The sequence below is a fragment of the Lytechinus variegatus genome, chromosome 3, assembly GCF_018143015.1.
Source record: "Lytechinus variegatus isolate NC3 chromosome 3, Lvar_3.0, whole genome shotgun sequence".
In the NCBI taxonomy this organism is placed as follows: domain Eukaryota; kingdom Metazoa; phylum Echinodermata; class Echinoidea; order Temnopleuroida; family Toxopneustidae; genus Lytechinus; species Lytechinus variegatus.
The window spans coordinates 70,928,140-71,072,318 of record NC_054742.1 but is presented as its reverse complement, the minus strand read 5'-3'; the positions used below and the strand labels follow the sequence as shown (position 1 = coordinate 71,072,318).

The window sequence follows — 144,179 nt, the reverse complement described above, 5'->3', positions numbered from 1 at the left end:
AAGAGATTGACAGATGGAGGGACAATGGGAGGAATAATCAGAGGGGAGGGATCAAGGTAAAGGGAAGGAGAATGGGGGTGTTAAGAAGGAATAGAGAGGGAGATATCAATTACAGTGGGGGGGGGGGTATGAGGCCACTTGATCAGAATATGACTTTGAATTATGCTCTGGAGAACAGAGAGAATTGGTCGTAATGTAAATGTCGCCCTCAGGAATAACCATTGCAAGGGAAACTTAATGCATTGTCTCATGTACTCTGAGCAAAAATTGAAGCACTTGACTTTGGGGAGGGGGCACATCATGCATGATGGGGTTATCTAGACCTCTCTGTACATCATGAAAAATGGTTTCTTTTGCTAGCGATGTCATTAAATGGGTGATTTTGGAAGGGAGACTACAGCTTAGACTGGGCAGCAAGCCTATTTGTGAGGGTCAGCAGCCATCCCAAGATCAAGGTCACTTGCTCTAGATAGTTTCACTTGAATAAATCTTCTGGGCTGCCATTTTTTTTTTAAGATTTTTATTTCATAGATTTTGTATTATACCCCAACAGGGCAATTAATTATTAAAATCTATTTGATATTCCAATATACGCCATGTCTGTCATTTTGTAATTGTTGTTTATGAACATGCAGTGTGCCCCTTTAGTAAAGAATGCATATTATTTGGGGGTGGGTTACAGGCAAGTCTAACCCTGACATCAAGAGGATTTAAAAAGCAGGGATTTGAGAGAAACATGGCCCAAATTCACCAGGTTTAAACTAAGAGGGGGTACTAAATCAAATGGCAGCACCAGCACCACTTTCAAAAGAGAGTATGCAAGTTGCAAATGAAAATGTGTGTGGGGATGGCAAGGTTGAATCACTCCTCCCTTCATTTTTTTGTTGGGGGGGATGCCTGGTGCTGCCACTGACAAAACATGGACTGTGTCGGTTTCATGTATAATTGCATCCAATTCAGCTTGTGCACTCAGAAAAGCCCAATAAATGTTCCTTTTTTACATAGGGTGCCAAGTATGTGCTGAATTGAAATCAATTATACATAAAATCTGAATTTAGTCCATGATTTTGTACCCCCTCCTGGTTTAAACCTTCCATGGTGAATATGAGCCAATAAAGGTTTGAATTGTGTAAGTTTTGATTTTATGACATTGCAGGCGAGCTCCTCTTTATGCCAAAGAATATGAATTCCACAAATTCCCATTCATGATGTAGAATAATTTGATATTTGGTTGGGAAATCTGCAATGGAGTATGCATCAAAAAGAATAGAGCTGACATTCAGATGTTGGGTCACAAAATCAAAATGATGTTCAAACCTTTGTTTCTCTCATTTAGTTTCCCCATCTTTTATTAAAGAGGTAATTCATCCTGGCAATCAGTTGGTTTTCATAAATTAGAGAATTAAAAACATTTTTTGAGGGGATATAAAATATATCCACCACACAAATGAATCGCTTTCAATTTTTCAGAAAATGCTAATTTAAAAAATATATAAATCACAAAATGCATGGAGGTGCTTCTCAAACCCCAAATTCAAACTTCACAGCTCAGTTTAATACCCTCAGATGGATTTAATCTCACCTTCACCGATATTTTTCTCTGCTTTTATTGAAACCAACTTATCAGGGTGAATTACCCCTTTTAATCCAACTTGACGCTAGGATGAACTTCTCCCTTATTAAGCATAAGCAATGGTCTGAACATTGTATTCGAGTTATTTGAGTCCCTATGTGATATCAATTTCAGTACAGAGTTTGAAGTCATCTTTTGACAATTAAAACTGTTACAAGTTGTTTATGAAAGACAACCAATATAATTTCACCATTAACCCCAAGTCCAACACGAAAATATCGCATATTTCATGGGTTTTCTCCTCAAATCTGGCACAACCTTTTTTAAGATCAAATTTGTTACCCAGTTCCAAAGTTATGCAACATTTTGTAAGTGCACGTACGACCAAATAGTTGCTAAAGGCATGATTTTGTGTACAAATTCAAGTTAAATTCTGTATGTAGCCAGTATTCGTAAATGGACCTGTGCAGTTTCAAAATAGCCTTGGTTATATAGGGTCAACACATGTAAAAAGAAACATACAGCATAATTGCATTTTGGCTATTCATAATTTTAACACGAGTCAGACCATCGCTTATCTCTAAACGCAAAATAATATGCATTCTCTTTATCATTTTGGCAGGCAGTGAGTCAATGATGGTGTTGAGATGATATAGAAAGTAACTGGCAATTCAATGAGGGTACAAACAAAATCTTCGTTATTTTTTATTTTACTTTGGAAATGAAGAACTGAATTGAAGCCAATAGCAAATTATGAGGTCTCTTTTTCTTTTCTTTATGGAAAAAAGAGGGGGGAGGGTGGATTAAATTGCTCTTTGCCTGTACAGATTTTGGAGATTCAATGTATATTTTAAAAAAATAAATCATATTCGTTTATTTTGCCCATTAAAAATGAACCTTGCCTCTTTAAATTCCATTGTATTTCTGATAAAATATCCAAACTTCATATCAAGGCCATCACAAAATCACTGCATGTTCTGACAATTACATTAGTACTAATGGAGCTGAGGGAATTTTATATAATACAAAGGAGCTCAAACTGCTGGAGTCTCACTTGGCTCTTGTAAAAAGTAATGTGCTTTTTTTCTCAAGTTTAAAATGTCATACATTCTACCTAATTTCTTGTCATCATGCAACTGTTTTTTTTTTAATACTTTCTGATAAATTCAAGTCTTGCTTTGTTCTTCAAATTGGTAAAAATACAATATTCAAATAATTTTGTATGTTACATGATATCACAAATCTTTAGAGATGAAGAACACCAAATGGTGCATCTGTAGATTTTGATACATATATCTCGAAATGAATGAATTTGAGAATCCAGCATTTTATAGCTCCTTCTTCTATAAAGGCTGTTGAAATGGCAATGGAAAATGTGTTCTCAAAATTTGAACTGAAAATTGGCAAGCATAAGGTGAACAGAAGATAACTCATCTACATTTGCTTTGAAATGAGTAAATGTTACGCTTGATTGATTGAATTTTTTTTTAAATCTCACTCTGCACTTAAAATTGCTTCGTTTGTTAACATTCTTCTTGGACCTGAAATCAAAGGAATAAAGAGGGTATACAGTTATTTATGCATGTATTAAATAATTTGTGATTCTAAAGCAGGTATATTAAATTCCATTCCAGCGGTTATTCATGATTTTGCGATAAATATTGGTTTCTGGAAGTTAGTAGTTTGCAGAATGGTTTGTAAAACGATTTCCCTTTTCCATTTTATGGTGTTCACCTTATGCATGATGTACAGAGGGGGGGGGGGCAATGTAGCGGCAGAGAGGGAAGGAATGGAAAGGGGGCAAGTAACTGATGGAGAAGAGAGGATTTAAAGGAATATGGTTTATGAGAAATGAGTGTTAAGAGAAAACACATCTCGGGGAAAAAAAAGACGAAACTGGGGTAGGGGACGGAGGTGGAGTATTCGGTGGAAAGAAATGAGAGAGCGAGAGATGGAGAGAAACATGAAATAGTTCGAGTGTGTTTAAATTAAGTTGTCAATGCATGGCAAGGGTGGTGACAATGGAAAGAGTAATGGAATGAGATAAGTGGGTGGGAGAGAGCGAGAGAGAGAGAGAAACAGACAGAAAGAAGAGAGGGGGGTCCTGGTGCATGTGAATGACATGTCAGACTGGATCAGAAAAGAAGATGCAAATGGCGTGCTAGAAAAGAATAAATGAGAAAGAACATTTTTTGAAAAAATACAATGAAAAAGTAACACAAGGGGAGGGGAGAAAGAACCAATTGAAATAAATACTAGCACTCACAAAAAAAAATCAATGTCATTTACTTCAACATGTCATAGACATGAACAGAAAGGGGAGCTAAATTGTGACTAAAAAGAGCTAAATCCACTTAATGAACACCATAGACATACACGTATAAAAAGAGGAACTCCATAATTTCAAAAAAGGGCTATATAAATGCACTTGCTAATGCACAGGTTCTGGCAAAAAAAATATTTGAATTGTCATATTCTGTGCTGATGTTTTGTTGTAAGTACCTTGGTTGCCAACAATTCATTTTGTGATATGAAGGAACTTGGTGACTGACAAAAAGTGGATTTGACCCATAAGAATTCAGTACAGGCTCTATAGAGGAGGCAAAATTACCAATTCACCAGAGAAAACAAAAAAACATTTGGTACTACATACATCTACAATATATCTACAGTTCATACTTAAGTCTAAATCTGAGTTGTGTCTTTTGACGGCAATTCCATAAAGTATGCATATCTGATCCATTATATGGAAGAATGTCATGTCTCTGTTTTCAATTCTTATGTATGAAAATTTGTAATAATCTCAAAATACAATGGCTTTGGCATTTCATTAAGTGTATTAAGTAGAGAGAAAAAAATGGAAATCAGATGTACAAAAAGGTTTTATTTCATGGGCTTGCCCAACTTTACTGTGTGAAACGGAGAGTACGGTTTCATGTCTGATCCAGGATGCTTCTTCCGGTCATCTGAACTGGCAGGAAATTGATGTTGCCGCTTGGTGGCGATGCACAATAGATTTTATTGTCCCGGGGGGGGGGGGGGGAGTCAAATGTATTACTGTACACACGCGTAGCCAAATTATTTCCAAACACCCCTTAACGAGTTTTTTTCTGTGTGCAAAGTACCCCCTAAACATGTTTTTCGCGAGTTTCATTAACACATTTTGGCCCCTGAACAAGATATCGCCAGAATATGACCCCTAAACAAGTCTTCTTGGTAACAATATATTTAAATATAGACAAAACTATATTCATTGGTATTGCATACCCCCCATTGCTTTTAGCGAATACCACAAACAGGAAGAACCTGAACACTTTTTAGAAACGAGGAGGAAAAAGCCCTGGGGGAAAAGCTTGGGGAAAAAAACATACACTAAACACGTTTGGCTAGTCTTAGAAAAAAAAGGCTTTGGAAAAAAATTGACCAGTCTTTCAAAACCATCCTAATTTTTGAAAATCAGTGTTTTTGATACCCTTACTGAGTCCATGCGCGTCCAAAACTGAAAAAACACCCCTTTAAACACGTTTTTTTGGTCACGTGTATGTACAGCAATATATTTGACAGCCCCCCCCCCCCCTGTAACATATTCAGACAGACGCAAGTGATTAGTTTAGGCCATGCTTTATTGTGTATGGAATGCCAAGTGTTACAATCCTTGGCTATGAGATGCCAAATACATAACATCTCCTTTTTTCTACAAGTTGAAAACTTACTGCATTTACACGAAGAGTTGACATGCACAATAATAATCCTTCTTTCCAAACTGAGTTCAAACTGAGTCCCAAAAAAATGAGTCTTTTCTTGTGAGTCGGCTGTAAGACTAATATTATTGAGGTATTAAAGTGCGCGTCTCAAAATGAGATATATTTATGATTTTCACTGATCGGCCTTTGCTTCAAATGATAAACCCTCCATGAACTGGTCAGCACTTGATTTGCTAAAAGAGTGGCGTAGATTCAAACAGCACTGTGAGTTCACATTCAAGGGTCCCCTAGCAGGAAAATCAGAGGAGGAAAAGGTCAACTATCTCATGACTTACATCGGGGACAAAGGCAGAGAGATCTACCAGAATGGCAGCCTGCTCAAGAAGGGATGAATGGGCAGATTATCCCTCCTGAAAACGAAACCTTACAAGGGGTGTATGGCAAATACGAAGAGTATGTAAAGCCAAAACGAAACCAAATTAAAGCCACAGTCAACTTTAATAGGAGAAAGCAGGAAGAGGGAGAGAAATTTGATAATTTTGTCACTGACCTGAAGATTCTCATAAAGGACTGTGACTATCAGGAGGAGGATAGGATGTTACGAGATGCGACCGTCCTTCGCTCATTACTCCCTAGTGTTCGATAGAAATGCCTGGATGAAGGAGATGCTCTTACACTACAAAAAAGGCAATTCATATCGGGCAGAATTTTGAATTGTCTCAAGATTCAATAAAGATTAACAAGCAAGGCGAAGTCAACGCGATAGGAAGGTACCCAAAGGGTCAACACACCAAGAAACCAGGTCACAACAAATCCTACCACTCACCGGGCCAAGACAAGAAGGCATTTATAAAGAAGGATAAATGCATGAGATGTTTTCGCAACTCAGACCATGATAAGTGCCCAGCCATGGGGCAGACCTGCAACATCTGCAAGAAGAAAAACCACTTTGCTGCTGTTTGCCAAAAGAAAAAGAGCACTCACAGTGTGGAGCAGTGTGAACATGCTGAAGATGATTTTGCATATGAAATTGGAGCGATTCATCAAGTTGGCAGTGGCAAAGGTGACTGGTATGAAACAGTCAACATTAAAGACAAGGAAGTGGAAGGTCAAATTGACACCGGAGCTGCACAATCCATAATGCCAAGCCATATCTTTAAAAGGCTGAAGTGTAAGGAGAAACTGGAAAAGACCCACATCAAGTTTGCTTCATATACAGAACATGAGCTAAATGTGCTAGGATCGTCAGTTCTCCCAACTCGCTACAAGGATGCATGCATCGAGGTAAAATATTATGTAGTAGATGCAGCATCAAAACCAGTCCTCCTCCTATCAGGTGAAGCAAGCAGGAAGCTAAAACTCATCAGACGACTTCACAGCTTTGAGGAGCATCCAGAATTGAAGAGATTGACAGGGTGTCTTCCTGGGACATACTCTCTGAAGATAGATCCCACTGTCAAGCCAGTTGTTCATGCACCAAGGAGACAGCCAAATGGTCTGGCAGAGAAAATAGTGGCAAAGCTGAATGAAATGGAGAAAGATGGCCACATCACCAAGGTAACTGAGCCTACAGACTGGGTGAACTCCATGGCTACAATTGTCAAGGGTGAAAAGATTAGGATCTGTTTAGATCCTAAAGATCTCAATCGAGCCATCAGGAGGGAACACTACAGGATCCCCACTGTGGAAGAAGTTGTAGCAGACATGCCCGAGGGAGCTAAGGTGTTTTCGGTTCTCGACGCGAAGTCAGGGTTCCTCCAGATCAAGATTGACTACGAGCCCAGTCTGCTAACAACTTTCAACACACCAGTTGGCAGATACCGATGGCTCCGCCTACCCTTTGGTATAAAGAGTGCCCCAGAGCTGTTCCAACGCATAATGGATGAGATGTTATGCAACATAAAGGGCGCCAGGGCAGTAATGGATGACATTCTCATGGCGGGAAAGGATTTGAAGACGCACAATCAGATCCTGGAGAAGGTTGCTGCCAAGGCTACGGAATGCAACCTGAAGCTCAACTTCAACAAGTGTCAAATCCGCCAGTCCAGAGTGAAATACGTGGGTCACTTGGTTACTGCGAGTGGCCTCGCTCCTGACCCTGATAAGGTTAAGGCAGTGGCAGAAATGCCAACACCAGAAAACAAAGAAGAAGTCAGGAGGTTCCTTGGATTTCTACAGTACTTATCAAAGTTTGTGGAGAAGCTAAGTGAGGTGGATGAGCCTCTGCGACAGCTGACAAAGAAAGATGTTGCTTTTCACTGGGGATTGAGGGAGGAGCAGAGCTTCGATGAGTTAAAGAGGCTTTGTTCATCAACTCCAGTCTTAGCCTTCTACGACAGAATAAAGGATTTGGTCATCCAGTGTGATGCCAGCAGCTATGCTGTGGGAGGTGTTCTTCTCCAGGAAGGACAGCCAATTGCATATACCTCAAGAGCTATGACGCCTACGGAGATGAGATATGCACAGATCGAGAAGATGTTGGCAATACTGCATAGCTGTAAGAAGTTCCACCCATACATCTTTGGGAGAAGCATCACAGTGCATTCCGACCACAGGCCTTTACAGTCCATCTTCAGGAAGCCTCTTTTGTCTGCACCAATGAGGTTGCAATCAATGTTGATGCCACTGTATGCCTATGACCTGGATGTCCAGAATGTACCAGGAAGAGATCTGACCCTAGGAGACACCCTCAGCAGGGCAAATCTTCCTGAGACTGAGCCAGACACACCAGGTCTCTTGGTCAATATCATAGATCACATAGCAGTATCACCAGGCAGATACGCAGAATTCCAGAAAAGGACGGCAAATGAACTAAATGAGCTCCACACAATGATCCTGAAAGGATGGCCGGACACCCAATCTGAAACTCCGCATAGTATTAGAGAATACTGGAGTATTAGAGACGAGCTAGCCGTCATTGATGGAGTAATCTATTAAGGGATGAGGATCGTAGTTCCGCCTGGAATGAGGGGCAACATGCTGGCACAAATCCATGGATCCCACCTGGGGATTGTGAAGTGCAAGAAACGGGCAAGAGAAGCCCGGTACTGGACGGGGATGAACAACCACATTGAAAGGCTAGTACAAGATTGTGCAGAGTGCAACTCGTACCAAAATAAACAACCAGCAGAGCCACTGAAACCATCCAAGTTACCTGATCTCCCGTGGACTGAAGTAGGTTCAGACCTCTTCGAGTGGGAAGGAAATACCTATCTGCTGATAGTAGATTATCATTCAAGGTTCATCGAAGTGGACAGGTTGGCGGCTACTGGCAGCACGTCTGTCATTGATCGCCTAAAGAAACAATTTGCCGGGCACGGGATACCACTCAAACTGAGGAGCGATAATGGTCCACAGTACAGTTCTCAAGAGTTTAGAGAATTCTGTACCAATTTCAACATAGAACATGTGACATCATCTCCCTGGTATCCCCAAGCAAACGGAGAGGCTGAACGAGACGTTCAGACCATTAAAAGAATGTGGAGGAAGTGCGCAGACAAACAGTTGGCTCTCTTGGACTACAGAACTCCACTGGCCAGCTGTGATTTGTCACCAGCTCAACTTCTGATGGGTAGGAGACCTCGCAATCTCCTTCCTGCAAATAAACAACTGCTAGAGCCTAGAGAAGTAAACATGAAGGCAGTTAAGGAGAGATTCGACTGCAAAAGGGAAGATTCTGAAAGATACTACAATTCCAAGGCAGGAAAGGATCTTCCCCCACTACATCCTAGAGATCCGGTAAGAATGGTGCCACTCCCTGGCACTAACAAATGGCTTCCAGCAACCGTCATCAGGAAGCACGACACACCAAAGTCTTACATGGTTGAGAGTAGCGGAAAGCTCTACCGGAGGAATCGTAGGGATCTGAGGAAGACGACAGAGTCTGCTAACAAGCAACACAACCAACCTGTAGATGTAGACACAGGTTTATCTCTACGACAGGCCCCACTATCATCCTCAGGGCCAGTTACAAGAAAACATGATCCTCACGCCGAGCAGAAGAACCAGATAGATGCCTCCTCTTACATACCCAAAGCAGTTGACACCCCATCCGTACTACCATGTAACATATTCAGACAGACGCAAGTGATTAGTTTAGGCCATGCTTTATTGTGTATGGAATGCCAAGTGTTACAATCCTTGGCTATGAGATGCCAAATACATAACACCCCCCCAGTGTTATTGTCTGTGTTTGCCAGTTCAGATGAGCTGAAGAAGCATCCCGGAACGGACGTGAAACTGTTCTCTCCGTTTCAAGCAGTATTTCCAGATGATCAGATTTATTTCTAATCGTTATTTGTTTTCTTCCTGGATGAATCAAAATATACATCAGTTTAATGGGTTAAAGATAAGCCGGTAACCGATTTTGCAATCGGCCACCGATTCCATTTGATTTCACCACAATCGGCGATCGGTTGCCGATCTTCGATCATGCCCCATGACGGAAAAAAATCGGCGTAGATCTAATTACAGTGCGTGATCGTTCAGAACATATTTCAAGATTATTTTTGAGGTACTAGCTATTTAGAGGTCGCATCATTCAGGGAGAAAGACGTGGTATTATCTCTGACGATGTTTAAGAGGATAGATATCTTCTCTTTCCAACTCATGGTGTATAGACGGATGCTCTCTTACATGAAATTTTTAAAGGTCGTAGTACCGACGGAGATCACTGCGCTCTCTCACATCATTTATGATGTAAATCTTCTCTTCAACTTCGTGGTGATAGCGGACCCCGCCGTAAACTTTTAAAAGTCGTATTATCGACGGAGCTCATTGCATTACTCTCTTACATTATTTAGGATGATATACATTCTATTTTCAACCTCGTGGTAATAGCGAACGCCGCCGTGACTTTGAAAGGTCGTATTACCGACGGAGCTCACTGCGCTACTCTCTTACCCTCTTTAACTCATTGAGTGCTTCATGCACGCTACGTATCCTACTATAACATGCCACACTCGTGCTCGCACGCCTACTATTGATTGCTTTGTGCTTGCATTGTTTCCTACCCTCGCCTGCTTCGTGCATGACTGCGCACATTCGGAATTACAATCATTGTAACGCCGTTTGCATTGTATTGCGCATCGCATGCATGCCGTAATTAGCTCTATTGTGTGAAGTGCGAACTCTGCTTTCTGACAGATCAACTTACGCGGTTTACATTCAACTTTTTTCGAGTATTCCTACATTTTTTACAAGATATGGCTCCGCCTCTGAGAGGGAAGAGACCTGGGGTTTTTTGATCCATACAAAACACTCCACAAAATGGAACTACTTGATACAACTCATATTTTAGCGGTAAAGATAATAACCAATTCATATAATGAGGACACCATTATAAGGGGTATGAAATTTCCTACAACTTTACTACACAATATTTTGTTGATAAACTAATCGTTAGAGAGTTACAAGCAATTGTAATCATGACTATTGAAAGGAATGAATACGACTCGCGATCCCAAAATCAATGTGGCACAGGGGGGTTCTGTGGTTGGCACAGGGGATTAGCATCGGATTAGCACTGTGGCATTGGGTTAGTAGTGTGCGTGGCATGTTAAGAGTTAAGATGCTAGACATCATCTCTTCAACCTCGTGGTGATAGCGGACCCCGCCGTGAACTTTTAAAGATTGTGATAATGACGGAGCTCATTGCGTTACTCTCTTACATCGTTTATGACGATATACATCTTCTCAACCTCAATGATATATTTGTCTTTGCAACTTCGTCGGGAGATGCTTCTTTTATATTTCTTCTTAGATATCAAAAGTTCATTTCTCAAGATAGTAATAAATTGATTTGAAAACGCTAGCTACCCAAAACATTTTAATAACATATTTCAAATCATCGTGCGTGCTTGCGTCTTCTACTTCATTTTAATTGCACTTAACCCGATGCGTCGTACGAGATCAAGAAATCATTCCAATAATTCTAAATCACTATCACCTAAAAATACTTATAAAAGATGTCCCGCTGATCGTTCATTAACCTGTGATCTATGAGAAATATTTTCATTTTATTTTCCTTTGCGCCTTTGCTCGGAAGATGCGTCTTTCGTTTATCTTTCTAATAAAAATCACTCTGTTTATTTTAAAGCAATAACACCTCAAAACCCCTTTAAAACATGTTCAAACGATTGCGCATGTTGGCGACTTCCATTCCAATGCATTCGTCTTTGTGACTTTGTCAGGAAGATGCGCGCAACCGCAAACAAAATGTTGATGTTTTCCTTTGTTTTTAAACATCGCCGATTCGATTTTCGATTAGATTTCGATTTTAGAAGTTTAACTGCCGATCCAATTTTCGATCTTAATTTTGATCCGATTTACAACATTAGTTAAAGACGTTCCACAGTTAAAGTGTAATCCATGTCGTTTTAACATAGGCTAATGTGCTTCCTTTTCTGCTATAGAGCTACATGTACAAAGTTCACCCAAATGGTCATTGTAAAGAATTGTCCATTCAAAGAATTTGGCATTTTTAGACCTCACGACACCACAAAATTGGGTTTAAACTTCTATTACTCAGTCAAAATCCATGAAACTTTCATCAAAATTTGCGCTATAGTTAATTGTATCCTTAAGATAGAAAATCTATTTATATTGCTGTTGTTTGCTCTTTAAAGTTTAACAGCACTGTCAGTTCTTAAAAATGGTGTGAAAGATAACAAAAACCCAACCTAAAAAACGTGAAATTTAAATAACAAATATAGGGGTTCAGCTTGTTTTCAAACTATCAGCACTTTTATGAGAGCAAATGTGCTTTTTTTAAACACCTAAAAAAGAAGAAAATTCCAAAACCGCTGTATTTATTCAAACTCGGGGTCTAGTCATATTCGTCATACTTTGCAGTGCTGCAGAGCAAAGTATTTTGAAATTGGAGAGTTTTTTTTTTTAAATAGTCCATAGTATAATTCTAGTTTATTAGTTTCATAAAATAACACATCGGATCTGCAGGTAGTGCAGATAAGGAGAAAAATCAGCTCATACCTACATCTGATTAATTACCTGTTCATCAATTGTGGCATCAGATCAGGATGCGCACAAACATAACTGTGGAACGTCCTTAAATGGTCAAGTCAATATCAAGTGTTTAAGTGTGACTTTTAAATCAATATTCCAGCAAATCTCCACATACGGCACTCATAATGCTGGTAAGATACAATTGCCCGTATTCCATAGTCAGATCGAATTTCGGCCATGATCTAACTCTGTGCTTAATCTATGGAATGCACAAAATCCTGTTATCACTATACATGTAAATTTTCTTATTCATTGAGCTCTCTCATCATGTTATAATGACGATGGAAACTAATTCAATTACTATTCTCAGAGAGTTGAGACTGATCTGAGTGGTTGATGAGATGATGAATCGAAACGGTACTAAGATTTATGTCACAACAGGCTTTCCATAGTTAAACCACAACTTAAGACCTGAGCATTAATTCATCTCGAGTTCAGAATACGGGACAATGACTTTAACATCCTAGAGTGAACCCATTTAACACCTGGATGATGAGCGGCAGTGCAGACTGATCTTTTGCATCTGCTTTCACCTAACCCACAGCTGTACACAGGGCAGCTACAGCATCCATCTCTTGACCAAGAACAGACAAGTTGAATATCGCACGCCTGCAATTCCAGCATAGCCGTTAAAAAACCCTTCCGTGATAATCCGACAGATAATAAACCTTGAATATCAGGCGATCATCTCATCAACATCTACCAAGTTGATCTGCTAAGTAGCACGGGTATCTGATCATTACCATGGTAACTGTCAAATAACGACGTCTCGTCAGTGTTGACAAACTGCATGAAACAGTTATCAGCACCACTCCGAATCCGTGGGATACCACACGTCCGTCTCCGAGATTAAAGTCAAACGGCTCAAACTGTTCACTAAACGTCGAGACTAATTTCATCTCCTCTTCCTTGCTGATGCTACAGTTCTTCCAGTCCACTCTCTCGGGCAAGTCAAGCAATTCTTCAGCTGCCACCACCTCTCTGAAATGAAGGATAAATAGAGAATTCAGATTCATTTATTGGTCCATATTAAAAACACAGAAATTTGTCCTCCACTGGCAGTACATTACAATATGAAATACATAAACAACACTAATGACGTATAATTTCACAAATATTTAACATTGAAGGAAAATAAGTGAACATGTATTGCACTATAATAAAAAGGAATTAGCAAAATAATTATTCATACAACAGAATTAAAAATGGGTGGAGAAAGATAACCAAGGAGAAAGGATGGAAGAGACCACGTAAAAGCAAAAAGAAAGAAGTCAACTGGATAGAAAAATTGAGAGAGTGGCAAGTAAAGAAATGGAAGAGAGAAAAGGGAGAAAGGGAAAAAAGAGGGGAAACAGAGGAAAAGAGAGAGAGAGATAGCGAGAAAGGAAAAACACAACATGGAGAGAAGATACACAGCTGCACTCAAAATAATTGCATAAAAGAAGAATACATTAAAGGAGACAGTTCCCTAAACTGATAATTTTCTATTCAGATTCTTTGTAGGATTCTGATCAAATGTACTTTTAAAAAATGGGCAACCCAATTCTTTTTCATGTATTTTGTTTTTTTAATTTCTTAGGTATTTCTTTCTTTTTCAACTATTCCAAAATATTTTTTTCAAGGGAAATCATTGCCAACTTTATTCTTCTCATGAAAAAGACAAAATTAATTAACTATAATCAGAAAAAGTAGAAATTATATATTTACTAGCATTGGCTGAAAACACAATTAGCATTGGATTGAACATGAATTCATGTTTTTGAGCAATTGTGAGTTTGGCATACACAAAATGTGGTAGTTTCAGACCACATACCTGGGAGTCACATATTCATTCTCAAAAAGTGCACAAGACTTGAAAGAAAAAAAAAAAACCCTCATGGAGCAACACAGCCCAAGCTTTTCAAATGTTTCAAGACATTTTATAGCCATGATTGGGTTAGAAACATACATCTAAAATATAATACATTAATTGATCCTTGCTGCTATAAATATATACCTGCCAAACTGTAGAGGAAAGAATTTCTTTATTCTGTGTAAGATCTTCTCTCCATCATTTAGCTCTACATAGAAGTAGGGTAACCCTACAGACAAAATCAGAAATGAAAATAGACATGACACAAATTCATACAATTCACATTTCTAACTCTGAAAAGATTTAGCCTGACTTTACACACATAATACATAAACTACAGACAATTGACCAATGAGATTGCAGAATTCATCACCACTGAAAAAAAAAAAAAATGCATTACAGTGAAATAATTTGATCCGACTTCAATGTATTATAAAGTTGCTATGTTTCTACCTGTTTTAGATCTGTGTGTTGAGGTACTTCAGCTATAAAGTCTAGCTTGTGTTCTTCCACGATCCTGAAGAAAACCTCTTTGATGTCTTCTGCCTTTGACTTATCGACAGGAATGACCTGTAGGATCACAAGGAAAGTAGTGAGAACTAACATTGCTTGCATTACAAAACAATTGAAATACAGGGATATAATCCTAGTGTAGTGTAGGATTGTTATTTTGTCATTCGGTTGCCTTTGGTATTTAGTTCAGCTTTGTTTACATTCTTGATTTCCTGTTGTCATCCATTTACATTTAACTTTCAATCTGCTTCTCTCCTGTCATTCCTTTCCTATTCAGATGTGTTCATTCATTACATTCCCACATCTGATTCTTTTGTTCAACATTTTTATTATGTAATCATCCCAATATCTTATTCATCTCCATCCTCTATCTCTTATTGGTTATTTTTATGAATTAGACTTTTCCACTTTCAGTTGGCTATTCCATTCTCTTTATTTTCATTGGTTGATTTTGTGTAATTTGAATATATGCTAATTTTGTAATGCAATTCTGAGTTTTAATGAGGCAAAGATGCCCAGCAAATACAGCAGTGCACTACCAGACGTCGAGTTCAGTTCGTTATTTTGTACCTGTGTCTTCATAGTTAAGTTCCATCTTCTCTTCGTTTGCTGTTCCATTTGATGTGTATGATTGAGCTTGTGTTATTCCCATCTTCAGATGAACATTATTTCCCCATATACTGTATTTTTTTTTCAACCCCATAACTGGTGGCATTGTAAAATCTACTTTACTTCAGAGAGTGTAACCTGCTACATGGATGTATAAACACTCCTATTACAGCACTAAGTTATTTTGTGAACTTTCTCTTCAGTTTTATAACTTTTTACCGACACATTTGAATTCTCATTTTGTCTGCTACTGCCTCAACTAGAGACTCTTTATCAACTTAGAGACTCTTGATCCGTTTTTACCCAGATACCGTCTTCCGCCCTCATTTCATTTTGTTCATCATGCCCATTCACCCTTATAGGCCCGATTCCTCCAGCTTACCTGGCTATCCTGAAGGACCGCTGAACTCTCCCGATTTCATTGATATAAACATTACAGTCCTTCAATTACTTGATCGTGTGGACTGCCTGGAAAAGCTTGTTTGCAGCCTACAAGACATCTCCACACAAACTGACAACCATGACTTCAACAATTTGGCATTGGACTCTGACAAACTCAAAGAAAAGATCTGTCAGTCCCAGAGTAAAGATAGAGATATTTCAACTCTGAAGTATTTCCTTAACAACATCATCCCTGAAGCAAAGGAAATATCGAACTTTCAGCCACAGATGCGACATAACCTCTGGCACCTCCCTCGCATCACCAAATCTCTTCAGCTACTCGAACCATCATGCTGAGTATCTGATGTCCTTCACTCTCGACACCCTTCTACAGGTCATGTCAGCTACCAAAGAATACTACAAATCACTTTCCAAAATCTGTACTGGCCCTTCATGCATCGAGATATTTCAATCTTTTCGAGCACTTGTCATCTGTGCCAAAGTCCAAATGCCAGCCTTGAAACCCCAGTACATTGTCAGCCAACATCATGCGATATCATCCAGAAAGCTGTGTGTGCAATTACAGAGCATCACTGGACTACATTCTGTCGACATCTTTATTTTGAGTTTAGTTCAGCTACAATCATATTTTAGGTTCTTCTATTTGGTGCTTTTGGCTGTTTGATATGATTTGAGTTTGCTCGTTTACGACTGTTTTTGTGAGGTGTATCTTTGAACATTCAGCCACTATACAGTAGTATTGTACTGTGCGAACATTTTTCGTTTAAATAGGTGATGAGAATTACATGATGTAAAATCATAGTTATATAAAATAATTTCTTTCCTCTGTAACTGTGTAAACTCAACGAGGATATATTCTTGTGCGGCCTAAAGTATATTTGTAGGAGAGTAGGGTACTATTCTTACTTGCCAATATTCCTGTCAATATTGAGTCTTCATGTCTCACAGTTGAAGCTAGAAGTCTCTTAGGATGCAATCATCATTGACAAGAGTTCACATTTGTCTTTTCCGTTGAGGAAGTTACTTGGGACGCCATCATTGCTGACCAAGTTCACACTTGTCTTTACTGTTGGGGAAATCCAATGGGAGGCCATCATCGATGATTGAGTTCACCGCAGGAAAAGGAATGTTGTCTAGGCAAAGGGCTCTGCCTCTGCATTAACATAAACATATTAAAGTCATGGATTCATTCAATTACAATCATTATTAATTACATCATCTAGAGGTAAAGGAGGCATTAGGCAAGCTGAATCAACTTCTGTAAATAATGTAAACAAATATCAAAATGTAAATTATATGAACATATTTCTTAAAAATATTTATTTGCAAAAATAAATTTTCTAAATGACTATATTACCACTGGCAAAGCTCGACATTAGCGGTGGCCCGGTGGCCCGGGGCCACCAAAAAATCATCTCGGGCAACCATTATTGAAAAAATGTTAAGTTTTGGTGGCCCGAATCGGGCAACCAATAATTTTCAAAGTAGCGCAATTTTTCTCCCGATTTTGCATGCATTTATCAACTTTCTACAGTTAAAATTGCAAGAAAATTCGTCATGCGCCTTTTTTGTTAATCTACACACAAATACACACACACAAAGATTGCATAGTCATGACAGTATGTAGGCCTACAGCTAGCATACCGTACAGCTGGCTGTGCCGGCTGTCTGGGTGAGCTTTGCATGCATGAAACCACTGCACCTAGCCGTGCGCTTGCAGACTATTCAGACTCGGAGCTGCGATACAAAATGTTACTGCTAAGAAATCTTCCCCAGAACTTTGAAAATCTACGACAAAGTCACATTTTACACCAATGAAATGCCCTTCTACAGTCCATATTACTGAAACCTGATTATTTGTAAGCATTAAAAGGAGGAATTATGACCTCTCTTTTGACTCAAAAAGACCGATTTCCAAATGCATTGATACACATAAAACACATCACAGTCCCACATGTGCATTTGTATGTATGTTGATATTTGGTTTATTGCGACGCTGTCTCTTCTAGCCAAAAGTGAATAGACAGCTTCTTTCTTTCTTGTTTATAAATGACTTCTTAAACCACTATTAAGGAAGTAAATACTTTGGGAAGGCATTTCATTGATATGAAATGTGAATTTTTTCCATCATTTTGTCAAATATAGGGAAGGAATTTTCTCACTGTTTTTTCCAGATAACTTTTGCCATTTTCTTATTTTTTCTTTCATTTTTTTACAGTGATTAAACCATTTATACCCCTTCCCATTGAATATGCCTGATTAAAGAACATGTTTCTACTGAATAATAATTTTCCCCATTTTTTTTATAATTTTGTCTTCATTTTTCTTACATTTTCTTTGTTTTTTTTTCTCAATTTTTTTATCCTCTTCTTTGTTTTTTCTTTCTTCATTTTAAAAAAAAGATGTACAAAGAATAGTGGTACGTGGTAGTGACTGCATAATATTTTAGTTTGTTTTAGGCCCTATTCATTTTTAATTAATGTTTTTCTTTATATTTTTCGGGCCACCAAAAAAAAATTATTTGGTTTTGGTGGCCCGAACGGGCCACAACCAAAAAAAGTTAATGTGGAGCCTTGCCACTGGTAATTACCAGACAGTCTGATCACTTTTATTACTTTTATTTAATAAGATTTCTCACGACCTACACGTACAGTCAAATATATATTCCTTGAAATGCTTGATTTGAAATTTTCAATGAATTCTTTGCTGAAATTAACACCTGAAATTCAAGGCAATTACAATTGATCATACAGCGAAAATCATAACCACTAAACGATGACCAGACCTCCCAGAAGTTGATAGTAAAATTCATAATTCCCTAATAATTCATATTTTGTGACATGAAAATTCATGTCACAAAAAATAACACCTTTTATACTGATTAAATACATCCTGCTTCTTTCATCACACTTATTCTGACCTACATGTACCAATATTCCTGTCAATATAAAATCTTGATGTCTCACATTTGCCTTTGACGTAGAGGAAATCTATTGGGATGCCAGTATTGTTGAAAGAGTTTACAGTTGTCTTTGATGTCGAGGAAATCTGTTGGTATGTCATCATCGTCAACCAAGTTCACAGTTGCCTCTGAATTAGAGGAAGTCTGTTGGGTGCCAACGTTGATGACCAAGTTCACAGTTACCTTAGATGTAGAGGAAATCCGTTGGGATGCCATCATCATTGACAAAGTTCAGGATAGGGATAGGACTGTTCTCTAGGCCATGAGCTATGTCTCTGCATTTACAAACACATACATGGATTAATTTAAATCTAAATTTAGGATTCATTATGCAAGTGGATTGCAGTGCCCTTCAAGATACATAGGAATCTCAACTTTGTAAACAGAATTGCAGTAATTTTAAAAGAATGTAATTCTCCCATGTAACACCTCTACTTCATGATCTGCACTTCCAGTACGTCAGCGAATTAAATTCAAAATAATGCTGCTCATATTTAAGATACTGCACGACCTTTGACTTTGGTCATTTGACCTGAAACTCGCACAAGATGTTTAATGATAATTAATTACTCTTATGTCCAAGTTTCATGAATCAGATCCATAAACTTTCAAAGTTATGATTGTAATTCAACAGATACCCCCAACATGGCCAAAGTTCATTGACCTTTGGCCTTGGTCATATGACCTGAAATTCGCACAGGATGTTTAATGATACGTGATTACTCTTCTGTCAAAGTTTCATGAATCAGATACATAAACTTTCAAAGTTATGATGGTAATTCAAGATATACCCCAATTTGGCCAAAGTTCATTGACCTTCAATGACCTTTGACCTTGACCATGTGACCTGAAACTCACACAGGATGTTCAGTGATACTTGATTACTCTTATGTCCAAGTTTCATGAATCAGATCTATAAATTGTTATAGTTATGATGGTAATTTAACAGATACCCCCAACTCGGCCAAAGTTCATTGACCGTAAATGACCCTTGACCTTGGTCATGTTACTTGAAACTCAGGCAGGATGTTCAGTAATACTTGATTAAGCTTATGGCCAAGTTTCATGAACTAGGTCCATATACTTTCTAAGTTATGATGACATTTAAAAAACTTTCCGTTAAAATTTGGTGTTGACGCTGCCGCCGTCGGAAAAGCGGCGCCTATAGTCTCACTCTGCTTCGCAGGTGAGACAAAAACAAGTAATTTCCGCGAGGCCTCAGTATGATATTTCGAACAAAAACATTATTTTATATGACTGACAGGGTAGTTGGTATCTTTATGTATTTGTAGGAATGTGGAATATCATTCTTACCTCCATGTATACTCCTGTCAATATTCCGTCTTGATGTCTTCTAGCTGTCACTGACATTGAGGAAATCCGTCGGGATGCCATCGTTTAAGAACGAGTTCATAGTTGTCTTTGACGGAGAGGAAATCTGGTATGAAGCCATTATTATTGACCAAGTTCACAGTTACCTTTGATGTAGAGGAAATCTGTAGGAATTCCATCATCAACCAAGTTCAGGATCGGGATAGGACTGACCTCTAGGCCATGAGCTATGTCTCTGCATTAACATAAACAAAGTAAAAGTTATGGACTCTTTAAAGTCACCATCATCATTAATTGCATCTGAAGAGTCAAGCAAGCCGACTCTTTCTTTCCTCTTACTGTATATCATTGTAGCTGTGTCATGAAACTGCTACAAACAGGGTTCTTAATATACTCCTATTTTTGCAAAAAGAAGTATTAAACAAAAGTTTGATTTCCTGAAAATTCCTGTAAAAGAGCAAAGTACCGTATGTCACAATTCATGAAAATCACAACTAAACAACCCTCCTGCAGCCCATGGCCCCAAATCCTCACGAGAGTTAACAGTAATTAAAACTATGCACACTGCTTCAAATCACCAGAGAACAGCAAACCAAAGATCTGAATATAAATGCAGACTTCAAAAATTTGTGCTACGGATGTTCATGTTATGGAAATTAACTTGGTCACATTTTCAAGCAGAAGCATTACTGTCCGTCCACCAAGCAAATCTGTGTTGTTATTGCTAACCATTCCTGCCATTGTTTAAACAAAATCTAAAGAAAGGTTCCATGTTTCAATCAATTTTCCTCTTATTTTTTGTAACATCCCTAAAACAAATGAATGAGCTGCCAACTTCAGTCCATATCAAAACTACAGCGCAGTCAAGCACAGGAATGTCTGAATGAGTTAATGTCAGACAATTTGACAATGATGACATGTTGAGATGTCAAAATACAGCTGCTCCCGATTGGGATATTCAGGAAAGCTGTGGGCATATATATTGACTTTGAAATTTGATTGAGAGACTTTCTATTGTTGTTGAATAAAGTGTTCGACTGGTAGCGATGATGAATGTGAGCATGAGAAATCTGCCATATGCATCTGGTAAGAAGCAGAAGTGCCAGAAGCCTGAATGGAGCAAATCAGTTGACTCAACATACAAGGCCATGATACTCTCTTGGAAGAAGTGGAAGCTAGGTGGAAAAAAGAGATCACAAGCAAACCTTTTGTGGATAAGATATACATGTAGATCTGACAAGGCAGTTATTTGGAAGCAGCTCAGGAAAAAAATGGCATAACTTAGAGAGGAGCCGGCTTCTACAAATTGAGAGAGCCAAGGAAGGGGACGACAGGCTGTTTCAAAAGTTGATCAAGGAAAGATCTTATGCACATGCCTCTCCTGTGGACACACTTACATGTATAGTCAATGGGAAGAGCTACACAGGCAAGGCTACCATTCAAGGTTTTGAAGAGTGCTAATAACCCTGCTAATAATTATCAATCAACCATTACTGATACAGTGGATAAACTGGCTGATGTAATCAGTACATGTACTCTGAACCAAAGACCTTTCACAAGAATTGACTTAGATAAAGCCATAGGACAGCTGAAGAAGAACAAAGCTGCTGGTGCTGACCAGATATCGGCTGAGCATGTGCTCTTTCGTGGTGAAAAGGCAATAAATCTTCTACTAGTCATTATGAACACCTTTGTTGCTCACAGCTTCATTCCAGATGCCTTTAAATATGGAATTATTCTACCAGTGCACAAGAAGGGTAAACCTCTCACATATCCCTCTCACTACAGGGGAATAATCCTGTCATGTAACTTCTGCAAAGAAAAACATATCATATGTAATTGAAGTACTAACTTTAGCACCTAAACTTCAATACCAGGGTAAAGAAATCTTCCTAGAATGGATACCTAGCCATTGTGGTATAAGTGGAAACGTAACAACAGCAGATTTTCATGCAAAAGTAGCTTTAACGAAGAGAATTGAAATTCAAAATAGTTTAGGTTCCGATGAAGAAAAAACATTGATAACAAAAACAAATATTAACAGGTGGAAGAACAACCCAGAGTGAATCTTTCTTTCTAGGAATGCCACTTTAACAGATTTGCCGAAAACTGACTATATAAACTTCATTTAGGTCTTAACTTTTCCGATCTTTTCCGATTAAAACTACATGTACGAGTACATCCCACCGGGATGCAAAATATTGGAAACTATTGACCATTTTCTCGTGATATGCCCACGTTATTTCAAAGAGCCATGCTGCTCACTGAGAGAGTGAGATGGAGAGAGAGGGTTGGTTGTCAAGCTGACAAGACGTGTTTTGTTCGAGCTCCGCTAATTTGGACTTAATTTTGGTGTTATCGTTCGAGTTTCATTATAATTTTTATATCAGTCTACTGGACTTATTGCGTACAACATGAATATGCGGTTATCTTAATTCTTCTATCATCATCAAAAGTGTTAAAACGTCGAATTCGTCGTAAAACTTCAGTTTTTAGAGAGATTTTTCTTCAATATTTGCATCTTCTTTCGCGTAAATTGCTTTGACAACGGGCATGCGCTACGCGGGGATCATCTCTGCGCCCACTGCATCAACACCTGCGCTCATGTGTGTGTCTGGATTTACGCGGACATCGACACCTGTTGTCAGTGACGTCATAATGGAATTCTTCCTGTCAATGGCCCATATCCTCTATTTTTAGCAACTTGGACCTAGTATTATGAAGGCAACTTATCATCGTGTTTCTGCATGACGATTTCAAAGACGTTTCTGCCAAAAGAGATCAACTATCAAGTAAGATCTTTCCATTTATTCATCTTCATGTTAAACTTTTAATGCTTCATCAAATTAACTGGATACGTGAAAACATCCGTCATTATCGTCATCATCAACAACATCGTCGCCATATCCTTGTCTATAGACTATAGACTATACCAAACTCTTCCATTATGCCTATGACCTCATTGCTAATATGTTGCTTCGCTACATCTTTCTCTGCCTTATTATTGTATTTTCGATAATGCTACCCAAACCAAAGTTTCCGTGTGGCATCTGTGATAGGTCTGTCACCTGGAAGGCGCCAGCTATTGCTTGTAATAGCTGTGGTATATGGTACCACAAGAATTGTGTCAATATCAGTACCGCGGTCTTCAATGCCTTGGAAAAATTCAACGCAGACTGGATATGTTGCTCATGCGGTTTACCTCAATTCCATTCAAGTCTCTTTGAATCTTCAATACCTGACAGCATCTTAGACTCGGTGAACTCCGGTAGAGAGAGTCCTGTACCTGGTCATCCCCAGGCCTGTTCAACACCGCTACCAGATGCCCCAGACACGGTGCCCATCTGCTCAACAGAAAAACATTAGTGTGTTAGTAATTAACTGTCAAAGCATCAAGAATAAACTGGCCGAATTTTGGATAATCATTGAAACAGCAAAGCCCGACATCATAATCCTTACTGAAACATGGCTGAACTCGAACATCCTGAGCAGTGAGATCTTACCACAAGGTCTGCATTATGAGCTTTTCAGAAGAGATCGATCAGATGGCTATGGAGGTGTAGCAGTCGCTATCTCCAGGAGTTTTGATGCAAAACATCTTCACACTGCAGATGACTGTGAAGCACTGTTTATCGAGCTTAATATTACAGCCAACAGGAGTCGGAAGGAGTCCATCATTGTTGGAGCAGTCTACCGACCACCAAGCTCTCGGAATGACTACATGGAGAGTCTCTGCACCAACATAAGAAATGTGGCTCAACAACACAGAAAGTCTGTCTTATGGATTGGAGGAGACTTCAATTTACCAGACATCGACTGGAGTGACTATGTGGTCACTGGCCACCGCAACACGCAATCAGTGAATAATGACATCTTCACTACAATCGTCGAAGCAGGTCTTGAGCAGATTGTCACCTTTCCCACTAGACTGGAACATACTCTCGACCTGTTCCTGACAAATAGACCAGCCTTCATCAACAATTGTCAGTCGATGCCTGGAATTGGTGACCATGACATCGTGTGTATCAACACCGACATCATACCACGCAGACGCAAACCTGCCAAACGCAAGATCTATCTGTGGGACAAGGCCAACATGGAGGATGTCCGTAAAGGAGGTGAAAGGATGGCTGAAGAATTCTTTAGCAAATACGACGCGTCCTCATCGGTAAATGAGATGTGGTCATCCATTAAAACAGAATTACAGGAAATACTTGACAAACATGTTCCATCAAAATTCACCACTCAAAGATACAATCAACCCTGGGTCAACAGGAAAGTTAAGAGGTTAAGTAGACAGAAACAAAGAGCCTACAACAAGGCCCGCTCATACTGTGGTCCGAGGAAGGCACGGATGTGGGAGAAATTCATCTCACTGAAGAGGGAAAACGCAGAAAGCTTGTAAGGAGGCCTACGAGACATACATAAACAACATCATTTGTCCTGATCTTCGATCTAACCCCAAAAGATTCTGGAGCTACATCTCAAGCAAGCGCTGTGATAGTAATGGCATCTCCCCCCTTCGTGGACCAACTGGCGCAACTTTCACCAGCAGTAAGGACAAGGCAAACCTCCTCAACGACCAATTTTCATCAGTCTTCAACAACGTTGACGAGGACAGGGAGCCCATCCCCAACCTTGGTCCTAGTCCGTACCCCCGCCTATCGCACATTGACGTCACTTCAAATGGAATAATCAAACTCCTTAAGAAACTAAACCCACACAAAGCATCTGGACCCGACAACATTCCTCCCCGACTTCTGAAAGAACTCGCAGATATTCTTGGTCCCGTTCTTGCCACTCTTTACCAAGCATCAATTGACACTGGCATTCTACCAGAGGCATGGAAATCTGCTAATGTAACACCCATCTATAAGAAAGGGGACAAGAGTTTACCATCCAACTACCGCCCGATCTCTTTGACCATCATATGCTGTAAGATCCTAGAGCATATCATCCACAGCACCATAATGGGCCATCTTGATGTTCATAAGATTCTCACTGATGTGCAACATGGCTTCAGGAAGGCAAGATCTTGTGAGTCCCAGCTGATCCTAACCGTGGACGACCTTGCTCGCAACATCGACGCATGTGTCCAGACTGATGTGATTCTGCTTGACTTTGCCAAGGCTTTTGACAAGGTGCCCCATCCTCATCTTTTACGTAAGCTAGAGTACTACGGTCTCTCCGGCAGCCTCTTGACGTGGATCAGAAATTTCCTTCATGGCCGTACTCAGCGTGTAGTAATTGACGGGGAAAGTTCCGACATTGCACCAGTAACCTCAGGTGTACCCCAGGGCAGTGTACTTGGGCCGCTCCTTTTCCTGGTCTACATCAACGACCTTCCCAACTGTGTCTCCGATGGCACCAATGTCAAGCTCTTTGCCGACGATACCATGGTGTATAGGGCCATCAACAGCCATGATGATGCAGTTCAGCTGCAACAAGATCTAAATGCACTACAAGAATGGGAAAGGAAATGGCTAATGGAATTTCATCCCGGGAAATGCCAGGTTCTTCATGTCTCCAAACGGAAGAAAAAAGACCGACATAGCCATACATATACAGTCCATGGAACTGAACTAAAGCCTGTTGAATCTGCCAAGTACTTGGGCGTTGAGATTTCGAGTGATCTCTCCTTTGACAGACACATTGACAACATTACCAAAAAGGGAATGAAGACACTTGGCTTCTTAAGGAGAAACTTGCCCGGTAAGTCATGCTCCAAGGAAACCAAAGCTGCCTGTTACAACACACTTGTTCGGCCTATCGTGGAGTACGCAAGTTGTGTGTGGGATCCCCACACCAGCAAAGCCATTTCCAAGGCAGAATCTGTGCAACGGAGTGCAGCTCGCTATGTGATGAACAATTACTCAAGACGATGTAGCGTCACAACCATGATTGATGCGCTTCAGTGGAAGACCCTGCAACATCGTAGAGCAGTGTCAAAGCTTACTATGATGTACCGAATCACCAACCATCTGATTGACATCCCCGGCGACCAGTTGGTACCGCTCAACACTCCAACCAGAGGCCACAGCAAGAGATTTCTAATCCCACGATCACGCACATCACTACTGAAGGATACGTTCTTCCCAAACACCATCCGTTTGTGGAACGGTCTACCTGAAAATGTGGTCATCTCACCATCGATCGACATCTTCAAGACACGAGTCAGAGATGTCGTCTTAAACTAAATCAAAATATGAGAACAATTTGTATATAGTGTATATGCGTTCGTTTTTGGACTTATTTTCATCGAGCTTTGCTACGAGCAACACGTTTAATTAGCCGATAGACAACCAACTGTTGTGCGACGATACTCCGTGGAGGTTTATGCACACTACTGGAAGAAGAAGAAACAAATTTGACGGAACCTAAGGAAATTCTCTCTGTGCTAAAAAGCATAGACACCAACAAACAAAAATCACTTGTAGGTTTTGTAAAACGAAACAAATATACATGTATAACCAACTTCTCATCAGAACAGTTTCTATTGTACAACTCGTTGAATTATGCGAAATAAATCAACAATCCTGAAACAATACATTATGTTACCCCCCCCTTAAAGAATGGCATGAATTATGGTATTTTCCATTTTCTCAAAAATTTACCTAAAATACAAAAGAAAAATATTGAAAGAAGAATGTGTTATTTGCATGACTTTTCAGTTAACTAGTTTGTTTTTAAATATCTATTATAATGTTTTGGGAAACGCTGCAATATGCACAGAAAGCCCGGATGCTTTCCTCAATAATTCTCTAGATCGGATACTGGGGCCAATGTATTTATGTTGGTCAACGGTTTGAGAAAGTCTCCTTCTCGGCTCATGATTAGTCATAGGTGGAGGAGGAAACGACTGATAAAAGCATCATGTCGATCTAGTTCATCAGTTACCCAGCTATTAGAGGAGCAGTTAAAATTGAGTTTTTTTGTTTTGCCAATAACCATGTGCCAAACTTCATGTGGAATATTTAAACTCACAACATATAAGATAGAAAAGTTTTATGAACAAGTTTTTGAAATCGATACAGTATCTGTTTAATTTCTATTTTCATTTTTTTTTAATTCTTAAAACTGATCAACGTATATGTGCGAATGGCGATAATATGGCCTATAAAGTCCTACTATATCCATTATTTGGGTCATTATAGTTGGACTGTTATTAATTTCTAATTACATTATATATCATATTAATATATTTGAGAAGAGGTGGCATGATCCAGACTTATAAGATAATGCATGGAATCGACTGGCTTGACAAGAATACATGTATGTTCTTCTCGTCTATTACTAGTACTCTTGAGGCAACCCGAGGTCACCCATTTAAACTCTTCAAGAAAAGAAATAGACTGGATGTATAAAGAGCAAATGCCTTTGGAGCCAGAATAGTGCATGACTGGAACTCGCTACGAAATGAAATTGTCTCTGCTCCATCTGTAAACTCCTTCAAAGCCAGGCTTGATAAGTTTTGGGAATGATTTGGGAATGATTTGATTTGACAAAAATTATTGCAAATGCACCATGTACACTGGACACTGACACACTCACAAATATACTTGTGGAAGATGATTGAGTTTGGACGAAAGCTACATGTAGATCTGGAAAGTTGGCTGCAGCTTTCTGCACTTTTCCAGTACATCCGGTAATAAGGTAATAATTATATGATGGTGGGCCCCAAGTCTGCGCACCTAACAATTTGAGTTAAGATTTAACATGAATTTCTTCTTATTTCACAAAATCTTTTGGTTAATAGTGTTCCTTACATTATTAAGAGTAAGTGTACCAAATTTCTCATTAAAAAATGAAAGCAAATATAAGATTTTCTTGAAAAAACCTCGGGCAGTTATTTTCAGATTGAAAAAAAAAATAGTACCCCATGTCTGCGCACTCATTCACTTTGCACACGATTCGGGGATTTTGATGACAAAGGCTGCATTTTTAGGCCGTCACATGAAATGCCCTGAATTCATTATTTTTCCACCATTTTGAGTCAGATTTTTTTATGAATACCTGCCTATGTAGTGCATGTGTAAAGTTCATGCTCGTTGCGTATCTTCTTTTTACTAGAATCGCGCAGATACGCGGGTGCGCAGACTTGGGAGACAGCGCAGACATGGGGGAACTGACCATAAGCTAAATACTGTTCTTATGACTAACCAAAATTATTATATAGCCTTCAGATTGAGTTGCCTTATATTATGTAAATGATGAAATACGTATATATGAATTGAAATACATATTTAATTTTTCCCCCAAATAACCCAAAATCACAATCCATCCTACAAGGGCTTGTTTCCCAAAGTACGTAGGATTTAAAGGCGTCTTGTCTCCAGGAAAGATCGAGACTTCACTGACGTCGATATTCACATCAACGGGATATCCCCATACTCCAGTACAGGTGTAGGAATGGAGCTGTGATTTTCCTCTTTTCTTTCTCTGTCATTTGCATCGTACATGTAGATTTACTTGCATATTAGTAGCCGATCTAACATATTTTCAGTAAAGGCCCTGGTTTTAAATTTGAGACACATCTACTCGACTTTAAATCCTTGTAGATACCCTTACAAAAACAATTTAAAAAATCATTTATAAATATATATCATTTTTTCTAAGAAAACAAACGTGAATAATATTAAGCTATTTATGATGGTGAAAATAGTCAAATTTACTGGTTGCCAAATAAAAAGACCCCCCCCCTCGATAACCGCTACGACACTCAAAATGGCTTTCAACGATTCCTGCAAGCTCAGTGAGTAAGGCGACAGACTGAAGATGCCTTGTTCTGCAGCAGGTTCGAATCCAAGTTCCAACCGGAAGTAAGAAGAAAAAAGAAAAATGAAAACGAAAGAAGGGGTTTTGGAGAAGCATTTATGAGCCTGGCACTCATTCAATGAACAAGAGGGGATATAAGTAGGAAAGGAAGTCTTTCCAATCCATAAAACCATACTCTTAGATATATGTTAGATAATTCTTGATTAACCTTCTCCATAATCTTTTTTTTGTAGAGGACATAGCAGGGTGACCAGATTTCACAAAATGAAATACGAGACAGTCGACAAAGCATGATGCACGAGCAGATCAACCGAGCCAGGTCTTAAAGGGGAAGTTCACCCTGAAGAAAACTTTGTTGTAAAAATAGCAGAAAAAATAGTAAAAAATATTGGTGAAGGTTTGAGGAAAATCCGTTAAAGAGTAAGAAAGTTATTAGAGTTCAAAGTTTTGGATTTGTGACGTCATAAACGAGCAGCTGCCCCATGTGTTATGTAATATAAAATGCATGAATATCAAATTTTGTATGGTTCCTGATGACTTAATTTTGTTTTCTATTCATGATCGGGTGTGAAATGATTGGTCTATTGATATAAAAAAGGTACAGTGAAAACCATTTTCAATTTTCTGAGAAAATGACATTTCATTGATTTGTTACCATTCGCTATGTAGGAATGCTGCTCGCATATGACGTCACAAATCAAATAATTGAAATTCTAATAACTTTTTAATTATTTGATGAATTTTTCTTAAACCTTCGGCAATATTTTTTATTATTTTTTCTGCTATTTTTACAATAAACTTTTTGTCAGGGTGAACTTCCCCTTTAATAAAAAAAGTCAACAAAGAAGGCTATACATGTACACAATGCAAGACTTGTAAAGATTATTTTAAAAAGGGATGAATAGAGAGGAAAGTTTTTTTTTAAATGAAGTGAAGAAAATTAAGAAGAAAGAAAGTTAGAATAAAAGGATGAAAAAAAGAATTAAAAAAAAATTCTTTGAAATGAAGAAAGAAAGAGAAGATAAATGAATGAAAAAAATTATAAAGGAGAGATGGGAAAAGGTAAAGAAAGGATTGAAATAAAGGATGAAGGAAAGAAGAATATTTCCTTCATCCTTTGAAAGAAACAAAGAAGAAAAACAGGAAGGGAGAAAAATGAAAGAAAGAAAATAATTGAAGAGAAAGATTAAAAACAAATGGAGAAGAAAGTAAAGATAAGTTGAAGGAAAGAATTAAAGAATGAAGGAAATAAAATAAAACTAAGAAGGAAAGTAAGAGAAAGAAGGAAAGAAAGCAAAATGAATAGAAAGGATCAGGAAAGAATGAAAATAAAGATAGATAAACAAAAAAAGGGAAGACAGAAGGATCGAGAAAGGATAGAAAAGAAAAACGACAGAATGAGGAAAAAAATTCAAACTTCAAGCAAACAAAAAAATCATCATCTATAAACAAAAATCTTAATGATATCTTGGTTTTTTAAATATATTTCCAAAATTGTTAGAAAACTGCATTGTTTCAGAAATAAATATTTGAAACATTGTCAAACTTAAAATAATAATTGAATATTGCGGCATCACATACATCTATAGGCATCTCTCATCAGTCATCCCATTGGCATTACAAGTCCGCACCGATCACAACCATCACAACAAGACTCAAAATGAAAGCCGAAACAAAATTACTATAGATCTAGTTATGAATAACTTGCTCCTCCGATTAAATCACCAATCGGCAATCTGAGAATCCATGATATAATCATAAAAATTTCCTGCCGTTTTTGTGATTATTTGGTGGAAAACTGTTTATCATGTCGACATGTGAGATGCACCATTGATTGAGTCTGAGAATCTACTCCGATTCATTTTTCTATAGGCCTAGGCCTATATCAATCATATTTTGTTCAATATTCTGAAATACGCGACAAAGAAATAGGCGTCCCAGGAAGGGTTTGTCGGGACTCAAGGACAAACAAGCAAAATACGGGACGATCCGGGAAATACAGGATGTCTGGTCACCCTGTCCCTGGGACAGTCCCTGTCTGTCTTAGTCTTTTGCTACACATAGTAATACGATCAGAATTTGCTGACCGGCGCCTAATTTGGCGGCCGGACCGAGCCCCGCGCGCGGAGCAGGTGCAGGCAGCTCCTCCCTTTTCCCTGGGCGAGAATGACGAGTGAGAGACCATTCAAAGTACAACATCTACACTCACCTCTTAATTACCCCCTATTTACATGAAAAGTTCACGAAAACGCTCCCTAACGTTAGACTGCCTTTTTTAAATCTGGCGCTAATTGGAATACGGCGGCACTTACTTCGGGGATATTTTCACGGTCGAACGTATAGCTAAAGCTAGAGGGCAGCAACACTGATCTAAAAAATTGGTACGGACAAATCTTCATGTACCGGAATATATTTTTGTTTTATCAGTTCACTTCGATTCAACGTTTATTACCAAATATAAAAGCATTAATATATTTCCGAAAATTTAACAATACAATGGAGTTAGCAACTCAGTAAGCAGAGCCTATGGCGACTGCACTGTGATATACATGTATAGACGATAAAGACATACGCTAGTACATGAAAAAAAAATTATTCATATACAAGCAGGGCTGATCCGGGATTATCCAGGGGGCACATTTTCACGAGGAAAAATTTGACAAGCAAAAAAAAAGTTTTCACTTTCAAAGGGGGTGCACACTTAATCGTGCCTCTATAAATGAGGGACACGGGCCAGCTTTGCCCCCCCCCTGGATCCACCAGAGCATACAAGATATTTTATATTACAAGGGGGGACACGAAAACAAAACGGTAACTTTATATACATTTTATCAAATGAAACAGTAAATCGTCAAACCAATCATCCAAAAACTGAAACTAAGCAAATCACTCAATTTAGGGACCGGACATAAGGTTTTTTTTTTTTAAGTTTTGTGTTAAAGTTATTCAAAGATATGGTGCAATTTCTTATGTCTTTAGATAAAAATTTTCCACTTTTTTGCCTATAAAACGGTGTTGATAAGAACACGTCCTGTGTCTTGGCAAATGAATTAATGAAGAGGAGCCTGTATTGTATTTATATAAATTCGGATTTGTATCAAACAACAGAGAAAAATGAAAAGGTAAAAGCTAATTGATACACTGATAAATAAAAATACATTGCTTGTACACTCGAAAAAAATATTTTATTTATCCAGTGTGATGAAAAATTTTCGCATTCTAAAGTAATTGCTGCTTATTTTTTAACATTACTGGACAATATGCTTCCCCCATTGGGTAAAATACTGCCCCAAATTGGTTGGACACATAAATACCCTCGTGCTAGTTAAAATTTTACCCAACATGAATTTGCCCCCCCCCCTCCTTATATAGATTTGGTGCCCCCTCAGGGGAAACATAAATTTGGCGCCCAAGTTGGCGCCTCGACCCCCCCCCCTTCCCGTGATTAAAGACAATTTGGTTCCCCTTTATTTCAGAACAATTTGACGGCCCTATATAGGCTGAACATAAATTCTGCGCCCCAATGTCAAACATCATTCGGCTCCTCCTTTGTCAAATATCAATTTGGCGTCCTATATCGAACATCAGTTCGTCGCCCATAAGTCGAATTTCAAGTCGGCGCCCCTCATCCCCCCCCTCGAGGTCAAACATCAATATTCTGCTCCCCCCTATATCGAACATCGATTCGGCGCCCTCTCCCCTAATGTCGAACATCAATTCGGTGCTCCTACATTGAACATCAGTAAGACGCCCCTAGGTCGAACATAAATTCGGCGCTCCTCCCCTATGTCAAATAGAAATTCGGCGCCCCTATGGGGGACATTAATTCGGCGCCCCCTAGGTCGAACATCAATACGGCGCCCCCGTTTCCTTTTTCTTTTTCCTTCTCTCTCTCTCTTTCCCCCTTTTTCTCTTTCTCTTCTTCTTTCCCTCCCTTTTCTTTCTTTCTCTTTCCTTCCTCTTCTTGGCGCCCCCCCTTTGTAATGAGTCATTCAGTGTCTATTAGTAGAATTATAACACAATAATAACAAAATTTTGTGTTTTCAAATGAAGTTAATAACCATTTCTTTCACAATTTAATTTTATACTTAATTTTTTCACCATCTAATAATGATCTCTAAATTCTGAATAATATTGTGTTAATTGATCCATGGTCAACTTTTCACTTCATTTTTGTTGTTGTTTTTAAGGCAAACTGTTGGAAAGTTTTTCGCGTTTTCTTTCTCTTCCGTTCATTAGGGATGTTATAACTACTCTATACGACTCAATGAGTCTTGTCTTTTGGAATTCTCGTGATGATGGTGTAATTGTCTTTACATAGCTGCCTCTAATATCTTAATGACTATTAATGACATGTCCAGGAGACACTATTTTGTTGGACGTAGGAATTTAATTCAGTTGGACAAGTCTTAAGCCTTTCAAGTGTAATGATCGTCATCTCTTTAAACCCCACTCAGTTCATTTTATACCATTGCATTGCTACGAGTCGATTCTTAGTTATCATTAACCATTGTAGGATGGTTGATCATAAGGCTTTGATGTCAGGTGTCTTTGGGTGCTTCCTTTATCTCTGAAGATCTTGAGCTCCTTGACATTCCTTTTTCTTGACATTGGCTTTCACCAGTACATCGTTGATGCAGGATAACAAACTTCCATTGTCGCTCACATGAATCTTGAACAGCTTCATTCCCCTGACACCAGTCTTTCCAAATAGAAGTTTGTGTTCCATCCTTTCTTGAGTTTCACTCTGCCCCCTCAATCACTGTATATGGTGGTAATCATAGTGATGAATCGCGACCCTCAGGATGTACTTTAAAGTCATTCCGCATTAAACCTCGTCAATGTGAAACTGAACTTGGACACTTTTTGTATTAAGGCAAAGTCTTCCCAAATAGAAATTAGCCCATCCTTTCTTGACTCTTCCACTCTGCCTCTTTCATCACTTTGATTGTCAGCATCATAATGATGAATTGCTTCATTGGAGCCTCGTCCCAGTGTGAAACTGAACTTGGACACTTTCCTTCCCATGAAGCCAAGTCTTCCCAAATAGAAGTATGTGGCCCATGATACTTTCCTGACTTCCACCCTGAACCCGTCATCACTTTGATGGTCTTCATCAGATTCGTGGCTGGCTTGAACCCCGGTCGTGTGAAACTCAGCAACATCTTTTGCTTTCTCACGAGTCTTTCCATAACCCCTATTCGCGAGTTTCACTCCATCTCCTCCACCTCTTCGATGCTAGGCATTATGCTGATGGCTCGGCTGCTTAGAACCTTGGTCATGTTAAGCTGAGCAGCAGTGAGATTAGACTTCTTCTTTCCCAGTTCCTCCTTAAGGGCTCTCTGGCGATCCTTCTTAGCTTGCCTCTTTAGCTTACCATCCAAGGTCTTGATCTCGTCGGAGATGTAGAGCATCGCTTTACGATACCAAATAAGTTCCTTGATCAGTATTGTGAATCGCTTCTCCAGAGGGTAGCTCTTGTAGGTTATAATGCCGTCAATAGATGTGCGAAGAAACGGATGCTTTACTTTCAATGGGATCTCCGGGCCGAGAGCAGACAGGCGATCAGAGAGAACGGAGGATTTGTTGATGAGCACCTGGGTGGCGGAAACAACTCGAGCAAAGTCTGCCAAGACTTTAGAGGGAATGCACTCGGATGCCACTTTTCGAAACTCTTTGAAGTAGTCCACTGTGGCATTAACTTTCTGGAAGGAAAGAGAAAGAAACAGAGTTTTTGCATGTCCAATTAGATTATTCAGTTGTAATGCAATATTTGACAAGGGGGGGGGACCATTGTGATTTAACTATCACCCATTCTCTTAAATTATTTACAACTCGCATTACTTATCAAAGTAGCACTGTCTATCTATTGTGTTTACTTTCAGCTAACGCCATTAGTTTTTATTCCCAATATCTATTTAGTTAAATATAAAAAAAATCATTTACTAAAATAATCAAGAATTGTACAAGTATACATATTGATGCTTAAAACCTGAGGAAGGTCATAATTATAAATATTTACTTTTGGGAAAGATTTTCCTTCCAATGCTTCATCGGCCCTCTGCAACACTTGCTCAACAAGGGCAGTCTGTAGACGCAAGTCTTTGATGATCTCCTTCAGCCTCTTCCTGATGGGCTTGGTGATCTTCTCCTCATACTCTGATTCAGTCAATTTGCAGTCTTTGGGTTTGGAGAATGGCTTGTTGCCAACAACCTTCCACTGTTTCAGACTCGAGATGATGCTATCATGAAGATCATGATTCAATGTCATTGAACGAAGGAGGAGAGAGCTTGTCCTTGAGCCCTCATTGCAGTCCTTTTCTGCATGACTGGATCCACATGCCCCTTCGAATCGGGAATGGATGTCTTTGAACTTAGAGCAATTGGGTAAGTGTCCAATGGCAACAGAAACAGTCTTTGACAGCTCTTGGCACTTTTCTGATAAACCCTTATTCAATTGCTTTTCTGCTGTAGAACAAGTGGTGTCCTTCTCTTCCCAGCAATGCCTTCTTAGTCCATTGCTTGATGATGTGGTCACTGGGGTCACTTGTTCGGGTTGATCAGAGAGCGAGGATGAACTCCCATTGGTCTCAACAATGAGTGGGACGACTTTAGTTGAATGGCGGCGAAAAGTCCGTCTGAATGACTTCAGGGAGCAAAATCTTGGAACCTTGAAGAATCCAGGACAACAGAGAACACTGGTAACAGGTTCGTCTTCCTCTCTCGGCAGGATAGAGGGTTGAATAGTCTGTTAAAAAGGAATAAGGACTCGATCAAGAATACTTCAAGTTAGAAAATGTAATAGTTTTATATTAAACCATCACGCAAGTCTGATCTCTATTAATAAAATAGTAGCTTTGTTGCGGGGGGGGGGGTTAGCCGGTATTGCAGTGCAGGAATTGTAAATGACTCGAGACAAATTTTTGTACAGAATTATGTTGTTTTAATAGTAGATTATCGTAAACAATTGAGCAAGGAAAGGAAAGGTATCCCACAAGCACATGATTTAGATTTTTTTAAAATCCATGGTATAAGGTTGTAACATAATCCATAATGTGTAACATTATAGATATTGGTATGTAAGAGGATTTTATCTTCTAAGATATGAACAAAATTACTTTAAGAAAATTAGCTAGCAATAAAAAACTTGTTTTAACAATGATATAAAAAAAAATTAACAAAGCATTCCTTGTCTGTAAACGAAATTTATTTTTAAAAATCACCATGGAATATAATCTATATAGGCCCAAGTCATTAGTAATTAGCCTTGACATTTATACACTAAGTACACTGTAAAAATGTTGTTTAAATTTTTAAGCACGTTGTTTAAGCCCGACCGTCACTCTATAACAACTTCTGTTTGAAACTTTTTAAACAACTTAAACAACGTGTTGTTTTTTTTTTTTTTTTTACTGTGTATGAAAAGAAAGAATCAACTTAGTCCAAGTCATACATGTCAGTGCAAGCTTTTCCTTTACATATCGTCATTACCAAGGATAATACGGAAGTGGATGTAGCAGTAACATCTGATTTTCCCAAGTAAGAATGACGGATTAGATCGAATGATTTAAATTTATTTATTTATTTAAGGAAGTGAAGACACTCGAAACAATAAAATACTCACCAACTTATCCATGATCTCAGAACTTGAAGAAAATCGGAAAATAGAAATTTCGATGATATAAACTCAGATATAAGCAGCAACGTCAATAAGATGAAGTGCTAGATCACAAGTGAATACGAATAGCCCGATTCTTTGTTTACATAATCATCAATTTGCTTCAATGAGTGCGCACTATAGTGTCAGGGCGTACTAATAACTTTAGCAGACGACAGCCAATCACGTGACTGCTCACGTGACTTGTGGTCACATGACAAAACCAGCGGGAGGCACGTCGTACAGCGGTCTGATAGGCTACGTACTACGTACATGTACATATCGACACTGGACTTCACTTCACGACCGACGGCAGGCAAGGACGGACGTGTCACAAAAGGGCTCTTAAACATATCAGAGAATAAGGTAGGATCTTCTCCCGGGTTATATATGTGTATGAATGTTAGTGTTTCGGCCCCTCCACAATATTGGCGACGAGGATAAAAGTGACTTTTAATTTATTTTCGGCAAAACATTTTCTTTACTTCGCCATAGCCGGCGCCGATAGCAGAATCTGCGCTGGCTGTGGCCGAATATAAAAAGCCGCCGCCATCTTGAAATTTTTTAGGTTTTTGATTAATTTCAGCTGTTTGACTCTGTTTCGTCCAAAATATTAAATTACACAACAAATAACATATTATTTCAGTTTGAGATTTTATTTTTTGGTGGAAAAAGTTTGATATTTAGTTCCGTAAATTTACTTTATTTTTTTACCGATCGGCACTGCCGTCCTAGCCCTGAAGGAATTCAGCGGCTAGCTTGACAGGAGCCAATCGGATTATTTTTGGGACAAACAATATTCGTTGTACTATTTAGGGTAAATATCCATTCATTTTGTTTAAACATATATTTAAATCCTCCCTCGTTAGGATACTTTTTTTTCTGGGCCACCGAGTGTGATTGACTTTGATGAATTTTTGATTGAGTTTGAGTATGTACTAATTGTGTTGTGAATTGACGACTGTGATTGAGCTGTGACTGAGTGCCGTGTCGTATGCTGTTTGGATGTGTTTATTGTTGATGATATAGTGATACGTTGATTATTTTATTACAAGTCTGAATTTGTTCATCTCCTTTGGCCGCCGCGCTGCTGCTGTAATTGTTGTTGTTTTTTTGTAATTATATTTCTGGGTGTTTTTTGGTGAAAACACCAGAAAATTGCTGCTGCCGCTGCTGCTGTTAAATTGTTAGGGATTAATTATTTTTTTTTGGTTACGCCTTAGGAGATTAGGAAATTCAGTCTTGTATTAAATTATTTTGTTGCTGCTGCCGGTTGTTGACTGTTATCTTGTTGGTGCCGCTGCTGCTGTTGGGTGAATGCTGTGAGCTGTGCTGTGGAGGTTCAAATTAATAAATTGCGTAATTAAATAAAAATTGTATATACTTAGATAAATTGTATTCATTATTCCATTTGTCTCAATTTTATTGAATCAGATTGAATTCTAGAGTGAAACAATCAACTTTGTAACGGCATATTTACTTTTGTTCAAAAAAAAAAAAAAAAAAAAAAATTATAATAAAAATATACTTACATAATTGAATAAGAAATTAATTGAAATTATTTCTACATTTTACATTTTTTGAACAAGTGAGCGTTCAATTGTTTGATTTTTTTTCCTTTTCTCTCTTAAGGATTGAATCATACAGGAATTTTTTCTCTTAGGCAAGGTAGCCTTTGGATTTGAATTTGATTACATTCACAGGTCAGGATATTCTGACGTTAGTTCTGTTAATTTCTCTTTCATATTTTTATTTAAAAAGTCAATTTGTCCCAAGTTTATTTTGATTTTATCCGCAAGACAAACTAGTCTGTAGGATAATTTTTGGTTAATTACAGTTCAATTTGGGAATTTAATTTGTCCCAAATTTATTTTCAATTGACTATTGGATTCTTTTTTGTTACTGATTAATATTATTTCCTTACATCAAGATGGCGAGCAACATGTCAAGAATCAAAATCAACTTTTGTTCGCCTGAGGAATTGATGAGTTTGCCTGGAGTGGGTATGGCCACCGCCAACCGCATTCTACACGCGAGGGAGGCGGCCGACCTTACTCCAGAGACATTCTTGTCGATACCTCATATACCGAAGGCAGAACTGTTAGTTTACGCCTTTGATTATGAGCCAACAACAACGGCTCATAATGTAGACCGCAGAGAAGTGCGCTCCGAAGGAGATGAGCCTGCTACGAGCGCTCCACTTATACCATCTAAGGAGCCCCCCGTAAGCCATGCGTTTGAGGCTTGGACACAGCACACCCGTGCACAAAGCACACAGGGTGCTGTAGGCCAGTCTTCTCAGACACAGGCTAGGGAGGCTCCCTCATTTTTCGCAGGGGGGAGGCCAGGTGGCGCTTCTACTCAGCAGCCCTCGGCCTCTCCAGAAGACAGGGTTAAGTCTCTATGGGGTGACCAAATGGGATTTTCAAGATGGAATGAGGGCCTGTTTCCACCACAGGGTCCCCCTCAAGTGGTATCCCCTTTGCCTGCCCCAGTGGGGCCACCATCGCACCAGAATTATTCCCCTCCATTTGTGCCAAGTTGGCAACCAAATCACCCCCCCCAGTTTGTTCCGCGGGCGCCAGCAGGCATGCAAGGTCAGGCCACCATGGCTCATGGTGGCCGACATGCAACATTTAGTCAATCACCCCCACAGAGATGTCATAATACACAAGCTGGTTCACAATTCACACCAGCCCAATACGATGAGATATATGGCACAATGCTTCGCCTGATGCAATCCATGCCATTTGGAATGGGTCAACCTGCTGCCGCTCACAGTGGATATTGCCCACCTTGGGCTGGCGGTAGATACGACCAACAATACTACCCCTACACCGCGGCCCCTCAGCCATCCCCTCAAGGACCTGGTGACCTGAGATATGGGGGGAGTAACCCCACCTATCAGGGCACTGGACCGCAAGGAGATGGACAAGGGGGCCCGGTAGCAAATCAGTACCGAAACCCAGCAATGCCATCGGTAAGTCCGGGATACAGGGAGCTGCCGACACATAGCCAGCCACCCCGCGTTACCCGGCTTACATCGGCATCTGCTGACCAATATGACGATAGGAGGCCTCCATATCGACCAACAATACTGCCAAAGACAATTTCTTTTGACGGCAAGGGAAGTTGGGCGGCCTTCTATTCGAAGTTCGTACTCTACACAGAGAGACACGGCATGTCAGAGCCAGACAAGAAGTATCAGCTGTGTCTGGCGTTGGAGGCAGAGGCGAGTAAGTTCGCGGCTCTCATAAGGGAGAGCAATCCGACTATTTCCTACTCGGCCCTGGTTGCCAAATTGGAGAAGCGGTATTCTCTCCAGGATGAGCCAGAGGTCACTCGCATGCAGTTCCAATCGGCCTTCCAACGCTCTGATGAAGACCTATTAAAATGGGCGGATAGGCTTCTGACCCTTGCAGGCCAGGCCTTCGTAGGTCTACCTGACAAGTTTGTCCAGGAGCTTGTTGTGGCAAGGTTCTGCCAGGGCGCCCAAGACAAGGAGCAGCGGCCACCTGACTTCGCGGCCTGGGACACTGGATGAGGCCATGACCAAGTTCAAGTGGTATCAGTTTACCCAGAAGACCATGCATTCGCATGGCCCTAGGCCAAGAAAGAAGTAAGGCAGCTCTCTTTAGGAGACGACGATAATGACCTTAGGGTACAAAAGTTGTCTCCTCAGAAGGCTGCCAGCAAGGGAAATTCTAGTCTTGAGGCTAGAATTAGTGCTCTGGAGGCTCAGAACACGGTATGGGCCTCCAAGATGGATGCGATGGTCTCTGCGATCACGGATCTGTCACGAAGCACAAAGGAACTTCTATCGGTGTCAAGAGGCCAGTCAAGGTATCCCCCTGGCCGTGCCCCTGTTACACCGGATAGATCAAAATATACCTCTGGCCGGGAACCAGCAACACCAGACAGACAAAAATACACTTCCGGTCGGACTTCGGGTACACCGGACAGGCCGAGGTATAATGCAAACAAGACTCCGGATCGGTCAGTAGGTAGCAGGAGGTCATTTTCAGGCCCCCCGCCAACCACACCTGACCGACAACGTGGCTTCACAGGTTGCTTCAATTGTGGGGAGGAAGGCCATTTCAGTAGGGCCTGCCCCAGAGGCAGATCACCTGCAAACAACAGACAAGTGAGGGCTGTCACCTTCGAAGAAGGGGGAAATGGTCAGGGATCGGAGGAGATGGGGAGTCCCCGATCCGCTCACGGATCCCCGTCCCAACCACCTCTATTCCACTAAAGGACAGTCAAAGTAAGAAAGACCATGGAAGCCCAAGGCCACTGGATGCAAATGCAAGTCCAAGGGGCCTGGAATCCTCTGAGGTGACCGAGGTCCCTTGGAGGAATCCGCCATGGCCACCAGACATTCCTGGTGAGCGTAAAGATCAAGAGGTAGAAGTAGTCGTTTGTAGGATTGCTTCGACTTCAACATTAAGTGTTCAATTGACAGTTGGCAAAGAGTCCATTACCTCTGTTCTGGACACGGCGGCAGCTGTAACTATTATATCTGATAGGCTATTCCATCGCCTCCAGCCTCGGCCGCCCATCCTTAAGCGAAGAGTTCTTAAGGGGGCTGGCCGAGATATGACAATGGACGGTATTGTGATAGGGCCTATAGATATCCAGCTGGGTAATCAAATACTCAGCGAGGAAATCCACGTAGCTCCGATAGCAGATGAGATGCTATTTGGCGTTGATTTACTAAGGAAACACAATGCCAATATTAGCATTCCAAATGCTATATTAACCTTGAATGGTGAAGATATACCAATCATACAACGTGACGGTTCGGGGAACATGGCAAGGGTGTGCATAAGTAAGGGCGTCTGTGTTCCTCCATGTTCGGTGCGGAGGGTTAAGTGCTCTGTTGCACTTAATCCTGGCCCCTTCTTGGTGGAACCACCTGCCCTGCCTCGCCTGCCCGCACCTGTACTTATTCCCCGGAGCCTTCATGAAAGTGACAAAGAGACAGAGGTCTTCCTGATAAATCCCTCTGATATAACCTACAAGTTAAGAAGGGGCGATATGATTGGGAATGCTTATGAAGTCTTGGTAGTAGAACCAGACACGGAACCTTCGGGAGGCGTCCCAGTGAGGAGCGTTGGCACTGCGAATACTCCTGACGTGGACCTACCTCCACACCTCCTGGATCTCTGGGGCCGCTCTATTACGGGGCTGGCTCCAGAGGAAAGGGAGGAGTTGAGAAGGCTTCTACTCAAATATCAATCAGTTTTTGCAAAAGACGAGTTTGACCTCGGTGGTTTCGATGAGGTAACTCATAGCATAGACACTGGCGATGCGAGGCCCATAAAACAAAAGATGAGGCGGACCCCCCTGAACTTCATTCAGGAGGAGCAGGCACATCTCAACAAGATGTTGGCCGCTGGAGTCATACAGCCATCTATGTCTGAATGGGCATCGCCACCTGTGTTAGTGCGGAAAAAGGATGGGGGAGTCCGATGGTGCATTGATTACCGCAAGCTGAATAATGTCACCAAAAAGGACGTCTACCCACTACCATGCATAGAAGAGTGCCTTGATACCTTAGCAGGCAACAAGTGGTATTCCAAACTTGATGCCAACGCAGCCTATTGGCAAATCAAGGTAACAGAATCAGATAGGGACAAAACAGCCTTCGTTACAAAACATGGGCTGTATGAGTTCGTCCGCATGGGGTTTGGCCTGTGCAATGCACCGGCCACCTTCCAACGTGTGATGAACTTAGTCCTGAGAGGTCTCACATGGGACGTGGCTCTTGCATTCTTGGATGATGTTCTGGTTTTAGGTAAATCATTTCCAGACCATATCAAGAATTTAGGGGCAGTCCTGGGACGTTTCAAGGACTACAAGCTTAAACTGAAACCCAAAAAGTGTGCCCTGTTCCAAGAAAGGGTGGAGTTCTTGGGTAGAGAAGTGGATGCTACCGGCTTGCATCTACCAGAAGAAAACATTCAAAGGGTGGCGAACTGGCCGACTCCTACTTCCACGAGGGAGGTAGAACAATTCTTGGGTTTGGCCAATTACCACAGAGTGTTCATGAAAGATTATGCACGGGTGGCTGGGCCATTATATGAGCTCACAGGTAAAAATGCTTTTTGCTGGACAGAGGCCCACCAGGAGGCATTTGAACAAATCAAGGCTCTCTTGACCTCGGCCCCTGTGCTCACACTTCCAAATGCATATGATCCGTTCATCCTAGATACGGATGCTTCTAGCACAGCAATTGGGGCGGAGTTATTACAAGTCCAGAATGGTGAGGAGAAGGTTATAGCCTATGGCAGTTTATCACTTTCTCCTCAACAAAAGAATTACTGCGTCACTCGCCGCGAGCTACTCGCGCTAGTGTTATTCTGCAGACAGTATAGGCATTACCTTCTAGGGAGGCCATTTACTGTCAGAACGGATCATGGTAGTCTGACATGGCTGCTCAACTTCAAAACGCCAACAGGACAGCTGTCTCGTTGGCTTGAAGAGTTAGGACAGTATGATATGCAAGTGGAACACCGGCCCGGTAAACGCCACTGCAATGCTGATTCCCTTTCGCGCATTCCGGATACGGAGCCAATGTGCGAGGGGTTTGAGCTGGGTGTGGGACTACAGGATTTGCCGTGTGGCGGGTGTTCATATTGTACCAAAAGACACAAAGAATGGGCACACTTCGTCGACTGCGTAGACGATGTCGTGCCACTAAGCCAAAGCCAACGGGTCTCAAGAGTGGCGGTCGAAGGTCATTTCCCCGTAACACACATGGAAATATCGTTTAATACAACCAACTCATTTGAGATCCGAAGTATTTCAGTTGACCCAGCTGAGGGGGCAGAGGAACTGCCTTCTGACAATTTAGTCAAGAAGGAACAAGAAAAAGACCAAGTCCTCGAGCCCCTCCGTGAGTGGTTAACAGACAAGAAAGAACTGGATGAAGGGACTCTGTTTCTCCTCCCACCAGAGGGAAAGTTTTTGTGGATGAACAGGGAACTCTTTTTTCTCAAGGAAGGAGTTGTCAGGATGAAGAAGGATGTAGGTGATGTTGTGGTGGTTCCGGAATCACTAAGGCATGACATCATCCGGCTAAATCATGACCCTCCTTCAGCAGGGCATGCTGGGGTCCATCGTACTCGGGCTAAGTTAAAGTCCAAATACTATTGGTACGGCATGTTGGAAGATATTCGCATCTACATCGCCAGATGTGCCACCTGTAACCAAAACAAGAAGGCAACGCGTCCTGGCAGGCATCCCATGAAGAGTTTTCATGCGAGCGCCCCCATGGAACGTGTCCATCTCGATTTCATGGGTCCGTTACCAAAAACAGCACAGGGTAATGAGCACATCCTGGTTATGGTAGACCAATTTACCAAGTGGGTGGAATGCGTACCCCTGCCCTCTCAAACGGCAGAAATGACCGCTCACGCCGCGGTGAACAGTTTTTTCTGCCGATTTGGGTATCCATTTCAAATCTTCACGGACCAGGGCAGAAATTTTGAGAGTACACTTTTCAAGGACATGTGTCGTGTCCTTGATATCCACAAGTCAAAAACAACCGCTTTCCGCCCCCAAGCAAATTCTCAAGTGGAGAGAGCAAATAGGACCTTGATGGATGCAGTGCGGTGCTATGTCTCAAAGTCTCAAAGAGACTGGGATCGGCATCTCCAGCAGATCGCAGGTGCTATCCGCTCCTCCGTAAATCGTACAACTGGATTTACCCCCAACAAGCTAATGTTGGGACGCGAGGTAAATCTACCCTCTGATCTCGTATTCTCAGTTCCTCAACCTACACAAGAGCAGACTAAGGAGGAATATGTGGCCGAGTTGACTTGTGCGATGCGTAATGCTCACATTTCAGCTAGGGCCGCAATAAAATCCGCTCAACGGAAGATGAAACGAGACTACGATATCAAACAACATACGAGGGAATTCAAAGTAAATGATCGGGTGTACATTAGAGACACGGCCTGTGCCAAAGGGAAATCGCGTAAGTTGAACCCCCCTTGGAAAGGGCCGGCATCATCGTGGAGAAGAGATCACCATATCTGTACAGAGTGGCCTTCAGGAGAACAATAGCCACCTACAACCATGACCGCCTGAAAAAGTGCACGGATCAAGGTAAGGCAATTGTTGAGGCTCCTGGCAAAGGTAAACTGTATTGTTTTTGCCGGAGGCCCGATGACGGCTCTCTGATGATATGTTGTGATAAATGCAATGAATGGTACCATGGAATATGCGTGGGTATCACAGAAACAGAAGGAATGGAGAACCAAAAGTGGTTCTGCCCCCTTGCAGTACATAGGGGGGAATAACATCTAAACCAATTATTATGCATCGCACATTGCGATAAATGATCTAATAATCTTGTTCTTGTTTCTTCCTCCCCTCTTTCCCCCCATATGTGCATTATTCTTCTCTTCCCTTACAGAGAATATGGACAGTGAAGCCTTACTGCCGCCGGGGGTGGAGGACGAAATAGAGGTAGAAATTGGTTCGGCCTCGGAGGTTGGTTCCCTAAGGGCTCCCTCTGAAGCCGAATCAACAGAAATTAATGTAGAAGAGACAGGCGGATCGGCTCCAGTGGAGGCCCCCTGTGAGCCTGCCTCTGAGGCCGACCCGCCAAAATTGCAAATGGCGCCGCAGGCTTCGGGGACACTTTCCGAGCATCTGCCCCTCGCATCGCCAGGAGCAGATACTCAGAAGAGGAAGCTCTCCGAGGCCGAGCGCGCCCAAAAAAGATACAAACTAAATAAAGGAGAGAAAGAACGTGGGAAGCGCGCCAAACAGGCAAAGAAACTCGCCCAAGGGCTGGACCCTCAACCAGTGGAGGCCTTACAGTTGGGGTTGGTCGTGGCCGTGGGCAGATGCCCACTTGGCTTAGACCACCCCAGCCTGTGGAGAGTTCCCCCACTGGGAGAGGGAGGGGAATAACCCCACAAATGCTGGAACATGTTTTGGGGGAACGCCCTCGGCCACCACTGCAAGCCTTTGATTCCCATTATCATCCGGACCGTATTGACCTCAAACGAGCAAAAACACAACTTCAGGGAGAGCCCTGTCACCCAGTCAAGGTAGTCGGGGGGAATATGGAATTTTTGCGACCCCCGTGAGATATTCCGCCCCCGGCTTCCTCGACAGGGTATTCAGGGAACTTCCTGAAGGCTACGCAGTGGCTGTGGGCATTCATCCAAAACAGGCCTCTGGCCTGTCGCGCTATCATTTCGAGGCCCTGCGATTGGCTCTGGCTGACCCGCGAGTCAGGGGCATTTCGGAGGTGGGCCTGGATTGGAGCACTGACGACTCCGAGTGGGGGGCACAGGAGCAGCTCTTTGAGCGGCTCCTGGGGCTCTCCACGGGAAGAGTCCTCGTCCTCCATCTCGGGGGGCCAATGGCTCGCGGGCCGGAAATGAGCCAATCCCGCGCTCAATCCACAAGTTGGCACGCGACGCCATCCGTCGACGATGCCCGGCCACACAGAGAATCCATCTACACTGTTTCATGGGCTCGCCGGACATCGTCGATGAATGGACGTCGACGTTTACATATGCTTATTTCGGGGTAACAGGCAGCGCATCTTACTACTGTGGAGCCGGTGCCAGTCTCAAGAAGCTTGGCATCCGCTCCATCCCACAAAACCGTCTCCTCCTCGAGACAGACGCCCCCTACTTGCCCGTCCGCCCTCGCCAGGGTTGGCAAACGGAATCATTTATAGGCGATGTCGGGCAAGTGGTGGCGTCCATTCGAGGAGTTTCCCTCAGTCAAGTACTCGAGGAGACAACAATCAACGCCAGAGAGTTGTATTGCCTTAAATAAACAGGCAATGCTACTCTCTGGCACCTGTCTCCGCTGCCGCATTTTATTTTTTTTGTGATAAATGATTTATGATCAATGATTGAATTTTGTTCTAATGAAATAATTGATGCCTATAATTGGCTACACTTATCAAATATTGTATTGTGTAAAATAGTTATGTATATATGTTATGCCTATGAAATAATTATATATATATATTTAAGTAAAACAGTTACGTATATTTATGTGTTTATTATTTTTTTTATTACATAGGGATACACAGAAGTTTAGGTTAGATAGTTCAAAGGCGGAGACAAGGTAAGGTTATTTTATTTAGTACTTTGTATTTGATTTTGTATGTTACTAGGATATTTGTACTATTTGTATGTTACTATTTGTATGTTACTAGGATATTTGTACTATTTTGAAAATCTCCCAAAGGGGAGCCGTGAAAAAGAAAAGAACAACAAAAAAAAAAAAAGAGAAAGAAAAGAAAAAGAAGAAAGAAAGAAGAAAAGAACAACAAAAAAAAAAAAGAAGAGAAAAAGAAGAAAAGAAAAGAAAAGAAAAGAAGAGAAAAAGAAAATAATAGAAAAGAACAAAGAGGCCAAAAAAAAAAAAAAAAAAAAAGAGGAAGAAAAAAAGAAAAAAAAAAAAAAAAAAAAAAGAGAAGCAAAGAAAAACGAAAATAAAAGTGAAAGTCATGTTTATGTTAAGTACTTCTGTTATTAGGCCAGGATTTAATATAAGTTTTTTGAGTTAGGCAATTTTTTTAGGGTGGGGGGAAGTATAGTGTCAGGGCGTACTAATAACTTTAGCAGACGACAGCCAATCACGTGACTGCTCACGTGACTTGTGGTCACATGACAAAACCAGCGGGAGGCACGTCGTACAGCGGTCTGATAGGCTACGTACTACGTACATGTACATATCGACACTGGACTTCACTTCACGACCGACGGCAGGCAAGGACAGACGTGTCACAAAAGGGCTCTTAAACATATCAGAGAATAAGGTAGGATCTTCTCCGGGTTATATATGTGTATGAATGTTAGTGTTTCGGCCCCTCCACAATAGCACGATGTGACGTCATTATGCTTTAGTCCAATAAACGAGTCGTATCTTTCGTCGGAACTCCGAAGCGTTTAACTTTTGACCAATCGTTTCCTCCGTTATACAAAGAAGATGCGTTGGCTTAAACTCGGTCATTGTGACGAAAGCAATTTTGTGAAGCGTCAGTAACCAAATGTCTTCTGTACGTCATAATGATTTGATTTTTCAGGGGGGGGGGGGGCTGGAGGGTTATGTTCGACTTATATTACTTTTTGTAATTCCGTATCCTTCTGTTGGTTATTTTTGTTTAGTTTAGCGGAATCACGAAAACCACCTCATTTTTAAAAATAAAATAAAGACACTGATAATTTCATCGCTTTGATGGAAATTGGGGTATGCGAACTAAAAGGTAAAGTCACATCGAAATAAATATAGGGGCCTACATGTGAATCGTAGAGATACATCTCTATGGTGTGAATAAATTATAGATATACACGACCTATCGGATCTCTGATTTTTTTTATTTATTTATTTACTTTTTTGGGGGTGTTCATTCATCATTCTCATTTCTTCTTTCCCATACCTTAGCTTTTTTTCATCTTCTTTATTTTTTGAAAGATCTTATAGGTAGAGGACTCCCATGCCCCTCCCAGTATAGGCATATCGTCATCAATCGTTCCCATGTCAATTGTTCTATAGGGTTCTGCTACAAACCACTTATGTAGCATCTATTCCATGGGTGTCGATCACGGGGGATAGGCGATAATAATGATAATCATAATAGTAATAATAATGATAACGTCACAGGGGCCGCGGAACGGTTTTCAAAGTGGGGGGGGTGTGACCATGCTAAAAATCACAATTATATGGTCATTTTTACGTTTTTGTACACGGTTTTGGAAAAAAGTGCCCCCCCCCCCGGTTCCGCGGCCCCTGCGTCATATTTTACCCAGAGAAGCCACTTCAGTTCTGAAAAAGGTTCTACAAGCGGGCCCTGCTTAACATAATGTTACTATTACCCGGCTTTAGCAAGGCTACCTTGATCGGGCGCTCGAGCATTAGATGAATTCTTCCTATACTGGTTACCCATTCACCTCACCTGGGTCGAGTGCAGCACAGTGTGGATAAATTTCGTGCTGAAGGAAAACGCGCCATGGCTAGGATTCGAACCCGCGACCCTCTCTCTGAATTAAAGTCGAGAGTCAGAACCACTAGACCACGACGCGCTCACTAATATGCCCAGTTATTTTTCAATTATCATTGTTATTATTGTTATTACTATTATTGTAATCATAGTGATAATAATGATGATTATCATGGTGATGGTATAGTGGTGATTACCATATTTACGTATGATGACCATTGATAATGTTTTCCTCATACTATTCTTGTGTTTATTTTTATTGAATGAAAATATTCCTTAACATTTTAATGTTCTTTTTTTTTTACAATGGACGTTATCTTTTTAAAATTTACCCATTTTATAACGCACGCGACTAGGTCTTTGAGTGCGACTCAAAGTCATACCATGGACCTATTACGAATCTGTGCGGTGAAACGCCCCCAGACTTGTTATGTAAAAGAAGTGGAGAACATAAAAGAAAAATGAGAATTGAAATTTGAAAGAAGGTATAAAAGGAAAATAATCAAGTAAAAAAAATCAGCTGACTTAATCCAGGATTTTACATCCCGGGGCGGCGGTGACCTAATTTTGGCGCCCCTGTGAACTTTTCGGAATATGCCCCCCCCCCCCGCCAGGCAAACATAGATACCTTAAATCATGGACCTATTATGCTTAAATGCATGTTGAATATTATCTTTTTTTCATAATCACGTGATACAGACCATTTTTAAAAAATGTGTTCATGAAAAAATATCCATCAAGATGTTGTAATACCACTTTTTGAAAAGAATTAAATGCGACCAGCTTATAGGCAAAGAATTTTAAGCACTTTGGGATTTCAATTTAGTTTAACTTTTCATCAAAATTATGTGTGCAAGAGCTGCTATTTCTTTACCAGGGGTCGATCAAGCTTTTACCATAGGGGGGGGGGGGGTATTTTCATCTATGTTTCCCGATCGGACATTTAAACACTTTTTGTAACCGTGAACATAATCGGTATACGTAGGCCTATGTCTAAACAATTGATGCGAGCGCGAAACGCGAGCCAATTTTTTTTATTCTGACCTAAAATTTGGACATTCTAAGCAATAATTAACAGGATGGGTAACTAACGAATTATTTCATGCGAGCGTGAAGCGCAAACTTAAAAATTTTGATTTTCCGATCAAAAAATGGACATTCTCATCACTTTTTGTAACCATTAACAGGATGGGTAGTTATTTAAACAATATAATTGTGCGAGCGTGAAGTGCGAACTGAAAAAAAATTGATATTTTGATTTAAAATTTGGACATTCTACGCACTTTCCTCATGAACAGGATGAATATCAAACTAAGCGAAGTATGCGAGCGCGAAGAGTTAGCTGAATTTTTTAAATATTCTTATTTAAAATTTTGAATTTCGAGTAAGCATTTTTTTTGTAATCATGAACAGGATGAGTATCCAACAAAACATTTTATACAAGCGCGAGCTGAAAATTTATGATCTTTCGACCCAAAGTTGGACATTCTATGCGCTTTATCCAACCATGAACAGGATAGTCACCTTACTAAACAATGATGCGAGCGCGAAGAGCGAGATGTAAATTGTTTGATATTCTGACTTAAAATGTGGACCTTCTAAACACTTTTGGTAATCATGAACTAAGCATTAATTTTGATGGGAACAAATATGAGTTTGGCGCCCACCGATCAAACATCAAATTCGAGCCCCAAAGATTAAACGTGAGTTTAGCGCCCCAGTACAATCATCAAATTGGCGCCCCAAAAGTCGAATATGAATTTCGCACCCCCTCACTATGTTGAATATGAATTTGGTGCCCCAAGGGCAAACATCAGATTGGCGACCCTCTGTCGAACATCAATTCGGCGCCCCCCGGTAGGTCGAACATCATTCGGCACCCGATATAGGTCGAACATGGTTGCCCCTTGAACGAACATAAATTCGGCGCCCCTATGTCGAACATCAATTTGACACCCCCCCCCCCCCCTTATATCGAACTTCAATTAAGCGTCCCTATGTCGAACATCAATTGGGCCCCCCTATGGGTTGAAGATCAAATCGGCACCCCTATACTGATTATAGTATAATTTTCATATGTAACCTAGAAGTAATGATCGTTTACTCAACCTGTTTTACAATTATTTTAATCATATTTTGCGTAAATGGTTTTCATGGCAAACTTATTTGTTTTTGTCTTTTTATATATTAAGTTTTACAATAATATTCTTCGTGTAATTTTAGTGGACTAGATTTTATTGATGTAGTTTGTAGATTTCTATAGGTGTTTTTTTCATAGATGTACATTGTTGTCAATTACTGATGTAAGGACCCCATTGGAAATAAGCCATCTCGGCTTTCATGGGCAATCCTGTCAAGGTATACACTACTGTTCATATTTTCATGTACTTGTTCACAGTTACCTGACAAATAAAATCAATCAATCTATGTCGAACATAAATTCGGCGCCATCTAAGTTGCAGATCAATTCGGCGCCCCTATGTCGAACTTCAATTCGGCGCCCCGCTGTGTCGAACATCAATACGGCGCCCCTGAACATCAATTCAGCGCCCCCTCCCCCTCGATCGAATTAGTGAACACTAAATTGAACATTAATGCGGCGCCCCCCTATGTCGATCGTCAATTTTCAGCCCGGACCATCCCTTTAAAGGGATGCTCCGGGCTGAAGATTTTTATATCTCAATAAATAGAGTAAAATTCACAAAGCAAATTGCTGAAAATTAGATCAAAATCGGATATCGATGCGCACATGATTACTCAACCAAATATTGACATTTTTGGAGTTAATCAATGATGATATTGATTTTTCTATTTGAAAGGAAGAATAACTTATTAATGACTTGTTAGAAATTTAAATTTAATGTTCGAAACAATATTATTGCAAATAAGTCAGACTGTCTAATATCCAAAATCAATCGTAGGGCGTTAGGCCTACAAGAAAGCTGAGTTTCAAATGAACGCAAATCATCTCCGAATTTTATACAGCAAATAAATGAGATATTATCATGCACGTGTCTTGATCTAGCTCTAACCAAATTTAAATACCTGCCACGCCCCTTTTAAAGTACAAACGATGTTAACTTCAGAACCAATGGCATTTGACCACGATAAGATTGTAAGCTGAGTTGGATCTCTTTGATTGGCCGACGCCATCAAAACCTTTTTGCGTGGTGTGCTATGATTGGCCAACTTACACGTGTGTAGTAAATGTGAGTGAAATACACGTAAGCGTTCAGCGAGCGACGAAGGAAAGGCTGAGGCCTAGCTTTGCAGGTGTTCGTCTTCAATTTGTGACATTTCTGTGTTTGGAGTCAGTCAAAATGGGGAAGAAATTTTGGCTTTTGGCTGTGATAGGTGTTCTGCTGTTTTTCAGGTAAGCTTTCATATGTAAGCGTACTAGAGAATTTAATGTTGCGGAAATGTTAAATCTAAACTAACCCTTTTTAATGATGATTCGTTCAGTCCCATATCTATGTTTTTGTGTACGGTTACCGTAGTGAGAGTATCTTCAAATTTCTGTGGAGTGCAGTGTTGTGACTGGCAACTTGTGTTGCGTGAGCTGATACCAGACTCGGATACACAGTCAAATTTTGTACCAATATTTGTGAATGGATAGTACATCCACTTGTTCACTGCTACCATCTGGCCTGTGGAGAATCTACAGGTAGGACTATGGTATGCAATGATGTATAGAGCACACACTTAAAAAATCATATAAATATCACTTTTGTGACCAAAATTACTAATTTCCATACATTTTAATTTATTTATCATTAGTAATGTGGGAATAATTTTGTATTCACCAGAGCGCTCAAAATCTTGAATTTTGGGCATATTTTTGTGTACGCCCTCTATTGGTGGAAAGTAATATGGCAAGAAAATTTTCATTTTTTGATCTCTATTTTTAATTAAGAAAAAATGATATAAAGAATCAAATTTAAATAAGAGCCAAGCAGTATGAATTAACAGGTCTAATGGAAACTGTCAGTGTAAAAAAATCAAGCATTTGCCCCAAAGAAAAAGAGAAAATAAGCCAACATTGCCACCCTTATTTTGTCACACATGGAGATATAAATGAGAACAAGGTTATATTATAACCTTGTTCATTGAATGAGTGAGTACATCATTGTTTGTATTGAATGAATGTTGCTCTGTGTGTTGTTTTTGTCAATGGCCAATGCCATGCCATGAATTTTTTTATCAGAAAGTTTTCTTGTATAATTTCAGAGATGCCAAGTTCAAAGACCAGCTATGCGTAAGATTTTCTGTGAATCTGAGTGAGATCATAGACATTGTGTACAATGTTTATGGGGATAAGCTGTGATAGTTGTGTGAGACAGATTTGAGGGGATGAACAAGACTCAAGAGTCCAAAATGCTTGAGTCTCACGCATAATGCGTGAGATGAGACTTGGTAGCTCTGCAAAGTAATTTGCAATTTTTTCCTTGGGCTTGGGCGCTTTTTTTTGGGGGGGGGCTTTGCCATGCCTTTGCCTGTGGCTGTGCTTCACAATCACATGATTTTTTTTGTATAAGACTTTAGAGAGCATTAAGAATAAGACTAAAAATAACATCTTTTTACATGATACTTTCTAGCACAGTCAACTCACAGAATGGGTCCCTATGTCTGCACACCTAACAATATTTTTAAAGTTACTGATATTCAGAACTTTCCAAAATGATTATAAAAAATACAAAGTCTAAAATTGAAATAATTTTTTTTTGACAATTTCTTTTATATGGGTACGAATTTTGGTGCTAAATGCAGTTTCGCAGCGGAAAACTTTGAGCAAATTTCCCCAGTAGCGATGACTAGAAATTGAACACAAATGTCAAGGAAAGTCTCTTGGTCACATTTAGAGGTCAATAAACAATATGCCCACTGCTCAGCCCAGGTCGACGTTATCATTCAAATTCTCAGATGTAGCTTCGCTTGAAGCCAGCCAAGTGAAGTGATGTCTGATTGAGAATTTGAACAATGACGTCGAGATCAGAGCCAAAGTACAGCCGTTCCAGATCGCGATATTCGGAAAAAGCAGAATTTGAACAATGACGTCGAGATCAGAGCCAAAATACAGCCGTTCCAGATCGCGATATTCGGAAAAAGCAGTGAGCAGACTGACCTTGAAATAAGATTGAGGGACTTGCTATGATGACATTCACAGACAATTACTGCTTGGAAATTTGCTCAAAAGCCGAAGTCAGCTGGTGCGAAGCTGCATTAGCACCCAAATTTTCAGTATTTTCAATTCTTATTGGACATTTAAAACGCGATTGCAAATGTATCAGTTCAGACTAGTATGAAAAAAAAAATCCATAATTTATTGTTCGAAATAGACATGAAATGAAATGCTCCGAAAATTTGCTTTGCCCAATTGATCGTGGGCTAGGCAGCCACCGTGCAGCGCCAGATCGACGAGGCTCTATCCCTTTAATTGTTGAACGCCAAACAGGGAAGCAGCAACTCCCATCTTTTAACGTCTTTTGGTCTGACGCGGCCGGGGTTTGAACCCCCGACCTCCCGGTTGTGAGACGGACGCTCTACCAACTGAGCCAACACACCGGTGATAGATCTAATACTATTTTATTAAATAAAAAAAAGATATTTGGACTGGATCTGGCTAATTGTGTGTCTCTGGTAGTTAACTGAACTTTTCCTCTTTTTTTTTTCTTTTCTTGCAGCATGTGCGTTAGCAGCAGAAGAAGATGAGGGAGATGCAATTGTAGAAGATGATATTGGCAAGAGTCGTGATGGATCCAAAACTGATGACGAAGTTGTTGCCAGGTAAACATGGTTTTTCTTGCTCAGTATCCTGACTTCAGTTTCACCTGAACTTTAAAGTCTGTAGAAAGATGTTTAAAGATGATTAGATTTCAATAAAGTTAATGAAATTGTATCATTTAGAATTTTCCAACAATGTAGTGATCATTTACTTTTTTTTCTTATTCATCTATTGGTTCTCTGAAAATTCAAATTCTTCATTTCAAAATTTGGTAATGGTTAGATTGTATAAAAATGTCATTTGTATACTTATATCACAAACATATGTCAACAAGCTACAAAGAATGTTTTTATCCTGAAATTATCAGCCATTTTTATAACGTTTTCATGTAAAATTACAGAATACATTTTCAAACATGTATATTTTTATTTCTTAACCTCAAATACCACAAATGTTTAAGGATAGGCCTACACACATTCACATAAATTTGTATTAATAACTTTGAATTGTGAACCATGCTTCGGGAGGCAACTTATTAAGAGAGGTTGTAAATCAATATCCTTACATTAATTGGCTTGTTGACAGAGCATGAAACCAGAATTAAGCACAGGAATGTAGTATGAACAAATTTAAAACATTATTTTGCTGAAAATCTCTACACATCAGGTAGGGGAAGGCGGGGTAAGTTGAGCATAGGGGCAAGTTGAGCCACCAGCCCCAGGCCAATAATGAATGAGTCAGACATTGTGGTGGTGTCATGTATTGATGACCCATAGCATAACCCTAACCCCACCATATTGTTTTCAACTTTGAAACAAAAAGTAGTTTTTTAGAGGGAAAAATATGAATTTCAGCCAAAAAAGTAAAAAAGAGTGTGAAATAGATAAGTGGTTTATAAACACACACGTCTTTAAATATAATCAAGACATGATAACAGCATTATTAGTCCAGGTATGGATCTTCATTCTTGTCATAGTCTTTTATATGATGGATGCATAATAAATGTGTGGATACAAAATTATCGCACTAAGTTCGGACTGGGGTAAGTTGAGCCAAAAAGCATGGGGCAAGTTGAGCCCTGGTAATTCCTATGGTAATGTATCTTAAAATTAAACAAACCATAAAAATCGATTGAAATGCTGGCTGAAAGGAGCAAATTTACATGAATGCTCTTTTCCTTTTAAAGGATGTTAGTATTTATAGAGAATCAGCAAGTGAAAAGACTTTAAACAAAAAATTGGCATGCTGATTCTCCCCTCATACATTTTGTAGGGGAAGGCGGGGTAAGTTGAGCATAGGGGCAAGTTGAGCCACCAGCCCCAGGCCAATAATGAATGAGTCAGACATTGTGGTGGTGTCATGTATTGATGACCCATAGCATAACCCCTAACCCCACCACATTGTTTCCAACTTTGAAACAAAAAGTAGTTTTTTAGAGGGAAAAATATGAATTTCAGCCAAAAAAGTTAAAAAGAGTGTGAAATAGATAAGTGCTTTATAAACACACACGTCTTTAAATATAATAAAGACATGATAACAACATTATTAGTCCAGGTATGGATCTTCATTCTTGTCATAGTCTTTTATATGATGGATGCATTTAAATGTGTGGATACAAAATTATCGCACTAAGTTCGGACTGGGGTAAGTTGAGCCAAACAGTATGGGGCAAGTTGAGCCATGGTAATTCCTATGGTAATGTATCTTAAAAACAAACAAACCATAAAAATCAATTGAAATGCTGGCTGAAAGGAGCAAATTTACATGACTGCTCTTTTCATTTTAAAGGATGTTAGTATTTATAGAGAATTAGCAAGTGAAAAGACTTTAAACAAAAAATTGACATGCTGGTTCTCCCTCATACATTTTGTACATAGTTTTTGTGGCTCAACTTACCCAGAAGGTGGCTCAAACTTACCCCATATATGGGGCAAGTTGAGCCATTTGACATTGTTTTTTTCAAAGGTCACGATGACTTTCAGTGTGGGGATAGAAAGTTATATATAGGTGGAAAATATTTCAGAAGAATTAAATTTCAAGGCAAGGTACTTATTTCGACAAGATTATTAATCATATCAATTCTAACATGCAAAAAGCAAAAACTGTCACAACTTACCCCGCCTTCCCCTACATAGTTTTTGTGGCTCAACTTACCCCAGAAGGTGGCTCAAACTTACCCCATATATGGGGCAAGTTGAGCCATTTGACATCGTTTTTTTCAAAGGTCACGATGACTTTCAGTGTGGGGATAGAAAGTTATATATAGGTGGAAAATATTTCAGAAGAATTAAATTTCAAGGCAAGGTACTTATTTCAACAAGATTATTAATCATATCAATTCTAACATGCAAAAAGCAAAAACTGTCACAACTTACCCCGCCTTCCCCTATATATTGTCTTAGTTGTCACCTTGCCCAAATAGGTTTACTTGACCTAACAGCAAGTACCTTTTATGTCTTTCAGAGAGGAGGAAGCAATCAAACTGGATGGACTGAATGTTGCTCAAATGAAAGAGTTGCGTGATTCGGCGGAAAAACACATATTCCAGGCTGAGGTCAATCGCATGATGAAACTCATCATCAATTCACTGTATAGGAACAAGGAGGTAGGTCACACCCCCTCACTCTGGCTTCAGTCATACTGGCAAACCCAACTCCAGACAGAAGGAAGCTATTATGTTATTACCAATGACATACCTTCGGTCAGTTTGGAGTTGGTTCCATTGGTGTGGCTGGCTGCAGCATCACTCTACATCAGGACCAGGGCGCCGTTTCATAAAGAGTTACAACTGTTGTAACTTTGCCATTATGCCAACTACCATGGTACCATTTGATTGGCTGCTGAGCACTAATGTCATGGTAGTTGCCACAACGGCAAAGGTATAACAGTTGTGACTCTTAATGAAATGGGGCCCTGCATAAAATAACGTGTAGCTATATCATGATTTTGTTGTCTAACTGCTTTGTTTCATTATTACAGGAAGAAAAGAAAATGTAATGGAATTGTCTTGCATCATATTGAAATAGAATTTATGTGGAATGCATTTATGTGTCACGGAACATGTTTAGAATGGAGAGTGATATAATTACGCTGACCTGAAGAAAGGAGACAGGTTCTGATATCTTTCTGTTAATCAAAAAAAATTTACACTCCGCTGAATGCAGAGGAGTGGTACTAGTGGGGCGTTTCATCAAGATTTTGGTCCAATAAGTTGTCAGATCTAACTTTCCTGGATTCTGATTGGTTGAGAAGCACTGCTACTGTAGTAACTGTCGGATAAAACAGGACATGTCGGATAAAACGTCCGACAAGTCCTTTCATGAAACGTTCCCCAGAAGGTTGTATAGGGACGTGTGAAGAAATCTCTATTTAAGGTTTGGTGACAGTGATAAGTATAGATTATGTGCCATGTTCTTATCTGCTTATATTTGTGTGCCTATTGTAACAAGGTAATAAATCACGCTTTCCACTATTCAAGCAGAAGATATCACCAATCTTTGTGAGTTAAAACAACATTTGCCATAAAATTTAGCACCATATTAAGCACAATTAATTTGTTAGCAATATAATTTTTCAAGATGCGTTTAGGAGTACAGTCACCATTTAATGTTAATTACGTGATTTTGTTCCCGTAAAACTTGACTCTACGGTGACTTGTAACCACATATGTCTTTTGCAGATTTTCTTGCGTGAGTTGATCTCCAATGCCTCCGATGCGTTGGATAAGATCAGATTGACATCATTGACTGATAAATCAGCTTTAGATGCGACAGAAGAACTCTCCATTAAGATAAAGGTTGGCTATTCTCACTAATTCCTTCTACATCAAATAAGAAATAAGCTGTACTGAAATAGTTCACTTTGATTTCAAATTCAATGCTTCTCCAATTTTGATAAACAATAATGCAGATTACACAATAGAACTGTAATACACTACATTGAAAATTTTAGGGTTGTGCAATGCAAGAGATTTCTAATTCTCACTCAAACATTTTTTAGTTTTACATTTAAGCGACTCGTATGTATTGCTTTTTGGATACATCATAAATAAGGTTGATAGTATGATAGGGTTTTTAGAAGTATTGATATCCTTTGTCTTTTTTGTGTGTGAAAGATTTCTTTTATTTCTTTAGGAGATCGCTGATATTTTTTATTATTTTTTTATTGTTTATGAAAGCTACACATGTGTACGAAATACCAAGCTATTTTAACAAGGCATAAATGATAAAGAAAGTAAAGTGACGTCTTATCAGAAATGCCCTTTTTATGTCGAGTTACAATTGTAGTTTATATTAGAAATGATTGATCTTGTTTTATTTCATCAGGCCGACAAAGATAATCACATGCTTCATGTTACCGATACTGGTGTGGGTATGACCAAGAATGACCTCATCAACAACCTTGGAACTATCGCCAAATCAGGAACCAGCGAATTCTTTGAGAAACTTTCTGTAAGTTCTTCGACTTTGTTCAGTGTATGTTGTTTAAGATCATGGGCAATTGCATAAAATATGTAGACATATGCCATTAAAACATCCAGCCCCCAATAACTGTGACCTTGAAATGATTTGTGTCTCATTTTTTAATAATCATATTAGAAATTCTTTCTGGAAAAGACCCGATGTTCAAATATAGACTTCTAAAACAAATGCAACCATGTGTGTAATCAGTGGTTGAAAGCAACCTTTCCTTTTGAAAATTTTCAAAGAGGAATCTATTTGAATAATGAAAATGTGAATTTATTTGATTCCTATACATTCCCTTATTTACTTAAGGAAATTAATAGAACAGATGTTTATATTTGCAAAAGTAATGAGAGCCGCTGTTTACCAGATTTGCTTGTTGAACTAATGTCTGCAATTATTGATCATGATCATCTCATTTCCCCCAGGAAATGGATTCATCCGAAGCTACCGATCTGATTGGTCAGTTTGGGGTCGGTTTCTACTCGTCTTTCTTGGTTGCCGAGCGCGTTATCGTCACATCAAAACACAATGCTGATGAACAGTACATCTGGGAATCAGACTCTGCCGAGTTCAGCGTCAATAAGGACCCCCGTGGAGACACGCTCAAACGTGGAACTACCATCAGGTACAGGAATGAAAAATCTGAGCTGGGTATAAGATCTGATACATTTCATGTTTCATGTGAAAAGAACAAATTGAGCTCGGGAATCCTCAATTTTCTTGCTTAAATTCATTGTCCTCCAACATTGGCTATCATCCCTTTCAATGTCATTCTTGAAATATGGCGGCCCAGGGACATCATAATATGAGAGGCCAATTAATTCAAGCAAGAAAATTGAAGAATCTAATGCTTAACAATCTTTCATACTTTGATAATTTCATTCTTTTCAAATTTTATTATGTGAAAATTTTGATATGAAAGAACTTGTCGGACATTTTATCCGACAGTTACCATAGTAACATTGCTTCTCAGCCAATCAAAATCAAGGTTAGTTGTCAGATCTAACAACTTGTCGGACAAAATGTTGATGTACATAACTTGAATTACTCTTCGGTTCGTTTATATCTCTCCTTTTTTTCCTCCAGTCTTTTACTGAAGGAGGAGGCCTATGATTTCTTAGAAGCAGACACCATTGAGAAACTTGTCAAGAAATACAGTCAGTTCATCAATTTCCCCATCTACCTTTGGGCAAGCAAGGTGAGCATGTCATTGTCGTTTTCTGCAAGTCTCATATGAATGAAAATTAGTGTACCTTTAAATAGCAAGAGTGTGTTATAAAAAGCAACGATCCATATAATTAAAAAAGGAATATTTGATAATCAATTTCAATGAAATTATCTTTTACATAGTGAAATTTGTTTTAGTGATTTGAATGTTGTACCTCGGCAAAAATTGATGACATGGGGCAATTTAGGTGCAAATTTCACATTTGAGATTTGGATTCTAAGGGCTCAAATCTAATGTTTCATGAATCTTGCTTGCTTTTGATAGACTGAGACGGTTGAAGAACCTATTGATGAAGATGAGGAAGAAGCTGCTGAGGAGGAAGAAAAGACAGAAGATGAAGGTGAGTTTTATTGCAACTAACTAAATTGTAACCAGTAACAAGTTATGACACACATCGGCCTTGAAAACCAAATTTTCATGGCATCTGTCCTCAATAAGAATCATGAATGTGAATTGCTTGGACATGACAAAAGTAACCTCTGTAAATTCAATCAATGAGATTGCTTGTTATATAACATTTGCATGTTGACACAAGCATGACTTTTTAGTCAAGTTTAAGTGAAACGCCCTTGTGTAAAAATTGGTTGGACTGAGGCGAGTATTTTGACTTATAGATGGTCAATTTGTGGATGATATTTTTTTAATTAGCTGTTTTATCATTATGATTAGATGTTGAGGTAGAGGAGGAGACAGAAGAGGAAGAAAAACCAAAGACCAAGAAAGTTGAAAAGACCACATGGGACTGGAGATTGATGAATGAGAACAAACCCATCTGGACTAGAGCGTAAGTTCATTATCTTTTATAGACTGGTTCCCAGCGTAAGGAATACACGAGGGTAATGGGCGCTTTCGCTGTCATGGCTGCCCAAATTGTCCTAAAATTACCCCAAAATGCATACTTTGGGGGCGACCATCCTTTCTAGAGTCGCCCCAAGATCTGTCTCGGAAAATATTCAAGACTATTTGGCAAGTCAATGTAACTGCCCTTGTGACATTTTAGTGTTCAGGTATCCTGCCTCAAATACCGAGCCATGTATTTTATCTGAAATGGGATAGCTCAGGGAACAATTGCATTATTACTTTTTATACACCTGACATGAGGATATATGAACGTTTTACGTTGCTCGTAGGACTTCTTGTGACTGCATAATGCTTCCTGCCTTGGTGTTTCTACTCCTTCTGCAGACCCAAAGATATTCTTTTGATAAGGAATTATACCGTTTTCTTATTAAATACATTATACTCAAAAGATTCTTTTGAGAAAACAAAGTTAATACTAGTTGATTAATAGTTCATGAGGGCGAGTGAAAGTATATTAATAAAAGAAAACCATACATGTCTTCTACAGGCCCAAAGACATCACTGACGATGAATACGAGGAATTCTACAAATCTTTTACCAAAGAGAGCGATGCACCCATGTCTAAGACTCATTTCTCGGCAGAAGGCGAGGTCACATTCAGGTCCATCCTCTTTGTCCCCAAGAAGGCACCAAACCAGATGTTCCAGGACTATGGCAAGAAGTTTGATAACATTAAGGTCAGTATTGATGACTCCATTGTGTGGTTATAATAAGTTATATTGTGGTTGTAATTCAACATTGACCTCAAAATTTCTCTTAGAAAAACCAGAGCTTGAGTCGTAGTTACTCAAATAAGATTATCCAACTTAGCTTGATTGTAAGAAAATATGATTATAGTCAGTACCTGATAATTGAATTATCTCAACTGCTATGATTTTCTGTAAAAATAATGAAAAAATGTGAATGAAATCAAATTAGCAGGTACGGATCCAACAGGATGAGACAACGGTTTTTAAATGCCGACTTTTGTGCAAAAACTGTATGGCCTCTGAAATGGTATTTTGTTCAACATGGCTAGATCCACCTCTGTTGCTAGGACACAGTTTTGTATTAGATCATTGACATTGACATATGGCATAGAGTTCAATATGGTTTTCAGGGTCACAATGAGTAGAAATTGTTTTTTAATGATATTATCGGAAGAATCGACTGAATTAGTTTGGGAGATTTCAAAATTTACGATGCAAAATGTATTTCTTATCTCCTGGGCTGTTGCCTCTTACTGTGATAAACCTTCCTTTCCGTTTGAAGCTATTGTCCGTTTTTGACGAGACTCTGGCAAATGTAATGCAATGATTTCTGAAATATTCCGTTGATTTTTTTTTAAACAGCTTTATGTACGTCGTGTATTCATCACCCATGACTTTGAAGACATGATGCCCAAGTATCTTAGCTTCATCAAAGGTGTGGTGGATTCTGACGATCTTCCTCTCAATGTATCCCGTGAAACACTCCAGCAGCACAAACTACTCAAGGTCATCAAGAAAAAGCTTGTTAGGAAGGTAAATATCACTTCATAGATTTTAGCCTTTACATTTGAAACGGCTCGACAAGGTGATTAGTATAATGGGAGGTATAGAAAGTATAGGTTTATGTGCTGTGAGAGGCATGGTTGTCTTGAAGTGGTTGAAGGAGAATATTAAACCAGTCCATATATTTTTTATCAACCTAAACAATTCAAATTAGTCTCACAACTTAATGGAACAGCCAAGGTTAAATCTAAGCTAACCTAAACTTTACCATGTTAAGCAAGTTAATGATAACTCGCTAGGGAGCTAATTAAGTCAGTCTGGGATTCCTTTTTCTAAATTTTGTTTTTACTTTGAAACAATACTGTAACATCTTGTATATATTTTTAAAGAATCTAAGGCATGCAAAAGTTACTGATGGAAAAAATTTAGAGAGCAAAACAAAATTCTCTTCCACAGCCTTGGATTCTTATACTATATGTAATATATTCTAATGGTGAAATACAAAAAATGGACAACAATTAAAAGAGCACAGTAAAATTTCAAGGCCGATCATCCACAGCCATGGACTATTATGGTTAATAGGAAATATTTCAGTAATCCTGCCACTATATCTAATTGCATAATGCCAGGTTTTTTTAAACTATGCCGAATGCCCTTGATAATGACTGTAGTTTGTTTGTTTTGATGATTTCTATTTTATGTGTGTTTTCATGTGACAGACTCTTGATATGCTGAAGAAGATGGACCCTGATGAATACCTAGAGAGCTTCTACAAGGAATACGGAGTCAACGTCAAGCTGGGAATCATCGAAGACCACAGCAACAGGTCCAGGCTGGCCAAACTTGTCAGGTTTTACTCCTCTAACTCTGACACAGAATTGACTAGTCTACAGGATTATCTGGAGCGGATGAAGGAGAAGCAAGAGGTCATCTATTTTGTTGCGGGAACCAGTAGGAAAGAGGTAAGAATCAATGTCGTTGGAGGAATGTGGCCTCTCCTTGCTTCTCAAAGAACAGAAATTAAATAAAGAATACATTCTACAAAGCTGATTAGCTATTAGTATCATTTTATCCTATTTAGTAGGGGTGGGGCTTTAAGGAAAAGTGGCACGAAATAGGATTTTTCCTGAGAAATATGATTTGTGAAACTTGACAGAATGACTTTGATACGTTTTTCAAAATTTTAAAGAAAAAATAAGATATGGGATAAAGGAGAGGATTTTTGAAATTTCACAGTTAAGGTTGGCAGCTCTGATTTTAAAGAGGGAGGCATTGATCATGTCACAGTGCGGTATGATCAGCATGTCCATCATGTCTATCACTATTAGGTGGAATCTTCACCGTTTGTTGAGCGACTCCTGAAGAAGGGCTACGAGGTCCTCTACCTGACGGAGCCTGTCGACGAGTACTGTATCCAATCCCTGCCGGAGTTTGAGGGCAAGAAGTTCCAGAACGTTGCCAAGGAAGGACTGAAGATTGATGGAGAAGACTCCGAAGCTGCCAAGGAAAGGAGGGAGGAGATGGAGGCCAAATTTGAACCCCTTCTTAAATGGCTCAAAGACACAGCTTTGGGAGATCAGGTAGGATTCTAGTCAAATACATTTTGGATGCATCAGATTTATCATTGGGTGTATGGAAAAACCATATAGCACTCAGATGCTGGCAAATTGCTGATAAGGAAAAAAAATGCTATTTTATTACAGAAACTGAAATTCATGTAATTTTTCCATTCTTTACTTAATCTTTGTGATAAATAAACAGGGGTGTGAGAGTTCAGCTTCTTTTTTCCGCACAAAAAAAGCTTTGGTGATTTCAGCTATTTTCATTTGTGATCATCTACATGTGTGATAAATGTAGAACATCTATTACGATTTACGTCACATTCATTCATTGATAATTTTTTGTTTTTGTTTTTTTAGATCAAGGATGCCAAGCTCTCCAACCGCCTCAGTGACTCTCCTTGCGCCTTGGTCGCTAGTCAGTATGGCTGGTCAGGAAACATGGAACGTATCATGAAGGCACAAGCATACGCACAAGCTAACAATCCTAAACAGAGTGAGTTTAGCCGAGATGGTTTAACTCTTTGAATGCCGCTGATTGATTATTTGTAATTGTTCTGTTAACACGGTTAATCTCTATGGGTTAATTGATAATGATATTCTTCAGGTAGCTGTGATATTTCAAATACTTACAGTTCAATATATTGATGGATAGGAAGATAGATAATAACAGACAGATAGATAATATCTCTATCATGAATAGCTACAGCATCACATTTCAATACTCAATTTAATTTGACCCTCTGCTTGGTACCTGCGTTAAATGATTTCTCTCTCATATGAAAAGTTTTAATGCCCTCACATTTTCATTGTTAGAGCCATGAAACAATAGAGAAAATAAGGGGTAAAATGTACAACATGTTTGATCATTGTATGGAACTGCCCATATATACACACCGAGTTCATTATTTAGGTCCTCTATGATAAAGAGTTGCAGCGGCACTCGAAAGCTCGTGAACTTGTAAGCTAGTGAACACTTTTTGCGAGAGTGATCACGAATTTCCTAGAAAGCCAGTGAACACTTTTTGCGAGAGTGATCACGAATTTCCTTGTTGACCTTAGTAGATTGCGAGACAAATGAATACCCTCTAGCGATTATTTCAATCCGCAATAATGAACCTATTTAGTATTAATGCTTACATTATTTCATTTTTTTTAACCCCACCCTCATCCATGTTACCGAGTTTCCCCAAATGCTATATTTGAACTAAATTCTAGATAATTCCAGACCTCGCACTATCCTGCACTCTGACACCAGAGTGCAGGATAGTGCATTTTGAGTGCCACAGTGCAATTCGCTGCATATCATGTGATCTGATTTGTATTGATCAGATAACAGAACATTCTTGGGAGTTGTATAATAATGGAAATTGGTTTGTGATTATCTTGGTAGGTACTATGCCTCACAGAAGAAGACTCTTGAAGTGAACCCCAGGCATCCCCTGATCAAGACACTCCTAGAGAAGGTGGAAGCTGATGCGGAAGACGAGACGGCGAAGGATCTCGCTGTGGTCATGTTTGAAACGGCTACCCTGCGATCAGGTTTTGTCCTTCCCGACTCGGCTGCCTTCGCCGGCAGGATAGAAAGGATGCTGAAGATGAGTATGAACCTTGACCCCAATGAAAAGGTAAGTCATATTGATAAATCATATATAATCTAATCATCAACATAATTTAGAATATCAAAATATTCCAGGTACCAAGTTACTTTACCTGAGTCCAGTGTGGATGAAAGCACAGGAATGTCTTGAAGAATGATTTTTTTAAAAAAGATCAAATGATTGAAAATTGAAAAGAGAGGTTTTCAAATTTTATGTGTTTATTTAGAAAGCCGATTAAAACATGTATGAAACATGATTATTCTTTTTCCTGGTCTATACATTGTGAATGGTCCATCAAATTATATGATTTAGGACAGTTGAAGCCTTGTTGAGAAGATTTTCTATGAAATGAATGTTATTGTTATGAGTGGAATAGTAGTGTTCAATTCCGAAAATGAATTTTATGATGATTATCCTTACTATTGCTTCAAATTAGGTGGAAGAGGAACCAGAATATGAAGATGAGAAGCAGAGGAAGAGGAGGAGGATGAAGAGGAAGAATTATCAGATGACGATGAAGAATATGATGATAGCCAGGAAGAAAACAGAAGAAGATGTAAGTAACTCGACAGTGCAGCTTTCCTCCGCATTAATGCCAAGCTGATATAACTAATTACAAAGAAAACATGTAATGTCCAAGTTGTTCAGTCATAGTGGCTCACCTTATAGACAAAAATTTCTCTTGAATAATTTTGGGTTAAAGTGGAGATAATGGTCAAGGATGGGGGTTCAAACTCTAAACCTCATGACCCTTGAGCAAGTACCATTATATCATGTTGCTTTTGGCTGTTATTGAATTACTATAAGCAGCTCTTGCACTGACCCAATTTATAAAATTAAAGGTCAAGTCCACCTCAGAAAAATGTTGATTTGAATCAATAGAGAAAAATCAGACAAGCACAGTGCTGAATATTTCATCAAAATCGGATATAGTTTAATAAAGTTATGACATTTCAAAGTTTCGCTTATTTTTAACAAAAGAGTTATATGAACAAGCCAGTTACATCCAAATGAGAGAGTCGATGATGTCACTCACTATTTCTTTTGTTTTTTATTGTTTGAAGTATACAATATTTCAATTTTTACGAATTTGATGATTAGGACCTCCTTGCCTGAAGCACAAAATATTTAAATAATGGAATTCCACGTGTTCAGGGAGGAATGAAACTGCATGTCACATGACAATGACAAGAAAATCAAATTATTTCATATAATAAAATACAAAAGAAATAGTGAGTGATGTCATCAATTCCCTCATTTGCATACCGACCGAGATGTGCATATCACTGTTTTGTGAAATGAAGCGAAACTTCAAAATGTCATAACTTACTTATTTCACATCCGATTTTGATGAAATTTTCAGTGTTATGTTTGTTGAATTTTTCTCTTTTTATTCAAATCCAGTGTTTGTTGGGTGGACTTGTCCTTAAATTTTGACTAGACAGTACACCAATTTGTATTTAGTAAACACAATAGGATCCAACAATACTGAAGTAAGAGTACATCTCAATACAAATCACTCTGTTAGAGTGAAACAAGATTTAAGAAGTAAATCATATCTGTAAATACATGTATTGCAAACGGTTCAGTATCCTTTAGTATTATGAACATTCTATAAAGAATTTTAAGGGACAAAATGAAGAGAAATACCACTGACAAATTTATTACATTGATTTTCACATCTTTTTTTATGTATCTTGTAAAATGTTTACAGATTGAGACACACGACGAGCTCTGATGAGAGGGAACGCGAGGGAGACACCATTGTAGATACAGATTAGAGGTGTCACTGAGAGGACTAACTTATCATATGTATATCTGGACATCAAAATGCATTACTCACATGAAAGTAATAATGTGGGACTGTGACTGAAAAGAAGAGCTTGGAATGGAAATCATCAGAACCACTCATCGCTCGATGGAGAATGTTTGTTGGAGCAGGAATCTGGTCGAGGGGCCCTTTTGCATCAACACCTGTTATCAATGGCACGTTTCTCAGCACTGTTATAAGCTACTGAAACCCCGTCCGTTGATTGGCTAAGAATGAATTTACTGTAGATTTTTTGGCTTTTTGTTATTGATAACGAGTTTTTGCAACAGGGCCCAAATAACCGTGAGAAGGGAGTATTTCACCAACATCAGAACACCCACTTTTGTTTCATGTTCTCATGTATTAGTATCTCAATTATCACAACAAGCAATCTTTTTTTTTTCGAGGCCAAATTATCAGTTATTAAAAAACACAAATATCTCTAACACCACCTTGTATGAATACAATGTTTTATTGAATTACTATTGATTATAATTTGAAAAATTTGTTGCAAAATTTATGTATACAAGAGATTTTATGAAATTATGCATTCTACTACCAATTTAGTAGTTCAGTGTTTTGCAATTTTGTAGATCACATGTTCAATGTTCTTTGTCTTCAGATTTTGTTCTTGTGAAAAAATCAAAAGATTTGTTTGGTTACGGACATTTCATCAATTTTATATTTATTTATTGATATCAAAATTCTCTTTGCACAACATTCACTATTTCTGGTAATATTTCTAGTAATTTCTAAGGCAGGTTTGTTCATCTAAAAAGAGCAGCGTTTTCTTCGCTCACTATTTTTTACGGGATTTGGCAATTTTGTAGGTGTTGAATTAAAACATCAAGGAATGTAAAATTAATCGGCTAATCATAGTGATATCTATAACTAATGCTAAACTGTCCTGGTGTATACTTACAGGTATCTCATCATATTTTAGCTGTTGCTAAGATACATTTAATACTCAAATTTATATAATCTGCTAGTCATTTAGTCTTGTGTGCAAGTTAACAATGACAACGGAAGAGAATAGGGCATTGGGAGCATACGTTTTTAAAACATTTTGTTTTTATTGACAAGTAAAGCTCTGGTGATATTTTGCCAAATCCCTTTTTTTTTCTTGATTCAATTTTTCAGCGACTCTAATTTTTGGGATAGATGTTTTCTTGCCGTTATTTTTCTCCCGATTGTCAAAAGATATCAAATATTACACTTTCTTACACATACTTGTGGTAACTTTGTAATTCTGTGTGTTTTCTTGTGCAACACAAATCTAGCACAAGCCATCTGTGGAAGGTGGAAATGAGTTTTCAATAAAATTGAAAAAAAAAACAGTTTACTAACTCTTTTATTCCTATTTAGTGTCACTATTTTTGTATTGTATAATTCCCTAATTCGTGCCTCAAACATATTTTCTAAACTAAACTACCCTCCCAATCCCTTTGAGGACTAGTCTAGATCTAGACTTTAGTAGGAATTTTTATAGAAAACCCCTAACTCATCCCATAAATGGGAGGTGTGTATATTTTATATTTAGGATGAGTGACTCTAGGGTTTTCCTAACAAAAAAAGATTAATGTCCTGGTGGATGTTTCATAAAGATGTACGTAAATTAAGAGCAACTTAAGAGCAACACTGGTGACGGTTTAGCATGTAAGAAAGGTTCACCAGTCGTTCCTAAAGTCACTCTTGATCTACGAACAGCTTTATGAAACGGGCCTCCAGATTAAAGGGAATCCAACCCAAATAAAAAAAAAAATTAAAAGGAAAAGAAAAATCAGACAAGTTGATAGGTGAAAGTTTGAACAATATTGGACAACCAACAAGAAAGTTATGAATTTTTAAAAGTTGTAAATATTGGTAATCACTATACCCATGGAGACTTCAAATTGGCCATGTATGGGATGGCATAGTGATGTAAGGCAAGTACTCTTCCATGTACTCCAATACATATTATGGCTAGAATGTAATTTTTCCCAAAAGTTTTATTTCAAATTATATTTTTCTTTCATGAGGACATAAAACAATCTACTACCTGGGTTATATTTAGATTACTGCCCCATGCAGAGCTGCCAAGTAGTACTGATTTTCAGTATTTAGTACTGAAAAGTGAGAAGAATACTGATAGTTTCATGTAAAATACTGATTTTTAAAGTATCAGTTGTATGTGTGGTCCTATGGTATTTTTTTAAAATACTGATTTCCTCACCGAAATACTGATTTTCAGCTTCAAACATACTGAAATGTTCCTTTTCAGGTTGGCAGCTCTGCCCATGGGAATGGGTACTTAGGAGAAAACCACAAATCCCTGATAATAAAGTACATGGCCTATGGGAAAGTTGTCCTTGCCCCTTGTCTTAATTTACTTACCCAGTTGCCAATTTGAAAGCTACATAATATTAGTGATCTCAATTTTAATGCAGCTATAACTTATTGCTTGTAGGATTTCTTTCAAACTTTCACCATTCTGTTTAATTTATTTTTCTCCTCCCCAATACAACATTTTATGGCCAAGGCTGGATTCCCCTTTAAGATTATTTGAAGACAGTCGTGACCCGGAGGAGAGTTCACAAACCATGCAGTGCCCCCCCCCAATGCTTTGTCTCCTCCGGGTCACGGTCCGCTACTGTTTGAAGACCTGTAACAAAATTAGGGATGGACTGAGCTTCAATAGTTAATATCTTCATGTTCCATCAATGATTTAAAGAATGGGTGCAAAAATACAGTTACGGCTTAACTTCATACCCTATATAGATAAGTCTAAGATCATGAAACAATGTTTAATCATAGAGCTATTAGCTCCAAGGTTTAATGGTTTAAATAGTTATTACAGTTCGCTAAAAAAAAAACATGATGGCTTAATTAAGAATGTAGATATGCTCCTCATAGTGTTACGTTTATCGGAACTATTAAATTTTTTACATACCGGTACCTTATACGTAATATCAGTATCTATGCATAGAAAATTTCTCCCCCCCAAAAAAAAAAAAATGTGCATACTGATTGAATATGAAGATACACAAACACCTATGGTAGTCTTGCCTGCATAACACATTTTCATAAAGCAGCTTTGCTGACTCTAGCTTCACTAATATACAGTGCATATCAATAAAAAGTTTACACTTTGAGAAAAAGTCCTGGGAATTGAAAAATATACAAAATGGGGATAACTTTTTCATGTATATTCTTGCCAGCCAAATGAACATTTTAACCCTAGGTGAGCACAACCTTTACCTTTTTGTGCCAGGTGAATCTGAAGACATAACTGAATGTAAACAAAGTTTATTTCAGACATCTACAGCATTTTTTTTTCACTTGGTTTTTAATATTTAAAGTGGGTTTACATTTCTATTTCATTTAATGCCTGTTTCTCCACACTTTTCTCCAGCTTGACAATGATTAACAGAAGGAAAATCAAGCCTAAACTATTTCATTTGAATTACAGCTTTGCATAAAGCAGATATCATCACGATGGCCTTGCTTCGTGGGGGGGGGGACAGGGATGTAATGGCACTCTATGAAATGCTTTGGGCAAGGTAAAAAGAAATTAATCTTCCTCCATGTGTTCTTCATGATGAATGTTTACTTTTATTCATATAATCTATTTCCAATTTCTGTGCAAATCATTTTTCACAAACTTCAAAAGTGGTGCTGACTCAAGCCGAAAGATTTTTCAGCAGTTATATCATCGTTTACTTAAAAAGAGATCTTTACCAATGTTTAAATGTGGAAAAAGATTCAGGATAACATAATACATGATTATTTCTATGTGTAAACTTTTTTTTGATACGCGCTGTATATAAAGTAAAACCAAGCAAAACACTGAAAATTAGATGAGGGATAAGAAAGTTATGAAGATTCAAAGTTTTGCATGCTTTGGTGATATAGTTCTATGCATGTCCTTATGAATATGCAATTAGCAAGTTGATGATCAGGGGCAGATGAATCCTGATTAGACTTGTATTGTGTCTAATTCGACTGGATCTGCGCCGGATGTCAAATACCCACTTATTTCTTTGTATTTCATTATATGAGATTAGATGTAATAGAATTTATCCTAAATGGATATATATTTAGATTGACTACTACAATAATTATGATGTCACGTAAATAAGATAAGAAAAAGTGGGGACATGACATTATAGGCATATTCAAGATGGCATGCATAAAAAACTTTTATCACAAATTATTGCTGAACTTAAATGACTTTATTATAATAATCAGTGATTTGCTTCAGTTTTACAGACTTTCTCATGAAATGAATGTTTTACTGCAACTACTATCATTTAGCTTTAAACTATACTTTGAAAAATGTAGTGGCCATAAGGGGCAGAAGCTGAGGAGAGGGTGGGGAGCTTGAGAAATTTTTGATATTGGTCATTTCAATACACTGTATCCTTGGTCAGAGAGCATTGTTAATATGGCTGAGCCATGGGGTTTTACATTTCTCAACATGGAAACTGAAGGGTGAAAAAGATTCAAAGCAGTTTGGATAAAAAAAGCCATATCCAAAGTTTATATTTGTATTTCTTATTTTCATAGCTGTAGTAGGTGAGGGCAAGGTCTATTAGAAAATCAGATTCTTACAAAAATTTGATATTTCATTGTGTCGGTGCAAGAACGCCCTTAGCAAAACTTTCTTGCGCACCCCATTGGTGAAGAAACGCCCTTATGTAATGCCCTTATGCATGCTGCTAAGGGCATTCTTGCACCGACATGACGATTTCACAATGTTCTGTTCATCTGCGTACATTACAATGTCCTGACATTTAATCCATGAATTATTTACAATCTTCTCATATGTTAAACATACTTTGCTTGTGCTGTTTCTGCTTTTTTTTTTTTTTGCCTCCTACAAAGATTCTGCTAGGATCGAAAGCTTAGGCCCCTTTTGACTCTCTAATCTTTTTCTTTTGTAATTTTTTGCAATTGAAATAGTATGAAATCAAATCAGTTTGCATTCACTCATGAAACACATTACACATTTGTTCATTAAAAGGGACAATTTTCTGATATGTGAGTTTTAAACACTTATCATCCATGCTTTTTTTTAACCACCTTATTACAGAGGCAGATCTGGGTCCCGTAACACAAAGGTTAGCGATTAATCTTGCACTTGATTTTCATGATTGATTGTACATTGTAGTCAATGGAATCAATCATAGAAGAATGTTCTACGATCATTGCTAAGCTTTGTGTTACGGGTCCCAAAACACAAGTTATCGTTGGTGTCGAGCATGAGATCAAAGGAAAGCAGCTTGACCCTGCTCCTTTCCAACACTTCCCCAGTTTGTAAACTTGTAGATAGGGGAGTGTTCGCAATCACCACGTAGATGGGGGGTGATGGCTCAGTCGGTAGAGTGGGGGTTTCGGATTCCGGTGACCGGGGTTCGATTCCCAAGTGGTGCGCTAGTGCCCTTTGATAAGGCATTTATCCTCATTACCATTATCGGAGAGGACCTTAAGCCGTCGGTCCCCTGGTTGCTTGCTCTCAGGCTTTCGTGCTTTCTTAGCAGTCACGTAAAAAACCTCGATATAACTAAAATATAGAGAATCTTTGTTAGAGGACCTTAAAACAGCCTTTGTCAAATCAGATAATCATTGGACAACGTCATGAAAATGAAAAATGAAATGAAAATCCATAATTTATTGTTCGAAATAGACATGAAATGAAATACTCCGAAAATTTGCTTTGCCCAATTGATCGTGGGCCCGGCAGCCACCATGCAGCGCCAGATCGACGAGGCTCTATCCCTTTAATTGTTGAACGCCAAACAGGGTAGCAGCAACTCCCATCTTTTAACGTCTTTTGGTCTGATGCGGCCGGGGTTTGAACCCCCGACCTCCCGGTTGTGAGACGGACGCTCTACCAACTGAGCCACCACACCGGTATCCTGGACTCTGGACAAAAGACATCTTTGCAATTTTTGTCTGGTCCAAATCCTTGGACGATCTGCTGTCCTGGTCCACCAACTTTGGCAAAAAAAAACTCTCAACTGTTCATTGTGATTCGACTTGCATTTTCAAAGGAATTAGAAAGCATCTGCATAGTGCTTGCGAAAAACCCTGATATGCAATTCCTTTCAAAGTACAAATATCAAAATTAAAACAATTGAAATGGTACATTACTGTAACTTACAGTTCTGGTGAAACAAAGGTGCTACCAAAGCCTCTTCTTCCTGAAATATGCTTCCTTGCTGTCCATAGGGAGAGAATAGCCATGCTTGCCTGTTATATGGCCCTGAACCAATCCCTGTGACTTGTGCTTCTACACACTCCAGATTCAGACAAAATCAGGAGGGTCCTTGATGCCAAAGTTCTCTGACAAAAATGCTCTCTTACTGCAGTCTTTCTGAACTCTTTACAATCCTCTGTATACTTTCAGTACTGTCCCTTTACCAAAAAATGCCTAATCAAAAATTCTTCTCTCCTTTTAAACCAATACAAATTACCTGTATACTTCTAAACCTAATTCCATATTAAAAAAAAAAATTCCTTCTATTCTTCTGAACCAAAATCCAACTCCCCATCTAGACATTCCCTTGTAGTCTTTATGCACTCAAACACAAAAGCAATCACCTGTTGAATTAGCAACCATAGAATTAATCAGATCCAATGTTAGTCTTAAATTTGTCTCAAAACAATTCCATACACTTGAATGCCATCTCACATACCTTTCCCTTTGATACTTACAAAGCCATTCATAAAAACATGCACTTGACAGGACACAAGCGGAGTAAAGAATTTCCATTACATTGTGACAACATCGACACATTGAAAGAATTGAACTGAAACACCCCCATTGTCAAAATAAACCTACACACTTAAAAACATACTGTCCAATGTGTTGGGTAATGTATGTTGGTAAAATTACATATATCGGGTATATATATTCTGGGCAATTATTATCCAATGGAGCAAATCTTTTACCTAGTTATTAGTTGTTTCCTTACCCAATCTGGACAGATTTTAACCAATAGGTGAGTGGACAGTATGTTGCCCAGTGATGGTTAAAACTTGGGAGCTCTCAATTCTCTAAAGACTTTTCTGTATTTTGGAACCAGACCAATTTTTTTTGCCCAACTTTTTTAAGAGTGTAGTAATCAGGGCCCCGAAGAAACAGTGCTTAGTCCACTGATGGGCTTACCCTGGGTAAACAAAACGAAATGAATGAATAAATAAATAAACAAACAAGTGGAATGCCTCTGGCGGTCTCACCTGCATCACACGATTCAATATAGCAGCAGTGCTGACTTTGAAAACTACAATAACTCGCACAAGATGTTCAGTGATACCTGGTTACTCTTATTTCCACGTTTTATGAACTAGACCAATACACTTACAGAGATATGATGGTAATTCAACAAATACCCCAATTTGGCCAAAGTTCATTGACCACAAATGACCTTTGACCTTGATCATCTGACCTGAAACTTGCACAGGATGTTCAGTAATACTTGATTACTATTATGTCCAAGTTTCATGAATCAGATCCATAAACTTTCAAAGTTATGATGGTAATTCAACAGATACCCCCAATTCGGCCAAAGTTCATTGACCCTAAGTGACCTTTGACCTTCGTCATGTGACGTCAAACTCATGCAGGATGTTCAGTGATACTTGATTAACCTTATGTATAAGTTTCATGAACTAGGTCCATATATTTTCTAAGTTATGATGACATTTCAAAAACTTAACCTTAGGTTAAGATTTTGATGTTGATTCCCCCAACATGGTCTAAGTTCATTGACCCTAAATGACCTTTGACCTTGGTCATGTGACATGAAACTCGGGCAGGATTTTCAGTAATACTTGATTAACCTCATGGCCAAGTTTCATGAACTTGGTCCATATACTTTCTAAGTTATGCTGTCATTTCAAAAACTTAACCTCAGGTTAAGATTTGGTGTGGACACCGCCGTCGTCGTTGCCATCGGAAAAAGCGGCGCCTATAGTCTCACTCTGCTATGCAGATGAGACAATAAATAATAAGTAAATAATTAAAAATAGATAAATAAATAAATGAATAAATTCTGCAATGTCATTGCAAGCTCAGAATAACATCAGACTCAGATTACATTAGACTTAGATTGGAATAACAGACTTTTTTTTTAACATTAGACTATCTACCAAGATTCATATATAGACTGTAATTCAGGAACCTTGCTACCCTAATTAACATAAGAGTAAATTAACTCATTATCTGTACAAACTCTGATCATTTTGTGTTTAATCAATTAGTTCGACTGCTCTCAAAAGACTTTTTTGTAATTTGGAACCAGACCAATTTCTTTGAAACTGATTTCCACTAAGCTCCCATTCTCTACAACCAACTGGCATCAGTGAAATTAATTTGTGGAAGTGAATACTCAGTGACATATCAGTTATCAATTTTGACAATCTCATGTTTCCAGAATATCAACAATAGACTCTCTTTGGAGATACATGTATGATATTTCTTATCCCAGGACGAACTACTGTAATAAAAAAAAGAAATCACGTTCTTCATTGTGATACTGTACCCACTACTTGCACTATAGATATAATCTTTCTTATTAGTGAAGCTAGCCATCTTGCTGGTACTTTTGGTAAGTTAGTCTGTAAAATATATTACCAGATTTGAGGTAAATGAAATTAAAAAAAATTCTGAGTATAATGGCTTCTCTCCATTCATCAAATTTAATGGAGGTTATCACAAAGGTTTACTCATGAAAATTAGAACAAGAATTAACCTCAGAAACTCAAAGATGATTCATGATATCAGCAGATTTTCAAAGCATGAGCATTGGATGTGATAGCCTCTGCTACAAATTCAAAGGGATGGTCCGGGCTGAAAATATTTATATCTAAATAAATAGAGTAAAATTCACAGAGTAAAAATTGAAAAATTTCAGCAAAATCGCATAATAAATAGCTAATGAATTTTAAAGTCTATCAATATTTTGTGAAAACAGTTATATGCACATTGTCATGAACATTCATTAGGTGGGCTGATGATGTCACATTCCCACTTTCCCTTTTCTTATGTTATTACATGAAATCATAATTGTTTCATTTTTTCATACAAGTGTAAATGTGTCTCCATTATGATGAAGTTGCAGTAGTAAATAACTAATGCAGTTTCAGTTGTCAATCTAATTGTTTTAGTTCTTGGTAAATTTTTTTGGAATAAACCTAATTTCATATAATAAAATACAAAAGAACTAGTGGGGATATGACATCATCAGCCCAACCAATGAATATTCATAAAGACATGCCTAGAACTGTTGAACTGGAATAATGCAAAATCTTTAGAATTCAATAACTTTGTTTTTTGTTATCCGATTTTGATCAAATTTCCAGCATTTTGCTTTGTGAATTTTACTCTATTGAAATATAAATATATCCAGCCTGGACCATCCCTTTAATGGTTTCCTAATATAAGGGGAAGGCGGGGTAAGTTGAGCTTAGGGGACTCATTGTTGTGGAAATGTGCCACTAACGGAGAACTGATAAGCGGTGACTTCTTTCCTTGTCTTATATACTCCAATAATTGACTTGGGTGCTCTTAGATTTTTCCTATATTGAATAGATTCTTGCAATCTACCCTTCCCTTCGATGTGGATTTTTTCTCTACAAGATTAGCCATGACCAATAGACAGGAGGAAAATTAAACAAGGGGCAATCTATCTGAAAATTAGAAGACAATGTAATGAACTGTTTGCATCTGCTGTGGTACAAAATATCAATAAAGCTACTTTCTCCCACATTTTTATTATGTACAAGCAGAGCTGTTCATTCAACCTGACAAGACTTTTCATGCTCTTCTGAGAAACTACATCAAACAAACTTTACTTTAATAGAGCCAAGTAATTTAGACCCATTTCACAGCCAGGGGGATGCTGATTTTGCTCCCTGAAGATCTTGGATGTCCATCTTGTGTTTGCAACGAAAAATTGGCACACACATCACCCACTGCATAATAAAAAACAAATATTCATTATTTATGCCGATTCATGCAAAAATCAAAAATATTTTCCAATTAAACAAGCTCAGGGCAATTTTTTTATCTCTTTAGTATTGGCTCTGATCAAATTTTGTTTTAAAATCTTTTTATGTATTTCTTTGTTTTTTAATCTAATGGAAATTCTTGGTGACACCATGATTTCAATCATAAACAACATAAAATCAATCATTCGGTCATTCCCTGATCCTCTCTCCTTTCATTTTCACTCGTTGCCACTTTGTATTTCTCTTTTACATTCATTTGCATCAGTTTTCTCCAATGGACATTGTAATATGAGCTAGGAAAACAAATCATATTCAGACATAATGATTGAAATTTAGACATTTTTCTTTCCTTTTCTTTTGGTGAAGTATTTTAATTCATCATCTTTCTCTGTACAGGTTTACAAGTTTCTTAAAGTATTCCATAATTAAACTTTACAATAAAACAACAAACATTATAATATAGATTAAACATTTATATCAAATGCACAATGTGAAAATGTGTTGTGCTTGTCCTTGTGCAAACACGTAAAAATACATAAAAATCCCTCCGCATACTCGTCCCTCTCTCTATTCAAGAGAGAAAGGAAAAGTACACTGAACTTGGCATTGGACTTGATACATCATCTTCTTCCATTGCCCTTCATCCCCTATCACTGTCTGAATAATATGATCCCAATTCACAAATAATCTGCTCTATAAAAATCAATTTAACCACCATTTTGCTCAAATACGAGGCGTCTCATCCCTCAAATTTACCAAAGGACGACGGTGGAGGTACGAGCGGCTAATTTTCACTACTACTTTGGGTCATCTTCCATGACCTTCGTTATCCATGAATGCTTTCATCACAGTCCACACACACACTTGATATTTACCTGCCGAACCCCGTTCTCCCTTGCGTCAATATGGCAAGGAAAAATGCAGCCACCAGCTCCCCAACACCGCGATTTTCTCGCCAATTCGCAAACCCATCTCGGGGAAGGGAGAGAGAAAATCTTGAGCCGGTAACTCTAAATGCAGTTGGTGGCAAATACCTTCCAGTCAAATTCTGGAAGATGATTTTTTCAGCAAACAGGAGGACCAGCACCGCCATTGGTGATTAACGTCACACCTAGGCCATGAAATCAATACCAATTGAGGATGTGCGTGAGATGAAAAGCAGGGAGATTCTACCTCTTTACTTCTTACGTGCTACATTACTAACTCCTGGCTCACGGGAAGTGCAGAGAGAATCTCCACTATCATATTAGTTTGAGCGGTACCTTTCTAAAAACGCACCTATGACAAGTTTACGGCACATCTAACTGCAACATGATACAGGAATATGAAGGGAAGTAGATTGAAAATGCAGGAAACTTCTTGTCTGGTATCTTTCTGCAAATACACACTAGAGATTCTGGGGATTACTCCAAAAGCTTTTCGTTAGATTTTGAGAAGTTTCATATCAACTGATCTTAGTTGGCATTTACACAGAAGTGATTAGAATATAACAAGTGAGAGAATTGTCTGACATTCTACAATATTTGCTGAGATATGTGAAATAGGAAAATAATGTGTGACAGTGATGCTTAACCCTCTAAGACAATGAAAGACATAAATACAATCAAATCGTTTTATTCTATTTATTTTTTTAGAAGAATGAAATGTCTCAAAGGACTTGATACATCTATCGTTACATGTCAATTACAATCTGAAACTTTGAAGAATGCGGCAAGCAACAGGAAAACAGTAACCTCGAAGGACTTTTAAAAACAAATACTCTGCTTTTTGAAAAATAAATACAAGCACTTCTTTTTTGTGAGTCAGAATTTTCATGCCCATTTCATGTCAATAAATGAGCATCGATCCCATTAATAGGACGCAGAATCACAAAGAAATTCACAAATTATTGAACATTTAACTATTAAAAGTTGATCACCTCAACATTTCTGTAATCATCCCTCACCGTACAGCACAAGGCTGTATCGTCACATCATAAAGACACACTGAACCGGTCTCCATATCATTACTATATAATATTGAAATAGCTGTAATAGATTTATTATAATTTGACTTTTTTTTCCATTCTGTAATACACATTTTTACAAGACTGTACAAATAGATATACACTTTCATACACATCCACTGTCACCCTAACATTCACTAGAGACATCAACCTTCAATGTCCATGCATAATTAGATATATTTTCAAATATAAGAAAGCATACACACTGGAATATCAAGTGTATAAAAAAAGTTGATAGTATGCATAAGAAGACAACAAGAGGCAAATTTGAATAAATAATCATATATCTTTTTTTTCCATCTAGTCTAAAAACCGGACAAACAATAGCAAAATCGCACTTGGCAAAACGAGGTATGGGGACTAGAAACGACCACATACATGTTTGTTTTTTGTTTTTACTTCAAATATACATACATTGGAACATGCTTGTCTATTGCTACAGTTGATCAAAACTACCGGTGCAGGAGTGTAGTTTGAAGTCTGTTCACATTTGGCACAAAATAATATAAATACTGTCATAATAACATAACAAAATCATAATCAGCACTTTGGCTACATCTACACAGTGTCATAATGATTGGAATTATTACATCAATAAAGATCAGAGTTATACAAAATATATCATTCCTAAATATTTTATTTTAAATCAATTAAAGCAATATGAGAAAATAATAATCAATTTTCACTCTCTCATTTTGGGGTATTGGCAGCTTTAGAAATACTTGAAGTTTCCAAACCACGGAAAAATACTTATAAAGTTTACACAAATGTTCAAACCAATAGTGCTTAGGTTACTAGGTAAAGGGCATTATGAAGTAAGAAGCCAAACCACTATATAACCCAGGAGTTCAAACAAATGTACAGAATCATTAAAATTAATGAACTGTTTATTACTTAGTTTCAAAGATTTAAGCCATGATTTTTTCAGTCATAACATTGTAAATCTTTTTCAAAGTTGACTGGGGGAAAGGGGGAGGGGGGGGGGGGGGGGGGGTAATCTTAAACGCCCCCTTCTTTCCCAATCTGTCTTCATTCCAGATGTGTCAATTCCAGATTTCCATGTTCATTTCCCCCCTTTTTCTGCACCTTTTATTTGCCTGTCCTATTTATCATCCAATCTCCACCCACCTAACCTTTCCCTCTATTGTTCATCTCTTTTTGGTGAAAGCAGAGAGCGGATGATTGATCGGAAGAACGTACAAAAGGCAATTCTCCGTCTCCATTCCTCTATGACAAGATTGAATAGTGTCACGTTTCCTCGCATCCCTTCCAGCAATCGTTTTACCATCCTCCCGGACACCTTGTTTCTACTCGCTAAGCTTCCATCCCCTTAACTTTGTTTTTAACCTTCGAGAAAGAAATCTAGATTTTTGACCTCAGAGCAAGCAAGACATAGGAAAGGATTCTCTCTCCCTTTATACCTTCTTTCACAATAATGAAAGAAAAACACATTTCTGGAAAAAGCTCTCGGTCATGATATTCTAAGATCGGACATCTGTTCCCTTAACCATTAATTATATATAATGTCTTCTAGCTTTCTAGCTAATCTTCCCATGCTCTCTAAACGTGAGGAAGAAATTTAACAGATTAGTAAGTCAACTATACAGATACAGATGTTTTTACCAAAAAATCTACATATTTCTAGATTGGTCCCTATTTGTGATCCCTATTTCTTTAAAAAGAGGTGCATTTTTAGTACCAAAATGTAATAAAATTTTGCATGTTTTTTTCTAGATAAAGGATACAGGAAAAATAGAATTGATGTTGTATGTTCTTGATATTTAACATATGTCTAGTTGATATTTTTACACTTGATGACCTTAGCTAGTTGAAAGCCTTCGTGAGAAGAAATAAACTCATAAAACAGTGCAAGTTGGTGAGACAGCGATCGTCACACAGATCTATCAGTCGGCTCATAATGACTTAACATCTTACAAAGGCAAACACATTAATTGATGTCATCCCATTACTAGGACTGTAATACCGGCAATTGCTCAGGACTGATCACGGGCTTAAAGTGATTTGTACGGATCATTTGAATAGATAGCACCCTTTTGCTGTAGGTCTAATCATAAACAATGCCCATGATGGACAGGAGAAGACGCGATGGATTTAATGAGAGGAGGCTGCTGCGCCTGGGTACGCCTGTCAGATAAATCATCCCTCAGAGACACAGATGGTCGAATACCCCGGTTATGACAGTAGCAAATTCAAAGCATTGCCAGGATTTAATTAACTTCATTTGGCAGGGGTAATCATTTCTTGTCGTTTGATTACATTATTTCAGACCCCCATCTTTGATTCGCAGAATACAGGAAATAAGAGATAAATATAAACCGTTCAATTAGACTCCTCCATCCTATGTTTGGCACATATAACAGGAGCCAGTTTTCCCCATCAGAATGGTCTGGCTTTTGGAACGCTGAGTCATATGCGGTCAAATTAAAGCTTTAGTCTACCATAATCTCTCGGGAATGAAGGAAACCTTTTGTAATCGACTCTTAGACGTAATTAACCTCATAATTAGGCAATTGTCTACGCTATTAAAATTTTAGGCAGGGATAATTTGAAAGAACTTTGACCTTTTTTTGTGTGTCAGATAAGTGTTTTCACTTTTATCACATATGACATGACGACTGATTTAAATAGAATATTCATATTTCATATTCGAAGTAAAGCTTTGTCACTGGCTATACCAATAAAATGCATAGAAACATTGCTGCTCATACCATATTTTCCCATGACAGAAAGACATAACTAAAACTAGGTAGAATATATAAATGAACTGCTGTCATACCATAGTAACATTTAAGATAGGACTGAACTCTTTAGCTGTGTCTGGACTGACTTTTGAACCATGAATCAACATCTCTTGCACAGTGGTAAAGTCATCAAGCATCATCTTGCGACCCTTCTTCTTATTGAGTTTTCTATGGCTCAGCTCTACGATGTCAGGTTCTCTCTTCCCTCCACCGCCACTCAAGATGCCGTCTTCCTCTAGCTCCTGAAGGCATTCCATACGAGCCTGCTGCATGTACTCCCTTCTCATTCGCTGATCTCTGGCACGCTCTAAATGCCGCTTACGATCCTCCTTGCTCCAGTACCTTCCAAGTTTCATCTCGCTGACTGCTTCATCATCCGTTGTCATCCCGGCACGCTCTTCCTGGATCTTGGTGGCTCGTTCCTTCAGGAGTCTGTCACGGCTGGACCGTTTGGTGATGTAACGTGTGCCATCACTGCGGATCTTGACCTTCCACTGTCCCTCTACATTCCTTTGTGAATTGTTTTGGGATTTCATGGCATTTTCCTCATTCTGATTGATAAGATGGAGATAGCTGCGATAGTGCTTAGCATACCCAGGAACAGACTGCAGGCTCTGGATGCTACCATACTTATCAAAGCTTCTCTTCAGCTGTGATGCTTGCTGCTGAACTTTCCAATTGTGCTTTAATAAATTAGTCCTTGTAGAATCATGCTGCATAAAATAAGGGCTGCGTTGGTTGAACTGCGCTCTGAGATGAGGGTTTGTAGCAGGTCGTCGTGGATAAGCTTTTGCACCCGGTAGCTGTCCTAAATGATCCTGCTGCTGCTGTGTTTGTTGGTGTTTGTGGTTTGATTCTCCATTGTTTGTGGATGCACCCTTACTGGGGCTAGAATGCTTGTCCTTGCTGGAGCCCTTTGTGGACCCTGAACTGCTAGTGCTCTTTGATCTATCCCTGGAGCTTGAAGAGGATTTGCTCCTTCCACCTGGACTACCAGGAACAGTTCTTGGTGCTCTATGTGATCTTCCAGATCCTGAGCCGGATCTCCTGTGTTGCCTCTCGCTTGATGGCAAACCGTTTTCCTTGTTGGCTTCTTCTTTGGTTTCTGGAGAAAGGTCCTTTTGCTGTTGGTGTGAGTTGTCCTTTTCAGGTTTATCCACCTTTTGACTTGATTCTGAACTTGGACATTGACAAGGGATAGTGTCTAATTGTTCATCCTGAGATTGATTAGACAACCACACATCCCCATGACCATTCACTCTCCTTTCTTTCTGCAGCTCATCCTGCTGATCACAGATCAAGCGATTGCGACAAGGACGGTTCAACGAATCACCACTCTGGCTGGTAGTATCCATGGAATCCGATCCCAACCTCATCACTTTGGTCTCTTTTCCCTCATGCTTTCATCGGTATCACTCCTCAAATGCTTATTGTCACATTTGCTCTCCAGAGCTGCTTGGAACTTCATGCATTCCTCCACCGATATCTCATGGCCCATGAAGTCATGCTCTGCAGTTGAGTTGGACGTGAAGCTGTCGTTGCTGTACCTGAGGTCACCCCCGCTGCCCAGGCTAGTGGTATCCACAGGGAACTTCTGGTTGATACTGGCATCATCTACCAAGATCTCATGATCTGAACTCTCATCGTGTCTCGTACTCTCGTCTGTAGCTCTGCCCACACCACTGTCCTTCTCTAGGTGGTTTGAGGTGTTGGTTGTTCCTGTATCTGTGGTGCCATCATCATCAGGTCTGCCCTCCTGTAGCACAGAAAATACCAAGAAAAGATATAACAGAAAATAACAGAAAATTAAGAAAATGTTTCTTTGAATTCTAACCTAATCATTCTGTTAAGGAACAAATAATCTTGAACATCAAACTATCAATTGAATACTCAATTGCAGCCATTTTGCCTGTCACTTCAATATGTTTCATTGGCCATGCATCTTCAAGGACACATTTCTGCATGTATCTATTAGCATCATTCATACAGTCAAGTCATGTATCCACTATATCAAGTCTTGTCATTTAATAAGCACCCAATATTCTTGTCACAAGTTCAAGGGAACACTTCTCAATCTAAAGACCACATTTCACACATAACGAACATGTCTTGTCTCCTTTATTATCTCATATTCTTGTCACATTCCACTCTACCTGCTGGCGGCCCACTAAAGTGCATTCTTGTGTCATCTTTCCTATTACCTATCCTAGGCCCCCACAAGAGGCCAAGTCAACAATCCGCTGGTGAAATGAAATGTGTCCAGCAATCTTCTCTCTCTTTTTTTTACCTGCTTCTAAAAGCATCACATATCTGTCTGCCAGTCTGCCTACCTGGCTCCACATTCCATTTCCTCTCTTGTCTTCTCCACGTTTTACTACAACATTTGTCGTTTGAAGTCTGTCCGCTATCTTACTCTTTCTTGAATATGATTTGATCAACTCTTGATTACCTATGGCCCTGTATATCTTGTTTGTCTACTCTAATATTTCTTTACACCCGTATCTCTTTCTCTATCTGTCCCTCTTTTTCTTCTCTCCTAAATTTGTTTCTCGATCAGTCCCTCCTGCACCTCTTCTCTCTATCCATCTCTCTTAATATCAATCAATCTCTCTCTGTCCTTGCTCTTGAATGAAAAACATTTGAATTTAAACCATACCTTTCATTCTTGTCTCCATTTCTTCTGTCCCAATCCCTCATCCTCACTTTCTTTCACTTGTTTATTCCATTTTTTAAAATCTTTCTCCTCTTGTCCTCCTTCCATCTCTCATCTAAAAGAATATCTCCCCAGGTGAAAGTATTATCAGGAGCTATTTTCAATACCTCGTCTCATCTCTATCCCCTCTCTCTCTCCGTCCATCTCCCTCCCAACCCATCTCGTATCGCTCCAACTAAAACGCATACCTCCCCGGGTGATGTGACGTCAAGTTGCTATTTGCTGAAGGTGTGCGGATGTTGGTACATGTGCCACAAGTGTGAATGGTTGCAGCGAAGGGAAAAGGGGGGTGTTACAATACTATGCCTTTTCTGAAAAAGGTTGGATAAAAAAAGTGTGTGATATGTGAAGGCCTTTTCCGAGTCTGCCACCATCCGTCAATCAATAGAATGTTTCTCATTGTCAGAATGTTTCTCATTGTCTGTTATGTTGCAATGAAAACTCATTTGTTAGAGATTGCATCTTTTTGTGTCCAATGCTCACATCGCTATACTGTCACAATGCACTCCACACTTTCAATGAAGCCATTTTTACATAATTGAGTAGTTGAATGAAGCCAGTTTTTACATACTTCATGTGAATTCTATCAGCAAACTCTAACACATATATATTTCTACATCTAAAGAATAATCACGTAATTTGCAATTTTACCATACATAGATTCTAATTGTACTTGAAATTCAGTAGTATTATCTCATATTGAATTACTTTTCCCAAATTAACTCAAGGTGTGAAAAATGAGTGCTTGCACGTTTAAGATATCCTAAGGACAAAGATCACATTTTTGCTCAATTCTATGATCACATGGCAGTGGTAAGATACTTATATCTTTCCCAACCTCCAGAGAGTGATATCGTTATCAAACAATCTGATTTTTTTTTAAGCACAAGGTCATCTTTGATGAGTAGCCGCAGTAGGCTTGAAATAAACAAAGTATCCCACTTCCCTTCCTACACCATCAGCTGTATACAAATGAGAATTGAGAATTCAATCTCTAAAGTGACCCTGTTTGTCTACAATAAATCTTCACCGAAAGACACTGGAGAGGAAGGATAGCTTTCACCACTGGAACTTCTCAAAGTCTAGGTTGAGAAGTGATCAGGTCAGGATTTGATTTATAATCTGATTCTCCATAGCAAGGGTCAATTCTCAAGATCAATGTGAAAGCGAATGTAAGGACAAATGATCAGAAAGAGCCTTGATTGTGGAATTAAGGACAGAATCGAATGCCCAATTTAAGGTTTCCAGACTGTTTGAATTTCAGTATCATTTCAATATTTCATCTGTTCTCTTGTCAGAATTCTAGTGTTATCATCGACGTGAATAAGTACTCAAAAGATGACCAGCTTAACTTTGTTTTTCAAAAGTTTCTCTTGTTTGCAAAGCAAATTCCTCTCTTGGAAATGGCGGAATGAAAAAGGATGAGTCACTTCAGTATTTCCCACAAAATCGAAGCAAATAGAACAAAAATGTGGCATTTAGAGGGCAATTTACACAGTGACACCACTTTAGGGGCTCCCAACAGAATGAAAGGGCGGGGGTAAGGCGACTCCTCTATCAAACACATCTGACTTGCATGAGACCGCCAGCATGAGACTGTGGTCGATGGTTGGCTGCAAACCATCCCAGGCATGATTAAATCGCCACGGCACTGCTGAAATCGCACTCCCGTCTCGGCCACAAATTAATAGTCGTCGTTGGCTGTTGCAGAAAAGCGATATCGCTCATGGTTTGAGGCTATTTTGTCAGAGCAGTAATAACAGCCATCAATTTGTACTGGGGCGAGAGAAGTTAAAAATGCAAATAAACTCCTTTCCCTCCTCAAACGAAAATGTTCCTTTACTTTATCTTTGAGGACAGAGGAAGCCCAACATGACAATAGAACAAGTGTGAATGCCCTCTGATACCATCACGATTCCATCTCAAATACCTAACCGCATTCAGTTTGGGAGCAAAAAACTTCAAGAAACATAGACACCATTCACACTACCTTCCTAAAACTAGTTTAGTTGAAACTAGTTTAACATGTAGGCCTAATGAAAACGGTCGAAGCGAAATTCCAAAACCACCTCGCGATGTAGGTTTCAAGATCGCTTTGCCTCGTTAAATTGATTTTAGCATGAGGACACAACCGTTCTTCGGGAAGCGATCTTCACACATTTTGAGCAAGCTACTCCACACAATGTGTGCAGAATGCTTACGCTGTGGTTTCAAATTTTGCGCGAAATATGTACTCCACTTAGAGTAGGCCTATTTCCATAGCAACAAGATCGCTTTACGTGAGGTGATTTTGAATACCACTTTTGGGAGATCAAATGAGAACGCTAGCAAAACGATCTTTCAAACTGGTTTCCTGAACTGGTTTCCAGTAAACTAGTTTTAGAAAGTGTAATGAGAACGGGGTCATATATTAGTAAAGCATGTATTGGCAAAAGGTCCTGTATACTATAAGCTTTGGAATAATGAGGACAAAAGTGACTCGAGGGTGGGGTTATAATGCAGAACGAGGGGGTAGGGAAAATTGTCATTAATGGTATATCTGTCATGATGATGATCAGAGGTTACAGAACTTTTGAACTTGTCTATCACTAAAGTATTTCCAGCCATCTTCTTTCCCAAAGGCAATAAATCTCTCTTTACATACCTCTTTGTGCCTAAAGATATTCACCATAGCATTCCTGAACCCGCAATCATAACACAATTTCGGACTGTTTGTCATAAAACAGGGCATTAATGTACACTTTAATTTGGAGCTGATTTATCTTGAATTGCATTGTTTGGATTACATTCTAAATCTTAGTGTGAGAGCTTTCTTGCTCAAAAGCATGTGGGTCATCGACCATGCAATTACTTCCATTGGCCACTCTTCACCCGGGCATTAAATGGGCACCCAATACGATGCAAAAGCGATTTGGTTTACCAAGCAATTCAAGAACCACAGTAACCCTCCTGAAGACTCCAGAGGAAATGAAAATCATAGGTGTATGTTGTTTTGGGGTAACCAAAAATCCAAAATTCTTAATTATGATATATCTTCAGAGCACTTTTGAAATACCACTGTTTTAGGCTCCACAACTAATAAAAAAATACAAATATCATGATAATTACCATTATGATATGGTATTTCCTTGGTTCCCCACACCAATGCTTGTGTTATAGTACCGCGGATCTTTCTAACATGCAGGACGCACATACCCTTCTGAATTGTTAACATAATCTGTCACTTTGTGATACATGCTGGCATATTTTCCCTTCGTAATTAATGTCCCCCATGTTGCCTCAAGACTGACTGGAATGGATGCACCGATCCTCCACATTTACATACCACGCATTTCACCCACCATGCAGCATCCCGCGAATCGGTTAAGTCCCGGAATGTTAACCCAACAAAAATCCAAACTCATAAACATGTAGATAGTCCCACATGTCCACCAGTCATCACCACTTTCAAGTTGTGAAAGTCGGGAAGGAGACGGAGATGAGTATTTCAAAAGCATAATGACTGAAAACCTGTGGTAATATGTAGATATTACAATATATATAAATGTACAGAGAGAGATATATAGATAGAGATTTCGCTTGGGTGGGTCATATTGGGGAGATGAAATGAATTGAACATCAATGATAGGAGGTGGGGGGGGGGGGCGTAAGTATTTCATCTGCCATAACATAATACAACGCAACAATTAAAAATAGAGCCGACAACATCACCTCAAAGGAAAATCTTGTGGATAGTGTATCCATTCTGAAGAACATTACTAATTTAATACAGATCTGTTTTTAATACTGGCCTATATTATCTTGAAATCTCTAATTTCTCAGTCATTTTGTTCTCATCTTTCCCATCTGCCCTCCTTAAATTCCTTTCCTTCATAAGCTTTCTAATCCACATTTTCTCTTCTCTTTCCTCCCATTCCCCATCTCCCCCACCCCCTTGCCTCAGTCTAATCTCACATCCCTGCATCTCCCTCACTGGCAGTGACTCCAATAATACCTCTTTAACGATGGGGCTCATCCTCCTTTTCTCCTCACAATGGCCAATTACCATGGTGATCTAACAGGCTATCATATCGCTATCACGACTCATCTTCTAAATCACACACAGAGTAACAATACCCTATCAAATATCCATATAATACTCCCAGCTATATATTGTCTATTTATGAAGTCTTCCTACAAGACTTGACAAATTTGTTCCTCTTAGCTTCAATCCATCTGGCAATGCAGTTTTGAATACGAATTGTAAATTATATTCTGATCACTTTCTAGGGCACAATTTTCCAGACACAATAATTTTGTATGCATCATCAGTGCCTTCCATGTTATGTTCATGCAGAATTTTTTTTTTTTTCAACTATTAACTGTAATAGAAGATCCTTCTTCATTTATGAATATAACTGGAATATTAGTTGTTTTCTGATGAGCTGCCTAATATGATTTTTCAAAAGGGTTTCCATTGTAAAAAAAAAATCATGGATTCAACTTTGATCAAAGGGCTTTGAGTGGCAGACAGACGATACTCAATGGCCTTATTTATTAATAAATGTTAAAGATTTTAGTATATATATAAATCTAGCTTCCAATGACGACCATGTAGATGTCTGAGAAAATATAGGGAGTGTCTTGTGACTAGGCTAGAATGAAAGGCTCGGCAGATTGTGTTCATTCAACAGTGCTGCATCAAACAAAACCTGTGAGTGCATCATGCTGACTGATGGCCCAACTCTAGGATCCTCAGGACAATATCAGCCCTTCTCTGACTTTCTGTCTCTTGGAATGGCCTCTTGTATTTCACTCACATCCATCATCTCTATCATTTTGAAGTATCTGTGTTTTTGTTTTTTTTCTTCTTCTGATTCTCCATCAGTCCGTCTGTCTGTCAGTCAGTCTGTAAGTCTCCCAACTCTGTTTATTTATGTGTCTGTCTCTACTATGATTCAAGCAAAGCAAGATGTGGATATCTGCATTTTCTTCCTAAAATCTCCTGTATCCATCAGAGTAATTCTTTTTTTAAAACTCTCCTGGATTTTAGGTCTATTTTCAAATTCGATGTTTCCTCTTGTAATCATTCTTCAATCTTCTTCATCTAGTATTCTTATTCTACAACCTAGGTCCTGTTGCATAAAATTTACCATCATGGTAATATTTACTATTATGGTAAATTTGCCATGCAATGGTAACTAGCATGGAATCCTGGATTCTGATTGGCTGTTGTTCAGCATTACCATTGGATGGCAGTTACCATAATAGTAACTTTCAAGCAACGGGGCTCAGAAAATGTAAACCCAGACAATTTCATACATTACATACATATTGAAATAGAGCTACAATTGCTCAAGCCAACCTTCAATAAAGCCGAGTACTAACCCATCTTGAAGCAATTTTTAGATCAGATTTTGTAAAACACATTTCTTTTAAAGTGATTGGTTAACATTGGTTTGACTTTTAAAAAATCTGAGCTAGAGGGTCACTCTTGTCACCTGTGTCTGTGATTTGTTCCAAAAATGAAGCCCAGAAAAAATTGCGTTCGAAAATGATTATTTAGTGCATCAAAAATTGAAATATAAAGTGACCGGAAACACCATCTTAATTTCATCCCGTACACTTATGTGTACTATTTAGGTGTCTATAAGACGCCTATTTACAAAATCGGGGTTTGCCCCTTAGTTTTAGCTTTTCATTCTCAATAATGGTTGTTTTCAGGGTTTATTAGTTCTAATACATGCACTTGTACACATGTTTCATCTTGGATTGAGAATTTTTTAAATCGGTGCTCACAAAGTTAAATAATACCTTTAAAGTCAAATTTCTCCCAAGTTGAACAGATTTATATGGTCCTGAAAGGCTTAACTTACGCGAAGCTTTTGCAACTGGTGGTGTTGACCAATGGAGCAATTGGTTGTACGCAAATATGTTAGTTCGAGAGCGGGAGGGAAGATTGTGTGCTACTTACCGAGTGTAATAGACAAGCAGTGAACTGCATGGCTTCTTGGTGCGTCTGTTCTAACATGTCCATCTGGAGATCATCAAGAAGAGCGTTTCCTTCGTACAGACAGTCTTCAAACTGTATAAAACAAGAAGAAAACAATGATATCATATTATATATATACTCTGGAGTGTAGTACATGTTTTATATTTATAAGGATGAGAAGTGATCAAATTCTTCAACAAATATGTTTTCATCCCTATTGTTTAACCATTTGTCCAGCGGTTTCACTGCGAGCTGTTGAAATGGGAAACATATACTGGTAGAGTACACCTGAATGAAGGAAAAGTTAAAACATGAAAGAAAAATATGATGGCTTGAAAAAAACAGAATTATAACAGAAATGTAATATTTCTTGGTTAATTTAATAAAAAATATGCTTGTTTTTTTAAAGCTGAATAATCTGAGACATGTGATTAATTATACTCAACTTCTTTAAAAATTGACAATTCATTCATGCCACTTCAATTGGTACAGCACATATGATTCCCCACGTCACAAACACCTGCAATACGCTCACTTTTCACACTTGGCTCATACACACATCCGCTTTTGATTTACACTGCTACATTTCTCCAGCTTAGATGCTTGTTTCAAAATAAAATGTATCCAAGTAAGCGTACTTGATGCTCTTTTCACAAATTTAAGATATACCCCTACCCCCCCCCCCATTATCATCAGCAATTCATTACATATTCATCAATACTCCTTCTGAGTAGTGTTCATCACTGTCCTACTTACATGTCATTTGACAATTTTTTTTTGTCCTCGCCGCTACAATCAATAGAGTGTTATCCCTAGCATAAGATTTGCAAAAGCGGCTTTAATCCGCTCGCTCCTGAATTGTTAAAGGATACACAATTCCCCATGCATTATACATGGCATGACATCATATATGAATGCATTTTGTCACAATATTAGATGCAAAGTCAGATAGCCGGCGGGAGGAAGGGTTTGGACGGAAATGATATCTTGCTCCGATCTTGCACGGACGACAAATTACAGAGTCGAATCCCTTTTGTAAGGTGGGAAGGTAATGGCGGTCGCCGGCTACGCTTTTCTTTTTATGTTCTCTCCCTGGCCCGAAACCTACTTTCTATGGACTGACACCTCCTACATGAATGGCATTGTGGGTAGTCTACTTCTCCGATTCTCAGGGGAGAAGAATTAATAACTTCAAATTGGTTCCTGCCCTCAAAATCAGTATTCAAGACATGGTATGATGGATGTAAGGTGAGGGGGTTGATACTATATGCTTTGTATCAGAGTCAATAGAGGAATCAGTGACAGGGAGACGCAAGATTTACTTCCTGTTCTTTGAAAACAGATACCATGAAGAAACAGGCCGAGATAAAACGAAAAAGCAGGTCAAACCCTAATATCAGAATTCTCTATAGATGGATACATGTTATCGAAGGTACATTTACTTAAATGCTTTCAAGAAATTATATAAATAAAAAAAGCAGGATCTTATTTGATACAGATTTTGAATTATTGGATTGAACATTCATATCATTCTTGATGGGTAACTGATACTAAAAGATTCTAAAATTGAAAAGAGGTCAGTACCAATGCTTACCTGCAAAGGTTCATAAACATTTACAATAGAAAAAGAAATTTCCTTTACAGATATAATGTTCCAGTTCATAACTGGAAGATGCAACAAAATAAATCTTACATGGAAGTAATTTGGACCAACATGAAATTGACGGTATACATTTGATATGTTACTCCATTTTTTTTAAAAGCGTTATAGGATGTTTTAACTGCCGGCTTGTTTGTAAAGTCTGCGTAGACTTTGTCACGGTATGGTTTACCAGCGAAGACTTCTTGACCTGATTGCATCCTGTTACATACAGTCCCTTCTGTGAGTTCATCCCAGGAAGATACAAGAATAAAGGGTGTTTGTTTTAAGCAATGGTGTTTGGATGGGATGGTTGGATACTATATAGGTTAACAGAGTCAAGTTACTGATAATTTCCAAGTCAGCCAAATAATTGCCACCAAAAAGCACACTATCAACAGAATTGATCGATATACATAAAGGCTAAATATTATGCTCATTTGATGATTCTGATAGTAAAAATGTTTTGAAAAAAAAGTTCTGCATTTTCGAAAACTCATTCTGCTCAAGTTTATGCAAATGCGATCAGATGATCTTTGACTATTGTATTTGTTGTCTCTTTGATGCCTGGCAGAAAAAATATATTTGATAAATAAATGGACAAATTAGTAACTAAATGAGCTATAAATGAAGGTAGGAATGGGGACAAATACACAATTAAGCTTCATGTCCATTTTCTATTCATATCTTTCTTGTGAAATTTTGTATCATAAAGAATAAGTGAGAATCAAATCCTGAAAAGATACATGAAAAATCAAAATTATTAATATTTTGATCAATTATTAACAGCAAATAGCTAGAAAAAGATAACTAAGAATATATAAATTAACTACCTATATTTGAACTTTTCAACTGTATTCACATCTACTGAAGAAAGCAACAATCTCTCGTTCCGTGAATCTTATTACTACTCACTTTGAAATCAAAGCTCATTCTAAAAAAAAAAGAAATTAATCAAATTCTGCAACTTCTCAGCCACGCCTGTCTTATTACACCAAGGCCTTCAATCCAATCTTGGCAAACATGCAAGGCTGTTACAGGCCACTACCTCCTTTAATGAGGTATGTTTCCGAATCATATCATCCATGGATACCAATTACAGGATTAACCTGACATCTTTCCTCCTCCCCATTTTACCCCCTTATAGATCTCGACATGAACAGTTGCACGGCAAGGAGACCCATGAATAATCAACAAAATTTTCTGTTTTTCTGGCATTTCTAGTCTTCCAGTTACATCTGTGGGAGACTCTTTTGAAACAAATGATTTGCTTTTAGAAATATAAAATCTTCAATACATAATGAATTAACTCAGATGTCCATTTAGAACTGCAAAAGCTAATGTGCATTGGATTACATGGAAACCCCATATTTTTTTGTTATCACTCTTTCCTAATCCAGTAGAGACTTGGAGGATATGTATGTTACCCATCACTCTTTCACTTCATATCAATAATATTACTCATACCCAATCTCAAGTGTCTCACTACCAGCCCTGTTAATGAAATCCCCACATGTTGCCAACCGGCAAGAAAGTATAAATACATAAAACAAAGCCAGGATCACTGCTCCTTTCAGCCTTCAAATGAAGTCAATGCTTTTGCGGTCATGAACGCAGTAAGAGCTCTGTAAAGACTCTTAATGGTTTCATTCACTTATAATCTCCCATCCCAATTCATCACGGTCGGCTCGATTCCATGTTGCCCCCCTTTCCATGGCGCTCTGGCTTCAGGGCAGGGAGAAGGGCTTAACATCCTACACGTATCCATCAATGAATGACAGGTATATGGTAGGCACCCTTCCTACTCTTACCTTAGCCCCCCCCCATCATGAAGCCAACGACACAGTATGTGGACATCCCAAATTAACGCTACAGGGTTACTCATTAATGTATTTTCAACTCTCAGAAGCCTTGCCCTGTTTTGGGGACACAAGTGCCATCACTGGGTCGCTGGTAATGACGATTGGGTGGGACTGGATGAGGACTCTCTATAACAAGTAAGCAAGCAATTATTGACCGCCTTGCACCAATGCTAATGGCTCACTAGAATTTAATTCGTCATGCGGACGAATTAGGTGGTCTGTCATGATTTTTCATTGAGAGTCGGCTAATGTATAAAATTAATAATTTAGATATGATTGATAATCTTGATTCTAGACATCCTAAGAATAAATTTTGACCATTGCTCAATGTGATTATTAATGTTTCCCATAGACTTTACACGTAAGCAATTTTGAGAATTATAATTCCAATATTGCAAGTGAAAAACGGGCATGATCTCGGCATCTGATCAAAAAGTGGAGGGCACATTACCGAAAGCCCAGAATCTCAGCTATAACATATTAAAAGCTCCGGCAAAACTGACAAGAAGAAATGGAGATATGGCTCACAAAATAGAGGAATGTCGAATCTAGTTTTGAGAAAAAGTCATGTCCCATAGAGATTACACACAAAATACATGTGATATGAAAAAACAATTATAATCTGTTTTATCTTGCTAAATTTTAACTTTCATACCTTTTAATTATCATAAAGGATCATGTAAGAGGTGGCAAAAAGAAAAAAAAAAATGAAAAAAAAAATCATCTTTTCTACCCCAGGAATCGAACCTCCGCCCTCGAGAAAGCAAGTCAAATGCGTTATCCATTGAGCCACGATATTCCCCATAGAGATTACACGTAAGCAATTTTGAGAATTACAATTCCAATTTTGCAAGTGAAATACGGGCATGATCCCGGCATCTGATCAAAAAATGAAGGGCACACTTCCGATAGCCCAGAATCTCAGCTACAACATATTAAAAGCTCAAGGAAAGCTGACAAGAAAAAATGGAGATATGGCTCACGAAATAGAGGAATGTCGAATCTAGTTTTGGGAAAAAGTCATGTCCCATAGAGATTACACGCAAAATGAGGAAAAATGATATGCCTCTTTTCATCGCTGTTTTACGCAATGATGCGTTTCTCAAAACGAATATTCATGTTAACTGAGGAGAAAGAGTACATTATAAACTACAACACATAGAAATCTGGGCGAAAAATGATCTATATTCGAGAAGTTACAGCCAAATTTGCATAAATTTAATGACGTCATTTTTGAAAAAAATGAAATTTTTAGTTTGGGCGCCTATTTGATGACGTCACGATATAATTTAGGGACGATGGTGACATGAAATCAAATCTACAACTCATACTCTATCGATATATGAAAAAAAAATGGGGGTCAACGGACTTTTTAAAGAGCTACAGTGAATTTGCAATAGGCATGTTTTTGCCCATATATGGCCTATAGTGAGAGCTCGCGCGCACACGTGCTGCAAACTTTAATGGGTGTTAATTTCGTTATTAATGGTTGTAGAAGGTTGATCAAGGTATCAAATTGCTCAGAATTTTATTAGCAATGCAATGATATTAAAAGAAACGGTTTTTCTGCGTTGTGTTAAGGTGTAACGCGCGGAAACGCGCGCGCATATGTGCGCGCGCGCAAATTTTTGAAATGCTTAAAATGACCTGAAACGTACCCAAAAAATTTTATAGGTCATTTGGACGATTTTTTTACCTTTGACGCGCGCGTACGCGCGCGTCATGACCTCTACATGATCTTTGATGACATTGACAGTTGACCCTTGACATGAAGTTAATGTCCTGTAAATATTATTAATTTTTGATAATTGATAATGAAGATATGATGAAATGAAGAATTTTACAAAATGGCGCGTAGATGACGTCATCATGACCATATGACCTTGAAAAGCTTAGTTTGCCGTCTCTATGATAGATTCTATATATGACGAAAAAATCAGCAAAATTGATTCAGCCAATTCCGAGAAAAGTTGGCGACAAACATAGGTGCCAAGAATAAAGAAAGAAAGAAATAAAGAAATAAAGAAAGAAAATTCTGACGAAAACAATAGGTGATCTGTCAAAGACAGACCACCTAATTAGGGATACCCTGTGTTGTTTAATATCTTATCGCTCCTATATGTACAGAAAGTGAAAGGGGTGAAAAAGTAGAATCTGATGGAGAATAGATAATGGAGGGGGTTGAAAAGGTGAGAAATCATCTAGCATAACTGGGAAAACGGTTATTAATACCCTACGCTGAAGCAAACATGTATACTATTGATGAAAAAAAAATGACAAGGGAGTGAAAGGACTAAAAGTGAAAACCTGAAAATCACGACTGCCTCAAGTTTGAAAATATCTTTTCTTTTTGATGACGTAAGTCTGAACATTGCAAATACCTCAAGTTTTTAATAAATATCTATTCTTTTCCATCTTAAACTGTGAAGGTAAAAATACTAATAATGACTGGATTTGTGAAATTATGACACACATCTCACTGCAAAAGATAACATGTTTAAAGAGCACAAAAATAACATGTTTCAAGAAAAAGTATAGCAAAAATAAAGCAAAAATATATGTTCTTCTCAACGAAAGGATAAAATGAGGAACAAGGAAACGTGTGCGAGAACAAAACTATTTTTTCCAATATTACTTCATATCTAATTCAGCATGAATATCATTCTCTGCCTGAACTGAGCTCCCAAGATGGTAAAAAGAACTTATTAATAAATAATTCCCCACGTCTGTAACGGAAAACTGTCAGCTATACATAGCAGAAGCCAGATTGTGACTCTGATCAGGCATACAGATACATAAAGCCTTTTACTAAACGCTGAATTGGGTAGCTAAACACGCACCCGCAAATCAATAAGTAACACCCACCCAAGCAGAAAAAACTTGGGGCTGCGAAAGCCGGATCCATTACAGACGTACCTGGGTAAGCGTTGGCGCTAAATGGGTTGGGTTATGCAATATTGCATGTTGACACCAGTTCAGCCATGAGTGCTATTGATTTATTGATATTTATGATATTGACATAAAAATTTGTACAATGTTTACCCGACACGTTGGGCTGGTTGATTCTGATTACGTACCTAAATCATATTGCTAAATTTCTATATGTGTTTTAGAAATACATTCAAGGATAAAGTGAGGGAGGATCTGCAAGCACACTGCTATTATTGAAATTTGCAATGACATTTATTATGGTATACTTTAATTTGGACAAGTTTCCTTGCTGTATAAAGCCTTAAATAGATATTCATTTCAATATCTGAAAAAAATAAATAAAGATAATTTTGAATTCTCTAGTTGTAAATGGAGATGCAATTATGCAAAAATCATTTTATCAAAGTGGTAAAAAAATAAACATTATATATATACAAAATAATCAGCATGATCTGAGAATCATGAAATGTTATTAAATATCACATTTAATAAATACTTTTATATATGATATAAATGTATCAGTGAGATGACGAAATAAAGACTACATAAGTCATAAGACATTAGGAGAGGTCTTTAAAAAAATCAATCTTAGTAGGATGACATCTGATCTTTCATGACATTTTATGAAGACCATGTTCACAACCAAAACCTTTTTGTTAGGTTCAATTTGAGAAAAAAGTGATTCCAAGATTTAATCTCTATGTTTCTAACTCATGCATTAGCTTTTTTTAACTGGGCTAATTTCCCATTATTCCACATATTGAAGAGTAATAACATATTTCATAGGCAAGGTAATTTACCAAATATGGGTTAATGAATGATGAAAGGCAACAGAGGGAAATATTGTGAGAAGAGAAAAAAAAGGCAGATTCAAGATAAGAAATGTTGTTCAATTGAGCCAGAAGGCAAAACAGAGAGATGGGGGAAGTGAGACAGAAAAAGCGGAAAAGTGAGAGGATAAGAAAAATAAACTGATAGGCGAAAATTAGACTTTTGATAAGAAATGGAAAAAAGGGAGAAAAACTGGCAATAAAACAATGTTTAGAGACTCCTGAAATTTAAAACATGTACAATTTTTGCAGTATATGTAGCTCAAATAAACCTCTTATTCAATTTCAAAGAAAATGATCCATATGTTCTAACAAAGACAGATCATTTACATGTAAAGTCATAGTATCATTATATTCAGTGTATACATCTATTTTGCTTTAAAAATGCTAGCCATATTGATAAGAATTAATAGAGAGAGATAAAATTCATTTTGAAAAGCAATACCCAAGAGAGAAATGATAAGCTTGATTTTGACACGTAATAAAAATAAAAGCATGACAACTTGCAGATCAGCATATCAACATGACAAGGCTAAACCATCAGTTCTGACTGTATCATTTCTACTTTTAAATGACAAATAGGATTATGATGTGAATTGGACCCGCAATAACTGCCAGTCAATACAGCCTGGTTATGAGATGGTATTTACACAAAGATCCTTCCATGGCACGTTTTACTGATTACGGTGTTTGGAAGAGATTATTTCCACCTGAAATATTCTGACAATATGTGTGAGAAATTAGGATTTTTAACTTCTGAGAAATGAACATGACAGATGACAGGTAAATATCAGGGTATCTAAGTCGTAGGATTATTCACATATCAGAACAATTTATCATATTTGCATTCAGATAACACTCATGGGTTATTCACGCAGGAAATGAAATGACATTCTAATATTATGTCTATCTTACCACAAATCCAAGTGAACTACTCCAGAATTAAAAAAAAAGTACTAAAAATGAATGTTTTCTGCAAAACGTGTAACTACTAAAAAATGTCCATTTGTTTTTGCGATAATATTATGTCTTTTGTTGTGCATGTTCAAATGACTATTTAGAAAGGCAAAAAGAAAATCCTTCTTATTTATTCCAAACATTTTGATATCTATCAATTTAAAAGAACCCAAGATACAAACTAACATTATGAATGAACTAAGTGTATTCTTAGTATCAGAACTAAGCCACTGGAATTCGACCAATGGAATTTGTATTTCATGACCTACATATCATTACCACCAACACCACAGCATTGGAAAGTATCTTAACAAATGATGGCAAGTGTTGAGGTTAATGGTCTTGCCTAACATAGCATAGCTGACACAGATTGGGGTTGATACTTGGTCCAAACAAACACATACGTTGTCGGATGTACGAAGGTGGAGGGGCAGTGATGACTTTAGTAGGTGTGTTTCTTGCTAAAGCTTGTTCTCACTGCACTGAGAAGCTAGGAAGACATATTTTACCCTATTTTCGTAATGCTATTTGTGGCTGGAGGGATGTTTTAAAAGACTATATCCAAATTTTGTTTGATGATTTTTATGAGATAATATTTGGTGTCATTAAATTAACGAATACACAAAACATATTCATTCTTAAAATCTGTTTAAATAAAAAAAATAGATAATTTCAAATCATAATTCAATGAATTATTAATTTTTACAAATTTATTCCATAGTTATATTATTAGTTGCTGTGCTTATTGGTCAATTGAGGTGAACCGAATTGCAAGATGTAACATGCAGTGACATTAACATGGGCAATCTAATTATTAAACCACTTATGGACTATATGAGAAATATGAGTAAATCATTCACTGTAAATATGAAGGGGTGAAAACCAGGCAGAGAGAGGCAGAGATGTCCCCATCCTTAAAAAAATGCTTATTTCTATGTTACAAGAAAGGATAAGCATATCTCATGTAATATAACAATCAATCAGCAATTCTTAAAGAAACACCAAAGATTACGTTTTCTCTTATAAATAGATGAATTCATAATGATCTATCATGTTATGGTAAACTAGAGATAGATCCTGATGGGATTCGTAATGGTAAAACCCTTGAAGTGGGGTCGGGGTAAGACTGGGACGAGAAGAAACATTGCCCCTTTCTACTCCATCCATAACCCCAGGCAGCAGACTCACATTCTATGATTCCTACCACCAATCATTCCACATCCAATGGGTTCTTTGGTCCTTCGGAAACTCAGATGCTGCTGTCCTAAACCCGCCAACAATCCGTCCCAATCCTCCAATCCATAAATCTTTTGAAAACTCCACATTTTGTTTTGGTCTATTTTGAGCAACATGATTAGCGCGCTATTACGACCGAATTAGAAGATATAAATTATGCAAGGAGCTGGCAGCGTTTTGCTTTGTCATTTGCCGACACATGAAAAGCGAAACAGGGCTATCATGATTTCCATCCGTTATCGTATATTATCCTCAAGCATGGAGATCTAATGGATGACATGGGGGAAATTCAGGTAGAATTAGATCAACTAATTCAGAAAAACATAATGAATGTATGAGATGTATTTAGGACACAAATATTGCTTTTCGGATGCAAACAGCATCGCCTTCAGGTAGCAACAAAATGATCAAAGAACCAGAGGCTATAACGGAAGCCAAATGAAAGCTATAGGGAGATACCTCACTCCTTAATGAACTGATATTGCTGATTACGTGGTCAAACTAAATTGCTACTACAGATAATCATCACCGATACATATCTCTTCAATTAATTTCCCCTGACCATCTTTTATATTGCATGATTATGCTGCCATCTTGTGCTAACATCGCATGGAGAAAGAGAGACACGAAAATGAGAGGGGGGGGGGGGGGGGCAGAGCTTGGAGAAAAGCAGAAGGGGCTTGTAAATCTGTTAGTAAAACCAGATGTCTGTATTGATTCTGAAGTGACACACCATCAAAATACACTTCACACCTACAGATGGATAAATCATAACCCAAAAAAAGATTTGGGGGACAAGTAAACAATTTTCCGATGGTGTTTCTACGTCTCTTCACAAAAATAAGATGACCGTGAACTCAATGCCAGGTTCACCCTTTTTGTGATATATTTTTAGACCTTTCCATCAACAGATTTCGTATGGTGTTTTCCATTATCCACTCCACTAAAAAATGATGAAAAATGACAGAGTATGCTTTGTAGAGGCAGCGTCAGAGGACCAATAATTGAATATAATGATGGCAGAAATAAATGGAAAAAAAAAGAATTATGATATAAAAGTAAAAAAAAATGTAAAAAAAAACAATATAGGGAAAGAAAAAGAAAATGATGAAAAGAGATATATGGTGCGCAATGAAAGAAAGGCACTGACAGATAAGAGGGGGGGGAGGGGTCGAAAGGGAAGAGGAAGATAGGTCAAAAGTGGAAAAATGGAGGAGAATTGAAACAAGAGTGGACAGAATCTCTATAAGGGACAATATAACCGGCTTTCCGGCGATAGTCTACCCCGAGAGACCTCAACACGACAATACAATATTAATGGTGACTGTCTATGAACCAGACTTGAGGGCAAAACGAGGGCAAAAAACAAGTGTCAGATGCACTTTGGGTACCGGACTTTAGGGATTTGCACCAGTCAAGTGTGTGGCTTTACCAGATCAGTGGTGTACCATACCAAGATCATGGTATATATAGATATACAGCATGTTCAGACAAACTACATTAACCTCCCAAAACATCCTATAAAGAACGCATTGTACGGCTAACAGAAGGCCCATAGATACATCCAATCACACTCCCCAAAATATCATTGTAAAAATACACAGATTTCTTTTGCTTGTTGGGTGGGTTGTTTCGTCTTTCGTCTTATTTAAAACCTTACCTATATTCAGAAAATTAAACTGCATTTGGATTATTCAGAAAATTCAACTGCATTTGGATTAATTTATTTCCTGTTTTCTCTCTGTTTCCATATCAAACCTTGCCCATTCATACTCAAAATATCTGATAAACTCAAAATAAAAGACTGAACATGATTCTTTATATTATTGTCTGAAAGAAATGCTGGTTTCATCATACATTGTTTTGATATACAGATGTGAATCAATTAAATGTATGTTTTGGTATAACCATACTTTGGGGACGTCTGAACACAGTTATGGAAATCTCTAAGGAAGTACAATGAAGATAACTTTTGAAGCTAGAGCTTTTGATGGAAAAGAAAATACTTCAGATTAGAAAGACTTTATGGTATGATGGAAAATGGTGAAGAAAGACAAAGAATACTGTTGAATAACATAAAAGAAACAAAGAATCTTTCAGAAAATCATTATCTTCCCAAAACCAAAATTCTTGGGACTCAGAATCCTACGCAATTTTATCCGTTGACATAACTCGAGTTTTTTTTGTCCACCACATTTCTTATAGAGAGCTCAAGGGGATTTTTTTCAATAATCCAAAAGTGGGTGTGTTTGTCAACTGTAAAATTGTCTTTATCCCCAAAGTTTCTTAAAAGTTAGTTTCAATGATGTCGCTTGCTTTCAGTGCAACTTAATTTTTCATTAAATGAAAGTGATTGATATGAAAACAAATCTGCAGCATTTAATGACGGGTAATAAAGATACGAAACTGGAGTCTATATAAAGATGTCAGACAAAATCAGTCTCATAGATTGAGACATGTAGCAGCCAGTGTCAACAAAAGGTACCCACCTACCATCAAGAAAAGGGAATGTAATATGTGTTCCCTGGTTTTTGCTAATTTAATATCGTCATCATTTTCCTTGTTTTCCCCTATTCACAGCTTTCAGGTGTTTTGGAAAGTAATTATTTTTTACAGGTATAAGGATGACAATGTATAGCACTATAGAAATAAAATTATAATAAAGTTGTTATGAAAATGGTGAAAAATTATATGGACTTAAGCATCAGCGTCCATTCACACAATGGAATCATAAGTTCTTAGATCACAAATGAGTATAAAATTTATGAGGAATGTACTTGAACCTTTCGATCTATCTGTCCTTGTCAATATGAAGGGAGGGGTGGCATGAAAACAAGGTGCACTTTTTTCAAAAGTTACTTTGAGTTTCAATACTTTCAGAGGACAAGGGCTTCATTTTATGGGATGGCAGTGAGTGAAGGAAGATGATGTTTATCACCGAAACACAAAGTTGAAGATCAGAGAAACCTGGTGACACGCCGACAGGGGTTATCAGTCAAAGATATCAAATGGGTTTGTGGGTAGGCAGTTGGGGGAATTATGGGATATTCTAAAATACGATTGATACCTGTTAAATCGTGCGTTAAATGGGTAATGTGGGGATGGGACCAAACTTTGTAGGATAACTGAACTTATTCAGTCAACTTTTTAAAGGTTTACATGTGCTTCATATCAGAATTATTTAAACAAAATCTTTTTTTAAGAGAGATTGATAGGGAAAACCATTCTATTTCTTGCAGTAAGATTATTTTCACAGGTTGTTCCTCAAAGGCGATTTCATGTATGCTTCATCAGCTTTTTTTTCCTTGATACTACCATACATCCATGCTGTCTTGATCAGATGCTAGAGATATTCAATAAAAGTTACTTTTCTTCACACTGTTCAAATCTCTCTTGCCCACCCCTCCTTCCTCTAACCTCCCTTCCCCCTTTCCTTCAGCCTCATGACCATTCCACATCTTCCTGGAGCTCAGTTATTTGTTATTTGCAGTGATCTTGAGGGAGAGCGCCGCTCGTTCAACGAATCTCCATCGTCAGCCCTCTCACGTTTCCCTTTTCTATTTGCGCGGCCGTGCAAACAGAGAGCCCTGGCGTAATCACAGACAAATCAGCATGTGTTATATTTTGAGGTCCTATTCCCACAGCTTCCAACTAGATGTATTTGGATCATTCCACTAAGGTATCTTTGAACTGCTCAGAAAACCAGCTTCAAGAAACACAGCGCTCTATAGATAGTTAAACTACTGCCGAGGTTTGCACTTGCTCCTGAAGAATGATTTCAATAGCTTGCAACTAGACGTATCAGGATCATGCAAGTAAGTTATCTTACAATCGCTCAGGAAACCAGCTTCAAGAAACTCCTTGCTCTACAGATACCAAAACTATTGCATAACCTTACCCATGTTCGTGAAGACCGTTGGAACGGGCATTGCATCAAAGCACAAGTTTAAAGTCCAATGGGAACAAGCCCTTATCCTGAGTTTTGAAGTTTGCCTGGTGAGAGGACATACTGGGAGTGGCGAGAAGAGAAGGTTTCTTAGGATGACAGTAATTTCATCTGTCTTCTCCGAAGATCTAACTGCAATGGTAGGAAGTGTCCAACTAACTTGGTGTGTTTAGGGAAGGTAAAACATCTAAACATGGGCTCAAATGAATTCATGCCCCTGCTGATTTATCAGAAAGGTCATCAGGCATTTTCATGTTGCACCTCTTAAGATCGCATAGCGTTGCAAATTTTGGGAAGGTAATGAAAGAGATGCAAGCAGACAAATGTCAAAACAAATTAAGCTTTAGGAGCTCTGGCTTCATTCTCACTGCTGAATGCATGTAACTTTTACAAATTAGATGTCATGAATGCTATGGAAAAGCTTCTTCCTACATCTGAATAAGGTTGCTTCAGTTTCATCTGACCATAATCTGACCAAAATACCAAAAACTAGATAGGCAAAAACTAAAGAAAAAAAAGGAAATTTGTTTGGCGTGCACCTATGAGAATAAAGGTTTTTTTAATAACTTTTCAGCTTCATTCCTTCTGTCATTCATTGTAAGAGATTAGATTAAGTGAAAAGACTTATTTTAATGAGTCAGAGAAGCATCTCTAAGACCTTACACAAGTCATGGCAGGATATTTAAGGGAATTAAGGATCGAAAGAACTTAATTGTGAAGGAACACCTGAAAGGTTTCCAACAAGAAGCAAACCATTCCAAAGTATATAAGCTATACCAAGATGAACGTTGAAGACGTGAGGGGGCACGCACAAGTGCGATGCATTCTGAACGAATTGCATTCCCCTAATTGATGAAACCGTTTGGAATCAAAAGACTTTGAATACGAGAAGATGTTTGCCATTCTTCTGGACTGATTAAAGTTCTGAATCATACCCCATCACCATCGCTTATTGCCCCCCTGGTTGTTCTAGATATTCTGTAAGAGAGGAGGGAGGTGAAAGGACATTGGAGCAATACAAGGATACAAGGGATAGACAGAGAGAGTGAAGAGAGAAGGCAATGAGATAGAGAGAAGGTCCAAAGATGAAAAAAAGAGTGAGGGGGAGAGAAGAGGTAAGGAGAGAAATGACGACGAAGAGAGAAAGAGACGACAGACAGAAAGACAAACAAAACCTGAATTAATTAAACAAACTGTGAGATCTGGAAATTCACCTAAAATACCTAATTTCAAAAGACATCTTCTAAATAATCGTCCAAGGAACATCAGATGTCCAAATCACCAAGATTCGAACTTCAAAGTGTTTTTTTATACAATCAATCCATCAATCAATTTTGAGTGAACAGGAGTAGGAGTGTTTCATGGACATGGAGTGAGCAACATAGCTCTGATGACGGTGTGTAAGATTGATTTTCTTATACACGAACACCATCTCCACCCATACAAGAAAATCTGTAGAGTGTGATCGATTCACTACGCACACCAAATATTTTTTTGTTGTAAATGGGAGTTCACGTTGCCCTTCAGAATAATGATCAATGAACAAGGCTGAATCATGCCCCGTTCAAGTGTTTTAGATCACACAGAAGAAACCTAGCACATGACCAAGTACCTTTACACACGTGGTGAAGTGTGCACCATCTGAAAGTTCATACAAAGAATATTTTTGCCCACCCATGGACTTCATCCTCCTTTGAATACACACTCCTCCACATAAAAAGAAGGAATGAGGAAGGAGAAATATAAAGTTTGGATAGAAGCATTAAAACCCCTGCTGAATCTGTGGTAGATGTTGACATGGTGAGATATTTAGAGTAATTCAGTTTGCTTCAAAATCAATTAACCTTCAACAATCTCTAGTATTGTCACGGTTGCCAATACATCTATTTTTTGCAATTTCTTTCCTTCAGAGAAGCATCAGTATGCTGAGAAAAATTACATATGCTTAAAAAAAATACCAATGCATTTCATATGAATAGTACCAACCAGTGCCAGCAGCCTTTCTCTTATGTTACAACTGTATGCATGAACTGATCATGTGATCACTGATCATATACAGAGTTTTCTGATTTATCCATTAGAGATAAATACCGGTTGTGGTAATGCCTCAAAACGAGTTCAAAGAAAATCCAATGAAATTACCACCAAAGTGTTTGTATGTATGAATAATAGATATGTACCAAATGGCTCTGGAAGAAAATGCATGATTGCGGAGAATTAGCACAATTAGCATGAAATTCCATCAAATGTCGAAAAACAAAAAGTAATATTAATACACTGTCCCATACATGCTTTTCTGTGTTAGTGATCATCAGAACGATCGAATTTGGGCTAAGATTTCATGATTTTACAAAGATAAGTTTACATTAATGTCCCAGATCTAAATATATGATAATATTTTGACAATTAACCTTCATTAAGAGACTTTCTCTGCAATTCCCGTCTTTTACCTTGAACCAACAAATCTGAAAACAAGTAGTGTGCATAAAATGCACATAATAACCACAGTGGTGGCATCAATACTACATTGAGGACACCAAGATTTCAATGAATTGCCCCCATACAAAAATCTAATTATATCATTATTTTACCTTAAAATGAATAAGGCAAAGAGGGTATTTAAACTTTCATTGATTCAACGTGAAAGGGAAAAAAGGTAATGAGAGGGCAAAGGAATGTTGGAATGTTGAGAGAAACCAAGAAAAAAAAAGAAAGAGAAAGATGGGAAAAACTGAAAAAGAGGAAGGTTTGCGAAGGAAGATCAACAACTGCAGAGAGGAGAAGACTGCAAGGGGGCGGTATGTTCTAAACAAATAAAGATTTTGCATTTAAACAAAATGAGATGGAGGAGTTTGGGGGCTTGGGTAATTGGTTAGACGTGCAGCTGGGTGACAGATGCGTGTCAAAGAGCCAATGATCTGCCTAATTGCCGGGGTGCCGCCAAAATGCACCTTTGATGAAAGAATGGAGGCGGAATTCAAAGAAACTAGGTCATTCATTTAATCCTGATTGGTTATTTGTATTAGCTGCTTACCACATCCCATTTGATTCATCATACTGTCTATTTCATGGTACAAGACTTTTTATCATTAGTACCATCCTTCCATCTTCATCTTAAAGCTTTCGGAAGGCATTTGCTTTGGGGTGAATACATTTGTCTTGTCTTTTGCAGGCTTATGAATCTGCATCTTGATTTAAATTGGCAGTCAACTTTGGGGATTCACAACACGCCATAGCGTAGAAACATGTATGCCTATCCTTTTCTAACATAACACAATTCCCTGGTTATATAATGCGAATACCAGTGACCCCCTTCACGAGGAGTTCAGGAGAAAGCTGTGATCGGATGGCCCGAATTCCAATTTCCTCACTCAAGAAATGAAATCAAACAAACTCACCCAAGACATGATATATTATTCATTTTTGGAATGGCTCCTTACAAAATAATGAAATCCAAACCGCAAGGCACATTATCTTAAATATTTAACCAATATCGAATCCACATCTGATGCCATGTTGTTTGTGATGAATTTAAGATGGAGAGCCTAGGGTCGTTAAGGGGGTTCAATGTAAAGTCAACATTGAATCTTAATCATTTATTCATACACACTCAAGGCTTCAGTAAGCTATCCAATAGTGTCAACTCTATCCTCATGTCTACTCTATGTCAGGCTTCATTTATTTTCTAATGCCTCCCTAAATGCATGTTGCAGCCTTAAAATCCCTCTCTCTATCACCTCGTAAATCAGTCAAATATTGCTCAGGACCATCCATATCATATTTCTCAATAACAAGAGTGGACTGAGGGAAGGAGAGCATGCAAGCATGAAAAGAAGAAGGACATTTAAATGTTAAGATTCAAAAGAATAAAATGCAAGAAAACCTATTTTTGTTTGAAAAAAAATCAAATAATGTACAATAAAAATATCAAATTTCTGTTTAGTCTGCACTGGTTTACACTTTCTGTCCAAAGACATTCTTGCTAATGACAAGGACAAACAAGAATACAATTTGATAGGGGACACTCAGCAGTCCTCAATAAAATGTATGCCAAGAAGATATGGATGTGTGTACATTAGTTTAAAACATTACTAATATCCACTACTGCCGGCAAGGTTAAACGAAAAATGTAACCCTGTATTTCTGGGGAGACCCCTTCACCCCACACCCCTGCCCTCTTGGGGTCACCCTTGCCCCCTTGAAGTCTGCCCTACCCCCCTAGGAATGGGTACTACAGGGGTGACATTGTAATCCCGGGTGGTCGTCGCACGTCAAACAAGTAGCCCTGCTTAGCCAATAGGTTCTCCAGGCACAGGCACCACAATGAGAGGGAGAACGATTTTCTGCCATTTATCGAGATAGACAATTTTGTACTTGAGACTTCAGTGATGAAGATGCTCATTTTGGAATGATTAAGAAGAAAAAAAAGGGAATACATAGATACCAAAACATCCTCATACACCAGTCAGCATGGCATAACTTGAGTAGGGTAGGGTTGGAGTGGGGCTCCAGAAACACCCTGGTTTTCCCAGGGGTGTAGCTGGTCAGAACATAAGTTTGTATTCACCGGGGTGGTCCAATGTCAAGGGTAGCCAGCTTAGATTCTTATCCAAACATTGGTCTACTGGGAGAAAGAATCCTGGCACATTAGGTTAAACCGAGCGCCATGAAGACAAACAGAGACATTCTATGGTTCGTATGAAGTCTGACATTCTGAACATTCACTGGACATATTTTGGCTTTACATATCCCTAGGATAGTATGTGTGTGTGTGAAAATAAACCGAACAAGCATTATTTTGATTCGAAATTCCTAAGGAAAACAAAGTTTGAATATAATCATAGACAGAAAATATCTCAAGTTGATGTTCAGTGAATCTGGATGGACCCACGTAAAAATGTTCATTCATTCTACAGGCCTATATTTCAGCAACATAACTTCCTTTTCACATCTTGGAAATGTCTACTGCAGAGTAATAGAAATAATCCTTATCTTCTAAAAATGAACTTTAAATCACTCTAAAAATTTAGGGTTTTTTTTTTAGAAAGGGGTATACCACTAAAAACAAAATGCCTCTTATCATGAAAATCATAGAAATATTCAGACCAATAATTCAATTCATGTTTTTTTGCCTATAGGCCTAATGAAAAAAATAAAACAAAACAACAACAACCATATATATGTATGTAAAAGAAACTGGGGCATGACACAAAAATGTATGTGATTAAACTTAGTGTGGGAACCAATTGGACCTCTGATGAGCACGATGCTTTAAGAATTTGACAACATGAGCTAACTTATTTCTCAGACATGCCATTTGTTGGGTTAATGTATTGAGAGTGAGTGGATCCGCAACCTTGCCACAAGTAATTCCATCCCAGCAAGCAGAAAACCAAACATTTCGCCAGAAGAAATCTTATAATTGACCGACTTGTTGTGACCATTACCACTTATTGCATTAGCTTCCCAGCATTGGTGATGACTTGCCCACTTGTGCATGCCTTTCTATTGGTAGCACGTCAATAGGTGTATTCTCAACCATCCTAGAAAAACATCCCTATATTTTGAGAATTCTGTAGCTCAGGCCTCACAATACCAGATTGAATTATTATGAACCCCAACATCCACCTAAACCAGATAAAGTTCTTGTAGTTATAAGCAAGCAACAAGACTCTTGAAAATTACGTAGTAAAGTACCTGGATCAAAATGCAACAGGTTCAATTACCTTGATTACAAATTAATTCAGTCTTAAATACTTCAAGTGAGTTTTTTATATATAGCCTATGACTTCTAACAATTCAAGATTGAATTCAGTGAATTCAATAACTAATTGATTCAATTAATCAAACATCTCATTTTCTAATATGAAAATAAAATAGTAGCAATGACTCACGCAAGTGATTGAAAAATTAAATTCAATCAAGTCCTGGTTCCTGCTAACACCCAATAAAGTTTTCATATTCCATGTCATATTTTTAGCTTCATGATATAGATCTTCCCCAAGACCTTAATGAAGAAAATATTGCTTTCATATAGGCAGCTAGGAAAGATGAGCCCAGAGCTCTAATGCTATAATGTGTAATAAACCACCATGATATAAGGAATCAAAGAACATTCCTGTGCCATCCAGGGGCAAGTAGCATAAAGCTTAGTAATCATCATATAACTTTTTTAAGATTGATTGCATTGTCCAGTGAATGTACAGTCAATTGTGAAAATCAAGCATATGATCAATTACTAACCGATGTGTTAAGGGACCTTTTATGTTCTTACATAATTTGTTATCAGTGAGATTCAGTGAAAGTATTCTCTAAGCCACATCCAAGACGCTTCTTTCTTAATTCCATATCTCATATCCACATCCAAGACGCTTCTTTCTCTATTCCATATCTCATATCTTGATCTTGCATCAATGCATGTTGGTAAAATCAACTTTCTGTCATCTTATCAAATAAACGCCACAAATTATGGCAGGTCAGAGCTAAGGTGGTGCAAATTGGAAGTTTTTCATGTCTCTTAATCAATTTATAAAACACGTCATGATACGATCACACAAACTTGTAAATGCTATTGATTCCGCCTGGGGGGGCTTGGATTTGATTATGTTTTGCCCTAAAATAGCATGAATTGCTCCCCGATACACCGTGTTGTGTGATGAATTAGATTATGGATTCATTAAGGTTACATGACAAAGACCCATGTTTCTAAGTGATACAAAAGTGAGAGAATTTGTGCAACTTTGGAGATGAATGTAGTTCATTCTTGAGAAGTAGTGAATCAGTGAACAAAGTAAAGAAATTTATAGAGGATTCATAATAACTGGAATGTTTAAAATGCTGGCGATGCAAGTAGTATATATATATACCACTAGAGACTATATATATACCACTAGATATTATATATATATACCACTAGAGACTTAAGTTTTTGTCTATGGGGAATGTAAGGGCGGAAAATATGAATGAATAAACAAACTAAATAGCATGATCATCTAAAATAAAATCATGATTGACAACATTTTTTTCATCTACAAGGCATTCTTTTCATTCATGAACTGACCATACTTTATACAAGAAAGGCCCATTATGACATAAACAAATAATAATGTTAAAACAAAAGGGTTAAAACTGAATAGCAGTGTATTGAGAAGCGTACTAAGAAAGCAATCATAAAAAGATTATTTTTTATGTGAGGTGAGGTGAATGGGTACCTGGCAGGATCAATTCCTTGAATGCACTGAGCGCTGAAGGGCAGCTCGAGCTAAAGCTGGGGTAATAATAATAATAATAATGCACCTCGGAATAGATTATTTCTAGATAGATGGCGCTATATAAATGACTATTATTATTATGATTTGAAAGACAAAATCGAAGAATAATGATACCAGCTAAAAAAGATAACACAGGAAAAAGCTAAAGAAAATGCCGAATAAATGAAGGGAAACTGAAGAAACAGATCAAACGGGAAGAAAGCAGTGCCCTGTCTTGCAGCACACAGCAGAGTTCCCTCTTTTCAAGAAAACCTGCAAATCCATTTACACATTAGCAGGATAGGGTTTCAGCGGGCCTTTCTCAAAAATTCTACAAATGACTCAATTTTCTTCTCACATCTTCTTCTAAAATTGAATAATCAAATAACAGCCCTTTTTTTCTCCCATCTTATCTACATCTCCGTTCATCTTTCTTTCTCTCAATTTCTCTCAACACCCCCCCCCCCTCCCTCTCTCCCTCTCTGTCGAATTTTTTTCTTTTTTTTTTCTCTTTTTTTTCATCAAAAAACCCTACATTGAGTCAAATGAAATATAATAGAATGAATGGCTATTTTGACATTTGATATGAAAAATATATCTTGATTTTGTCTGGCATAGCATTTTATTATTGCTAAAAGCTTTTCAATTTATTTTGAAAATTGTTGGGCATACAATATAGATCGTACTGAAGGACATTGATCTTGTTTGCCAAAAGGGAACAGACTAAAAGATTATCTCTTTTCTAAACCATCAGGTCATTTTAGAATTAAAATCAATGCCAGGGAGTCCGGAAAAGAGATATTGATAGTTCTTTTTATTTCAAAACAGATCTCCGCCCGAGGATAGAATCATTATTCCTTAAGAAGAGAATTGTGGAGTAATGTCGATAGTTGACCTTGCTTTTGTGAGAGATCAATTTCATAAGAGGCAAGCTATAAAATGCCTGGAAGATATAAAGATTAAAATTGACTGTATACAGGTGCATATGCGATTTTCACTTGACATGTAAAATCTCAAATTAATCCAACTTCATCATATCCTCTTAATTTCTTCATTGAACCTTTATTTTAATCAAGCACTCACTCACCGCAATAGACAATACGCATAGCAACAGGTACTAGACAAGTAATCAGCCATTTATTTTCTATCCATCACTAAGAATGCAAACAACACAACCATTTCTAAACGAAATAATTTTCCATGCAGCTAAGTAAATATGTAGCTCCTCTGATTTTCATACAGTTCTTAGTTCTTTATAAGCTAACCGTATTCAACTCTGCCAAAAGTTGAAATGGGGATTTGCGAAAAAAATTACTCTACAAGTGAATTTCACTTTATCTGATGCTTTTTTAAAATTTAATTTGAATTTTTGGAATGGAATTATAGATAAAATCAATTAGGTTTAGCATTGAGGATGATCAAGACAGGAACTTCTAATAATTTAAACTTTTTATCTTTAGTCTTTTATGCATGTTCAATTCTAGCAAAATAATTGTATTAAATATAATTAAAGTTATAAATTCTTACCCTTAATTGCGGTCTGCATACTAATAATGAAGTACATGGCGTTTGAAGAGAGAAAAGTGAGAGTGCTTGATCCTTGTTGACGACATCTTCACCATTAATCTATAGCAAGTCAAATCAAATAAAAAGCACCTTGAATTAAATCATGTTCAATTAAAACGACTATGATTTCAAATCCAAATAGTGTAAAATATTCATCTTGGTAACAATGACTTCACTACAGTCATATTAATTGCTACATACTTTATACTGTTCTGTCACTGACTCTGAAAGCATTGTCTAACTTGTCAAAATTCATTTTAATACACACAGAGTTTGCATTCATGTTTTTGAAATATTAATTTTGTTCATTTAATTATTTATTTATTCATTTATTTGTATATCTATCCCTTGTTTGAGAAGTGAAACACTCTAAATTCCCAGGAATTTGAATTCAATGTTTTGCTGGTCACATTCCACAGCTGATCTGGATTTTTTGTTCTCAAATCCTTGAAATTCAGAGTCTAACAGGAAAACAAAGATCGATTCCATACCTGCAGTATTTGATCCCCTTCTTTTAACCTTCCGTCATCGTATGCTATGCTGTTAGGATCAATCTGGAATTAAAGACAAAAACATAAAGATAGAGGATACAATTAATTCAGTCCACTATTAAACTTAAACTTTTTTTAAAGACACTCAACAAGCAGTATGTACGTTTTGTTCAATAAAAGAGGCGAGGAAGTCTTGATTAGAAAACAAAATGGCGCTTGTACTTTTCTGATTTCTCAAGGCGCCTCGCTTGTAGTTTGTTTATTATTTTAACGCCTAGTTAGATATCTGGGTAACTATATGTGTTCGCACCTGCAACCGAGGGCTGTCTGGTTGCGCTCAACACGCGCCGGCCCGTCCCATCGTCTGGGAAAAGGTCAAACCCCCTGGGCAGTCGGGTGGGACAGAATCAGAGAGGAAAACAAGACTGCGCCGCCATCCTACAACTTGTAATCGACATGAAACGTTATTGACGGATCGGGGAATACGTAGCTGACGGCCAATTTGAGCTGAGCGTCGCGATGAATGCTCCCTTCCTTGCCCTCCCCCTGCTCCTCCCTCTCTTGAAATGAGGGGAACTTCATTTCCTTCTGGGGGCTTGCAATCGTTAAAATGAATTTTTTAACTGGCCTCATCCAGAAGAGCTCTTAACAACATCCGATACAGCCAAGTGGGAGCCTGCTGATTTACTAAACCTGGTTCTGCAGGAAACAGACAGAGGTGGCAGATGTAACCAAAAATGAATTCATAGGGAATTATTCTTTTTTTTGTCTCTGTGTCCTAATTCTGAATCTTTTCTTTTCATGCTCGGTAATTATACATTCCTCAAGCCTAGGTGTGCTCTACAACCCCCGGGCCAATTTACCACTCTGACCCCTTCTGCATGTTTGAAATTGATTTGCAAAGAACGATAGGCATTGAGACAAAATGGTATGGACATTCCAATAGTCAAATACCAGTCTGCATTTCCCTCTCTCATTCTCCCTCCTTCCCCCCTCCAGCCCTCTTTTCTAGCGACTTCTCCTTCCCTTTCCAAACACTTTCTTCTGCATCATGTGCCTGGCAGGCCCCACAGATGCAATTTCCTAGATGTCTTTTTGGCTCTGGGCTAGTAGTTGTTTTCGATTGATCCTCTTGCCTGCCCCGTTTCAACTTTCACGCCTGGAAACTTTAAGGATTTGATCTTAACAGGGAAGGTAAGGTGGGAGGAGAAATCTCGGAAACCAAACCTTTGGTAACAGGATCCGACCCTTACAGTGAAACAATCCACAGTCATTCTGACCTAATATGTACACCTGTACAACACAAATTCTTTACATATAAATATAAATCAAGGGAAAAAAGGAAAGCTACGATCTACATCTTGTTGAATAATCCAGATTAGTTGCTGCTTCTGCTTGGACAGATTTCGCAGATTTCTGGTCTAATCTGACATTTGAGGGGGGTACAATGTGATACATCATCCAGTTTTAGGTCAATATATTGGCAAGGACTAAGAGATTGTAAATCAAGAGATTGAAACAAACATATTGATTGAAAAAGAGGTCCTTGTAGGGTACTGTTCCTAAAATCTATACATATTAAGAAATTGAGATGACCAAATCGCTGCATTTACACCATTTTTAAAAGATGTCTTTCAACAGGTTTGCTACTAGGACATTATGACTGATCAAAACACACTTTTCCAGATTTCATTCTCTCTCTTCTAAGGCATTTATGACAATTCAAATGCTATTATTCCATCTGTACATTAAGAATTCTAGAAATCATGAAAATACTTACCTGATTTTCTTATTTACGAGATAACTCATACATCTACTTGATTTGCTAGTTCAGCCCTCTGGACTGCCATACCCGAATAGAACTCCCAAGGATTTAAAAAGCGCGAGCGCGCCCTCTCCCGTTCAGGCTTACTACCCATGATCACCGCGCAATTAGCGTCCATCTTCCTCACCTTTCGCAAGCCCATACGTTGAAACATGTTGCCACGCAAGGCGGAGGGTCGGTGGGAGGGTATCAAGTAGATGTATGAGTTATCTCGTAAATAAGAAAATCAGGTAAGTATTTTCATGATTTACTTCAATAACTCCATACATCTACTTGATTTGCTAGACCAGCACGGACTCAAACCGTAGGGAGGCATGTTTTCAATTGTAAGCCTAAGGAAATTTAAAAGAAAAAACAAAAACAACGAAATTTAGGGAGAGGGGGAAAAAGCCGCAGCTGCTTTAAGCGCCGAAGCAGCAAATCTCGCCTCGCTGGACGGAATGTCCTTCAAGTAGAAAGAAGTGAAGGAGTTAGTTGAGCGCCAAAAGGCGGCCCTCAAAAATGTCCTCGAGAGGAATGCCCTGTATACTCAGGAATACTAAGTATCATGGGCCCTCGGCCTAGTGTCAGGAGAACAACATCACCTGCTGACTAGAGCGTAAGAATCGAAATTTGTTGAAAATTTCAACAAGAATCGTGATCGGAAAACTGAAGCTTTCAAGGCTCAGTAAGTGATCAATCGACCAATCTGAGAAGGCGAGATATCTCAGAACCCCTACCGAAATTTAAGCGTGCCGCTTGCTAGTAACTTAGCATGCGACTAGCAGGGCACTCGCTTAATAAGCGAGTGCATGCTAGCGAACAGTCCCTGCTCGCTAAAAGATCGCTTAACTATTACTCTGCACGCATATCACACGCTTATTAAGCTAACCGCATGCTAGTTACTAGCATGCCGCAAGCTTGCGCAAGCTAGTCGCACGCTTCCCGCAAGCTTGGAAATTTCTGTAGGGGAAGCCTCCGCGTGGGAGAAAGCGCCCAGAATTCGATATCTGTCTCAAATGCGTGAGGGCAGAAATCTGCAGAATTCTGATAGAGAGCTGTGGTAAAAAGTTACTAGCGGTCCGAAGGGGACCAGGAACGACGGAGAGTAGGGATTTAGGAAGAAAACCACTCGTAAGGCAGACAAGGGTCGAGAAAGCGACTGAGTGCCATCCTGTTAATAAGGAATGCCGCGGACATGTTGCCTATGTAGAATAGAGCAGTCTGGTCAAAACAGCTCAACCGGGCGTGTCAGGGATACAGCGCGGTACACATCACGACAAAAGTGTGTTAGACCAAGTGATCGAGAGAGAACTCAGGATCCCCTTTCTCCCATACTGATTGAAGCACCCATCTGAGGGTGCAGTGCCCGCGGTGGAAGAGGTGGCTTGGCTCAAGCCACCATCGCCGAGAGAGCCCGTGAGGCTAGGCTGCGATGGCTGTCCGCTGTGCGGGGGAATCCCTAGCAGCAGCAAGTGTACGCCAGAGGGAGCTGGCGAAAAAAATCTGTCACGATATTACGTGTAAACGACCATCAAGAGATGCTCTAAACGAACAGACATCGCCAGATATGATACATCAACCGTTACATTCCCAACGGAATCGAATGAGGTAGCAACGGCCCTGTCCTATCAAGTTAGGGACGGAAACTGGCTAAGAGTGTCGAAGTCCTCGCTTGAAGAAACAAGCGAAGGAGACTTGAGGAAGTAATCACAAAATTTCCATCAGTCTGCGGTGACAACCAGTTGTTTAAGAAAACAGTCACAAGGCCTGTTTCTCAGGTGATCGTAAGAGCGAGCACCGCCGGCGCCGGTTGCGGCAGCGTGGAACAGTCCGATATCGGTAAGATAAGGAGCTCCAAAAAGCTGCGGGGGCGGCAAAAATGACGCCCTAAGCAGCGGGGGATGAGAATCTAAATTTCTAAAAGAAGAGCTCCAGTGAAGTAAATCACTTACATGGAGAGGCTCATCCACAGTCGGCGGGTCGTAGTGATCGTGGTTAGGAAGGCATAAGCATACATCCATCCACTGTTACATCATCCTCGGTCGTGCGGTGACCCTGGCCACATGCCTTGCATGGAAGGAGGATGAAAGCAGCATGCGGGGCGACTCGAGTGTGCCGTGAAAAAATTTCTAAGAAAGAAGCCGATTCGACTAACGGGCACGGTAAAGACATCCACCGTAGACCACTCCGCACAAGGAGGGAGCGGCGGAGACGCCCGCAAGATTGACCCACATAGAGGGCAGTCTATAAGATAGACAGTTAGAGCTCGACCGATGGTCTGGCGGTGTACAGTTTGGTGTGAACTCGCCGACCCGGTACGGTGGGTGTGCCCAGAAAGTAGGCGTAGAATGCCGACAGAGAATCCTGGGGCTTTAAACAAGTTTGAACGCACGTACATAGCCAACAATCTCATGAGATGTACGGCGGTTACTTTCCTCCGAGATGATGTTTACCCAACCGGGAAAGACTCGGGGAACAGCTGTGAATGTCAACAGGAGGGATATCTAGCATATGAAAAGCTGATTCCTTCCACGTATTCGGTGCGGGTGCTGCCGGCGGTGTCCGGGGGGACGACCGGTGGTGGCAGCTCGGGCAGGGTTCGTACGAGTCGCCCGAATACGAGACAAATAGGTTAACATAACCATAATGCACCGGGTGGTGAAGGCATAGCGATTATTAAGCACAGGAGAACTTTTAATCGCCGTGACATTCAGATCCGATATACATACTCATAAGCTCGGAGAGCTAAGAGATAGTGAGACATACCGCTGAGCGGTGATGGTGCTCATATCAGAGTCGCCCTCTCTTCAGCGGCGATCGCTGGAGAACGGGTGTCTGTACTAGCCCTGACTCTGGCGTTGCAAGGGTAGGAGCTAAGTAAGACAGGGCACCCTTACTTTCGAATAGAAAGTGAGGTTCAGGCCAGAAAAGCGACGGTCCCGTCGCCTGGGCGGACGGTCCGCGGACGTGATAGGTTGTCCTCTCAAAGCAGCCAAACATTCTCACGAGAGAAGTGCGGCATGCGGTATGTAAGAGATTCATACCTCCAATCTACAGGCCCGCTTAGGGAGAAGAATGGAGAGAGTTACCGCTGAAGGAGTCGTCGCCGTATGTGAGCTTGACGTAGAGGGCGGATTCGGGAGTACCTGCATAATAATCGCCCCCCCCCCTGCCTCTGCCTTCTCGCTAGCCTCGAGAGGTTTGAAAATTTCGAGACGGCGGCGCCGGAGCCTGGCGCTTCCGGGCAGCAGCAGAGCGGGGGTGGGTTTACACCCACGGAGCTGGCGGCTTCCTCGTCGTAGGAGCCGCCTCGTCTAGAGCGACCCCGTCACTCTCCGAGACCCCCAATTCGGCCGATTGAGCTCGGAGCGCCTGAAGAGGCGGGGCGAGAAAATATGGACTCCCTTGCTTCATCAATACCCCCGCTCGGAGGGTAGATGTGAGGTAGATACTTGTCAAGCAGCGCCTGAGCGCTTACTGAAAAGTCAACCGCGGGATAGGGGTTGTCCTCGTAAAGGGAGTCTCGCTCTATGGACTGAACCGGGGGGTTGTCCAGTAAGCGCCGGGGTGGCCCCGCGTGTCGGCTGGGACACGTGCTCTGAGATCGACGAAAATGCTGGAAAGCACACGCGATCTTGGGGCACCCGGTTAATCGGTGCACTGGCTGGCGATTTAACAGAATCGCTCGAGGATTTCCCGGGTGTCTGGTGGTTATTGCCCACTTCTCTCGCTTGATGCTCAGGGGCATCAGCGGGGTGAGTAGACGTCGAGGGTGGGGTGAACCCGCACTACTCGAAATCAGAATGTAGCAGCATGAATAGCTGTGACATCTGACCACCGACACAAGGGTCTGAAGGAGGGACGCCCATGGCAACAGGGCTGGCCGACCTCACCTTCGACCTCTTCTTCTTCGCGGCCTCCGCCGGTGAGGCCGGGGCAGAAGAAGGCACAAGAGGCATGGGTGATTTCTTACGATTTGCCGCCCCTGGCAGGGCGGCCGTCAACAACGAAACTTCACCCGAATCTGACGGGGTCAGATTGTGGTCACAGTCTGATGTGTGACGCCTCTCGCGGTAGCAGAATGTAGCAGCATGAATAGCTGTAACATCTGACCACCGACACAAGGGTCTGAAGGAGGCACGCCCATGGCAGCAGGGCTGGCCAACCTCTCCTTCGACCTCTTCTTCTTCTTCTCTCTCTGCGGGCTCCGCCGGCGTGGCCGGGGCAGAAGAAGGCATGAGAGGCACGGGTGATTTCTTACGATTTGCCGCCCCTGGCAGGGCGGCCGCCGACAATGAAACTTCACCCGAATCTGACGGGGTCAGATTGTGGTCACAGCCCGATGTGTGACGCCTCTCGCGGTAGCAGAATATAGCAGCATAACATGTATGACTGTAACATCTGGCCACCGATAAGAGGGTCAGAAGGAGGAATGCCCATGGCAACAGGGCTGGCCGACCTCTCCTTTGACCTCTTCTTCTTCTTCTTATTTTGCGGGCTCCGCCGGCGTGGCCGGAGCAGAAGAAGGCACAAGAGGCACGGGTGATCTCTTACGATTTGCCGCCCCTGGCAGGGCGGCCGCCAACAACGAAACTTCACCCGAATCTGACGGGGTCAGATTGTGGTCACGATCAGATTGTGGTTACAGTCTGTGTGACGCCTCTCGCGGTCAGGGGCTGGGCGATCTCTCCCGATGCTGTCAACGGAGGACGACTTATACGGCAGAGATCCTGACCTGTGCCGGGGGGAGAGAACCGCACTCTCCCTCCGGACTTCTGGTGACCCGGTAGCCGGTGGGTCGCATAGCCCTATGGGTGCTGCGGCGGCAGGACCTAGTTTAGGCTTGGAAGCCTTGGCTACCACTTTTTCCTTAGTCCGAGACCGTGGCACCACAGTCTCGGCCTTCCTTCTCTTAGCATCCGACCGCAAATTCGGAATGCTGATCGACGCACCCTCATACTCACCGCCGCTGGGCGCTCACCGCGGCGTCCCTCCTGCTCGCCTGGAGGCGGCCGACTTCTGTAACTTGCAAACGGGACAGTCCCCGTGGAGGGCACCAGGTCCTCTGGGGCTGTGTTAGTCCCATTCAAAGATACCTCTCTTTACCCTGGAAAAGGAAAAACAAGAATTTTTCTTTTTCTTTTTTTTTTACAAAGAACTCGCTTAGATTAAAAGTGGAGACCGGAGTGGTCTTTCCCTCCTCCTAAAAGGAGTTTGTTTGAGCAAACAGAACAAAACAAGAGGGGAGGGGTAGGGAGGAAGAAGAACCTAAGAATAGTTTAGGTATCTGCCTGTAAGAAAATAAAAAGGAGGCCGGAGACTTTGAAAAAGAAACTCCTACAAGGTTCCCCTACTATATTCTCTTTTTTTTTTTTTTTTTTGCCCGAAGGAAAAATTCGAAACAAAAATTCAAAAATGAATGCAAGTTCAGAAGAGAACGAAGTTTCCACCTGCGAAGAAACACAAAAACAAGCATTTCAGAGCAGGAAGAAAAGGGATTGAGAGACAAATAATTCCAGATAAGAGAAATTTTACGATAATTTCCAAGAGGAAAAAAGTAACCTCCTGTGGAAAGGTAAAGAAATTCAGAACAGGAGGGAGGAACGTCTCTAGTAACGATTCCAAGAGGAAGAACGACACAGTAAATCCTCAAAGGGAATCGTAGAGCCCGCCTGTCGAAATAAAAAAATATATAAGACTAGGAGGGAAGAGGGAATTGAACGAAGAAAACAATTCCGGGACAGGTCAAAAAATTTCTAACAGGAAGGAGACCCCACCTGTAAAGAACAAAAATTTTTTTTTTTTTTTTTTTAGGGGGATTGAATAACCAAACAATCATCAGGTATAATTGCGTAAGCCGAATTAAACAATCCCCGAAGCGTCTGTGAATAAAATATTAATCAAGAATTTTATTCAGAACAGAAGGAAAAGGAATTGAGCATTAAGATCCGCCTGTGAATAAAATATCAATCAAGAAATTTATTCAGAACAGAAGGAAAAGGAATTGAGCATTAAGATCCACCTGTGAATAAAATATCAATCAAGAAATTTATTCAGAACAGAAGGAAAAAGGAATTGAGCATTAAGATCCGCCTGTGAATAAAATATCAATTAAGAAATTTATTCAGAACAGAAAGGAAAGAGAATTGAAGAAATAATCAATCAATAATCAATCGAAAATCTTAATAAATTAATTCCAGAAAGCAAGGAAGGAACAGAGTTGAAGATCCCAACCTGCAAAAAGAAATAACAATAACACCCTCGACAACAAAGTGTAGAGGCTGTCTAGAATTTAATTCAAAAACGGCACCAAAAGCCACCACGCTTTGAACGTGAAGAACAATAACCATGACAGGTGGTGAAGGCTTGCTGCCACGTAGGCAGGCCAAGCCCGGTGCCTCGCGAACGCGCTAGCGATGCGGCGCGACGAGAACTCAAACGTTAGAAAAACAATTTAAGTGTCACCAAAAACACGTCTAAAAGTCACGCCAAGTGTAAATCCTGAACACAATCTTACACACAAATGGAAAGATTGAAAATAAAAGGGAGAATGCACCACAGATAAGCGAAAATAATATACCAAAGCTCAAAAAGATTTGAGCTCTTAGGAGACTTATCTGAGCACGTCTTGACAGGTGGCTTGCCGAAAGCAAAAGAGGAAGATGGACGCTAATTGCGCGGTGATCATGGGTAGTAAGCCTGAACGGGAGAGGGCGCGCTCGCGCTTTTTAAATCCTTGGGAGTTCTATTCGGGTATGGCAGTCCAGAGGGCTGAACTAGCAAATCAAGTAGATGTATGGAGTTATTGAAGTAAATATGTACTTTCATAGTTTTCTAGACTTTACTCTATTTTTCAGACATTTAGTAACGTTCTTAATTTGACGGCCTGCTTTTCTCACCTGTTAACTAAATATGTTGGCATATCAGACTGCCTCTTTGTTTCACTCATTCCTGTCATACAAAACAATACTCAATCAGCGACATTCCATATTTCTAAAATCCTAAAAATCTTCCATTTTGATCTTATATAAGTGAAACCAAAGAAGACTATATGTGATACCTGGCTCATTTCTACATCTAACAGATGCCAAGGATGTCATTCTCACTGCAAAAAAAAATCATAATTACCAATAATTTTTTGGTTCATGTGAGACCTCCCAAAATGCTTCCCCTATTTTGGCCAATCAGTGCGGCACATTGGCGTAATTTACGCCGGTCGGTCGGTGTATGCGTGCGGCATGCTAGGGTTATTGATCACGGGAGAGGATACTCATTTTAACTTAGGAGTCTCTCGAGACCGTCCCATCCACTCTACATTGCTGAAAACAAATCATGCCACGATGCCACATAACCCACGCATGGGGACCAATTGCGCATCGGGTGCTGGATGCAGGATAAAACTTCCCAAATGCTGACGGTGTCGGTTACACTTTCCTTCAGACGATCACTTGGCTATTTGGGGAAAATTGAACGAACATAAAGAAAGTAAAATAATTGAGCCCCACTTGAGCAAAAAAGGCCACACGATATGCTTTTTCCATATCATCCAAACCCAGTCAAAGAGAAAAAAAGGAGCGAGAAAGACAGATTTGACAGGTACAAACAGATGAAATAGCAGACGATTGGGAGAAATTAAGATATGACAATCTGCTGACTTGGCACGCAAGGTTGAATTGGTGATTAGGGTTTGGTTTGGGTGACGGTTATTCAAGCAATCGAGGATTGTAGAACGGTACACCTTTCAGATTAATCATATGGAAGAGTCATCTATCAAAGTCATTCCCATGACCACATATGTACAACATTGAAAAACAATTTGAACTGGATGGTTAAATCTGCTTTCTTTGTGGAAAATGAATGAGCTGGTGACGAGTTAGATGACATATTCGGTCTTTGATTGACATTGCAGTCGACCCCTCACTGATATAACATGACAATGTATGAGATCGTTCATTACAGCAATGGATCAACAAGCTAGCAGTTTGTCAAGTTGCCACAAAAACATACTTTCACAGTTCTTTTCAGAAGTCAAGGTCAGAAGTATGATATTTAAGCTCCCTCTATTAGAAATTAAAAATTGACAAATTTGTTGCTTTCTCATCTAGGGTATGAAAGTCAACAGCAGTACTTTGTCTCCATAGAATATGACTGTTACGGTCATTTTTACAATTGGACGAAGAATTTTATTTCTTAAAATGCTGGCTAATATTAATCCTTGACAGAATGCATATAAAACAGGAACGAATATGCATGTATATCCCAATTTTCATAGTTGGTTCCAAAACTCATCAAAATAAAGCGTGTGGCATAGAATTCATACACAGTCCAGAAATCCAAGCAGAGAAGGAAAAAATTGAGGAAAGAAAATGTACAACACTTTGGGGAGAGACTATTTTATCGCTAACTAGTCAAAGAAGATAAAAGACTGTCCTAGTAAGGTGGTCAGCTGCAAATGATTTGATTAGCAATCGGGTCAGCGCCTCGCCTTTTCTCTTTCCAAATACCTCGCCCGTTTTCCTTCAATGGTAATCACATCACGTGACCGCTGAATTCGCCTGATTGCGTTATGTCCATATTGCCAAGCACTTGCTAACACCTCACCCGACACGTCCCACCTGAATCGGGCCCTCTTCCTTTTCATTCTTGCCCAGAGCCCGATGCGCCCTTTTTTTATCCTCTTGCCTAATTGCTTGCACTTCCAATGTAGCGAATCAAATGAAATCACACACAAGGAGGGAGAAATTAGCATCTTTTTGCGGAAAGAGCTGGTTGTGTCGGCACATCTGGGCTAAAAATGCTGATAACCATTACTGCTGCATAAGGTCCTAAAATGGTTGAAAGTCATGAAAAAGACATAATTGACATTCTTCATGAAATCCTGACAGATTCATCAAAATGCATGAATGCACATGTGACATTTAACAGAATCAGCAGTAGCATCATACTCACTATGGAAATCAATGGTTTCCAAAAACCTTGTCGAAATGAAAATGACCCAGGTATGAAAATTACATCGAAGATAGTTATTGCGCATGATAAAGACAAATTACATTCAATAAAACACAAAAGAGATGGAATTGTCAGTTTGATGCAGACAAAGCTCTATTTTGGAATGACTTCATCCCATTTAGTAAAGCAAAGTCAATCCGGAAGACATAGAACCTCATGAAAATTTATCTTTACATGAAAGGAGGGATAAATCTAAAAAGTGAATGGAGGGAATATTAATATAACATCATCATCCCACTAAAGCATTGGCAGTCTACTATCTTCAAAGAACTGCAGGCCAAGGTATCCTAACGGAAACAGAATACACCAAACTCCTAAATCTCTGTCCCACATCTATGCAAATCAGCTGAAAACGGACCTCCCCACCGAAAACAATACCCTTGACTTTTGCCACCGTTTCTATGTTGCATTGACTTTCAATCATTCTAGACTTTTCTCCTTTTTTAATTCACTCCGGGAGGCTAACTTGTGAAACAAGAGTTCATCTGTGTCTCCAAAACATGCTTCCTTGAAGATTGTTGAAGCATCCTTGTTGGCTCGGGTTTCCACCTTGTCTGGAGGGAAGAACATGACACTCTTTCTAAGAATGATCATCTTCTATCCAAACGAGTCTCGGATTTTCACAATGTTATCATAGGCGAGGTCAAAATCTGATTTTATCTCTGCATGCTGTTTCAAAAACTAATAAAGGTGACTGAAATAAAAGAGTATTGATAAACCGTAATTCTATCAACTTGGTTTCAGCTTATTAGTAAATGCCAGGGTTTTAATCTCAAAATTTAAACATCAATTTTATTTTTATTCAACCTTGATTTTATTTGTATTCATATGAAATATAATCCCATCCAAAATCAAAGATATAAGAGTTGGCATCTAAGTAAGCCCTTTGAACTTTGATTTACTTTAATAAATTAGAAAATTTTGATCCTAACTCAAGTCTGTTTTTTTTTTTTGGGGGGAGGAGTATATTCCAATAAAATATTCACACAAATTATTTCACAAATTAGGCTCACGTTTTCTCTGCTGGTGCACTACAAGGTATGTATGCTTTTAGCTCTTTTGTTGCGCAAATTTCTCTTTCACCAATTCTCAATTCTAGGTACTGCGTGTAGTATAGGTGTATGCTTTCATTGACTTATAAGCGTTGCACACACTGTAAGCCGACGACGATCCTTAATTTTCTCACAATTAGGACGTGTTAGTAACGGCGAATATAGCAGGCTAAAAATGTCCAGGCTCCGTAGATTTAAAGCTTTTACCCCAATTCCATAGATTGATGAATGGTGAGATTGCCCATTGAACCCGCAGCTACTAAACAATGGCGTTGTCATAAACAGGGAATGGGATGGTGTATGGGAAAAATAATATGAAAAAACGGGATAATGCAAGTTACTGGGATAGGGAGGGGGTGTTGGGAATAAAAAGGAAATCAAAGAGTGGGAGAGAGGGTGAGGAGAGAGGGGGTGTGAGAGAATAGGGTGTTAATAATAGGTCAGGAGAAAAGTACAGAGAGAAAAAGAAAACAATACAGAGATGAATAGAGAGACAGAGATGGAAACAATGAAAAAATAAAGTCAAGTTACAACATGAGGATAAGGAACCTAATTACAAAGAACCTCCAGCTCTTATGGGCAAATGGGCCACAGAATACACCACAAGCTGTAAATATCATGACTCTTTCCCACTGGTATAGTTAGAAAGATATATACTTCAAACCCAATATACATGCCTATCTACTGCTGATGTGGACACACTGCGTCACAAGCATCTGATATTCTGATTAACCAAAAAAGTTGAAATTCATTACTGATTTTGGAGGATATTAAGAAAAGCTATAGAAATGCAAAATCTGTCTCATTGTGAAAGGGCTTATCTGTCTTCCAAAAGGTATTTGGGAATTTTCAAGAGCTGATGTGCTCGATAATGTATATAATTTTTGCTGATATTTATTGCATTAGCAAGAGAACATTTATTTTGGTATATCAATGGAAAAGGTAACTTTTTTTTCAAGTTTGATACAAATCAGAAAGCTCTGAAATGCTTTAAAACATTTAAATGTTGCTACTCTTTTGACCTTACGACCCCGATCTTGTTCTTTAATCAAGACCCACATATTTATCTACTGTCGCCAGTGAATGACAGACTAATTAACCCTTTGCTTGGGCAGCGCTTGCCTAGTTCAAACTTTGAGAACTCTTCATGATCTTTGATATTTGCACTGGAATCAAGCCACCGGAATACACATGAGGAAGGGAACGTGCGATGCGTTGGGTGGGACTATAGCGTCAATCAGAGTAGGGATCGGCAGGCTTGGGCTGCGTAAACACAGAAGCGATACAATTCCACGGAGATGAGAGCCAGGAGTATTACAACTTTCACCTGTTTGCAATATTCGATACAATATTTACTTCTCTGATCAGCGGGGATTGCGTCCAACCCAAAATAGAAACCCTAGAATGGAACGCAGCAATGAGGTGAAGATGGCTTCAGAGCAAGAGAGAGAGAGAGAAAAAAAAGAGGGGGGAATTGGATATGATGTAGGTTAAATGACACACAGAGAGTGGGGAAAAGAGAAAGACCAAAAAAAATGTAAGAGAAAGACCAAAAAAAATGTAAGAGATAGACCTTAAAAAGGTAGGAAAAAGGGTAGAAAGAAAAGAGAAAGAAAGAAAGCGAGAGAGAGGGAGAGAAAGGTCGGCATTAAGGGGAGAGAGGGAATATTAGGAAGGTAAGCTGACGAAGAGGTGGTAGAAAGAGAAACAAAAGAAAGGCTAAAATGAAGAGAGAGACAAGGAACAGAGAGAGAGAAAAGATAGAGGAATAGAGCGAGACAGTTGAGGAAGAGTGACAAACGAGGGATAGTGAGGGGGATCTAAAACAGAAATGTAAAGAAGGAATAAAAACAAATACCAGAGTAGAACATAATCAATGAAACTTGAAATTAAATTGTGTGGGGGTGGTGCTAAAGGTGCCAAAATAATGCTCAGGGTGAGTAAACCAACCTAATTTAACAGATAAGTTTGGAAGAGTAGAAGAGCCTAGTTTTTAATGAAACCCAATTGAGTTTCGTAACAGGGTTTGATCTACATTTCAAGGTCTTGAAACTTCAATTACTTAGTGATTTAGTGGGGAAATCTAATATATGCTGTGCGCGGTACTTCACACGTATCCATGAACTTCATCGCCTTTCTGAGATGAATTCACTTGTGAATAAATGCAGTTCTTCCATTTCAGATAACTATTCCACCACATTAAGAAAAGGAAAAATTTATATTGGCAACACGTTGAGCATCATATATTCATACAGGAGAAAAAGAGCAATATTGCATTTTCTTGATATGATTTTGAATATTACTATATTACAATTTCTCAAATACTATTTAATAAAATCTAACAGTGAAATAATAAGGTCTTTGACAATCTTTTATTAGTCCATATCATATATCATACAACAACCTAGAATTACATATAGTATCTCTATTAGAAAATAAACAAGACAAAAGTTAGTGGTTGGTGATACAACATTCATATCTTTTATCATTAATATCTGAATTAGTTGACCATCAACTTTGATTTCATTAACATAATCTGAGGAAATGCTTTACAACAAATTACCTTGTGTCACAATTTTATGAAAACATTCACAAACCTTGCTCTCATTTGGGGCTGTTTTTCATTCTAGTTATTGCAGCTGCTTTCAACAGTACTATCAGGAAACACAAGGCTAAAGTTTCCCACAACCCCAGCAGTGATGAATAATTTCATAATCATTCTGTATTCTCATAAACTGATTCTGAAAAGAAAAGTACTCCCCGGCTTTAAAATCAAACCAGGTGTTTTCACATCCTCCCTGACCCAGCTTCAATTCTTGTCTTTTTTTAATGCTTTTTCCTTTTTCTTGTCAATGTTTATTTTTTAAAAGATTTTCCCTCATTTTATCATTTCAGCAGATGATATTTGTTTGTTTTGAAACATCACTCCACTTTTTTCAGTTGAGTTTGATAACATTGTACCAGAGACATGATGTGTCAAACATGTAAAGAAAAAAAATTCTGCCAAATTTTGTCCACTTTCAATCAAGTGGTTATAGTGCTTTGGCTGAAAGCAATTTCATTGTAAGTTATATCAACATCACTGAAATGACATTTTGTATAGTTGAAATCACTGCTATGAAACAAATTTGCATATTTACAAACTTTTCGATAGTAAGAAAATATATCTTTACTACCAATTGAAGAATATGAAATCTATGAATTTAGACCTTTATTTTCTCTGTAACATTTGAGAGGATTGAGAATGTCAAAAGCACTTTTGTCCAGTATGTCACGAGATGCATAATCTTTGTTTATGATAATGATAACAAACAATGCGCCTCAGAATAGATTATTTCTAGATAGATGGTGCTATATAAATGCCTATCATTATTGTTATTATTATTATCATTATTATCATTAGGCCTATTATTATAATTATTATCATTATCATTATTATTATTATTATTATTATTATTATTAATTATTATTATTAATTATTATTATTATTATTATTATTGTTATTATTATCATTATTATTGTCATTATTAATATTATTATCATCATTATTATTATCATTATCATAATTATTATTATCATTATGAATTTTGTATCATGATATAGTGTATACGCACAGGCCTATATGTAATATGATGTGATGAATAAGATTATGCAGGAGGAGGAGAGTTTGGACGTGTTAAAGGCCTCCGGGTTGGAACAGAGTAGAGTGTAGAAGTAAAAAAAAAAGAAAGTGCACTTTGGGATTAAGCACTAGAGGAGATTTGAATAAACACTCATTGAGACAGAAGAGAGAGAGAGACTTAAGGAGAGGGGCAAACAGAACAAGGACGAGGGGGAAGAGTGGGGAGATTGAAAATGGCAAAGAGATTTAGAGATTACGAGACTAATAAGATGAAATGGAAAAAGTAATACTTTATAGATATTGCAGAAGAAAAGAATGTAACTTATGGAAGTGAGATGATGTGCCCACCCCCCTCTATTTGATTGATTTTCACTGCTGTTTTCCTTTATACTTATTCATATTTGCTTTTCGTGGGTCAATAAAGCATCGGCAAATTCATATTGAACATTAAGATTCAAAATTCCCAGATGTCTATTTTCTGTTCTTACAAAAGGTTCAAAGAACTAGATGGCAGGAATGTCCAAGAGAATGCAAGATAATACAACATTCCTTAAATAAACATCCCATTTGAACCAAATCATAGCTCATCTACGCAGCAAAGATTACAGAACATACCCCCATATAGTACAAAAGCATACATCAAAGACATACGGCCACTTTCAAGAATTTGTACTTTGATATTTGAGAGAAAAGAGAAAAGTCATGTAGCTCATATTTGATAGGACAAGCAGGCAATAACATGTGGTTTGCCTTGATGAAAAAAGTACTGTCATCATTCTTGCATCAAAATGCATGATGTTAGCAAAGTAAACCAACCCCCCCCCCTTCCCAGAATCTTGGAGAAAAGAGGAATACAAGATGCAATGCATCTGTGAGAAGATGGTGCGGGGAATGCCAAAGGGAAGCCGAATGTGCATGGAATGCACATCTTGGGTAGATTGCAGTAGGGTAATGACTTTGACACCCCATCATCCAAACATCAGAGAGAAAAATAATAGAATGCTAATTAAACAAGCAACTCAGGTATGAAATGATGCAGCGGAATGCACGTCTAGCTTAATTTAACCAAGGTCCTCTCATACTTTGAATAGCAAATGTCATCAACAATTCCAAAAATGGAAATTGGTTTACACTTTCCAAGAGTAAGGTCAGACAAATGCTGCCCGACACCTTTTTAAAGTCTAGTCAGTTGTTCTTAAGTGTAAAGTAATTTGCTGTTATTGAAAATAACATTTGGATTTATTGGAAGTATAATCTGATCTATCAGGAATACATTCATGTTTGTCTGGTGATTCCCTCAGGGATAATTGGAATTAATCACTAAATGTCAGGCATTGTCGATTCATGGTATCCTAGAAGAAGCATACTCCACATAAGCTCTGAATACCAACTCAGTAGATCACAAAATGTCAGATATAAGTAATTCAATGGTATTGTTTATGAGAGAAATACCATAAAAGAAGCCTCATTTGCAAACATCAATTTAGATCAGTAATGAATGCCAATTTTGTAAATCATGATGCATTTGCATCAATTTGATAATAATAAAGGAATGAAATATTTTGAACTAAATGATTTACAAAGAGTTCAACCAGAGTGTGAACAACAGTAACAAAATTTTGCACTTAATGAATGATCAACAATGGATAAAAAAAAAAATAAGCATGACTTTGGCAGTATATAACAAAGAAATAAAAGTTAATTGAAATTGTGTAATGACTTTGACAGCCTGTCCTCGCAATCCTTGTGACATAAATTCATGACCACTGTTGGATCAACTTGGCATTTTCATTTCGCCTTGAAGTCTGGTTTGAGCTTCCACATTTGTGTGGTAACAACAATGCCCGATTGCTTCATTTTAAGAGTAAAAGAAGAACACCGTGGAATGGTTTTCTTTCAATCTGTCTTCAAGGCTTCTCATCAAAGAAGATGACCTTTAAAACATGACACTTTGATCATGCAAGAAACCAACAAACATGAGACATTCCGCCCAAGAAAACGACCACGTTTGTCCAATTGCAGCATCCTTTCCATCCCTCTCCCTGCTCAACGTAGGCATTATTGGTCAAGCTTGAGCAATCAGATGAAAGATGGACTTCCTGCCTTTCTCGTAGATTTCCTCTCTCTCTCTCTTAAACCATGGTGATGTCCTATATTCATGCTTCCCTGCACACGATGGGGATCTCCAGACTGCTGGCTGCCTCCTGCCTGTCACAGACAAGTTCAAGGTCTCCGCTTGGTACAGGAGGCCCGCATCGGGGGCTTGGGATGACTTTATTCATGCTGTCCAACTTCCTCTCAAGTCGGGCGAGATGGAAGGGGTGCTTTCCGTTGAACACCATGAGATGAGCGGGAATTACGCTTTCTCAGAGAAAGTACTTAAGGTATTATTGATTGTAAGTACCTCCAGATTTTAGTGAAAAGAAAGTTATTTTCAATATCGTTTTAAAAAAAAGAGATCTTATTTAGGCCTCTAACTTCTTTGGTCATTTCACTAAAGTTATGTTGAATATGAATAAGACATTATTACTGTATTATGAATATTAATGTCATATTTCGTATACCCTGACAAAAAGCAAACATGACATTTCTCAAAGGTTTCCAACTTTACAGAGAAAAACTATTCTGCATTGGTTTTCCATTTCCAACATCATTTTATGATATTCTAATCAGATAAATTTTCAGCATATCAATAATCAACGATGGGGGAAACTACCCAGCACTGTTTCTGATCTCACCTCACTTATAAAGATACCGGAATCTTCTTCTGAGCCGTAACAGAGCGTCAGACCGAGTTTATCTTCCAAGTTGGTACGCTTCAGAACAATATCCTGCCAAAGAACAAAGACACACAGATAATGATAAGTGTACAATCGAGAATAATATCTGTACCAATGTGCAATTAAAGGAAGACCAAATTCGAAAGAAAATTTTCATAGCTTTGGACAGCACCACCTTAAGGGTAGATTGGGCAAGTGGTACCTTGGTACCACCTGATCAGGATCAAGCATGGATCAAACATGGATCAAGCATGGATGATTCTTCTCTTAGAAGTGTATCATCTTTAGACATATTTAAAAATACCACAAAATGCTTGATGATGGATCATAACTCATTAATGAAAAGATGCCTGATAGTACTGGCACCCCCTTTTCAAACCTAATTTTAGCTGGCATTGCCACTGGGAAGGTCGTCAACAGAATCTTGAATTGTTGATAGCCCACAGGCATTGGCAGGTCTTCTTTTCCTCTTTTTTGCGGTCTCTTAAGTCTTCTTTTATTCATTTTGCGCATTGTATTAATCATTATTATTTTTGTACTGGTCTTTATCTATCCTACAAATTATTATTTGCTTATTTTTCAAAAACATTATCATTAATCAAGAATAAAAAAAAAGTCATGAGACTTTAGGACACTATCAAAATGGTTATAAAATTGCATGTTACACTTGTTACCACATGTAACACTTTACAACGCACACCTATTAATCTCTTCTTGATATCGTGCAATTCAGTTTTTTCAGCTCACGATATTCCCCTGGATATTACTCAATTTCTCACTAATCAAATGCCCCATGACATTTCTCACAACTCCTTACCTGCTAGAGTTTCCTTCTCTCTTTTTGAAAGCAATCATGCAATTCACCAACCCAGAGGAAATAACAATTCACTTATAAGAATCAAACCAATCCATCAGGTAATTGTTCCAGGTTGACATAACGCAAATTTGCTACAAATAAATTTCCACGCACCATTGGAAAAAAAATTATATTATAATATGAAGAAAAAAACTTGCCTAAAGTTGAGTTCAAAGAAAAAAAATGGAACAAAACTGTCTGACTCACTAGATTGTTGCCATTATAATTAATCTTTATCTTCATCATTGCATCAATATTATTTTCACACGCACTTCTTAAGATAAACAAAACAATTTCAATTTTTCTCTAAATATGTAAAGAATGCAAAGCTAGATCACATAAGAGAGAAAGAGAAAATGGTAGACAGCACATATTGTGGTTTCATATAAAAAAAATTGTAAGAAAAATAAAGGTGAATAGATTACAATAAGTTGGTTGCTAAGGTGATGATTGATACTAACCAAATCCCAAGATTTGAAAAAGGGAGAAATTTATGCCTTAAGATTTGAGAAGAGTCCTGATGGACTATCTTTTCAATCAGCACCTAGATTTTGCTGACGATGGATCACAAAAGATGGGATCAGATTAATGCCCCAAGACTTGCACATGGGTCCTTAATCCGATATAAATCAAGATAGAGTTATATATTGGGTAGCATAAAGTGATTTCATGTAGCACCTTTTAGAAGATTTCCATGAAATCTTTTTTTAAAATCTCTTCAAGCACTTATAATGATCACACAAAAGAAAATCTAAATAAAATGATGTCCTCCATAATGTCAATTAGTACACATCAATAAATGACAAAGTTATACAACCAGAAAAAAAATGTCTCTCTTATAAAGACCGGTCATATTTCTTCCTTTGGATGCTTATTCACTGTGTTATAAAAAGTAGAAGGAATACAAAGGGGAATAGCATAGTAAGTGAATGCTTATAACAGCATTACAGATCAGCCAATAGACTTTTGATATTTATTTTATTTTTTCATATTGTACTTTTCAACATTTTATTTCTTTAATTAAAAATAAGCATTTTTAGTACACAGCAAAAACTGTGGTGTTAACCGGTGTACATAGAGGACCACACCAGTTATTTAACACTGGTGTTAAATTGTTGGTGTTAGTTTTACACCTATAGGTGTTATTACAACACCTATGGTTCTTACATTTACACTCTTTGGTGTTATGTTCAATCTCTAGGGTCTTATTTTAACACCTCAGGGTGCGGTCCTCTATTAACACCAACTGGTGTCAGTTTTAACACCACAGTTTTTACAGTGTAGCATCTATTTTAACTCTTTCACAAAAAGCTTTTGAGCAATGACCTCAAAACACATTTCTCTTCCAATTTGAAGCAAAAGACATTAATTCATAAATAATTAATTCAATCAAAGTAATCTTATGTTAATTTCTTATCTCAAATTATCTCCTTCATTATTTTTTTTTCATTTAGTCTCGTTCCCCCCCCCAAAAAAAAAAAAAAATCTTTCACATAAATCACAAAATAATTCAACAAGAACAGAAAAGGGTATTTTGACACTTTCTCTGGTACATCTGGGAATTTCCTTTCATAGGCCTGAGTCTGTTATTTTGTCTCACCACAAATGTGGAATGATTGTCAGGACAGGGTTAAAACCATCTTAGCCAATCAATAAGCGCTAGAACATCGCCACTCTAACATTAACCACGCACTTGTCTTACCTAGATTTGATGTTCTTATGCAGCTTTCATCCTTCTTAACCCTAATCCACTGGGTTTGTGGGTCAACTAAGATATCCACCTGCCCCCTTATCTGATCAATACGACTTCAAGCCCGATCCCTCTCCTCATCTTATATTCAATGCCAATAAAAAGCACTTCATGAGAGCAAGATGGAAGTATATCCATTTCACTGTCTTTTGACTAATTGCATGGTTGAAATATTGTAGATCTTAACTTTATTTAAAAAGCAGAGTTTTTAATACAAAAGACTTATGATAATGATTAATATATGAAATAGGTTATTAATGATTTAAGTTTGGATGATTCAGAAAAAAAAACATCTTTGCCTCCCGCAAACACAAAATGATCAGCCATTTTATGAATAAGATATGTAAATTCATATTGTGAACAGGTGAAAAGGAATGAGAATTCAAAGTAGAAGTAGAAGAAGAAAGAGTAGTGACGGAGATGGGTGTAGCACTTGATGCAATTGATTTTGTGTTACCAAAAAAAAATTCTTGCTTGCTGAGAAATTTTATATCCTTTTTATTTCTTCACTGCTTTTTACTTTAGGTCTAACCAAACTTCACGATATCAAATACTTTATAGAATACAAGGTCATAATGTTTGTAAAGATTGTCATTGTACTTGTTTATTACTTCTGACTCTCCTCATATCCACAACCACCACCATCACCATCATCACCACCCCCACCTCCATTAATGCTGCCACCACAACAACCGCCATTGCTACTTTTATCCTCATCGTTATCATCTTTAATTACCTTATCATAATGATATCATATTGTATTCCTATACATTGTCACTTCCATAGAAATCACTATAAAAGTTTCTGTACCATTAATGGTAACTTCCATAGAATCCTTGATTATGATTGGCTTGTAGGTACCATTGCTGACATAGTTACCACTGATTGTAAGTCAAGTTATATGCAGTTTGTCCCTAATATTGATATGAAATATGTGTATTGATCTTCATATAGTTCAAGCAATCTTTAACCTATTCTGAAACAACTTTAATGCCTGCAGGGTATTATACCATGAGGGGGTTCTACAGCATCTCTGTTTTATGACGAGCCGGTGTGTGTGTGTTAACAGTGGATCTATGGGATTTGAATGTGATTGCAAAATGGTTTATTGATTGTTTAAATGATGCAGCACTTAGTCTAGACTAGGATGAACGCCAGGCAACGGGGGACCAGGATTGCACTCCAGCGGCCCTGTGATGTGGTAATGAGCCTCATTATCCTATAAATCGATCACAGAGTGCGCCCATTATGGTTCACTTTAAAGGGGCCTATTACCACTCTGATGGGGGCCATTCATCCTTTATGGCCACTTTGTGGAGTGATGATGCACTCCGTGTGGAACATTTGAGAATGGATGAGCATTTATCAAAAAATTCAATAGTGAAATATAAATAAAAACTTAATAAGTTGAACTTGGGAATTTATTGCAACAGAGACAAATCATTTTCAAATATTGGTTTCTGATGCAGAAATTTTTTTTTTGACCGACTTACTAGACAACTATGATTTTACATCCACAATGGGGTAATTGCATTTCCACATATGTAATAAAAATGAAAGTCCTGGGAATTTACTCCAATTTATAATTCTGAGAAGTATGTATGGTCCTTTTAACATCAATACTCACACCTTAAACACCGTGACTCATGTTTGTTGGAGAACCTCTTAATTCTATTTTGTTTGGGTAGATATGCAATATCTTACAGAGGTGCATTCATGCATGCAGTCTCTCAAATTTCAATAAACCCATTGGCGACTAGAACTGGTGATCCCTGTAAAGAGCCTATGAGGATCACAGAATTCAGTAGTCATCGGGTTAATACATACATCATCAGCACTCCCTAAACAACAGCACTGAAATATAATGGTAAATGGATAGAACAGAGAGAACCTCAAGGAAGCTTGATGACATTGCGCATACCTCATACTCCATCTCGTAGGCCCTATCTAGGCAGTCCTCTTCATCAAGGATGGGTAGGTCCAGGTTCCCTTCCATCGCCTCCAGCTTCTGGAGCAGTTCAGAGTCCAAGACGGACAGTGGGTCCTCCGCATCCAGCTCACATAATCTGGGTGAAACAAACAAAACATGGACCATAATGAATGCAAAGTATAACTAGCACCTGGTAGGTGCTTCGTGAAGTTGTTTGTAAGTTACAAATGACTTACACATGACTGGTGACCCTATCTAGTATTCAATTATATATCTATGTTGACTTCAGTACCTAAAAATATGTTCCAGTCATGCGCAAAGTTGTGCGTAACTTTACAAAGGGCTTTGTGAAACAGCCACCTACCCCGTTGCGTAAAAGTTATCATTATGGTAACTTTGCCTTTCAATAGCAACTTGCATGGAATCCTTGATTCTGATTGGTTACTGATCATCATTACCATGATGGTTACAATTTTGGACAGCAATGTTACCATAGTAGTAACTTTTATGCAACGGGGCCCTGCTGTCTCAGGTAGATAGCAAAGTAGCAAATAGTTTGAGAATGATGACCTATTGAGTTGAACAGTTGAGAAAAACTTTAACAACCAAGATGAAATAGCTCAATCTTCTGCATATGATATTTTGACAGAAGATACAGTGCATCCTAATTAGGGAGCAAGGTCTGGCTATGCCACCATGCTTTCAGAAGCATCTAACGATTACCACCATCTAACAAGACCAACCCTCATGTTCAGTAAATGGGCTTCATGTGTGATCAAAATGAATGGCAAACATGCTGGTAATGATTATCTGGAAATTCCTCTCTTGGCAGGACCATTGTGGACAAGGTGGAGGCTCAGGGGAATGTTCAGAGTATTTTCAAGGATTTGTTGGGACTGTCCACACTGCACAAGAGAACATGACGTTCAAGAATCAAATAGTAATTAAATAAAATAGAGAAGCCAAATTTATCTTAATAAGCCTGTATTCTGAAGTCGGGTTTAACTTAGACCATGGTCTAACTCTGTGCTAAAATTATGGGAAGCCAAAGGTGTCAAAATTTTTATTAAAATGTGTATTTCTTATGTTTACTGTGCTCTTACCTGATTCTTTGATGGTAATGACAATCATCTATTTATACTTTCTACACAATTAGGAATGATTTGAGAGCCAAATGAGGTGAAATATGATATCTTTACTGTTAGTGATTTATGTAACAATTGGCTATCCATTCTCAAACTACAACTTTAAACCAGAGTTAAAATTAAACCCGACTTCAGAATACAGGCCATAGAAAAGGGGAAGAGTAGGTGACTAAAGACAGAGAAGTATGGCAAATGGTATTGAGAGCAAACTGATTAGAACTTTTTTTAAATGCAACGGTTTCTCAAAACATCACTGAGAAAATATTTAATACAAGAAAATTTGAGAAAACAGGAAGAAACAGGAAACAGTAAATACTTGGCAACACAGGGGCAAAGGAAATAAAAACTGGTTATAAAATATGGAAGCACGTGCCCAAGAGAGACATTGGCAGTCAACAGAAAAAGATATAAGACTTTTCAACGATTCAACAACAACTTGGCATTCAGTAGGAGCGAGGAAAACATAAATGGAGTCTGGAGACATACCACCGTGGTAAAAAGACAAGTGTATTTCATTTCATAATCCCACATGATGAGAGCCTTTGAACTGGAAATCCATCCTCGACCCTGGCTCGTGGGCACAGGAAAAGATGAATGATGATGCCAAGATAATCTTTCCACCAACATCCAAGGGAAAAGAAAGGGACGATGAAGGAAAACTAGAACATTACCAGAAGTCAGAAAGAGAGCTTTACAGGAAGAAATAAAATGTCTGGTGATCTAGCAAAAAGAAACACCACCGGAATACTCCTAACCCTTGACATCAAGATAGTCATGTGCAATAGAACATCATTCTCTATGGTTGATTTACATGACTGCTAAGATAGTATTCATGCTAAAAGAGAACCAACCTTAGAACCAACAACTACATGTCTTATCTGAGGGACATAATGATGAGGATTGGAGCATCATTAAATGCACATTGATCCAGTAAAAAATCTTAATCTTAAGATTGAGAGGTAGCATAAGAATTTCTTTTTATTCCATAGTATAATGTCACTGAATGTAACTCCAAGATGCTTTTAAACAAGTTTATAGGTCTAACTATATATTGAAATTATGAATGGGAGTTCCAGCTGCAGCAGTAGAAATATGTCAGAAAATCTCTTTTGGAACAGAAAGAAGGAATTTAACATTTTACAGCCATAGTGTGGTTTCTTTAAAGAGTTAGAGGGTAATGTGTGTGAATAAGTTTGTTTTCATATTTCTTTGAAAGACACAACTCATCTTCTCTCAATGAAAGCAGTATTTTGTCAAGATCATGAGCCTATTTCTCTGAATGAATGGGCAATATATCACCAGCATCTTTGCTCCCAGGGTAGCAAAGGAGTTAAAAGAGGGTCCCAGATGAAAACCAAGAAACATATATAGGAAATGGAGACAGTCTACATGACACCCTTCTGGAGCTAATCACAAAGATTGGCAATGAAAACAAGCCAGGTTCGGATGTCGACTAGCCCTAGGACAACTTCACCATCTTTTAATTCGACGCCAGTCAATGAGGGGAAAGAGAAGAGAGGGTTGTACCCAAAGGATTAGCGCCACCATATCAACATCTACGATTACGACGCGCGATAGGGTAGATCGCTGGTTAGGGAGGAGAGGGCAGTAAAATAATAAGCTTGACTTCTTATACGCTTGTATAACACGGTATTGATGCGGTATGCTAATGCCTCGTTTGGAAAGATAAATTTCCACTACCGATTGCAATTTGTACTTGTTGAATGGAGAAGCTGAGGTAGGTTGGTTTCCAGCGAGGCTGCTTCTGAACCTTTTCAAACATAAAATGCCATGCAGTTTGGGCGGTTAGGGGGGAAATGTGCATGTCTTAAAACACATCTTCACTCAATCTTGGGAATTGAAAAGGTAATTACAAGCTGTGATCAATCATGTTGTAACAATCTGCCATTTGGACATCCAACATTTATCCATAAATCATTCGTGGACTCAAAGCAATTAGATTGCTATTAAATGGAAATACTCGTCTACTGACAATGCACTGTTATTTTGCAGAAAGCACACTGAACTGAAGACCTCTTTGCTTTCTTTGTCAGGGTAGACCCAGACAGCACATCAAACATAAGCAGCCAGATGTTCAAAGCCATTATTCTATTCAGTGATATCAATTTGTTACACAGTCAAATCCGAAACGGACTGCTTGGTCCAAGTGGCCATATGTCACATCCCGTTTATCATGCGACTGTCCTTGATATATACGGGTCAGTCGTACCTATTATCCGTAATATTGTACATTGTGAAGATACCTATTATCAATGGTTCAGCTACACCGAGCCATGGGCACAGTTTAAACATCTGTAAGGATATTAAAATACATGTTTAAAGAAGAATAAATTGCCTCTACAATTATTCAGAAACACACTATTGGACTTGAATCTGTTTGCACTCATATTTAAAAAAGGAGGGGTTAAAGGGATGAAACCGGAGAATTCTGGTTGAACCACTGCATGGTTTGTGTCTGCATAGCAAATTTGGGCCACAGAGCCCAATTTCAGAATTTCAAAAGGACCTAAATCACATGTTAAGTTCATCTTGACAGAAGTACTGAAAACTCACCCATCTAACGGATCGTCGCAGTTCTTGTCAGTCGGCGGTAGCGAGCACCTCTGCAGGACCTTCCACAGTAGATCCTCGCTCTGAAGTTCCGTCTGAGTACCTACACTGCACATCGTCCTCTCCATGGGACCGGGTACCGCACCTTGACCGTTGGGCGTGGTGCTACCGTTCTTGGCAGCGCAGGGTGACCGTCTCATCACCTGGACGATGATGGGTTCTTGGGCATTCTTGAAGGCTTCTACCGCTTCTTCGTGGGTGGCTTTGGACAGGTCTTTACCATTTACCTGGAAGGTATCAAAGAAAATAAAGATTATAGCTATAAACTCATGTAAATTGCAGAATACCATCCTTCATTACTACTTATCAAACTATTTCCAACTTTACATGCCAGTGTACACTTCGTTGGATTCTGTTTGAACTAATTTTATGATTGTTACCACAGCTTGAGTTAATGTTTAATCCACCCCATAACAAAAACTAAGTCTTATTAACTTGCATCTGAATTCTGAACAATATTGAATAGGTAAAAAAAATATTTTAGATACTCATAAAGCCACTGCTAGAAGCTACAAGAACAAGTGACTGAAATCTTTTTTGTAACCCACGCACTTATGTTGAAATATATCATGACCTTCGGATTGGCATAATCTCATCAACCATGAACCACAGGACTTACTAGAGAAAAAACATAATGTTCAGAGAGATTGATGAGAATATTTGATCATTTTTTGATGAATCTGATATTATACCGATGACTTTCTAGGCTAAAACCTTGATATTGAATAGGTACAACTTCTCCTCAAAAAATATGAGATGTATAAAATTCATGAATTTCATATATTTCTTCTAGTCAAGCGAAAACCTACCTCCCAATATTCGCTTTCTTCACGACGATTTATTATTCCGCATATCAAAATCCAATCCCATGCAATTTCAACCAGATTCGCAGATCAATATTTTTGCAAATCAGAGTAAAGATTAAGTGTGATTCCATCATTTCTAAGGGTTTACAGTGCTTCCAAGAGGTACTTGCTTGACATATGATGGAGAGGTGTGCATGAAAATGAATTCATGAAAAAGAATCTACAACACAATTGAAAAAAGGCTTTCAAGAATTCATTCATCTTGAATAAAAAAAAACACCAGAACCCTAATACCACAAGAGTTCAAGCATATTCATAAGGATCTAGAAAGTGTGACCTTTACAGATTTATATAGAGTAAGATCCTGAATATCAATTCAAGGAAATGACAAAAAAATAAAAAGGGTATGCATACAGTAAAAGAAGCTAAATTGGTGCGTGTTAATGATGAAGTCATTTCAAAAATACAATTTAAAAAACCAATCTCACTATTTCCAGCAATCCAAAAAAAATGTTTGACAAGTAGCTTTGATAATCATAACAAAAACACAATATCTCTTAAAGTTTAAAAAGAATCACCAACTGTGAGGTGTTTTTAAATTTGTTCACCTTAACTGACAAAAAAAATGTCAATCAGACGAAGAAACAAATTTTATGATTGTTGTATCAGTTGAAAAGTGCCAGTATTTGAAATAATCTTTTCTGTTGACATAACTACAAAGATCTTTCCATGTTCTATGTCACAACAAATCCCCCGAGGATTCCATGACAACATACCTTTGAAACTGACAACCAAACAATCCCAAGTTAATTCAAATGAAAATATGGAGATTTGCTGCTTCACTGAAGGTACAAATCATTCTATTGTCCCAGTCCCAGATATAAGCTTTTCTGTAAATGTAAGGCATGACCTTAATAGATCTATGACCTGAATTGGATGTCTGCTAGTAGTTCATAATATTATTATTAAACATTATACAGATGACCTATAAAAAATGCAAGCCCAAACACATATTATATGAAATAAATACATGCATATAAAGTAAATAAACCCTACAAAATTTGAATAAATTAAATATTGACATTTACAGATGTATTTTGTTTAATGACAATACCTTTTTGTAAGGATATTTGTTATAGGTTCACAATATCATTATCAAACATTATACAGATGACCTATAAAAAAATGCAAGCCCAAAATATTATATAAAATAATATACATGCATACAAAGTAAATAAACCCTACAAAATTTGAATAAATTAAATATTGACATTTACAGATGTATTTTGTTTAATGACAATACCTTTTTGTAGGGATATTTGTTATAAATTTCTTTATTATTGTATTACAAACAGACTCAGTACACAGAAGCTCTTTAAAGGTGATATGTTGTTCAAGTATATTTTCTTTTCATTACAGAAATAAGAATGCTTCATCTGGACAACGACATTTTTCAGCAAACGATGCTTTTACTATCTGTCCATATACACTTATTAATTAATACAAATATCCAACACAGAGCAGAGAAAGGTTAAAGAAAAGTGTCACCATGGAAATGAACAGACATTCCAATAAAGATTCTATAAAAAAAATACATTGAGGATTCATCCCCCGCTATCAGCGGCCAAAAATCAATTCAATTATTGCAAGCATTTTCAGGCTTGATGCAACTATTGATTCTGTTCTCTTATCTTGCAAGTGATATGGTGAAATTAGAAGATGTGCCCAATTCAGGGTACATAATGAGATATGAATCATGCCACGTTAAAGGGATGCTGAGTTTGTATAGCATTTCCTAATAATAAATACAAATTGTGTATCTAGACACGTGTATCATAGATGAATTACAGTGAAGCCCGATATTCAAATACAATGCAACACATTCATGCATATAAACTATATAGTATGTTAGTAAAAAATCTCCAATTAAAAGAATAGCTAATTAATAGCAGTTGTCGGTTGCCAATATTAGTGTCATACTTAGGAAGCAATCCTTCTTCAATATACTGAACTTGAGATTCGACTAGAGATGTTCTACGCAAGACTAAAATCCTTACTAACAGTGGTCTATCACATTTTCAATTGAAAGAGACTGTTACCACACATTCCAATACATCAATCTTGCTGGAGGACTGTCCATCCTTTAATCCTCCCCCTACCCTTCCCTACCATCGTCCATCCAAGCCTTTATCAATGAATAAATTATCAGCCGATGGATCACTGTTTTTGTTTGAAACCATCCGACTACAATCGCTACCGCTGCCATACCAGTACGTTTGACTTCGCCTGCCGAATCAGGCAATTTTTATGTCTGATTACCCACCAGACAAACTCACTAATAAACGTGTATTTACCAGATTTCCATTTCACCCCTCATTGGAGGTTGATTTGACAAGGATGAGCGCTGAAGTGCAATGTTTTTTTTTTTACAAAATATCTATAAAATTATCATTACTGATCTTTTAACGGGGTGACTACAAAAACATGAATAAATATTTTGGTGTATAACCAGTATTTATCAGAATTACCAAATTTCTCACACCTAATTTTATAATAATAAACAGATTGTTATATATGATTTATTTTACATACTTCATATATGTATTTATTCTTCTTCTTGAGAGGAAAAAAATTAATTAAAAATTTTACAACATTCAAATAAGAATACTTTTTTAAAACTTACAACATGCCAAATGATGGCATTTTCTGTAAAATTCTTCATCTGAAACTAAGATTTTTCTTAAGTGATCTTTCACAGATTCTCACTGATGTTGTTTAAAGCTACAGAAATTCTTGCACCTGATTGGCTGGGTATGTATCTTTCACTGGAAATCAATAACAGGACCTTTCATGAAACACTCCCTTGAAACCAAAAAGACTAGTATTTATCTACTGAAGATGTGAAGTCTCCTACATCAGAATCCTTACCCTTTCGCAAAAGTGCAAGGAGCAAATTTGAATCGATTGATAAATGCCCCCCCCCCCTGAAGGCCCTGATTATCATAAAAAAGGTCTTAATTAGGAACACCACCAGTACACTGAGAGGACACATCTAAGGTGTAAAATAAGCACCATGGAAATCGAATAAAACACAGAATACGTTATATCACACCAATGGAGATTAAACTAAACTAAATGAAGATAACACTTAACTAATATGCTTAACCACACTGGTGGTGTAATTTCAACACTACTGTATTTTGCAGTGTAAACAGAGAAAGCAAGAGTTATCTGAATGACAGGTCTTTGGGTCTTTTTTATAGGAAGAAAAGTGTACTTGTCTACTTGACATAAAAAAATCATGGCAGATAAAATCTACCAAGAGGTAATTTTTGCATGATGATTGTCATGAATTCATTATATCATATCATGAATTTCTTCTACATGAGGATGGAATGCCTGATCTAGCGCCCTCTCCCATGCATTCGTTCCTGTGTATCAAATCCAATGTGGTAATAAGATTGAGATTCTCTATCAAATCATCACAAGGTATGTTGAGATAATAAACCCGACTGTGGGCATGACGGTATGGTGG

The 144,179-nt window shown here is 38.5% G+C and overlaps 2 protein-coding genes, 1 long non-coding RNA gene and 1 other non-coding gene across 4 annotated transcripts; 1 reads left to right on the top strand and 3 right to left on the bottom strand.

The window, feature by feature from the left end:
- Positions 1 to 11,309: 11,309 nt before the first annotated feature.
- LOC121411844 lies at positions 11,310 to 14,713 on the bottom strand. The gene is made up of 3 exons (XR_005969547.1): positions 14,606 to 14,713; positions 14,297 to 14,381; positions 11,310 to 13,281 (listed from the first exon to the last, which is right to left on the bottom strand). It is a non-coding gene; the product is annotated as an uncharacterized LOC121411844 (long non-coding RNA).
- Positions 14,714 to 51,595: 36,882 nt separating this feature from the next.
- Positions 51,596 to 68,303, top strand: LOC121411843 (endoplasmin-like). The gene is given in 21 exon segments (XM_041604715.1): positions 51,596 to 51,754; positions 54,064 to 54,169; positions 56,571 to 56,712; positions 57,787 to 57,903; positions 58,433 to 58,558; positions 58,999 to 59,198; positions 59,660 to 59,771; positions 60,066 to 60,141; positions 60,471 to 60,585; positions 61,150 to 61,339; positions 61,994 to 62,164; positions 62,854 to 62,923; positions 62,926 to 62,993; positions 62,995 to 63,096; positions 63,463 to 63,714; positions 64,054 to 64,193; positions 65,087 to 65,321; positions 65,731 to 65,761; positions 65,764 to 65,836; positions 65,838 to 65,850; positions 67,009 to 68,303. Coding segments are annotated over 21 exon segments (2,412 nt in total). The 5' UTR covers positions 51,596 to 51,705; the 3' UTR covers positions 67,033 to 68,303.
- Positions 68,304 to 72,922: 4,619 nt separating this feature from the next.
- On the bottom strand, positions 72,923 to 72,995 carry TRNAV-CAC. The gene has a single exon. It is a non-coding gene; the product is annotated as a tRNA-Val (tRNA).
- A 7,656-nt stretch (positions 72,996 to 80,651) lies between these two features.
- Positions 80,652 to 140,070, bottom strand: LOC121411842 (E3 ubiquitin-protein ligase PDZRN3-B-like). Its single transcript, XM_041604714.1, is given in 8 exon segments — positions 80,652 to 83,260; positions 83,263 to 83,620; positions 90,531 to 90,641; positions 112,727 to 112,825; positions 113,257 to 113,319; positions 131,485 to 131,577; positions 136,054 to 136,198; positions 139,782 to 140,070. Coding segments are annotated over 8 exon segments (2,433 nt in total). The 5' UTR covers positions 139,979 to 140,070; the 3' UTR covers positions 80,652 to 81,893.
- Between the last annotated feature and the right edge of the window lie 4,109 nt (positions 140,071 to 144,179).